The sequence below is a fragment of the Macaca mulatta genome, chromosome 20, assembly GCF_049350105.2.
Source record: "Macaca mulatta isolate MMU2019108-1 chromosome 20, T2T-MMU8v2.0, whole genome shotgun sequence".
NCBI lineage: Eukaryota > Metazoa > Chordata > Mammalia > Primates > Cercopithecidae > Macaca > Macaca mulatta.
Genome location: NC_133425.1, coordinates 84,275,932 through 84,415,072, shown reverse-complemented (window position 1 = coordinate 84,415,072; position 139,141 = coordinate 84,275,932). Strand labels below are relative to the sequence as shown.

General features: G+C 58.8%; 3 protein-coding genes and 4 long non-coding RNA genes across 28 annotated transcripts in view; 3 read left to right on the top strand and 4 right to left on the bottom strand.

Moving 5' to 3' along the window:
- LOC144338194 (uncharacterized) overlaps positions 1–496 on the top strand; it is a 2,903-nt gene extending 2,407 nt beyond the window's left edge. Inside the window, exon 3 of the long non-coding RNA XR_013412080.1 lies at positions 91–496. This is a non-coding gene — a long non-coding RNA (uncharacterized LOC144338194). The remainder of the gene's footprint in view (positions 1–90) is intronic.
- Positions 497–26,511: 26,015 nt separating this feature from the next.
- Positions 26,512–136,827, top strand: CBFA2T3 (CBFA2/RUNX1 partner transcriptional co-repressor 3). Of its 22 annotated transcripts, none has more exons than XR_013412045.1 (12): positions 26,512–27,119; positions 109,905–110,057; positions 113,408–113,482; positions 118,598–118,839; positions 119,111–119,200; positions 124,944–125,125; positions 126,001–126,221; positions 128,762–128,847; positions 130,396–130,649; positions 131,006–131,129; positions 132,332–132,522; positions 134,525–136,827. XR_013412045.1 is itself a non-coding variant. In XM_077986705.1 (12 exons), exons 1-12 carry the CDS (start codon positions 26,618–26,620, stop codon positions 134,822–134,824), a joined length of 2,289 nt encoding a protein of 762 aa, XP_077842831.1. In that variant the 5' UTR covers positions 26,519–26,617; the 3' UTR covers positions 134,825–136,827. The 22 variants fall into 22 exon arrangements, 20 of the variants coding, with proteins under 20 accessions (XP_077842835.1, XP_077842831.1, XP_001090215.3 ...); XM_077986705.1 differs by having other exon boundaries at positions 26,519–27,119; positions 124,965–125,125; positions 130,396–130,594; positions 131,061–131,129; XM_001090215.5 differs by having other exon boundaries at positions 26,520–27,119; positions 130,396–130,594; positions 131,061–131,129.
- Positions 48,166–65,483, bottom strand: LOC114674461 (uncharacterized). The gene is made up of 8 exons (XR_013412327.1): positions 65,383–65,483; positions 64,190–64,347; positions 63,903–64,100; positions 63,605–63,860; positions 63,386–63,518; positions 62,895–63,298; positions 51,092–51,292; positions 48,166–50,581 (listed from the first exon to the last, which is right to left on the bottom strand). It is a non-coding gene; the product is annotated as an uncharacterized LOC114674461 (long non-coding RNA).
- LOC144338185 (uncharacterized) lies at positions 65,891–69,455 on the top strand. Its single transcript, XR_013412069.1, has 2 exons — positions 65,891–66,111; positions 67,291–69,455. It is a non-coding gene; the product is annotated as an uncharacterized LOC144338185 (long non-coding RNA).
- Positions 71,707–72,671, bottom strand: LOC114674460 (uncharacterized). The gene is given in 4 exon segments (XM_028841462.2): positions 71,707–72,086; positions 72,089–72,158; positions 72,395–72,495; positions 72,498–72,671. Coding segments are annotated over 4 exon segments (477 nt in total). The 5' UTR covers positions 72,556–72,671; the 3' UTR covers positions 71,707–71,838.
- Positions 87,128–91,940, bottom strand: LOC144338174 (endogenous retrovirus group K member 5 Env polyprotein-like). The gene is given in 2 exon segments (XM_077986735.1): positions 87,128–87,300; positions 87,302–91,940. Coding segments are annotated over 2 exon segments (1,065 nt in total). The 5' UTR covers positions 88,334–91,940; the 3' UTR covers positions 87,128–87,267.
- Positions 103,177–110,235, bottom strand: LOC144338189 (uncharacterized). The gene is made up of 4 exons (XR_013412074.1): positions 110,073–110,235; positions 106,740–109,256; positions 106,016–106,149; positions 103,177–105,573 (listed from the first exon to the last, which is right to left on the bottom strand). It is a non-coding gene; the product is annotated as an uncharacterized LOC144338189 (long non-coding RNA).
- Positions 136,828–139,141: the final 2,314 nt, after the last annotated feature.

Here is a 139,141-nt window from a genome sequence, read left to right as displayed (position 1 = left end):
AGGTGTGCTGCTCAGATCGTTCCTAGAAGCACAGAACACCCAGATGTTCCTTCAGGGTCTGTCTCACCCTCAGAGTCACCTTTCCCACAGCCCTGTCCTTCCCGGAAAGATGGAGTCTAGTGACCGAGGAAGGCCGGACCGTGTAGGCCTCCCCACAGTGCCAGCCGAACGGGCCCCTTGCGTGCCAGATCTTCCCGCGGGTCACACGGCCCCGTGGGGCCTGCACCACACGTCAGCCCTACCCGCTTCCCTTCACACGCGCTGGTCCTAAACACCTTCACACCCGTATGCATCCGGTCCCAACTCTGCTTCCAGAGACATCTGAAGATGTGGCACCGTTTGACGAGAAACCCAAACCTCTCGCAACAGTGGGATTCCTTCCCCATCCCCACGCCTCACGCTCCTGTCCTCACGTGTTCTATGACTGAGACCCCACGAAGCTCATGGTGCTGGACACACACGCGTGCAGATTTGCCGTTTAAGAGATGACGAGGAGAGGACGGGCGCCTCGCTCACCTGCACGGTCACACGTGGGCTGTTGCCACCCTGCCCTTCCACGAGTTCCTTACCTTATGCAGATCACGCAGCTTTAGCACGTTTTGTCATGCGGCTCTTAGGACGGCAGATTTTCTCAGTTTCATTTACTTCAAAGCACTTTTATTTCACCTTCACCTTCACTCCGAGGATTTCTTGCTGGATTTGGAGTGGTGGGGCGGCTCCTTGCTTTCATTCCTCTGCCCTCCGCCCTCCGCCCTCCGCCCTCCGCCCTCTGCCCTCCGCCCTCTGCCCGCTGGTGTTTGATGAGGAGGCACCAGCATTCGGCACCTCTGGCCGCCCTTTTCTCCGGCTTCTTCCAAATTTTCTTCGGTTTTCAGCAGTTTGACTGTGCTGTGCCTACATGTGAGTTTCTGTTTATCCCGTTTGAAGTTAGCCGAACTTCTTGTGTCTATAAATTGATGCTTTTCACTACGTCCAGGGACGTTTAGGCCATTATTTCTCTAAATAATGTGTTTGTGCTCCAATCTCTCTCCTCCCATTCGGAGACTCCAGTTACACATGGAGTTGGCAATTTTACATTGTTCTGTAAATGGCTTGGCTCTGTCTCTCTCTTTTAGTGTTTTTAACATTTCTGTTATTTAGATGATTACCACTGCTCTGTCTTCAAGTTCATTAATCTTTTATTCTATAATTGCAATATGTTGTTAAGCCTATCCAGTGTAATTAGTTTTATTTTGTTTTGAGACAGGGTCTCACTCTGTTGCCCAGGCCGGAGTGCGGTGGCATGGTCATGGTTTGCTAAAGCCTCATCCTCCCGGGCTCAAGTGATCCTCCCACCTCAGCCTCCAGAGTAGCTGGGACTACAGGCACCTGCTACCACACCCAGCTAATTTTAAAATTTTTGGTAGATATAAGATCTCGTTATATTGCCCAGGCTGGTCTCAAACTCCTAGGTTCAAATGATCCTCCTGCCTGGGCCTCCCAAAGTGCTGGGATTACAGGTGTGAGCCACCATGCCTGGCCCAGTGAATTTTTTATTTCAGGTATTATACTTTTTAGTTCTAGGATTTCTATTTGTTTCTTTTATTCTGTGAAGCCCTGTGTGTTCACCCATTGTGATCACATTTTTTGCTAAGCAGTTGATCACATTTCTTTTGGGGTGAGGACTGGGATTTATTTATTTATTTATTTTGATATAGGATCTTGTTCTGCTACTCAGGTTGGAGTATAATCCCATGATCACAGCTCACTGTGGCCTCGACCTTTCAGGCTCAGTCGATACTCCCACCTTCACCTTGGCCTCTCAAGTAGCTGGGACCATAGGCACATGTGCCACCACCACCACCATTGCCACCAGGCCACCACCACCACCGCCGCCACCACCACCACCGTCGCCAACATCGTCACCGTCACCACCACCACCACCATCGCCAACATCGTCACCATCACCACCACCACCACCATCGCCACCACCACCACCGTCACCACCATCACCACCGTTGCCACCATCACCACCATGTCACCATCACCACCATGCCTGGCAGTTGAGCACATTTCTTTTTTTCTTTTTTTTTTTTTTGGAGACAGAGTCTCGCTCTGTCACCCAGGCTGGAGTGCAGTGATGCGATCTCAGCTCACTGCAAGCTCTGCCTCCCGGGTTCAAGCCATTCTCCTGCCTCAGCCTCCAGAGTAGCTGGGATTCCAGGTGCCCACCACCACCATGCCTGGCTAATTTTTGTGTTTTTAGTAGAGACGGGATTTCACCATGTTGGCCAGGCTGGTCTTGAACTCCTGACCTCGAGTGATCCACCCACCTCGGCCTCCCGAAGTGCTGGGATCACAGGCATGAGCCACCCGCCCGGCCAGCTGAGCCCATTTCTAACAGCTGCTTTAAAGTTCTTGTTTGCTAACGTTGGCATCTGAGTGTCTACTACTAGTAACTGTTTTCTCTGTTGACTGTGGGCTCTGCGTTCCTGTTTTCCTGTGTGCCCAGCAGTGTGTATGTTGATTATGGGGATGATGCACTGTGGACATTTCGGATTCTTCTTCTCCCTTTGAAGAGTCTTGCTTTTTCCATCTTTTCCTGCCTTCTCTGGTGTTAACTATATAAAATGCTCAGTCCTCCTCCCCACATCAACTTCTTTTCATAATTTTCTCTTTGTCTTTGGTTCTCTGGAGTTTGAACATGATGTGCCTGGGTGTGGGTTTTCATGGTTGCCCATACTGTTGCTGTGTTATCCTGTGTGGCATTCCCAAGCTTCCCAGATCTGTGGCTTGGTAGCTGCCCTAGGCCCAGCCTCCCACCAGCCCCTGCAGCCCTGGCCAGGCTGGGATCCAATGCCCTGGAGGGTGGTGTGTGTGGCAGCCCAGATCAGTCACCTGCAGGCACCAGCGTGGGTGGCTGAGAAGTGCTGCCTTGACTCAATCCCAAAATCCATATTATTGGCCCAATCTGGTGTGACCGGCTTCTCATCCAAGCCACCTGAGTGAGACTAATATGAATGGCTCCAGGCCAGGAGCCCAGAAGACAGGCGAAGGGGGGCAGGAGGCTTACCCACCATGGCTGGACTCACGTAGGAGGGCAGCACCTGCCAAGATCTAGAGCCCCGTCTCGAGGGTCAAATTCCTACTCCACCCTCAGTCCCCACAGGCACTGGCTCCGGGAAGCCCAGGGGATATGTCCCCACCCAAGGCTGTGGGGCCCAAGAGGTTTCCCTTACGAATTGGATGGAGCCACCCACCAATTTACAAGTTGAAGTTCTAGCCCTCTAACAACACAGACGATGGCCTTCCTGGGAAACAGGGTCTTTGCCGATGATCAAGGTGAGATCACCAGGGTGGGCCCTCACCCCACAGGACTAGTTTCCTTCTAGAAAGGGCGGGTGTGGACACTGAGATGTGCACGCAGGGAGAACGCTGTGTGAAGATGGAGGCAGAGATCGTGGCGATGCGCCCACAAGCCTGGGCACACCAGAGACTGCCCCCATTCCCCAGAACCTGGAGAGGGGCCTGGAGCAGATGCTCCCCACCCCCACCAACAGCACCCCAGAAGGAACCGGCCCTGCAGGCAGCTGGTCTCAGAGCCGTGGGAGAACAAATCCTTGCTGTTGAAGCTCCTGGTCTGTGGTGATTTCTCATGGCAGCCCCAGGAGACTCCCACACCAGCCATCAGAGCAGACTCCAGCCGTCACCAGGGGGTGGCACAGGGTCCCAGAGCCCTCCCCACCAGACCAGGGGCTGCTCCTTTTGTTGGTGGCTAAAAGAGGTGAGGGGCTGGGTGAGCAGGATGGGGCTGGGGTCCCCAGGGACCTCCAAGGCTGCAGTGTCACCCTGTGCCCGAGGGCCACCCCTCAGCCCTCCCAGTACCCGTAGGCCAGCCTTTGTCAGGCTGCGGGAGGTGGCTGGTCCCTGAGGGGGACACAAATCCATTTAGCGGATCGTGACCAGCATTTTTTTAGTGAGAGAATAAAATGGAAAGTGTAGGTGCTGAGAGGCACAGGGCCCAGGACGAGATGCCCCCTGTACCCCAGAGAGACTGTGTGTGCCTGGATGCCGGGCACTGGGTCTGGGAAGAGGGAAACAAAGTCCCTTCTCAGACAGCTGCTCACTCCGGAGCCCTGGACGTGGGGCTTTCTACACCGAGCCAGTCTCCAGCTGTCTGTGGATGACCACGGGGAGCCCTACGATTTAGCCCTGACTAAATTGAGTCACTGCAGACCCCGGGAGCCCAGGACGGTCCCGCAGCTGCCCCCACTTCAGCGCCAGTCTCGGGGTCAGGCTGCCCGTGCTTCTTACTGAGCGCTATAAACCCGGGCTCCTGAGAGCCCCGCCCCCCAGTCTGGTGTGTGCTAGGCCAGCTCACAGGACTCAGAAGCACTTACACATACGGGTTTATTATAGAGGATGTTACGAAGGACTCACAGGAAGGGGTCCGTAGGGCGGGGTCCGGAAGCTTCCGGAGCACAGGAGCCCTGTCCCCATGGAGCGGGGGTGGCCGCCCTCACGGCACTGATGCGTTTCCACCCTGGATGCTCCCAGATCCCGTCTTCTGTCTTTTAGGGATTTATTCCGAGACTTCATCACATAAGCATGACCCCGATGACCTCAACCTCCCACCCCTCTTCTTCCCAGGGGCTGGGGCTACAGTTCCAGGCTTCTAATCCTAAGGGGGGCTTATCTGGTGTGCAGCCCCCACCCAGGAGCCCTCACAGGTGCCTCAGTAGAACTAAAGGTGCTCCTGGCATCCCGGAAAGGCTGAGGGTTAGGAGCTCCATGCCAGGAACTGAGGCAGAGGCCAAATGTATGTTTCCTATGACACCGAGTTTGTGACTGTGAACATCGTACAGCGACCCGGCAGAACAGACAAACGAAGCGAGGAGACGTCTCCTCAAGCAGCGCCGTGCAGCGCGAACACAGGAGCACGAGCCTCACCCCCGGCACGAAACAGAACTCAGAGGCAAGGAGGTGAAAGAGGCATCTGGTCCCGGCCACAGGCAGGCAACACTGTGCTGAGGAAGGGACACGCGCTGAGGCCTAAAACGACGGAGAAAGCAGAGATGTGATCGCAGCGCGCGCCGGGACTGAAGCTGCCTCCTGGGGCAGCCGTGGAGGACACAGGGGCTCAGGGCATCCCACCTGCTCTGTTTCCTGCTGCCCCAAGGGTGTGTGCACTTCACAGTTAAAAGGTAAAAGAAATGCTACAAGAAATAAAATAGAAGCCACGGCACTTCTCCAAGGGGAAGGGGAAGGGTTGCTCTCCGCCACGTGTGAGTGAGAACGGATGCCACATTCATGCATGCAGAAATCACATAGACTCGGCCAGGCGCGGTGACTCACACCTGTAATCCCAGCACTTCGGGGGGCCGAGGCGGGCAGATCACAAGGTCAGGAGATGGAGACTATCCTGGCTAACACGGTGAAACCCCGTCTCTACTAAAAATACAAAAAAAATTAGCCGGGCGAGGTGGCGGGTGCCTGTAGTCGCAGCTACTCGGGAGGCTGAGGCAGGAGAATGGCGTGAACCCGGGAGGCGGAGCTTGCAGTGAGCTGAGATCCGGCCACCGCACTCCAGCCTGGGCGACAGAGTGAGACTCTGTCTCAAAAAAAAAAAAAAAAAGAAAAGAAAAGAAATCGCATAGAGTCTCGTGCGTCTAAGTGGCACAGGTGTGTCATTTGCAGAACAAACAGGAGGCCGGCCGCGGTGGCTCAAGCCTGTAATCCCAGCACTTTGGGAGGCCGAGACGGGCGGATCACGAGGTCGGGAGATCGAGACCATCCTGGTTAACACGGTGAAACCCCGTCTCTACTAAAAAATACAAAAAACTAGCCGGACGAGGTGGCGGGCGCCTGTAGTCCCAGCTACTCGGGAGGCTGAGGCAGGAGAATGGCGTGAACCCAGGAGGCGGAGCTTGCAGTGAGCTGAGATCCGGCCATTGTACTCCAGCCTGGGTGACAGAGAGAGACTCCGTCTCAAAAAAAAAAAAAAAAAAAAAAGAAAAAAGAACAAACAGGAGCACATGAATGTTGTGAGGGAGAGAAAATGCCTTCCTCACTGTAGACTGTGCTCAGAGAGGCCGCAGACCTGGGCAGATTTCAATGCAAACACTAGGAGAACTGGTTTCTTCTGATCCCCATTTGAGGGATGGGCACACTGAGGCTTGCCAGGGGTGGGGGACAGCCAGGGATCCCCAGCCAGGCCTCAAACCTGGGTTTCTGTTGGGGGAGCCCTGGCCCCAAGCCCCTCGAAAAACCTGACTGTGGCCTTAGGGCCGCCCAGCTCGAGGCCCCGATTGCCTCAGGGAGGCCTCGTCTGGGTCCCACAGCTCAGCCCCTTGGGGGCCGGGGTCATGGGTGCCTGGCACACAGAGGGGCCCTGGGTTCCAATTCTGCTGCTGCCTTTTCCTGCCTGGGAGACCCTGGCCCTCAGTGACTTCATCCGTCCCATGGGAGAGGGGAGTGGCGCCTATGCCACCGCCCAGCCCTGGTGCCAAGGCAAAACCCCCAGGACAGGAGTTGAGGGAGGTGGGCGGTAGACAGGCCCCCTGGGCTTTGCCGGCCTGGAAGCAGGTTTCCCACCTGTCCAGCAAGGGCTGAACCTGCCTCAGTGTCAGTGCTCTCCACCCCCAGGACTCTGGACAGGCGCGGTTCCTCCTCAGCCATCAAGACTCCTGGTCCCGGGACCCTCTGGGCCGTCCCTGGAGCTGAACAGGTGCGGACCGCAGAGAAGCCTCGTGCACAGGTGCCTGGGGGGCACCCTAAGGGTCAGGGGCAGGGCCGACTGACTCCAGGGAACGTCAGTTTTCTCATCCACCAGACGGTCCTGTTGCTTCTTCCCTGGCTACAGCCAGATTCCGGCTCCTCCCAGCCACCAGCCACACCCTGTCCCCTGTCCAGCCCCAACCTCAGACTCCAAAACCACAGCCTCCTCACTGGGCCCCTGGTTCTGGCTCTCACAGAAGGGAAGGAGGAGAAAGAAAGGGAGGGAGGAGGGAGGAGAAAGAGAGGGGAAGAAGGGAGAAGGGAGGAGGGGAGAGGGAGGGTGAGAAGAAGGGGGAGGGAGGAGGGAGGGAGGAAGGAGGGAAGAGGGAAGGAGGAGGGAGGAGAAAGAGGAGAGAGGGGAGGAGGGAGGAAGGAGGGGAGGAGGTGGGGAGGAGGAAAGAAGGAGAGAGGAGGAGGGAGGGAGGACGGAGGAAGAAGGAGGAGGGAAAAGGGAGGAAGAAAGAGGAGAGAGGGAGGAGGGAGGAAGAGAGAGGGAGGAGGGAGGGGCGTCTGCTTTGTTTCCTCTCCACCCCCTCTGGAAATAAGAGCAGTAAGGACGTCTGTTACATGAAACAGACGGAACAGGCCCTCATGTGAACCCCAAAGCAAGCTGCAAACATATCGTTTAGTCCCAGCCATGTGTTGGGAAGGAGTCCTGGGGCCCCTGGGGAGGGTGCTCCCAGCAGGGGGAAGCAGGTGCTGCGGCTGTGAGGCAGCCACCGTGATGCCAGTGTCTCCACCCAGAGTGGACCGGCTCCTGCCCAACTGCAGCCCCAGGCTGGCCTCTGAGCAGAGGCTCACGGCAAAGGGTTCCAGCTGGTGGGCCTGGCTCTTGTGGGGGCCCCAGGACACTCCTCCCGCTGGGTGGGGCAGGAGCCAGCCAGTTCCAGAGGATCTTGGGACTGGGAGGGGCTGAGGAATGAGAGGGGGACAGCGAGGCAGGCAGCAGGTGCCGCTCCTAACAGCCCTGACCGGCTGCCGGCCTCCTCTGAAACCCGGGGCGCATCTGTGCTCATCAGTTGGCCGACAGATGGGCCCCGGCTTAATATTTTTGGATTCGGTTAGATTCGGGGGCTGATGTGAACCCAGAGGGCAGGTGTGAGAGCAAAACAGCCCCGGGCGGTGGGGGTGGGGAAGCCGCAGGCAGCAGAGGGAACAAGGCTCGCGCTTGAGGCCGGGAGCCCACCCAGGCAGCTGATGGGACACACTCCGGGTGCCCCTGGGGAAGGAGCACCTCGGGGTGGCTGGGGATTTGGGTAGAATCCTCTGGAAGGGGCGCCTGACACTGTGACCCCTGCCCCCGGTTCACCACGGCTGTGATAAGGAGGTAGCCTGGCTGGGCCATGGGAGATAAACTCAGAGGAAGGCCAAGCAGGCCGGGCAACTGCCTCTGTGACAGCAGGAACGCTCCCAGCCCCCTGCCCAGTATCTCTCGGGCCAACTTGGGCAGCCTGGGGAAGTTCCCAGGCACGGAGATGGGCTGCCGGATGTGGATTTGTATGCAGAACTCAGAGCCCCAACCCCACCCTGCAGAGAGGTAATGACCCCGCGGGTGGGATGCGGAGGTGGCCCAGGAAGACGGCCCCAAGGCCGCCCAGCCGTCAGCAGCAGTCCCAGCCCATCCCCTGCCCTCCCGGCCCGGGGTGCTTTCTACAGAGAACAACTGACTTTCTCTCACGATACCCCTATTATCCCTGTAGGATGGTGGGGAGACTGAGGCACAGGCGGCCAGGGAGCCCCACATCACAGACACAGTGGGCCCAGGGAGAAGCCACGCCCCCCGGGATCCATGAGGCCACCATGTGCCTCGGGACCCAGTTGTTTGGGCAGCCTGGGGGATCCCAGTCGCCAGGCTCCTGGCCGCATCGCCAGCTGTATGTTTAGCTTTGGTCACGGCCTGGAGTCTGGAGTCTTGGAAAAGCAAATTCCTGCCCTTGGGCTCCAGTCTGTCTGGAAAGAAAAGACTCACATTTACAAACAAGCAAACACATAACACGCCCCCCAACGCCCACGTGTGATCAGGCAAGTGCTGTGTGGGTCACGTCGGGCTTCCTGGGCCCATCACAGGGGGCACTGTTCACTCAGACCTTCTACAAACACGTACAAAGCACCTACCGTGTGCCTGGTACAGTTCTAGGCACTGGGGACACAAAAGAAACACAGCCCCGGCCGGGCGCGGTGGCTCACGCCTGCAATCCCAGCACTTTGGGAGGCCGAGATGGGCGGATCACGAAGTCAGGAGATCGAGACCATCCTGGCTAACACGGTGAAACCCCGTCTCTACTAAAAAATACAAAAATTAGCCAGGGGTGGTGGCAGGCACCTGTAGTCCCAGCTACTTGGGAGGCTGAGGCAGGAGAATGGCGTGAACCCGGAAGGTGGAGCTTGCAGTGAGCTGAGATCCGGCCACTGCACTCCAGCCTGGGCGACAGAGCGAACCTCCGTCTCAAAAAAAAAAAGAAACACAGACCCCAGCCCTGTGTTCAGATAAACGAGTATTTGTGGAGGAAGGAGCTGCTACAGGGACCAGGAATGCTACGTTGTATTCATTTATTTTTTGAGACAGAGTCTTACTCTGTTGCCCAGCCACCACGCCCAGCTAATTTTTGTATCTTTAGTAGAAACAGGGTTTTGCCACGTTGGCCAGGCTGGTCTCGAACGCCTGAACTCAGATGATCTGTCCACCTCGGCCTCCCAAAGTGCTGGGATTACAAGCGTGAGCCACCTCGCCCGGCCGCTGCTGCGTTTTAGAGCAAAAATGGAGATTTTCAGGGCAAATGTAGAAGAGAGCCTCTTCTGGACTCCTCAGAACAGCCAGGCAAGGAGCACCATGAGTTGGCCGCAGCCCCTAGGCGGGTACAGCTGAGGGTCCCCATCGTAGTGAGGGGACACAGGGCTCCCAGCCAGCTGCCGTCCCCATCCCTTGAAGCTAGGCAGGGGAGAGGGGCAGCCCCAGGTGGAGGGAAAGTGGGAAGGATCCATGCAGCTCCCCAAGGAGGCTCCTCAGAGAAGAGGTGCACCTGCGGCTCCACCCAGGAAGAGGAGGCTCCTCTGCTCTGCAGCTGGGAACTTGCCCCAGGCCTCGGTTGCAAGCTCTCCTACTTTACTGGGTCTAGCGGAGCTGCCTGAGGCCCTCCCCAGGACAAGCCCCCTCATCACCATTCTAAGCCTGCTGTCCACGCCTGGGGGGCTGGCTGTCCTGTCACCCCATCCTGAGCACCCAGAGCACAGGTACTGTCACCAAGGCACACACTCAGGGGCCCCGTCTGCCCCGCAGCCTCCCGCCGACTAGAGCTGGGCCCAGCAGCGTTCCGGCCCCACTCAGCCTAGGGGAAGCTCTGCCCTTCCTTCCATGGCCACAGCTACCTTTGTTCCCTCAGGGCCCTCGTCTTTATCCCCCCGAAAGGGAGGGACCCCCACAGAACCTTCCCAGCTCCCTGGCAGCCAGGCACGGCCGTGAGACCCGACCTAGCCAGTCAGCTGAAAGGGGAGAACCGCATGGGGTTTCTGGAAAAGATTTTCCTCCCTGGCTCTTTCTCTTCCTTCCCTGAACACTGTGGTCGGAAGCTGTGACTCTTGGAGCTGCAGCGCCCATCTGGGAACCAGGAGGCAACAGGTCAGGCGACAGCAGGCCCGGCAGAGGCCACAACAGGGCATGAGAGGGAGCGGGCCGGGGTCGCTGATGACGTCGCTGACTCACGCACCCCGTCCAGAACCTTAGGATGGGCCCCAGGCAGTCCTGTGTTTTTCCATTTGAAGCTGGAGAGGGTTCCCCACAGTGCCCCTGTCTGCCGCTGCTGCACTGGGCCACCTCCCAGGGCGTCACAGCCCAAATCACCCACTACCATGATTGAGGAGGGGTGACTGCAGCTGGGAGTGGTGGGGTTGTGAGGGAGGGGCTTCCGTACGGAACCATCAGGAAGGCCCAGCTGTGGAGACGGCATAGGAGGGCAGTTCGCTCAGGGCTGTGGAGAGGGCATAGGAGGGCAGCTCACTCAGGGCGGTGGAGAGGGCACAGGAGGGCAGTTCGCTCAGGGCTGTGAGGGCTGAACCTGACTTAGCCTTCAGTTGATGGGACATGGGGAGCCAGTGCTTGTTCTAGCGGGAGGAATCCCATGAGTCCAGGGCAGATCCCCAGGGCCCGAGGGGTCTCTCAGGGTCTCCGGAAGGAGCTGCCATGGGCTGGGAGAGAAGAGCCAGGAATTCTGAGGCTTCTGTGTGGCCAGGAGAGTCCCCTGCCAAGATGACCCGGTGAGCCGCTGTCTGGTTTACCATGCAGGGCCACAGGTGAGCGCCTGGCTCTGCCCCAACCAGGGATAGGGCTAACCGGGAAGAGGGTAGTTACCCGACGCTGCCAAGGCTGCAGATGCACACACCCATCGGGCTGGCACCAGGCCCAAGCCCCTCAGGTGCCCCCATGGCCTCCTTAAGGCCAGGGCAGCTGGCACGGTCTCGCCCCACCTGACAGATGGCAGGATGGGCAGCAGCCAGTGAGGGGCTGGCAGGACTCAAGTCTGACCCCCGCAGACACCCCTGGGGGCCCCACCAGGCAGCGCCCCCACTTGAAGGCAGCTCAGCCAGGAGAGGGGCCATATGGCCCCGGCTCCCAGCTCCCACGGAGGCCGCATCTCCCAGCTGCTCTGTGCTGAAAACATTTACATCCAAATACGTCCCAGCGCGCCATGTTTTTGCCTCAAGCCAGCCTGGGAGTCTGTCGTTGCCACCTGGGAGGTCCTGGTGCCCAGATAGGGAGGGCCTTGACGTCCAGGACCCTGCAACTGAATCCACAGTGGCTCCGAGACGCTGGCCGTGGCTTCGAGACGCTGGCCGGGACTCTGAGACGCTGGCCGTAGCTTCAAGTGCTGACTGGGGCCCCGGGGCAGGAGGAGCTTTGCGCCTGCGGCTGAGCCTTCGGGGAGTGCCCCTCCCAGAACTTGACGCAAGCCTGGGCAGTGAGGGCTGCCCCGTGTTGCCTCTCCCCTTGAGGCCCTCCCAACCCTGCAGTCGCACCTCACCCCTCCTACCTGCACGGCTTCGCCCCCCCCATCTCATGGTCTGTTTTGCTGTCTGTCCCTGGTGGTGGGGTCAGACCCCCAGCCTTGTACAGGGACCAGCAGCCAGCTCCCAGCAGGCCCACAGGACACGCATGTGCCATGCATGAGACACTGAGTGGGTGGGGAGGGGATTGTGGGGAGCCAGGAGCTCCCGTTGCCCTGTGTGGAGCCGAGTGGGTGGGAAGGGGCCTCTGGGAGCTCCCGTCGCCCTGTGTGGAGCCGAGTGGGTGGGAAGGGGCCTCTGGGAGCTCCCGTCGTGGAGTGGGACCGTCACCCAGTGCTGACCCCTGGTTTCCCCTCCACAGTATGGGACCAGAGGATAAGAGCAGGCTTGTGCCCCTGTTGCCCTGCAAAGGCCTGTAGCCCAGGGCTGGCAACCACAGAAACATGTTGTCGCAGCTCCGGAGTCCATGGTCTGAATCGAGATGTCGGCAGGGCCACCCCCACTGAAGGCTCCAGGCAGGAACCTTGTGATGGGATCAATTCTGCCTCACAGATTCCTGTGGGGAGGTCCCGATGGGACCTCAGAATGTGACTGTATTTGGAATCAGGGTCTTTCAATAGAGAATTAAGTTAAACAGAGGCCGGCAGAGGGGCCTAACCCAGTCCAACAGGCGTCCCTATAAGAGGAGGAAGCTTGGACTTACAGCGGGGCACGGTGACTCACACCTGCGATCCCAGCATTGTGGGAGGCAGAGGCAGGCGGATCACCTGAGGTCAGGAGTTTGAGACCAGCCTGGCCAACATAGTGAAGCCTCGTCTCTATTGAAAGTACAAAAATTAGCTGGGCGTGGTGGCAGGCACCTATGATCCCAGCTACTCGGGAGGCTGAGGCAGGAGAATTGCTTGAACCCGGGAGGCAGAGCTTGCAGTGAGCCGAGATCATGCCACTGCACTCCAGCCTGAGTGACAGAGCGAGACTCCATCAAACACAAAAAAAAAAAAAAGAAAGAAAGAAAAAGAAAAGAGAAAATAAAATAAAAGTTGGACTTAAAGAGCCACCAAGGGCGTGCGCACATGGGCAAGGCCACCCACGGAGGCGGCTGTCGGCAAAGACAAGGACACGGACCTGGAAGAAACCAAGCTCACTAACACCTTGGTCTCGACCTCCAGCCTCCAGAGCGGCGTAGAAGCCGGTTTCTGCCGCCGACGCCCCTGTGCGTGGTGTGCTGTTCCGGCCGCCCTGACTCTTACGCCCCTGGTGGCTGCTGGCAATCTTGGCATTCCTCGGCTTGGGGCAGCATCGCTCCAGCCTCTGCCTCTGTCCTCAGAAAACTTTGGCATCCATGTACCCAGGGTGTCTTGGTGGCCCCAGCCCCAGCCCAAATCCCAGACCCGCTGCCCGCCGTCCGCAGGCACCTGGGTGGGCGGGGCGGTGCCACGGGCCACCATGCTCCAGGAAAGCTTGTTACTCGCTCTCATGGCACCTGCCGACCGATACAGCTGAACCCAGGGGAAGACGAGCTGGATGCTGAGCCCCAGGCCACAGCCACGCTCCCGCCGCCCTCCCTGCTCTGTCCACACAGGCTGGGTGGCCTGGGGACGTTCCAGATACTTGCTGGGCCTCTGTTTCCTCATTTCTTAAATGAAATGTGGGATCATTTCCAAGCTCCCTTCTCTGGTGCTTTAAGAAAAATGACCATGGCCAGCTGTGGTGGCTCACACCTGTAATCCCAGCACTTTGGGAGGCCAAAGCGGTGGATCACAAGGTCAGGACTTTGAAACCAGCCTGGCCAACATGGTGAAACCCCGCCTCTACTAAAAATACAAAACTTAGCCAGGCGTGGTGGTGGATGCCTGTAATCCCAGCTACTCGGGAGGCTGAGGCAGGGAAACTGGTTGAACCCAGGAGGCGGAGGTTGCAGTGAGCTGAGATCAGCCACTGCACTCCAGCCTGGGCAACAGAGTGAGACTCTGTCTCAAAAAAAAAAAAAAGAAAGAAAGAAAGAAAAGATAAAAAAGAAAAGAAAAAAGAAAAGAAAAGAAAAACGAATGGCCGCAAGTTCCATGTCACTCTGTCCCTGCAGTGCTGGGGCCCTGGTCCTGTCCAGACCACCACTGGGCCCTGACTATGCCTGCCTCGTCTGCCTCACTGCTTAAACACCAGCACTTGCCACTCTGAGCCATGTGGCGCGCTGGCCACCCCGAGGCTACTGTGCTGTGAGGAAGGATGGCCACAGCAGGAGGCCACAGGAGGTACTGCCTGCTGGTCCTGCCCCAGCTGTGAGTCTCCAGACACTGGAGCAGAAACAAGACACCCCAGGTTCCCTGCCAGACTCGCAACCCCCAAGTGCATGACCCTCACACACACTGGCTGCTTCACAGTTTGGGGTTTGTGATCCATTGACAGGAGACAGAACACCTGTGAACTCAGCCTTCTGTGGCTCCCTTGGGCGTGGAGAACGGGGCAGCCACCCTGGAGACCACGGAGGAAGCAAAACAGGAACTTTAAAGGAAGTTGGGCCAAGGAGAGTGATGTGGCACATTACTGGGGAGAGCTGCGTTCTCCAGGTCCACCTGCTTTCTTCGTGTATTAATTCAGGATTTGCTGAGTGTCTATTTGCTGTGTGCTGTTTGGGCTCTGGGGCTGCAGCAGGAAATACGACAGACAGAAATGCAGCTGAGCTGACAGCGTCTTACATGACGGCACCCCTTGGTATTTACCCAGACAAATTGGAAACTTGTGTTCACACAAAAACCTGCACCCTGGTGTTAAAGCAGCTTGTTCACAATTGCCGATGCCGAAACACGGAAGCAACCAAGATGCCCTTCAGTGAGTGAAAAGAAGTGAGCTGCCAGGCCCTGAAAAGACGCAAAGGGGCCGGGCACGGTGGCTCATGCCTGTAATCCCTGCACTTTGGGAGGCTGAGGCGGGTGGATCACTTGAGGTCGTGAGTTTGAGACCAGCCTGGCCAACATGGAGAAACCCCGTCTCTACTAAAGAATACAAAAATTAACTGGGCGTGGTGGCAGGCACCTGTAATCCCAGCTACTAGGGAAGCTGAGGCAGGAGAATTGCTTGAACCCAGGAGGCAGAGGTTGCAGTGAGCCGAGATCATGCCATTGCACTCCAGGGTGGGCGATAATGTGAGACACCATCAAAAAAAAAAGAAAGAAAGAAAGAAAGAAAGAAAGAAAGAAAGAAAGAAAGAAAGAAAGAAAGAAAGAAAGAAAGAAAGAGAAAAGCACGAAAAGAAAAGAAAGAAAAGACATGGGCCGGGCGTGGTGGCTCACGCCTGTAATCCCAGCACTTTGGGAGGCCGAGATGGGCGGATCACGAGGTCAGGAGATCGAGACCATCCTGGCTAACACAGTGAAACCCCATCTCTACTAAAAAAATACAAAAAAACTAGCTGGGCGAGGTGGCAAGAGCCTGTAGTCCCAGGTACTCGGGAGGCTGAGGCAGGAGAATGGCGTAAACCCGGGAAGCGGAGCTTGCAGTGAGCTGAGATCCGGCCACTGTACTCCAGCCTGGGTGACAGAGCGAGACTCCATCTCAAAAAAAAAAAAAAAAAGAAAAGAAAAGACATGGAGGGACCGTAAATGCACACTGCTGAGTGAAAGCAGCCTGTCTCTAAGGACTACACGCTGTAGGGGTCCGACTCTGACATCCAGGAAAGGGCAGAACTGTGCAGACAGCACAGAGATCAGCAATGCCAGGGGCTGGGGAGAGGGAGGGACGGAGGGACGTGGAGCAGCAGCACGGGGGACCTGGGGCAGTGAAACTGCTCTGTATGATACCACAACGGTGGGTCCACGTCAGGATACATTCCTCCAACCACAGACTGCACAGCACCAGGTGGACCCCGAGGCCGTGTGGCCTGTGGGTGATGACGCTGCGTCCAGGGGGTCGCGGCTGTAACAAATGGCCGCTCTCGTGGGGATGCTGAGCCCCGGGGTGCAGGGGAACCCTCTGTACTTTCTGCTCAATTTTACTGTGAACCTAAAGCTGCTTTAAAAAGTAAAATCTGTTTACACTTTGGGAGGCCGAGGTGGGCGGATCACGAGGTCAGGAGACCAAGACCATCCTGGCTAACACGGTGAAACCCCGTCTCTACTAAAAAATAAAAAAAAAACTAGCCGGGCGCGGTTGTGGGCGCCTGTAGTCCCAGCTACTCGGGAGGCTGAGGCAGGAGAATGGCGTGAACCCGGGAGGCGGAGCTTGCAGTGAGCCGAGATCGCGCCACTGCACTCCAGCCTGGGCGACAGAGCGAGACTCCGTCTCAAAAAAAATAAAATAAAATAAAAATAAAAAATAAAATAAAATAAAATCTGTTTAAAAGAAAGAAGGGAAGGAAGGAAGGAAGGAAGGAGAGAGAGAGAGAGAGAGAGAGAGAGAGGGAGAGAGAGAGAGAGAGAGAGAGAGAGAGAGAAAGCTCATTGCCCTGGGGCTGACCTAGTGGGAGAGACAGGCAGTAAACAACATTTAGCACATCAGAGAGTGCCACCTGCCATTCAAGAAAATCAAAGCAGGGAGGGGGCTGAAAAGCAGGGAGGGGCTGTGGGGCTCGGGGGGCAGGCAGATCTCCACAAGGGGGTCCCAGAGGCAAGGGTCTGAGAGGCCCAGGGTGAGCCGTGGGCAGAGGTGGGAGTGGAGTGGGCTGTTCCGGGCTGTGGCTGGGGCAGAGTGGCAGGAGGACCAGGAGCAGACAAGGGCTGAGACCCTCACTCAGAGCAGACCCCACGTCATACCCCTCCTGCAGCACATGCCTGAGAGACCCCCGGGCTTGTGGGTTTTGCTGAGTCATCCACAGCCTTCCTGGGGTTTCTGGGTGCCCCGGGAGCCTCAGATGCCTTGCTATGGACCCCAAGACCCCTTCCCCAGGGCCCAGCATCCAAACCCCCTGGGGCTGGAGAGAAGGGGCTTCCGGGAGGAGCTGAGTGAGCAGAGGGAAGACAGGAAGCAGGGCTGGAGGGCTGGAGCAGGTCCCTGGACACGGCGGGGCGGCCGGAAGGTGGGTGGAGGCAGGAGCCCTGCCTGCAGGGCCAGCTTCCCTGGGTGCTGGATGATAAACCTCATACCCACCTGCTGTGACAGCAGGAGGCGGCGCAGGGGCCCGGCATGGAACCCTCTGCCTTGAGCTGCCTGATGAGGGGTTTCAGCCTGATGGTCTCCTGCCCCCACCTCTGACTGCCCGATGGGGGGTTGCAGCCTGATGGTCTTCCCTGTCCCCACTTCTCCTCCACGACCTTCGGCTTCCTCCCAAGAAGACCCTACCCTCCCGGGCCGGCCAGGTTGGACCCCCTTAGATGGGTCAAGCCTGCAGGTGACAGCCAGGAAGGGGCTGGACCCTGGACCCACCCCCACGGCAAGCACCACAGACATGTGCTCCGAGCTCAGGTGACTGGAACGGCCAGGGAGGTCCCAGAGCCTCAGGGAAGTTCCTCCACCCACCCACAGGGAGAGAACCGTTGCAATGACAGGCACAGTGCCGCCTCACCCTGGCTCCAACAGACCCGAGGATGACCTGGTCCCTCCAGATCCCCTCGGGGACAGTCGGAGCAGACCCAGGACAGCCCCAGGTGCCGCACGCACAGGTCCTGGGTGGGCGAGGGTTTCTGACAAGCTCCCAGGGTTGGGGATCGCGCTCTGAGAACCCGGACTCCCCGCCCCGAGCCCTCTCACTTTCCTCGGTGTCTGGAGTCGGAACTGAACACAAGCAGAGTGGGAGGGCGTTTTAGGCCAGGGCACCCAAAGGTGCCTTAAAAGAATCTGATGTTTAAAATGCTTCCAGTTCAGTGAAGCAGATTCTGCGTGATCCTCACGCCTGTGTTATATCCTCTAAGCTTGTGTGTTTCTGAAAACAGTGTCAATAGAAACCTAACTATTAAAAAGCAATGAGGCTGGGTACAGTGGCTCATGCCTGTCATCCCAGCACTTTGGGAGGCAGAATCGCTTCAGCCATGAGTTTGAGACCAGCCTGGGCAACATAATGAGGCCCAGTCTCTACAAAACATAAAAAATTAGCCAGGCATGGTGGCGGGCGCCTCCGGTCCCAGCTATTCCAGAGGCTGAGGCAGGAGATTTGCTTGAGCTCAGCGGGTGGAGGCTGCAGTGAGCCGAGGTCGCACCACCGCACTCCAGCCTGGGTGACCGAGCAAGACCCTGCCTCAGAATAAGTCAATAAATGATGGAAACAAACACACAGTTTCTTTGTTTTGGATACAGGCCAGTTCGTCTTCCAGTTCACCTCTGAGGTACAGCGGTAGCAGGACGAGCTGCAGACAAAACTCCTTAGACACGAGTTAAAGAAGGAAGGGGTTTATTCGGCCAGAGGCATCGGCAGGACGCCCGTCTCAAGAGCCGAGTTCCCCGGTGAGCAATTCCTGTCCCTTTTAAGTGCTCACAACTCTAAGGGGGTCTGCGTGAGAGGGTCATGATCAATTGAGCAAGCAGGGGGTACGTGCCTGGGGGCTGCATGATCGGAACAGAACAGGACGGGATTTTCACAGTGCTTTTCCATACAATGTCTGTAATCTACAGGCAACATAACCGATTAGGTCGGGGTCGACCTTTAACTACTAGGCCCAGCATGTGGCGCCGGGCTGTCTGCCTGTGGATTTCATTTCTGAAATGGATTCATTTCTGCCTTTTAGTTTTTACTTTTTCTTTCTTTGGAGGCAGAAATTGGGCATAGGATGATACGAGGGTGGTCTCCTCCCTGACAGTAACAGCTCTGTGATCGTCCATCACACTCGCGTTTGCACGGGAGGCACCACGGTTAGGGTCGTGCAGCCTCTTCAGGGACGAAGTCCACGTTTGGAGCAGGTCAGGCTGCATGACTCTTAACCCAAGACTCCCAGATCCTTCCGGTTCCTTCCAGGTGCCTGGAATATCCTTGGGCCTCTTGGCCAGACCTAGCTGGGTCTTCCGTGGCCCCAGGCCCCACTGCAGCCTGGAGTAGCCACTGGTGGGAGGCAGGGGCTGGGCCCTGCTTGCGGGAGGTGTCTATGATGCAGGAGGCGGCACCCCGGCTCTGGAGGGCAGGCAGCTGCCGCTCCCCACGCACCACGCGTCTCACACGGAGAACCACACACCAGCCTCTTGGTATTTTCCTCATGTTGGATGCTGCTCGATGGCCCAGGTTTACCCAGTTCCCAGGCTTCGGGCTGAGAGCAGAATATTCCAGAATGTTCTAGAACATTGGTGGGTAGGCCAGGGCCATGCTCCTCCCTCTTAAGCTGCCGCCAACACCCAGGCAGGACTGAGGGGAGGAGAGGAAGAGCAAGAGCAAGAAAAAGCCACACCTGGGCCCAGGGCGGGGGTTCCCTCATTCATTCCTTCTGCTGCACACACACCAACCCCCACTGGCAGAGCCGTGGCCTTGCGGACTCACCGGAGATGAGATGGGGGCCGGTCACCGGAGTGGGACCCGAGGACTAGACGCGGCCCCCACACAGGGGCAGCCACCTCCGCCTGAGTCAGAGGGAAACCGGGGCGGCACCGGCACACGGCAGCCCTCACCCCGCCTGGTCTCCTTACAGGGAAAGTGGCCTCTGGGCGGGGCTTCCCCCTTTGCAGCTGGGGTGCAGCAGCCCAGGACCCCGGGACCCCCAGGGAGGTTGGGACTTTCCCCTCTGGGAGCCTCGGTTTCCTGTTCTGCAGAATGGGCAGCCCTGACAGGTCTTGGTGCCTCCCGGCGCTGGGGAGGATCAGAGACCACGGTGGGCAGAGGGCTCTGTGCCCTGGAAGCTGGGTGGGTGGAGTCACAGCAGGCTCTCCGCCTCAGGGAGAGGACTGGCTTGGACCCAGCCTGAGTCCCAAATCCCACCCCAGGGCACCGCTGGTGACCTGGGAAATTGCTCAACCTCTCCAGTCCTGTCAGATGCTGAGTAGAGGCCACCAGGTCACCAGTGGCCCCGGCAAGTCCAGGGTGCTCAGGAAGCAGGGGCTAGGCTGTCCGCTGCCCTGATGCTCAAATGCCGGTCTCCGTTCAGACTCCACCCTGCTGGGCCCAGCCCCATGCACTTCAGGACGGGAGGAGGATGCCAGTCAAGGGCACAGCGGGTCCTGCGGGACTGTGGCCTCCGACTGCCGTCAGTTCTGTCCCACACCCACTGCCCTCCTGGGGTGGCTGATGAGCTGGGGAAGGCCCTCCTGTCCAGGCAAAGGCCACCAAGCCTCCCAGGCCTTGGGGGCTGCCTCAGGGTCCCAAGCCTGCCCTGGGCGGCCGGGCCTGGAGACTCAGCCCGTCCTGCTCAGCCCGGGGAGACCGGCCGTGTCCTCTCTGTTCCCTGGGATGTGTGTGGGGCAGAGTCCCAGGGGAGTCCTGAGGGCGGGAGAGGCGGAATTCAGCCCAGAGAAGTTCCTGGTGTCATGTGGGGGACCCAGAGATGGGTGTGCCAAACTCCACCAGCCAGCCATCACCCACGACGCCCTGCGCCTTGTGCTGGAAACACAGCCCTTGGAGACAGGCAAGGTCCCCGCCGGGGGCTGCTTTCCTGTGGGTCCGAGGAAACCAACCCACAGCAACTGCAACCCAAGGTGCTTATGCTGTGATGGAGGCGTGCGGGGGTGTGGAGTCCAGGACAGGACAGAGCACTTCCTGAGGGCTCTGAGGGCTGGGTAGGAGCCCACCAGGTGAGGCAAGTTTCGATGAGAGGGCTGGGGAGGCCCAGAGATGAGGAAGCACCCCAGGGAGAAGCGGCTCTGATGTGGGATTGGGGCAGAGTCTGGAGGGGCCCCCAGTCACCTTCAGGGTCTGGCCTTGATCTTGAGGGAGGTGGGCAGCCACTGAAGGTTTAAGAGGGGGGCGGGGCGGCCACATCGCAACTGAAGCGGGTCTCTTGCCATGGGGGCGGGAGGAGGCTGTGGCTGACTCCAGGAGACGGCGGTGGGGCTGGGAGAGCCCTTCTCCCTTCCAAAGCACTTTTCCGGAGAGGGGCCGCATCTGCAGGGACGCCGACCTGAGCTCAATTTAGGAAGAACTTTCTAGCAGCAACATGCCTGCCCCGGAGGCGGGCACGGCCAGATGGCGGTGTGGGGATTCCACTCTCCCCTGGGCTGGCCCCTTCACGGCCCAGGGACCTCACTGGGGTCACAGCTGCTCTTCTGTGCTTGCCCACCTTTGCGGGCACCAAGGAGAGTCCAAACGTGGACTGTTTTATTAAATTCTCTCCACACCCCCGTTCAGCCGACTCTGTTACCTTCTTACTTTACAGTTGAGGAAATGGGTCAAGACATTTGCCCAAGTGTACCCAGCACAGACAGGAAACGCTGAGTGTGAACCAGCCTGTGACTTCGGGACCCTCATGCGGCCCCGGCTGTCCCACCGGAGACTCCCGGAAGCTGAGGTGGTGAGCCGGGACGGGGGGACACCTTCGAGATAAGCTGGAACCGCAGTTCTTTCCTCAGAATTCAGGGGATCTGTGGACTTGGATCAGTTTCATCTGGCGTTGTGTCGAGTCTCTAACCAAAATTTAGCCTTTCCTTTAACCATGACCGTGGGCACCTCCCGGGGCGTCAGCCGTGCCTGTGCCGTTGACACCGACAGAACTGCCCCAGGGCCACTTCTGTGGGCCCCAAGCAGCCATGCCTTGGGAGGGTTCGGGCACCACGAAACACCCCCCTCCCCTTCCACTCACCGCCACGTCTCAGAATGCAGTTCCCACACCTCACCACTTTAAATCACGGCTGAATGAAAAGCACAGCGCTCACTACACCAGAATGTTCTAAGAGGGTGGTAACTGTATTTTGGTAAAATGGGTTTCCTTCATAATTCTGTGAACTTATTTATTTACTAGATGCCCAAGGAGTCCACACACCAGGAAGGTGAAGACTGATTCCAGTTCCGTGCTCTCACTGGGGTGTCTCCGGCCCGCGCCTCGGCTCGGACTCCCCGGGCAGACCTGCTCTCTCTGGGGGTGGCAGGTGCACCCAGTAACTGCAGTCTCAGAGCCCTGGAATCCTGCATCACTTCGTACCAGGTTTCCCCAAATCACCCCAGCCCTCCGGCCGTGGCACCTTCTCCGTGGTTCTGGGTTTGCTCAGCCGTGCCCTGAGCCGGGGAGTGGCTGGGCGTCCAGCTCCAGGCCTCTTCGCCCGCACTGTCTTGAACACCCGGGGCAGGATTTTTCCTGCCTCCGCCCCCAGCCCCCACTCCCTCTGTGGCTCACCCCAACTGTCCACACCTTATTCAGGACCAGAAAGCCGGGGCAAGGCGTGGCCAGTCAGGTTCACCCACACATGTCACTGCTCAGCCTCCTCTGGGGCCGCCTTGCGACTTTCATTCCTCTCTCCAGGCTTTGTGAGTAGGGACGGCACCCTTGTGGGCCTCCTCCTCCTCTGTAAAGTGGGCTGGCACGAGACTTCCATAAAACCATATACCACTTATTCATTGATCCACCCATCCACCCACCCACCCCTCCACCCATCCATCCACCTGTCTATCCACCCTCCCATCCCCATCCACCCACCCACCCCTCCACCCATCCATCCACCCCTCCACCCTCCCATCCCCATCCACCCACCCACCCCTCCACCCATCCATCCACCCCTCCACCCTCCCATCCCCATCCACCCACCCACTCCTCCACCCATCCCCATCCACCCACCCTCCCATCCCCATCCACCCACCCATCCACCCACTCCTCCACCCATCCATCCACCTGTCTATCCACCCATCCACGCACTCATCCATCCACCCACCCACTCCTCCACCCATCCATCCACCCCTCCACCCTCCCATCCCCATCCACCCACCCACTCCTCCACCCATCCACCCACCTGTCTATCCACCCACCCACTCCTCCACCCATCCACCCACCTGTCTATCCACCCATCCACCCACTCATCCACCCACCCACCCCTCCACCCATCCATCCACCCCTCCACCCTCCCATCCCCATCCACCCACCCACCCCTCCACCCATCCATCCACCCCTCCACCTTCCCATCCCCATCCACCCACCCACCCCTCCACCCATCCATCCACCCCTCCACCCTCCCATCCCCATCCACCCACCCACCCCTCCACCCATCCATCCACCCCTCCACCTTCCCATCCCCATCCACCCACCCACTCCTCCACCCATCCCCATCCACCCACCCTCCCATCCCCATCCACCCACCCATCCACCCACTCCTCCACCCATCCATCCACCTGTCTATCCACCCTCCCATCCCCATCCACCCACCCACCCCTCCACCCATCCATCCACCCCTCCACCCTCCCATCCCCATCCACCCACCCACCCCTCCACCCATCCATCCACCCCTCCACCCTCCCATCCCCATCCACCCACCCACCCCTCCACCCATCCATCCACCCCTCCACCCTCCCATCCCCATCCACCCACCCATCCCCATCCACCCACTCACCTATTCACCATGTATCCACCCATCCACCTACCCACCCATTCACCCATCCATTCACCTACCTACCCATTCACCAATCCACCCATCTATCCACCCATCCACCCACCCATCCATCCACCCATCCATTCACCTACCTACCCATTCACCAATCCACCCATCCACCCATCCACCCACCCATCTACCCACTCATCCATCCACCCATCCATCCACCCATTCACCCATCCACCTGTCTATCCACCCATCCATCCACTCATCCATCCACCCATCCACCCACTCATCCATCCACCCATCCACCTACCCACTCATTCACCAATCCACCCATCTATCCACCCATCCACCCACTCATCCATCCAACCATTCACCCATCCACCTGTCTATCCACCCATCCATCCACTCATCCATCCACCCATCCATCCACTCATCCATCCACCCATCCACCTACCCACCCATTCACCAATCCACCCATCTATCCACCCATCCACCCACCCATCCATCCACCCATTCACCCATCCACCTGTCTATCCACCCATCCATCCACTCATCTATCCACCCATCCATCCACTCATCCATCCACCCATCTATTCATCCATCCACCCACCCACCTATTCACCCATCTATCCATCCATCCACCCACTCACCCATCTATCCACCCACCCACTCACCCATCTATCCACCCATCCACCCACACACCCATCCAACATTCATTCACCCAGTCATCCATCCACCTACCCACCCATTCACCCACCCCACCCGTTTACCCATTTATCCACTCATCCATCCACCCATTCACCCATCTATCCATCCACCCACCCATCCACACATCTGTCCATCCACCCACACATCTACCCACTCACCCATCTATCCATCCATCCATCCACTCATTCACTCATCCACCCACCCACCCATCCACCCATCCACCTACCCATCTACCCACCCATTCACTCATCCACCCATCCATTCATTCATTGATTAATCTATTCATTCATCAATCTATTCATTCATCTATTTATCCAGCAGTGAAGGGTGTGTGTGTTGGAGGGGGGTGGCAGGTTCCTACATGCTAGAAGAGAAGGCAAACATAAGACACCCTGACTGAAGAAAGACCTCCTCACCCACCCCCACATGGCATCATCTCCCCCACTGCCCCCACACCCTCCTCCAGTTCTCTGGCCATCCTGCAGATTCACCAAAGCCTGCCTTAGGGCCCCTCTGCCTACCCAGGGGCAGTTTCCCCAACTGCCCTCCAGGCCGCACATGCCAGGCCATGTTAATGGACCATGTCTCCTATAGTCCCAGAGAGCAGGACCAGGGGCTGTCTTGGACACCGACAGAACCCCAGTGGGCCCTAATAGGTCTTTTAGGAAGGAAGGAAAGGCCCCTTCTGCCCCGCGAGGCTGGGTGCTGGCTGCAGACAGCAGGAGTCTCTGGGAGAAGCCGAGCCCGCTCCTGCTGCCTCCACCTCTGCAGCCACTTCCTCCCCAGCCCCTTATCTCCCAGCCGCCCAGCTCTGAAAGCCACAGCCAACGTCTGCTTCCCCACAAGCACCAACTGCCCGGCCTGGGGGAGAGGAGGCGGGTAGTGGGGAGGTGGGGAGTGGTGCCCACACCCCAGGTGGCCGCCAAAGTGGGAGGCAGCTCCTGCCCCCAACTTGTGGGCAACTTTCTTCTCTTCTCTTTCCAACCCCACCTCCATCAGACCCCCTGATTAGACACCAGGCAGGACAGGGCCAGGCGGGGAGCTCAGGGCCTCATTGCGAAAGTGGAAGTGTCCCATCTGCGGGGGGCGCAGGTGCAGGCCTCGAACATCTGCCTCAGGGCTGGGGGCGGGGCAGCCTGTCTCCTACCCCCGTGAGGGGAGTTACCACCCCCACCCAGGGTGCCATCCTGCTGCCTCATGGAGTGGGGGCTGCGCCCCCTGAGACCCTCAGTTCCCCGACTCTGAGACTCCCACTGCACATAGGTGGGGAACAGGCACTGACACAGACAAACACCAGCCATGTGACCACCGTGGCCCTGGCCCATGTGGCCGCCCAGCGCCTCTGCTGTCTCCACTCCCGGAAACGCTCTAGGAGCTGAGGCCGTTAGGATCATGCACCCTGCACAGATGAGGAAACCAAGGGGGTCAGGGCCCCCAGGACCCCGACTGCTAATCTCACCCTGAGCCAGAGTGCGGGGAACAGCAGGGGACGTGGGGACCCGATGATGGCACCAGGGGACTGGCCCCGGGCTTGCAGGGAGGTCCCTTCCAGCCTGAGTCCTGGGGGCAGAGCGGCCCACCACCCAGTGCAGGGGAGGCCCCGGGCGGGCCTTGCCTCTAGGAAGTTCCCCAGCAGTAACAAACACGCTCTGACCGTAAGCTGGACACACGCGCTGGCACGCAGCTTGTTGTCACCAACTCGAGAAGGACACCCGATTACCAGGACAGGGAGACCCGGGACACCTGGGGACCCTGCGGGAAAGGAGTCGGCTTTTACCCCTGCACGGCTTGAATTATTAACCGTGTGCGGGCGTGACCTAAAAATCAAATCAAATCAAATCAAAATAGCACAGATGCCCGTGAACCGGCCTTGGGTCTGCAGGTTCCACACCTCTGGCCTGTCTGAGGCCACGAAGCCTCCAGCCATGGTATCCAAAAAGTCGCCCACCAGGGCTGCAGGGCCGAAGGGCTACTGTCACCTCCCGGGAAGCTCGTCTTGCCTCTGACAGTTGTCAGGGCACTTTAGAAAGTGACTTTTTTTCCAGCATCTGGGATGTGACTCACTCTCTGCCCAATGGCTGCTAGAAAGGGGTCCTGGGACTCTCCCTGGGGTCTGAGTGGTCCCAAGAGGGCTCTGAGGTGGCTTCTGGAATTTCTCAGACTGGAGAAGCCACCCACCCCGACCCCCGCAAACTCCGGAGGCGGCCGCTGGGGCGCGGGGTGAGGGTCCTTCCAAGGCAGCCCCGGAGAGGCCGGGAGCCCCGCTGTCTCCACAGAGGGTCAGGAGCCCTGCGCACGAGGCCAGGCAGAGAGAGACAGTTTCCCCCCCAGCGAGCGGGAGGTACTTTAAGGACAGATCAGGGGCCCAAGAACCCCCAGCAGCTGGGGGAGCCAGGGCTGAGGGGAGGCCGGTCAGAGGCCCCATCTGGCTCAAGGGCACAGTTGACAGCCACAGGAACACGAGCAGGGTGGCCCCTGGAGTGGGGGCAAACTAAAAGGGGTGTTGGGGAAAGTCCCGCTGACTGAGGGCAAGCGGAGAGGGAGGAGACCCCCAAATACCCCAGACTGAAGAAAGCGCCAAGCCCTGGTGGGAAGGTGGGTGGGCGGAGTAGGCCGAGGGCTCTGGGCCAGGATGGAGCTGCCCTTAGGCCTGCAGACCTGCCCCGGAGCAAGGAACACACGCTGTAGGGCTCAGGGTGGGTGGGACATCACCAGAGCTGCCTGGGGAGGAGGAAGTTGTTGGAAGGTCAAACCGGAATGGCCCGAGGAAAGGCCGTGAAGGGCAGGGCCCCAGATGGTTCCTGTCGGGGAAGTGGGGGGCACAGCTGCAGGCCTCCGGCCCATTATCACAGGGACACAGCTGGCTGCCTCACCCGCAGGCTGCAGGGAGACCTTCCCCAGCCTGCAGCCCCAGGCCCGCCCCGCATCACATGAGCCTCACGGCTCCCACCCCCTCCCCAGGGCTGAGGACACCCGGTTGGCAGCCAGGAGGGCCTGGGCTTTCCAGCGGCAGAGGCCCAACTCCAGGACGCCCCAGCTGGCCCAGCCCCTCCTGTTTCCCTCAAGGCTGCAGGAGGTCGGGAAAGGCATTCCCGGAAGAGGCCTGTCCTGGGCCCCAGGTTGGCCGCTGACGGTGGCCCTCCTCATGCCGGCTTCGAGACTGAGGGACAGGGCAGCCGGTTCAGCCTCGGGATCCACCCGTGGCTCCATGTCCCAGCCGCACCCTGTGCTGGAGAGCGGCTTCCCGGCATCTGCTGCCTGCTCAGCACCCCGGGGTCCCAGGAAGGGCGGCCCAGGTAAGAGGCTCGGGGGGAAGGTGGTGGGGTGGGGGCAGAGGGCGGCAGCAGGTGCCGAGGCTGTGACTCCTTCGAGCTTCGCGGGGCTTTGTTGACAGCGCCGGCATGGGCGGCCGTGTTGACTCACCTCAGATATCAACAGGGCCACCCCTCAGGCAGGTCCTGCACAGCTGGGGCAGGTGGGCTGGTGAGGGCTTGGCAGGTGCCAGCCGGGTGCCCTGGCCCCACCCAGAGGCAGATGCTGGAGGCCGGGCTGCTCAGCCCTGTCTAGGAGGGTGGGCTGTGTTCTCCTGGGGGTGGGAGAGCTGCAGTCAGGAAGTGATTGGGGGGTCCTACAAAGAGAGCCCTCCTCCTCCTGGGATGCCCTCCAGGTGCGACGCCTCACAGCAGGTTGGATGAGGAAACTGAGGCCAGAGGGGAGGGCACCGGCCCAAGACCCCAGTGAGGAGGAAATGGACCCGACCCCAGGCCCCTGTCCAAGGAACGATTCCAGGCAGGGCAGTGGGAGTGTGCGGGGAACCTGGGCCTGCCTTCCTGGGGGCTTCGGGCTCTGGGGAGCGGTCCAGCAGGACGCCAGCTATTGCTGACACCCCCCGCCCAAGCCTGCAAAGTCCCAGGACAAGGTCTCCCAGACACTGGGGGCTGCAGCTGCAGGCTGGTGTCCCCGTCTCCCGGTGGCCCTCGTGCCCACACTCCCAGCAGCTGTCAGAACCTTCCGGAACCAGCAGTCTCCTGTCTCGCAGGGCTCTCACTGCGGCCGTCAGGTCCAGGGTCTGCCTGCACCCCTGACACTAACACACAGAACCCGGGACCCGGGGTGTCCCCGTCTCTGGAGACCACATTCCCTGAGCAGGTCCTGGCGGCGGCTGCCTGAGGCTGTTCCCACCTGTAGGTGCCCGTGGGACCCCAGAGCCGCCCCCTACGAGGGCCCCAGCCGTGAGCAGGAACATCCCAGACCCAGGTGCCTGGCATGCAAAAGCCGGACCTCACCACAGCTAGTGACACTGTGGGTTTCTCCCGAGGGGGTGACTCAGAGCTGCCTTCAAGGCAGCACCAGCTCACTGGCCCTGGCATCTGCCATCCCATCCTCTCCCGGGCGGCCCTGTCTGTCCCCTGGCACGGAGTGGCCTTGGGCCAGGTGCTCCCTCCTTCTGGGCCTCAGTTTCCTCATGGATCAGACCCGTCCCACCAGCTCCCTGCGTGAGTTTCTCACCTGTGGGGAGAGAGACGGGCTCTGAGGTGCATGGAGAACAGCTGCTTTGTTAGGATGGGCGTGTCTACTGTGGAAGGATGGGGGCATCTACCGTGGAAGGAGGTTAGGGCCAGGAGGTGGCCTTGTGCCTGATTCGTGCGAGGGGCTGGTGGCTAGAGGCATGAAACAGAGGGCCAGGGTGGGCCTCTGACATGGCTGGAGGTGAGGAGCGGACGGCCAGGGTGGCCTCTAACACAGAGTACACAGCCACTGTGCCCATCCCCAGGGAGCCCCTGCTTAGGGGCTTCAATGTGAGGAGGGAGCAGGGTGTCACTTGGGTGCGGGGTCCTGCACCTGGCTTCTAGGGCCTTCTGTCCCTGCAACCACCCAACCCTATTCCAGGGTGCCCATGGGACAGCCTTGGCCACATCAGGCAGCAGAGATACACGTGAATACCAGGGCTTGGAGCTTCTCATCCTGCACCCCAGGGGCCCCCAGGGGACAGATGTGGGGCCCTGTGATGCCGGAAAGCCTCAGCATCAAGCATCGCCCAGCTGGAGGAGCAGGGGTCATGGGGGCTGTGGGAACTGGGGGGATCCTGGACAGACCTGAGGGGCCCTCAGCCCCACTGTGTGGATCTCAGGCACACAGGCTTCCCAAGAGTCCCTAAAACCTTTGAGGCCTGAAAACAGGCTGATTGGCTTTAAACTCTGGGGAGAACAGTAATATTTTTAAGAGCTGAAGTAGAAGAACCTTCCTGTCTTTAGAGCAAAGGCTGACTGAACCGGGCTGTGTTGCCGCGTGTTTGGTGGCAGGCGGGGAGGCATCCGTGTGCTGCGCAGCGGATGGGAGGAACTCAACCTCTCGTCTCCTCTGACAGTGTCCAGGGGGCTGAGGTGTAAGCAATCAGAAGACGGCCACAGAGCACACGCCGCCATCTGGGGGCCAGGACCCCTTCCCTGGGCTCTTTCACCAGCCCCCGCAGGCGGAGGGTCCAGATTCTCACTGACCCCTTGGCCCAGTGGTGCAGAAGGAACCCCTTAAGACAAGCGCTTGTGGTCCTGGGTTTATGACGCGCCCGCTGTGTGTGCTCAGAGCTGTGCAGGCTCTCACCGCCTTGTCTCCACAAACCCACTTTGTGAAAAAAGAGGCTGAGGTCACAGTGGTGACCTGACTGCCCCAGGAGAGAGGGATGGGAACCAGGTCACCTAAGGAGGGTGCCGGAGACAGAGACTTTGAAATCCACCTGGCGAGTATAGGCTGAGGCAGAGAAGGCTCAGTGCCATGTGCTGGGACCTCCATGGGGGAGAAACTGAGTCAGGCGGCCTGGTGTCACCGTAGAGGGATGACATGGGATCTCGGGGAGGTGGTGAGCACCATCAGTGGAGGGGTCCAGGCAAAGGCGGGCGGGTGTTATGGGGACCGGGCAAGGTGGGCAGATGCTGTGGAGGCACCATCCGTGCAGGAAGCTTAAGCCCTGGCCGGAGCCCACCTGGCACAGGGGTCATGTCCAGAGCCTATGGTCAGCCTGAGCTCCCTCCACCGACCTTGCCCTTGGGGCTGGGCTGCGCCGCCATTCACTCTCCATCCTCCATCTCCTCAAATGGCCATCTGGGCCCAGCTGCCCTCTGGATGTTGTGGGTCTGGAACGTCCTAGGTCCGGAATGTTCTGGGTCTGGAATGTTCTGGTCTGGAATGTTCTGCATCTGGAATGTTCTGGGTCCGGAATATTCTGGGTTTGGAATGTTCTGAGTTTGGAATGTTCTGGGTCCGGAATGTTCTGGGTTTAGAATGTTCTGGGTCCGGAATGTTCTGGGTTTGGAATGTTCTGGGTCTGGAATGCCTTCCCCCAGTGTTTCTATCTCCTGGGGCTGCAGTAAGGACAGGCTGCAAGCTGGGTGGGGACCCAGAATGACAGAGGCTTCTCTCACAGCGCCGTAGGCTGGAAGTTCGAAACTAAGGCGCCAGATGGCCGTGCTCCTCCGGGTCCTGCCTCCTCCAGGTCCTGCTGGCCCCAGGTGTTCCTGGTCTGTGCCCGCCATACCACAGCCTCTACCTCTGTCTTCCCAAGGCCTTCTTCCTCCCAAATCTTCCTCTGCCTCCTTCTTCTAAGGCCCAGCCCACCCCAGGCCACAGCTCCGGCCACTCACTCTGCACTCCAGGCAGTGGGACACAGGGAGGCGCCAGAGAGGCTGCAGGCAGCCCCCATTATGGGAGGTGCCCATCGAGGGGGTGCGGTGGGAGGGGGAGTGGACATGAGCAGCCAGGTGGTCTCAGCCCAATTCTTCCTTCAGCCGCAGGCCCCGTGTTTGCCGGGCTATGGAGCTGGCGGATCATGCAGAGCTTGGCCAGGGTGTCCGTGGGCTCCAGCCAGAGGCAGGGAGGTCAGTGTGCGCGTGACAAGATGTCTGAGGCCACAGACAGACAGACAGACGGGCAGCCCCAAGGGTGCCTGCAAAGGGGCCAGATAGTGGCCGTCGGACCTGCGTCTGTGAGCAACGTGCTGTCACCGCCGTTCTCCCACCTCCTGTTCTCCCTTTTGTTGACCACATAGTGTCGGGGGGCTCCATGTTGGGGAGCCAGCCCGGGGGTGCTGCTGTTACTGCCGTCGCAGAAGAAGATACTGAGGTTCTGAGAGGCACACAGCAGGCTTCACTGACCCTGTGGGGCAGAGGCAGATGGGCTGGAGATGTGAGGATCTCGCTGCTGTGAAATCACACTGACCGTGGAGTCCAGCCCCAGGCTCGGAGGGAAGCTCGCCCTGGAACCACTGCTGGGTCAGTCATGGCAGGAAGCCAGCAGCACCGCGAGGGGACGGGGTGGCCAGTGCGTGGACAGCTCCATGAGGGAGGGTTTGCGAAGGCCGGACAGAGGCGGGAGACTGCAGAGCTCTGGGGACGGAGGGTGAAGAGGAATGGATGAGCCAGGAATAGAGAGAGAGGCGCCCACAGAGGTAGGAAGTCCTCAGGAGAGTGGATGGTGGGACAAAGCCCGACCTCCCCCAACTACCTCCCCACTGGACACTCCACTGGGGCAGAGCAGGGAGCAGGGGCTCTGGGTATGTCCTCATTGCCAGGTGCAGCCAGTTCTCCGGGCCCGGTCAGTGCACCTCCCTCTCTCCCCAGTAAGCATGGCACTGCTTCCCTAAGGCCTCAGTGGTTGCCGGAATGCTCCGCTCCTTCCCCATACCAGCCCATCCCCACACACAAGCACAGCAACCAGCCACGTCCTCCTGTCCAGCAGGAAGACCTCGAATCAGCACCTAGGAAGACAGGGACGGTGCCTAGGGTCAGGGTGCAATCCAGGCCAGCTTCCTGGAGGAAGTGGCCCCATGGGGGCGGCTCTGGGAGGCCATTCTTTAGGCAAAGATGACTTTCACTTCTCACCACATGTGGACTGAGAAGCAGTGCGTCCCGTTAACCTGCCTGGGCGCTGCGCAGGGGTTTTCCGGCACTTTCACTTCCGTGACTGCAGTTGACCAGGGAGGCGTGGGCAGGAAGAGCGGCCCCAGGGAGAGGCTGATTGGTCACAGCTGAGCCAGGACTCGCCGGCCAGTGCTCCTCCGAGGAGACGTCAGCCAGGGGCAGCTGGGGAGAAACAGGGAAAAGAGAGGCTTGTCTGAGCGCCGCCCACCCACCCTTTGAAGGAACTCCAGCCAGGAGCTGTGGACGGGATCACTCAGATTGACTGTGACAAAGCCAGAAGCCGACCTGTAGCAGGAGCCGATGAAGTTCTCAGCACTAAACCCCCAAGTCCACCCCCAGGACGGCTGCTCAGAGGCCTGTCGGGCAGTTGCCAGGACACAGGTCTGCAGCGGGGACCCCACCGAGGGGCTTCCTCTCCCAGCTCTGCCCACCCCAGGCCCCAGGCAGCGCTCTCAGGTGGGCGGAGAGTGGTTGTGTCACCATGTCATTTGAAAAATCAAGGCCAGGTGCAGTGACTCACGCCTGTCATCCCAGCATTTTGGGAGGCCGAGGCGGGGGGATCACTTGAGGTCAGGAGTTTGAGACCAGCCTGGCCAACATGGCAAAACCCTGTCTACTAAATATACAAAAATTAGCTGGGTGTGGTGGTGGGTGCCTGTAATCCCAGCTACTCAGGAGGCTGAGGTAGGAGAACCGCGTGAACCCGGGAGGCAGAGGTTGCAGTGAGCCAAGATTGCGACCCTGCACTCCAGCCTGGGCGACAGAGGGAAACTCCGTCTCAAAAAAAAAAAGGGAAAATTGAGTTGATTTAAAACAAGTCAGCCACGTCACACCTGCGCACACCCACGGCCCAGCCCGCCCGCCCTGACCCCACTGTGTCCGCCTCCGGCACTCACAGCCCCGGCTGCCTGGCGGCTCCACGAGCCTCCCAAGCCAGTGCCTGTGCTGTGCCCTCGCCAAGAAGCCCCCTCCCCACGGGGCTCCTGCCTGGGGTTGCTCTCAGCGTCTTCTTAGCGAGGCCTCGCTGCCCTCGGCCTCCTTCTCTCGGTGCTCCTCTCCTTCAGTCTCTCACCCCATGAGACAAACCAGCCGCCCCCTCAGGTACTACTCATCCCCCGGCCCCCAGCTGGCTGCACGAGGCAGGGGCTCTGGTGCCTGCTTGCAGCAGGGCCCTCAGCAGATGGTGCTGGCCCAGGAGGGTGCTCAGCCCAGGAAGGCGTGAGTCCATCCCATCTCCAGGTGAGGCTCGGCCTCCGCGCTCCTGGTCCTTGAGTTGTTACTTGGCTGTGTGCATCCTGCTGGTGCTGAGGCAGGGACTGGCATATCTGAGCTGCTCGCTGATTCCAGAGCCACCTTCACAGCCACTGTCCGAGCAGGAGCCAAGGCCCAGAGATGGGGTGACCGGCCCGGGGCTGCACAGCAAGCAGGGCCAGGCCCAGAGATGGGCCCTCCATTGGGTCTGGGGTCCTGACTGCCTGGTCAGCCTCAGGCCAGGCTCTAGCGCCCTGGGGTCAGGCCTCGGGATGGGCCTGGAGGGGCCGGAGCCTGCAGCAGGGAGCCCCGTGCGGCTGTTAGGGTGCCAGGCATCCAAGCCTCGAGACTGCAGGATCTGGCCTGGCCTGATCAGGGGAGCACCTCACTCAGCACTGGGTCTGGGTCAATCATCCCGTGACCCTGGGAGGCCCTATCCCCGTCTTGTCTCTGCCCCTAAGGTGGTAGCAAGTGATCCGGGCAAGAGGTCTGGGTCAGAGGACAGCCTGAGATCCAGGGAGCGTGGTGGAGAGAACAGAGTGGGACACTGATGGGAGGAGGGGTGAGAGCTCTGGCCTGGGGGATCGTCGTCTTGGAAACTACAGGAGACACCAGGGCTCTGCCTCCTTCTCCCTGAGCAGAGAAATAGCCCCCTCCTCTCCTGCCCCTATCCTGGGGCCCCTGCCACTGTGCCCTACCACATGGCTGAGTGAGGCCTGGGGTCCTGCTTGCCTGCCTGGGTTGGCATCAGAGGGGACCGTGCCGAGCCCCTCCCCAGGTGCAGACACTGCTCAGGGCTACTCCAAGGCGGGAGGTATTGCTGGGGCTGAGCTGTCCCTGACGGCAGACAGGACATGGCGTCCCCTCAGACAGCACAGGTCTCTGTCTCGGACACAGCATTGGGGGTGCATGGGGACAGACTGAGGCCCCCTTCCCGAGCCAGTGTCCCGGACACAGAGCGGGGCCCACTCTGCTTGGATCTTGGAGAGCCTGCGATTCTTCCAGACCTGGTTGGAGGATCTGGCAGCAAGGACAGAGTGCAGTCAGTCAACAAAGCAGGTGAGGACCTGCAGGCCAGGAGGCAGCTCCACAGCAGCCCGGACAGCAGCCAGGACGCAGGGCCGGGCTCCACAGTTTTCCCAGGAACTCAGGCTCTGTGGCCCCGTAGGGGAGGGGCAGACGGATACACAATCCCGTTCCCAGCTTTCACCCGGCAACACTTCAAGGGCATCGCTGACCTCAGATGAGGACACAAATCAGAAAGGTCAAGAAATCAGCCTAGCTCACACAGCAGGGCGAGGGTGGGCCACGTCCTCCCAGGCTGTGCATCCTGCCAAGGACCCTCGCAGAGGAGAGCAGCTGAGGTCACATGTCAGGAGAGGGACCCCACTGCATGCCCTGCTCTGAGACAAGAGCCACGCCCTCAGCTGAGCCCCTCAGAACCCCCGTCTCCATCACCTTGCTTCACTTGAGGAAGCCCCATGCAGGTGCTGCCTGACACCATGTTGCTGACCCCTGGATCAAGCACGTCCTGACACCCAACTGATCACACAGCAAGGCTGCCGGCTTGGGGCCACCGCCGCCACCTCCTGGAGTGAAATCCTGTCTCGGCCCAGGGCAGCTGCAGAGCAGCTGTTTTACTGGCAGCTTTTGGAGAGTGGGCCAACCCCTCCCCCAGGCCTGTCCCCCACTGACGTGAATTTCCGTCAGCTTTTCCAGGCACCCCCTTTGTGGAGACAAGGGCTCCTGGGGTGAGGGCTCCAAGCGTGGCTTTCTCCCTCGGAGGAGTGGGGCCAGAAGGCATGCCCTCCTGAGAAGACCTGGCAGAAGCTGCCAACAGCCACAGCCACTGGGGCTCACTCAGGGAGGCCCCTGCAGAAGGGGATGGGGTGAACCCACAGCTTTGCAGAAGGTCGGGGGCTTTGCCAAATTGCAGCCCGGCAGGCCATGCTCGCCCTAACTGGACCAGGTTCATGGTGCCCTCTAGCAGGGCCCACCGGGAGCCCCAGCACCTGCCCCTCACACCCCGGCATTGAAGCCTGACCTGCTGCCCTGAGCCTGCAAAATGGAGCCCCACAGGCGGTGCTGAGGTCTGTGCGACTTCGGGCCGGCCTCGTCCCCCTCTCCCTCAGCTCCCTGGTCTGTGAGGGGCAGTGGTTGGACCCGACCATGGCGGGAATGGAAACTGCTGTCCACCGGCCATGCCGACCCCAGCCTGTCTCCTATTTGTAAAACGGGGTGGCGGCGAGCCCCTCCTCGAGGCTGGGGTGGGATTTGGTAAGGAAAGACCCTATTCCTGCTGCTGCCTCCAAGAGGCCCCGCTTTTGTGACCCCTGCAGCTGGCCCTGCAGACACCAGGCCTACCACCCCTGCCAAGGCCAGGAGGCACCGGCCAGGAGGGAGCCCCGTAGAGAAGGAACTGGAGAATTTGCCCCACCCTGCGGGCTCCCGGAGCTTCCTCCTGCGCTCCCGAGTCCAGGTGCATTTTGAGTGTCTGGAAAGCCCCAACTTCACGGACCTGAAGGGGACAGAGTGGGGGAGGGGACCTTGCAGCTCTCCCTCCAGCCGTGCCCGCTGCAGCCCCTCACTCCAGATGGCAGTGACCCCGGCTGCATCCAGGCCAGGCTGTAGCTGAATCCCAGAGCCGGTGGAGCCAGCCTGACCCAGCTGACTGCTCATGAGAGATGGGGGGATTCCTGAAAACAGGGAACCCAGGCCGCACGCTGGGGCTGCGGCTGCTGAGGGCTTGCTCAGGCTGGGCTCCCAGATTTAGAGAACAGATCTCAGGCTCCGGCCCCCAATCTGTGTGAGGCCTGCAGCACTGCAGACCGTGGCGCTCAGAGGGGTTGTGGCCCACGGGGGTCACATGACACGTCCGGGGCCCTGCCACCCTGTCACTGCAAGTACCCGGTCAGCCCCCACCCGCTGACCGCACACCCCTCCATGTCAGGCGCAAAAGGTGCGGACATGAAAGACGCATCCCCGCTGGAGGGGCTCGGTGCAAACTGGACCCCGAAGCTTCTTGCCACTCATTTCCAAGGGCACCTGCAGTGGCGGGTGTTGTCCTGACATCCCCAGCCCGACAGACGGAGCGACAGGTGGGGGACGTATAGCTGTCTCAGCTGCTTCTGCCCCTCCGACACGGCAGCATGTTCTAGACCAAGGGTTGGGACCACGTGTTCTAAAAGGTCACCAGCAGGTGACAGAAGATGCCAGTCAGATCTGCCCTCGGCTGCTCTCGGCCCCCAGGGGCTTCTCCCACCCCAGGTCCTCCTGAGACACAGCTGAGGCTGGGCCTGGCTCTGTCCCCGCTGCCAAGAGCCGTGAGGCTTGTCCTGTGGCCCCTCAGCTGGGGCTTCCTCGTCTGCAGTGCAAGGGACCGTCCCCACCTGGGGGGCTCTCCGGGTGGCGGGTGGGAAGGGAGACGGCAGGCGGCCGCTTCCTGGCGAAACCGAAACTGCCAGGTGCTTCCCGCCCCTCCCTGCTGAGCCTCTCCCCAGGGCCAGAGACAGCTGGGACGGGCAGGCCTGCGGCCAGAGCCCCTGTGGTCCACCCCGACTCAGCCTCTCACCAGGGTGTGCCTCTCCGGGCCTGTTTCCTCCAGGTGGGCCCCAGGCATGGCGGGCGGTGTGGGGTGGTCCTCCTCAGAGCCCTGTGGTCACATGGTCCCAACTCCGTCACAGGACCCGTCGAACATACAGCATTTCAGTCATTTCGGTCACAGTGCAAAAAGAAGGATGCAGCGTGCCTTAATAATTTGCAAACTGAATACGTGTGAAAATGGTAACATTCCAGAGGTCACCGAGCGGCCTCTCCTCTTTCCCTTCCACTTCTTACCTCTGGCTGCAAGAGAGGGTGGGTGTCTCCACACCGCTCTCACGCCGACCCCCGCTGGACGCGCTGCTCCGGAGCCCTGGACGGGAAGGGACAGTGTGAGGGCTAAGCCGCAACAAGCCCCCAAGCAGTGTGTGCCTGGCCCTCACCCCTGTGCTCTGTGGCTGATCTTTAAACCCCTGCAGAGGTCGCAGGAGCCATGCAGGCAGCACGCCGTCCCCGTCCCCAGCCTGCTCCTTCCTTCCCTCTTCTTTGTAGAAAGGAATTCCTGTAGGTTCAGTGTCCCCAGCCCCGAAGGCCACCCCACCTGGGCGCGGTGAGATGGGATCAAGGGGTTGGGGGGACCTAGCTCAGATACTCAGCCACCCGCACCCCGCCACGGCCTCCTCATCTGTAAATGGCGCAATAGCAGCCCCCGTCTCTGGCACATCCGTGAAAACTGAACAGGTGGACTCGTGGCAGCGCTTAGGGCGTGGAAAGCCGTCCCAAGGCGTCCTGCCCTGTCCCCGCCACTTCCAGGCACAGTGTGTCTCGCCCGTTACAGAAAAGGCACCAAATTCTCCTTTCCCTTTGCGGTTTTCTCTCTGGACACCTGCGAGGCTGACTGCACTGAGCGTGGCGCTGCCTCATGTTGGGGCCGAGTGGCACCCCAGGGTTTGGTGGGGGGAGGCACACACCAGCATGCTGCTCTCGGCTTCCCTATGGAGAGAGGTTGAGTACGTCAATTTCCCTCACTACAAACAACGCTTCAATCAAGGATCCTTTCCCTCGTCCCCTGGAGCCCACATGGTTTCTCCAAAGCAAGCACAAGACACTGGCCACAGGGACAGGAGTGTGATAGGAAGTTCTCATCCTGGGCTGCCGGAGTCCAGGGTGGGTGTGGGCCCTATCCCGGCTTCCTGGGGGGAATGAGGGCCTGGTCTCTGAGGGGCAGCAGTGCGCGTGCCGCGTCGGACTTTTGTCTGGATGGCTCTGCAAGCCAGGCAGGGCCAGCGTACAGGAGTCACTGGAGACCACCCCCCCAACCCACCCAGCTCGTGTTCAGAAAGGCCTATGTCCCGCGCGGGTGTTGGTGGTGGCAGGCAGTGGTTTTGGAGGCCAAGAGTGTCCGTTGCCCCTGGAGGAGTTCCTTGTTCGTGGAAACCGGGGCCGGCTGGGAGGCTGGGAGGCTGGGCGCCGGTTAAGGCCTGGCACTGGGCGCTTTTACTGCTTCCACTACTGAGTTCCTGGGAGGCCAGAGGTTGATCAGGCCTGGGGGTGATCGGGCCTCGTCCTCTTCTGGACACGGGTTCGGCGGCCACCCCAGGTGGGATGAGGATGTGACATGGGAGGAAACCCAGCCATGCTGCTCAAGTGGGAGAGGGGCCGGGAGGTCTGTGGACTCACGATCCCCCACTCTGCTCTCCTCTGTGGGCACTCACAGGGGCTGCCATCCCCGCCCCTGGCATAGGCCTCACTCCTGCCAAGGACCAGGGCAGACTGGTGGGCTTGTTAGCTGGCCGCTCTGGAGTCTGTCCCTGGAGACAGCCTAATGTGGCCGTGCTGTGACTCGGGTGGGGGAAAGTCCTGGGACTGTGCAGGCCAGTGAGCAGAGTGACCCTCAGAGCAGAGCGACCCAGACAGACCAGGAAACCCCGCTCCATCCTGCGGGGCCCCACTTTGCAGGTAGAAGAGGAGGTGCGGGCTGCTTTCCCTGGCCAAGGAGTGGCCCAGGGGAAGCTCTGTATCCTCCCATGCTCTGTGGGGTCTCTCTGTTCCTGCTGCTGAATGGGACCCCGTCCCCTCCCCTAACATCAGCCCACAGAGGAAGAACCGGGCACAGTGGAGAGGACCTGTCGGATGCCAAGCACCAGGCCCAATTCTCAAAGCCGGTGGTTCTGTGGGCTTTTAACGCTTTTGTTTGCAAGCTCCCTAAAACTTATTTTTTGACAAGCCAAGTTCCCCTTTAAGATGAAATCGCTTAGAAAGCAGCCTCCCCTAGCTTGATCACACACAGACCTTGTGCTGCTCCATTTTTGGCAGATAATGGTGGCCCAGTAGCCACTAGAGAGGTTTTCAAACACGACAGGTATCTGTGGACAAGACGTTGTTAAAATAAATAAGGTGACAGCTGCACCTCACAACCTCACCACTAGGTCACAGAAAAACAGGTGCATAAATTATGTGAGGTATGTGTTGACCACGGCACACATCCGTTCTGCAAACTTTCCAGCCCCCTGGGTTGCAGAAGCAGGATTCAGGGCCTTTGACTGGCACTGCACACCAAGTATCCTTCTAAACCAACGGCTGGACACAGGATCCTTGGCAATGGTGCCCCATGGGTCAATTTGCAGCCTCTAAACGTTGTTTAAACAGTCACAAAAATTGTATTTTCTAGCATACTTTATATGTTACCAGTGTTTGGCATCTAGTCTTATGAAAATCTGCAGAGTTAGCTCACTTGATTTATAGAAATGCTGCCTTAAAAACAAATGGCAGAACTGGTCCTCACTGAAAAACAATCTGCCCAGACTGATGTTTGTCAGATATTAATTCAAATAAGCATGTTATTAAATGACCCAAATGCCTCACTATGAATTCTAATTGTGATATGGATGGATGGATGGACAGATGGACAGATGGATAGATGGGTGGGGTAGTTGGATGAATGGATAGATGGGTGGGTGGGTGGATGGATGGATGATAAATAGATGGGTGGGTGGATGGAGAGATGGGTGGATGGGTGGGTGGATGGATGGATGGTTAGATGGATAGATAGATGAGTGGATAGATGGTGGGTGGATGGATGGATGGATGGATAGATAAATAGATGGTGGGTGGGTGGATGGATGGGTGGATGGATGGATGGATAGACAGATGGATAGATGGGTGGATGGATGGATGGGTGGATGGATGGATGGATAGACAGATGGATAGATGGGTGGATGGATAGATGGGTGGATGGATGGATGGGTGGATGGATGAGTGGACAGATGGTGGGTGGATGGATGGATGGATGGACAGATGGATAGATGGTGGGTGGGTGAGTGGATGGATGGGTGGGTGGATGGATAGATGGATGAATAGATGGGTGAATGGATAGATAGATGATGGATGGAGAGGTGGATGGATGGATGAGTAGGTGGATGGATAGATGGATGAATAGATGGGTGAATGGATGGATAGATGATGGATGGGGAGGTGGATGGATGGATAGGTGGATGGGTGGATGGATAGACGGGTGGGTGGATGGATGGGTGGATGGATGAGTGGATAGATGGTGAGTGGATGATGAGTGGATAGAAGGATGAGTGGATGGATGGATGGACAGATGGATAGATGGTGGGTGGGTGGATGGATGGGTGGATGGATGGATGGATAGACAGATGGATAGATGGGTGGATGGATGGATGGGTGGATGGATGAGTGGACAGATGGTGGGTGGATGGATGGATGGATGGACAGATGGATAGATGGTGGGTGGGTGAGTGGATGGATGGGTGGGTGGACAGATAGATGGATGAATAGATGGGTGAATGGATAGATAGATGATGGATGGGTAGGTGGATGGATGGATGAGTGGGTGGATGGATAGACGGGTAGGTGGATGGATGGGTGGATGGATGAGTGGATAGATGGTGAGTGGATGGATGGATGAGTGGATGGATGGATGGACAGATGGATAGATGGTGGGTAGGTGGATGGATAGATGGTGGATGGGTGGGTGGATGGATGGATGAGTGGGTGGATGGATAGATGGGTGGGTGGATGATGGGTGGTTGGATGAGTGGATAGATGGTGAGTGGATGATGAGTGGATAGATGGATGGATGGACAGATGGATAGACGGTGCGTGGGTGGATGGATAGATGGTGGATGGGTGGGTGGATGGATGGATGAGTAGGTGGATGGATGAGTAGGTGGATGGATGAGTGGGTGGATGGATAGAGGGGTGGGTGAGTGGATAGATGGATGGGAAGATAGAAAAGTAAAGAAGCAGGAAGGAAAGGTCAAGGTATATTTTTCAAAAGGTAAAAGCATAGTTCTGGCCAGGCGCAGTGGCTCAAGCCTGTAATCCCAGCACTTTGGGAGGCCGAGACGGGCGGATCACGAGGTCAGGAGATCGAGACCATCCTGGCTAACACAATGAAACCCCGTCTCTACTAAAAATACAAAAAAATTAGCTGGGTGAGGTGGCGGGCGCCTGTAGTCCCAGCTACTCGGGAGGCTGAGGCAGGAGAATGGCGTAAACCCGGGAGGCGGAGCTTGCAGTGAGCCGAGATAGCGCCACTGCACTCCAGCCTGGGCGACAGAGCCAGACTCCGTCTCAAAAAAAAAAAAAAAAAAAAAAAGCATAGTTCTTACACACACATACAGTAAGCATGTGTCAAAGGTGTGTTACTCCTCGACAAGAGAGACAGCCGGGCAGCCTAGGTGATTCAGAGGGGGACAAGGGACATTAAGGACCCCGTGAAGAAGGAAAGCCACACGAAACTCGATGAATGAGAATTAGTGAAGGGCAGTCTTTCTTCAGAACAAAAAGTAGCTTGTGACTTTTCAGTTTCCTGCACCCTAACCCTCACTGAAGCCTCATCAGCAGTAAATTAAAAGTCAAAAGAGGCCACGGGGCCCTTGGCAGCCTGGCTGACACCAGGAGGGCTGGAAGTCATTGTGCCTTTTTACACCTTTGGGTCTGTGGCTTCCAAACAGGAGGCAGGCAGGGCGTGGGGCCTGCCCTGGGATTTCACTGGTGGGTCGAAGCTCTGTAATCAGGCTCAGGCTGGAGAGAGGCAATCCATGAAGTGGGGGAAAAGCAGGTGGGAGCAGCATACAGCTGACCCCAGGCCGTGTTTGCAGAACAGTCTGGAAGCTGAAGACCCACACATGGATTCCTTTAAGCCAATTGGCCCCGGTATGCGGATGGTCTTGTGTGCATGCCCCTTTAAAGACCCCCGTAGACCGCAGAGCTGTGCCACCTGCCGCACAGGTGCAGGGCTGGGAGCCCAGAAAGCTCTCTGTCCTCTCCTCACTGCAGACAGAGCTCTACTGTTTCTCAGGATACGCTGCAAGCCAGCTGCAGGGTCCCCTGAGTCACCACGAGGAGACAGAGGCTCAGAGGGATGAGGGACCCACGGCCGCGTGGCCAGGCCAGGCCTCGCCTCCTGCCTTAGGCGTGCACGGACCCGAGCCTCTGCATTCCAGGATCCTGCAGGACCCTGAGTCGCAGAACACGGCTCTCCCTGGGCCACTGCGTGCCTGGCTCACGAGGTGTCAGCTGAACAGGGAAATCCAGGCGTGATGCCGTTAAAATCTCTTCCTGAGGCACACGGCAGAGTGATGCCTCAGCTCCAAGAACATTACACTAAGTGAAAGAGCCAAGAGGCCACATACCGTCTGGTCCCATTTTTAATTGTTTTAATTTATTTTTATTTTTTATTTTTTTGAGACGGAGTCTCACTCTGTCGCCCAGGCTGGAGTGCAGTGGCACAATCTCGGCTCACTGCAAGCTCCACCTCCCGGGTTCACGCCATTCTCCTGCCTCAGCCTCCTGAGTAGCTGGGACCACGGGCACCCACCACCACACTTGGCTAAGTTTTTGTATTTTTAGCAGAGATGGGGTTTCACCATGTTAGCCAGGATGGTCTCAATCTCCTGACCTCGTGATCCGCCCGCCTCAGCCTCCCAAAGTGCTGGGATTACAGGCATGAGCCACCGCGCCTGGCTGGTCTGGTCCCATTTTATGAAATGTCCAGGATAACAAATCCATAGAGACAGAATGGATTTGGGGTCACTGTGGGGAGGGTGTGGAGAAGACAGTGACAGCTCCTGGGGCCAAGATTCACTGCGGGGGTGATGGCGTGTCTGGAGTTAGGCAGAGGCGCTGGTTGCAGAACATTGTCAGTGTACTAAATACCACTGAATTGTGCACTTTAAAATGGCAAAAAATAGTAAATTTTATGCTCTGTTTATCACAAATTTTTTAAAGATCTTAACGTTCTTTTGGAAAAAAAAAAAAAAGAAGAATAAGCCTGCAGAAGATGAGCGCCCGCCCCTGGCCTTCCCCCATGGCCCCTGGACTTTGGTAGAAACTCCTTACAGCCTCTGTCCAAGCCCTAACTTCTCTCCCTCTGGCCCTGCGTCTGTGTCTGCTTCTTCCGGTTCCCCCTCCGGATTTGAAGAAGCACCCCCAGCATCCTGCCAGGCCCAGCTACACATCTGCCCGGGGCCCCGGCACTGACTCTGTCCCCCCAGCTCAGGTGCTGGGGATGTGGCTCTGGACCCAACCTCCGTTATCTCCCCTCTGCAAACCACAGAGCGGGGTGGCGTGCCCTGTGCCCTCCTGGAGGCCCTGTGAAAATCAAGCCAATGAAAGTTCTCGGACACGCGGGGTGGGGGTGCCCAGCTCCCTTCTGAGTGGACCTGGGTATTCCCGTTGGTGCTCAGAAGCTGTGCAGAGTCAGCCCCCACCCTCATCTCCGGGGTTCGGAGACAGACTAGAAAGCAGCAGCAAGCTTTGCTTTCCGTGTTTTCACACAGGCAACATGTAACAACACCCATGTTTGTGGCTGTGCCGAGCACCACGAGGGCCACAGGAGGTGCTGGGTGGGAGGGCACTGGCTCCGGCTGCGTGGCTGTCTCCCCCCGAAACGTGGTCCAGGGAACTTGGCATCTGTGTTCAGTCCTCCCAAATGCACCCTTTGGAGATCCAGCCCCACCATGTGCCCTTGGGGTGCAGGGTGGCCTGGGCCCTGGGCTGCTTCTTCCGGACTCATGACAGGCATGGCTGATGAATCACAGTGCTTTTTCTGCCGCCCACAGAAGAAGCCTCAGCATCCCCCACAGGACAGTGACCCCAGCAGCCGCAGCAGACACAGTGGACGCAGCAGCCTGGGAAGTGAATTCACCTTCGAGGCTGGGTCAGGGCGTCTCACATTATTTGTGGAAAATAAATATCCATTGGCAACTGATGCTTTTGTAAAAGTAAAAAAGTACAAGTATGCAGTGGAATTCTCTAGTGCTGAGTGTCAGTCACTACGGAGTGAGGATGTGCAGTGCTGAGTGTCGGTCACTATGGAGGGGGGTGTCCAGGCTGAGTGTCGGTCACTACGGAGGGGGAGTGTCCAGGCTGAGTGTCGGTCACTACGTAGGGGGAGTGTCCAGTTCTGAGTGTCGGTCACTATGGAGGGGGAGTGTCCAGTTCTGAGTGTCGGTCACTATGGAGAGGGAGTGTCCAGTTCTGAGTGTCGGTCACTATGGAGGGGGAGTGTCCAGGCTGAGTGTCGGTCACTATGGAGGGGGAGTGTCCAGGCTGAGTGTCGGGGTCACTATGGAGTGGGAGTGTCCAGGCTGAGTGTCGGTCACTATGGAGTGGGAGTGTCCAGGCTGAGTGTCGGTCACTATGGAGTGGGAGTGTCCAGGCTGAGTGTCGGTCACTACGGAGTGGGAGTGTCCAGGCTGAGTGTCGGTCACTACGGAGGGGGAGTGTCCAGTTCTGAGTGTTGGTCACTATGGAGGGGGAGTGTCCAGGCTGAGTGTCGGTCACTACAGAGGGGGAGTGTCCAGTTCTGAGTGTCGGTCACTATGGAGGGGGAGTGTCCAGGCTGAGTGTCGGTCACTATGGAGGGGGAGTGTCCAGGCTGAGTGTCGGTCACTATGGAGGGGGAGTGTCCAGTTCTGAGTGTCGGTCACTATGGAGGGGGAGTGTCCAGTTCTGAGTGTCGGTCACTATGGAGGGGGAGTGTCCAGGCTGAGTGTCGGTCACTATGGAGGGGGAGTGTCCAGGCTGAGTGTCGGTCACTATGGAGGGGGAGTGTCCAGGCTGAGTGTCGGTCACTACAGAGGGGGAGTGTCCAGTTCTGAGTGTCGGTCACTATGGAGGGGGAGTGTCCAGGCTGTCAGTCACTATGGAGTGGGAGTGTCCAGGCTGTCAGTCACTATGGAGGGGGAGTGTCCAGGCTGAGTGTCGGTCACTATGGAGGGGGAGTGTCCAGGCTGAGTGTCGGTCACTACGGAGGGGGAGTGTCCAGTTCTGAGTGTCGGTCACTATGGAGGGGGAGTGTCCAGGCTGTCAGTCACTATGGAGTGGGAGTGTCCAGGCTGTCAGTCACTATGGAGGGGGAGTGTCCAGGCTGAGTGTCGGTCACTATGGAGGGGGAGTGTCCAGGCTCAGTGTCGTTTACTATCCAGTGGAAATCTCTAGTGCCGTGTGTCAGTTCCTACAGAAGGTTCCGTCACTCCTCATGCATCTCCCGTCTGGGAACCATCTCTCACGGACTTTCGCGGCATTCACAGGCCCCCTTCTTTACACATCTGTTACAGCAGGTTTCAGAAAGCTCTAGAGACAACAGATCGGGATGAAAACAAGGGGAGGCCGGGGAATACAGAAGGCAGAGCCCCACTCACCACCTGCCCACAGCAAGGCCTCAGACAGGTCTCACAGTCTCTGGATTCTGTGACTTCAGCCGTGAATAGCGTTGCAGTCATAGTCAAATTTCAGATAAACAAATTCTTAAAGTACAAGCGTATCTCAAATATTGCCTGGGACATACACTGAAAATCAGTTACTGTTTATCTGACATTCACATTTAACCAGGCATCTAACCAGGCATTCTGGATTTGTCATCTCCAAAATCTGGCAGCTCTCCCTGTGCAGGATTTGATTCCTGTAGCCAGTAGCATTGTGTTCAGCTGCAAATCACAGGAAACCTAATGGGAGTGTAAACAAGGTTTGTTTCTACATCACCAAAGCCCAGAGGCAGGTGGCTCCGGCCACCGCAGTGACACTGTCTGGTACCCAGCATTTCTACTCTTTCAACTTCACTATCCTCTTGCTTATGGTTTCCTGGCTGCAAAGTGGCTGCCCCCGCTCCAGGCATCATGTCTGCATTCCAGGCAGGAAGAAGGAAGAAGGGTCAGAGGACAAAGACCAGGCCGGCCTCTTTTCATAAGGAAAATTGAGACTCTTGTGGAGGCCTCACTCGGCTGACTTCTCTTTATGCTCCGCGACAAATGGATTCGTTCCAGTAGGTTCCAGTCCACAAATCCACACTGCTCAAACGCGACACTGCTGAGGCCCTTCTCACACCAGGATTTTCAAGCTTCTCTCTTCACATCTTCTCTGCTATCTTCAAACAGCCTCTGCACCCATGACCCCGTCGACCTGGCACCTGGTCCCATGAGTTCAGCAGAGCAGGTGACACGGTCCCATTTCACGGATGCTGTCCACATTGAACTTAGAGCTTCAGGCAGACGAGTGCCCTGCCCTTCCAGCCCAGCAGGTGCAGGCCTGAATCATTCAGTATCACTCACGTCTCCTAGGCTGTCCTGGGAGGGCAGACAGACCTGGGAATCAAGGACCTTGTCTTATCTCTGCGTGTTTTCTACTGAAAATCATCGGAGGGAAATGGACTCGTCTTCCTTGGAACCTTATTTATTTATTTATTTATTTATTTTAATTTATTATTATTATTTTTTGGACAATTTGGCTCTGTCGCCCAGGCTGGAGTGCAGTGGTGCGGTCTTGGCTCACTGCAGCCTCCATCTCCCGTGTTCAAGTGATTCTCAGGCCTCAGCCTCCCGCCAAATAGCTGGGATTACAGACGCCCGTCACCGCACCCGGCTAATTTTTGTATTTTTAGTAGAGATGGAGTTTCACCACGTTGGCCAGGCTGGTCTCGATCTCCTGACCTTGGGTGATCTGCCCACCTCGGCCTCCCAAAGTGCTGGGATGACAGGTTTAATGATCTTGTTAAACAATGAGCCACGTTTCCTCCAGTGATCCCAGACACCATCTCTGCCCTGCTCCCATTTTCCCTCCATCACCTTTCCCAGCAGCTGGGAGGAAGGAGGAGGAAAAGGAGGGTTCTCCTGGGACCCTCCCTCTCCTGCACCTGGATTCCTTCTCAGGCAATCACAGCATCACATTTATTTCTAGAACATTCTCTACTGCGCATGGGTTTTACAGGTGGTATGACCCATGCCACCTCCTGCCTGTGCCAGCACCTCTGTCCAAGACCTGCAGGCTCTGTAAGCGCTGGGTGCTGCCCCAGTGCCCGGGCCTCCTCGCAGACCCTGAACACCTACATGCCTCCAGCCCCAGGTGTGCCCACAAGTTCTCTCCGTCCTTGGCTGTGCACAGGTGTTCTCTCTGCGTCTCCTGGGAGCCCACTGTCATCACTAGGACTACTTCAACTCTCTTCTGCAAGGAGGCCCCTCTGCTCCCCGACAGCGTCATGCCCCGTCCCCACCGCCCGTCCATGGCCGCAGCAGCTGCTCGTGTGACTGTCCGTGTAGCGTGTATCAGACCAGGACACGGCGGGCCCAGGCCAGGCCTGAACCTCTGGCACATGCAGCGTGCCTGCCAGTAAGGGCGTCGGCACATGACTCAGCCCGTCAATCAACAGGGGCGTTGTCCGTCCAGCTGCTGGGACCTTGGCATCGCGAGGACGGGGCTTTCTCTCTGTTCCCCTCCGAATCCTGGCCCTGGGTTGGGGTGGCACAGCCCAGGCATGCAGCACTCATCTGTTGGGTGAATGAGCAGCTGACAGGGCTGCCAGGGGTCGGGGCACAGAGGAATCAGCCCTCTGGGAACTCAGGCCTGCTCCATGGAGGCAACGGGAAAAGGGAGGCCAAGGCGGTACAGGGTCCCACTCTGACCATCCCCTGAGGGAGTCAGGTCTGCAGCATGAGAGAGGCCTGCAGAGGACCCACAGCCTGCAGTGGGAAGAGCAGAGCCGGCGCAGACCTGGGCCATGAGCAAGTTCATCTCCTTCCGAAGGCCACACCCAGGCCCCCAGCCCCCGGCCCTGGGGGAGCGAGTTTGTCTCCCTCCAAAGGTAGTGCTGGGCTGCTGGGTGGCGACTGTGCTTCTCCACCTGCCCCCACCCAGGCCTCAGTCTCCCCATCTGAGAATGGGGAGGACGCCTCTCCACCAGCCGGCTTCTGCTCCAGACGACACGTGGGTGATGTCCGGGGACGTGGGGCACTCACGAGCTCTGCACCAGGACCTGGCATTACTCTGACGCCCCCGCCCCACATAAAACTTCTCCTTTCCTTCTTGGAGGAGTTCCCCATTCGAAGTGACCACATCAACCTCAACTTCTCCCCGGGAGCTTTGGGCTATTTTAGGCCTCTTCGCCCACAGCGTGCATCCAGGGCCCTTTCCTCTCAGGATAGGCTTGTGCCGTCTGAGGCTCTGACAGCCTGACCAGGCTTCCTATGGCTTCGTGGGCATGCACGGCCTTGACACCCATCCCGCTAGTGCCCGGTGCGCCGACAAAGTTCCGTGGCCTCTCTGTGAGCGAGGGAGTGCGAGTGGCTCACAGGAGCTTTGGTTCCAGGTCTACTGTGACTTTCAAGCAGCCTTGTTGAGGTTTAACCCACACATCTTACCACTCACCCATCTCAAGTACACAAGTCAGTGGCATTTAACAGAGTCACAGGGGTGTGCAACCATCACTGCTAACAAGTTTTAGAGCATTTTCCCCCAAAAGAAATCCCATGCCTGTGGGCAGTCAGGCCCGTTCCCTCCCTCAGCCCTGCCCACCACTCATCTGCTTCCTGCGTCTGTGGATTTGTCTTTTCCGGCGTTGTGTGTAAGTGGGATCCTGTGTCCAGCTCTTCCACTCACCCGTGTTTTCTGGGTCCATCCCGCTAGAGGGTGTGTCGGACCTGCCTTTCTTCTTATGTCTGAATAGTATTCCACTGCGTGCATCTGCTTTTGAGTTTATCTGTGCTGGGCTGACAGTCTGTTGAGAACCTTGTCTCGTCACAGCTGTGTGTCTCAGGGGAGCCACCGACCCTCTCTGGGCCTCCTAGATGTACAGTGAGGACAGGTGTGGAGGTCAGCAGGGTGACGTGCCTGGGGGTGGAGGGACTGGCTGTCACCTCCGTTTCACCCTCCCCGGGCTGAGGGGTGCCGTGGTCCCTGAGCAAGCTCCGACCCCGTTTGTGCTGTGTGAGCAGCACTGTTGTCCCGGGTCAGGTGGGAGCCCCCCAGAGAGAGCTCTGCCATGTCTGCTGCTAGCCCTGAAAGGCAGTGGCATCCGTCCTGGGCGCCCTGGCGTGGGATGCGGGTGTCCTGAGGGCAGGGAAAGGCAGCACTTCTGACCGGGAACCTCTGGGGCCATCAGCTGGCTGTCCAGACTGTGAGGTTAGAGCCACCTGGAGCATTTGGTGAGAGGGAAGATTCTGGAGAGTGGGTCGATGGGGGAGGAGCCAGCAACCAGTCCCGCGCGACGGTGATTCTGCTGGGCAGCTGCCTCTGGAGCCTGAAGCCCAAGGGCGGCTTTGTTCCGGGGGAGAGCGGGACGAAGACGTAGAGGGCCCCGACTTCAGGCTGCTGCAGTCTCCGGGTGAGCCACTCCGTCTGTGGTTCAGCCTCTGCATTTAAGAGGCCCTGGCAAAGTACGGTGTGGACAAGAGGGTGCCGGGCAGCCAAGAACCCCGGGGGCCGGGCTCGGTGCAGCTGCTGCAGGCCCTTGTGACGCTACCTGGAGCAGGCATGGAGGGAGGGCAGGGTCACGCAGTCCAGTTCAAAACTCAGTCAGGGAGGCAGCCGAGGAGCAGACGCCAGTCCCCCCGCCGTCCCCCCGCCGGCCACGCCTGGAACGCCTTTCTCCCGGGGCACCACCAGCAGGTCCTCCAGGAACAGACACCAGGCCAGGTGGGGCAGCTGCAGGTTGGGGTGATGGAGACAGAGCCTGTGGGTCCCAGCCTCGCCTCCCTCTGCCATGGGATTGTGTGACTCCAGACAAATGCCTTCTGGGCCTCCATGTCCCCTCCTGGGAAGCCCCAACCCATGGAACTGAAATGGGCCATGCCTGTGAGGCCTGTAGAAGCTCTGCGTTCCTCCACCCTCCACCCTCCAGGAGCTGCTGGGCTCTGAGTCTGGGGGAGCAGGGTCGTCCCTGGGCTCAGTCAAAGAGCAGAGAACCCTGAGAGCCCCGGGGACAAGCAGGCGGACACGCTGTGTCCCGGGGACCCGGTGGGTGGGTGAAGGTCTCCCGCCCACCCTGGGACAGGCCGTGAGCTCCGTGTGCATGGGATTCTCCCGTGAAGCGGGTCTTCGCCCTCCGTCACACGTGTGGTAAACAGGGCTCCGACCCAGGTTTCCTGGCCATTCTGTCTGGAAGCTCTACACGGCCTCTGGGGCTGGGGCCAGGCAGCCGCCCTCCAGGGCTCTCCTACAGACAGCTAACTCCAGGCTCTCTTTCCCAAAGCCTCAGGGAGCAGGAGCTCAGTAGGCCTGGGGGTTGGGAGCCCTGGGCGGGGTCAGGAGCCCTGGGTGGGGTCAGGAGCCTTGGACAGGGCTGTCGCGGCAGGGGGCTGTCAGAGTAGATGGGTGGCCGGCCTATCATGGTGGACAGGGTGCCTTTGTGGTCAGGGGACTTTCCATAGCAGCTGGGGTACCATCGTGGTGGCTGGGGGCGCCCACTGTGGCCAGGGGGCTGTCTTGGTCAGTGGTGGGATTTGAAGTCTTCAGAGGAGGAATGGGAGCTCCTGGGCAGCTCTCTGACTGGCAGCTGTAGAGGGGCCATGACCACACCCAGGCATGGCCACGGTACATTCACGCCTGAGTCCAGAAGCACCAGGACTCCAGAGGAAAGGGCCTCCGGCTCGGTGGCCATTGTCCTGACATGGTGTCAGCTGTTAGAGGCCGCCTGCCCTCAATCGCCCAGGGCAGGAGCAGAGCCCACATGCTCTGTGGACATCTCTGTCGCTCACAACACAGGTGACAAGGCCCACGGCAGCCACAAAGTCATCTGAAGTGGAGCCATCCCCCTTAAGAGAAACCCAGAAAACACATATGATGAAGATTCAGGGGATGCAGTCGCAGTAAAATAAACCCAAATGTGTATTTTCCCGGGAGTAAACTGTGCCTTCAAAAGACAGGCATAAGGGTCTCAGGGTGCCAAATACAGCAAAAGGCGCTTTGGCATCCAAGCCACACACAGCCTGGGAGCAGACACCTCGCCTCGCCATCGTCCCGGCCACCCCTGCTGGCGCTATCCCGAGCCGGAAGCCCCCACGTCCCGTACATTCCGATCCTCCCAGATCCCTGATACCCGCTGCTCGACCCCAATCTCCTAGACTCAGGGTCCCGAGAGTGGGCGGGAGCTGCGGGGACCTTTTGGATGGCTTCGCCGGGAGCTGTGGGGACTATTTTGAGGACTCTGCCAGCCTCTGGCCACAGCGTTTCTAGGACAGGGCCCCGGGTGGACGTGGGGAGCCTGGCCGGCTCTCCCCACACTCACTCCTTCCTTCCCTCTTCCATCAACCCTCACCACTCACCACTGGCTGTCAGCCCCGCAGGGCCTGTGAGAAAGGGATGCAAAGGCAGAAATAAGAGTCCCTCGGCCTTTCCACCGGGAGCAGGTCTGGCTGAGTGTGACAAGCCCAGCCGAGGGACAGAGGCGATGGCTCCGCCTAGGCACGGCGCTCCTTGTTCCTCCTCCTCTGTCATTGCTGGGGACAGCGAGACTGGGGGCCGATCTATTGGGCAGATGGAGACCAGGTTGCGTTTTTTGTCGTGGGTGAGGATGGTCACTCATTAGATCATCTGCTCATTCAGCAGCAAACCCGATGACACCGCTTGACACAGGCCCTGTGTGGGGTCCTGGACATTCCGTCCCCAGGGTGCCGGGGCGGGGGCAGGAAGCCTCGGGCTGTGGCTCCAGGGGGTCCACCAAATACTTGCTCAAGGAGAACACAGAGACCTGTGAACAATTGTGAAGGGGCTATCCTGGGGGGACGGGAGGCGTCTGTCCCGGACTCAGGAAGGGCAGATCAGGGAATTCCTGCCTCCCAGCAGGAATGGCCACTCAGCGGGACCTGAGGCTGAGAGGAGTCTGTGGGCAGAAGGTTCCGGGCAGATGGGCGGCGTGTGCCTGTGAGGCCGGAGCTCAGAGAGGCGGTGGGGGTGAGCAGCAGCATCCCATGCGCGGGAGCTGAGACTTTCTCTCGGGCAGGGAGTGGCACAGCCGGATTTGTCTTGCTGAAAGCCGTCTCAGTGCCCCGCAGGAAAAGGATTGGAGGGAGGCAGCTCCCTCACCCCGTGGCCTGGCAGAGCCTCCCTGGGTGCCCTCGCTCCAGTGATGATAGACGGCTTTGTCAGTGCTGGGGATGCGTGCGGTTTGGAGACTGTCCACCCTGGGGCCTGGCCAGGTCTCTGGCTGAGAAAAATGAGTCGCTCTGCCTTTGCACCGCAGCAGGCCTGTTCCCATCACTCAGGCTCTCAGCACTCAGGTGCCCAGAGCAGCTTCCGGCTTAGATCTCACAGCCTCCTGGGGCTGCTGGGGCTGGGGAGACCCAAACCCACCTCTGCCAAGGGTCTGTGCCAGAATGCTGCAGCCGCAAGTGACAGAAACCCAGCTCGAAGGCATCAGGGAGACCTGGGACTGTGCTGGCTCAAGCACCCAACTACAGGAAGGGCAGGGGCACTGGCTTCAGGCCCCACAGACCCAACCATTAGCACGCCCTCGGCCGCTCTGCCCACCCTCTCTTCCCAGCAGCCGTCCAGGCCACTCTGGGCTTGCCTCCCACGCAGACCAAAGAAGTTCTTCCTCTCCTGTTCCAGTTCAAAAACTCCCAGGGGAAGGATTGTGACTGGCCACGTGTGGTCACCTGCCCTCCTCCTGGACCAATCGCTGGGGCCGCGGCTGCCTGCGTGACTGTCCTCTGAGCTCTGAGCCCTGTGCCCACCCTGGGGCCATGGCAGCAGGTCTGACCCGAGCTGGGGCTGAGAAGCCACAGACCCAAGGGGAGGGAATGGCAACAAACCCAGCAGCCACGCCGATTTTGTACTGCAGGTGCAATTTTAAAACTGATTTTTTAATTGAAAAAAGCAAAGATAAAACAAAAATACTTACAGAAAAATTCAAACATACAGGTAACAGAAAAGAAGGTGAAAATAAAATAAAATGCGGATAATGATACCTCTTGAAGAACTGTGTGATGAGGAAATGAGAACAAACAGTCACTCAACAAACAAAGGGAGGGATGGAGACCCGGAAGACAGGTGCTAAGACTCCTGACCCTCTGTGCCGGTGCCGGTCCAGGCGAGGAGTGAACGGACCAATGTAGTTCCTGCCCTGGAGAACAGGGGAATGCAGAGCAAGCGCAAACAGATCCAGAAAGAGAGACGGGAAGAGAGACGGGAGAGGAGGAGAGGGGGCCAGGCATGAGGAAGAGAAGCAGGGAAGCCGTGTGACTTCAACAGTGGTGGGGGCTATCGTTCCTTTGTTTTCTTTTTATTTTTTTAGACAGAGTCTCACTCTGTCACCCAGGCTGGAGTGCAGTGGTGCAATCTCGGCTCACTGCAACCTCTGCCTCCCGGGTTCAAGCGATTCTCCTGCCTCAGCCTCCAGAGTAGCTGGGATTACAGGCACGCGCCACCACGCCCGGCTAATTTTTGTATTTTAGTAGAGATGGGGTTTCGCCATGTTGGCCAGGCTGGCCTTGAACTCCTGACCTTAAGTGATCCGCCTGCCTCAGCCTCCCAAAGTGCTAGGATTACAGACGTGAGCCACCGTGCCTGGCACCTTTTGTTTTCTTCTTGTGGGATTTGCCTTCTCATGAACTTTGTTGAGCGTTATTTTGAGTGCTTGTACTGTTCTTCTCTCTAGCAATGTTTGTGTGCTGGGGCCGCTGTCGTTTGTCCCCACACCCACTCCCAGCCCATCTTTTTTTTTTTTTTTTTTTTGAGATGGAGTCTCGCTCTGTCACCCAGGCTGGAGTGCAGGTGGCTTGATCTCAGCTCACTGGAACCTCTGCCCCCTGGGTTCAAGCAATTCTCCTGCTTCAGCCTCCCGAATAGCTGGGACTACAGGCGCACACCATCACACCTGGCTAATTTTTGTATTTTGGTAGAGATAGGGTTTCGCCATGTTGGCCAGGCTGGTTTTGAACTGCTGACCTCCAGTGATCCGCCCGCCTCGGCCTCCCAAAGTGCTGGGATTACAGACGTGAGCCACCACGCCCGGCTCCCAGCCTGTCTCTCATCAGGGTGGCCTGTCTCTTTCAGGACATGGAAGTTGCTCGTGCCTACATGGCCAAACCTCTCCAGCTTCTTAAAATTTTGTCAGAGTTTCTCGGCTGCCTTAATTTTAAACTAGTATTATACAAATGCTCGTTTCTTTCTCTTAATCCTTTCACTGTTTTAGTTTTTCACATTTTATTCTTTAACCCAAGTGGAGTTTATTTTTCCAAGTAAAGTAAGGAGTATATAATGTATTTTTCCCACATGGGGCAGTTGTCCTGACCCCATTTACTGGGGAGTTCCTGCTTCTCCAGGGATTTTAAACACCACCTCAATCCCATCCAATTCCCTTTTACACACGTGCACCGGCTGGTTTTCCCACGGGACGCTTCCGATTTCCAGCTGTTTGTGCCTGGCCTGGTTCTCGTGTGAAGTTCAACAAAGACAAGAGAGAACTCTGAACTTGTCTTTGGGCCACATTGCAAATGCCTAGGACAGCCAGCACTTAGCCCCATTTTACAGGAAAAACTGAGGTTTGGCAAAGCGTCCGTAACTTACCTTCCATTGGATATGGAGAGTGAAGGAAAAAAGAAATGAGTAAGTAAATGAAGCCACTTTACAATTAGGAAAGCTCATTCTGCAAAAGCAGCGATGCCGATGTTAGCCAGGGGCGAGAGCCAAGAGGCACTCTCTGAGGCAAGGAACCTTCCTGGCCGGAGCCCGGACTCCCTCAGCTTTAGGGTTCTTCCCTGCCTCCCGGGAGGGTCTCCTTGACCTCGTGGGCAACGTAAAGCCGGGTTATCCAGTGCCCACACCACATGGCCAAGGCTGATGGCCAAGGCTGATGGCCAAGGCAGAATCTGCTTGGGCCAGTGTGGGTCCTTTTCCAGCTACCCCTGCACAGTCACCCTCTCCCAGTTCCCCAAGAAAGGCCAATATCTCCCTGCCTGGGGCCAGCCTGGTGCCCCCAGCTCCCCACTCGCCCTGAACGTGTCTCTGCTGCAACCTGCTGGTTTCTGGTCTTTGCATGAAACAGAACTGAGGAGGGACAGAACCGATTTGTCAGCTGACAGCTATTCAAAACGACTTTGACCACTCCCCACGTGGCTTGTGGCATCTGACTCTCAGAAGGAGGTCACAGCAAGATTGTTAGGACACAGCTCCCGTTCCGATCGAGTTATTTATGGGACTGAAGCTTCTCTGGCTTTCACATTAAACACCCACCACGGGAATGGAATTAATGTCAAACCCTGCCTTTCTCTGGCAGTATTATTCATGCACGAACACACAAACTGCTACCAAAAAGTGCCCCTCCCTCCTTTTAGGAACTGCCTTCCAACAAAAATTTACTTTCTATCTTTATTTTTATTTTCGAGACAGGGTCTCGCTCCATCACCCAGGCTGGAGTGCAGTAGCGTGATCACAGCTCCCTGAAGCCTCAACCTCTGGGGCTCGAGCAATTCCCTGCCTCAGCCTCCCGAGTAGCTGGGACTACAGGTGCACGCACCACCACACCTGGCTAACTTTTTAGTTATTTGTAGAGAGGAGGTCTTGCTATGTTGCCCAGGCTAGTCTTGAACTCCTGGGCTCAAGCAATCCTACTTCCTTGGCCTCCCAAAACACTGGGATTACAGGTGTGAGCCACCAAGCCCAGCCTACTTTGCATCCTTATTAGTTCTCAAAATGTATAATACATTCACATTCTTTGTATCGGTTATATACTACCAATAATTATCATGATAATCCAGCCCAGGAAATACATGTTAACGCAGGAAAATGCTTAAATCTTGACATTCCAATTATGTACATAGTTTTGTATGACAGGGGAATCAGAAGACTTTCAAACATGAAAATATATTAGGATAAAATCGGCTGGGTGGAATGGAGGGAGGCATTAAGGGAGAGAGGGGTGGTGTAGAGATTCAGACGCTGAAGAGGAGTCGATTTGTGTCTGTCTTTTAAACGGCTCATGAAATGTTATTGATACCCTCATTTTTGTCTGCTGAATTTTTTAAGTTAATAGATTTTATTTTTTAGCGTGGTTCTGGGTTTATAGGACAACTGGGCGGAAAGCACCCAGTTCTCATTACTCTTTCGGGCTCGTTCCCTGGGGGGCCCGGGGGAGGGTCTCTGCGTTGCACCTGGCACTGGTGTGATACCTTTGTTACAACCAATGAACCAACACTGACAAATCCACAGTTTACACTGGGCTTCTCTCTTGGTGTTACATTCTGTGTGTCTAGACAGCATATGACTTGTGTCTACCATTAGAGTGTCATACAGAACAGTGTCACTGCCCTAAAAATCCTCCGTGCAGTCTGGGCAACACAGCAAAACCCTGTCTCTACAAAAAAATAAATAAAATTAGCTTGGACTGAGACGGGAGGATCGCTTGAGGCTGGGAGGTCAAAGGATGCAGTGAGCTGTGATCACACTACTGCACTCCAGCCTGGGCGACAGAGTGAAACCCTGTCTAAAAACAAACAAATAAACAAACAAAAACTCAGCTGGACGCATTGGCTCATGTCTGTAATCCCAGCACTTCGGGAGGCTCAGGTGGGCGGATCATGAGGTCAGGAGTTCGAGACCAATCTGGCCAACTCGGTGAAACCCCATCTCTACTAAAAATACAAAAATTAGCCAGGTGTGGTGGCGGGTGCCTGTAATCCCAGCTACTCAGGAGGCTGAGGCAGGAGAATCACTTGAACCCAGGAGGCAGAGGTTGCAGTGAGCCGAGATCGTGCCACTGCACTCCAGCCTGGGCGACAGAGCAACACTCCGTCTCAACAAACAAACAAACCCCTGTGCTTTCCCTACTCAACCTTCCCTATTCTATAGCCGCCTGAAAACCACGGATCTTTTTACTATTTCCATTATTTTACATTTTCCTGAATGCTGTTGAGTTGGAATCACACAGTACGTAGCCTTTTCGGACTGACTTCTTAGCAAAATTCATTTTTTTTTTTTCTTTTTGAGATGGAGTCTTGCTCTGTCGCCCAGGATGGAGTACAGTGGCGCAATCTCGGCTCACTGCCACTGCAACCTCTGCCTCCTGGGTTCAAGTGATTTTCTTTTTTTTTTTTTTTTTTTTTTTTTTTTTGAGACAGAGTCTCGCGCTGTCACCCAGGCTGGAGTGCAGTGGCCGGATCTCAGCTCACTGCAAGCTCCGCCTCCCGGGTTCACGCCATTCTCCTGCCTCCGCCTCCCGAGTAGCTGGGACTACAGGCGTCCGCCACCTCGGCCGGCTAGTTTTTTGTATTTTTTTTAGTAGAGACGGGGTTTCACCGTGTTAACCAGGATGGTCTCGATCTCCTGACCTCGTGATCCGCCCGTCTCGGCCTCCCAAAGTGCTGGGATTACAGGCTTGAGCCACCGCGCCCGGCCGGTTCAAGTGATTTTATTGTCTCAGCCTCCCAAGTAGCTGGGATTACAGGTGCTGCCACCATGCCCAGCTAAGTTTTGTATTTTTAGTAGAGATGGGGTTTTGCCATGTTGGCCAGGCTGGTCTCGAACTCCTGACCTCAGGTGATTCACCCCTGAACTCCTGACCTCAGGTCATTCACCTCCCTTGGCCTCCCAAAGTGCTGGGATTACAGGTGTGAGCCACCACACCCGGTCATCAGTGTTCACTTTCCATAGCTTGACAGCTCACTACTTTTTGTCATGGATAATATTCTATTGTCTGCGTATGCCACAGTATTTTATCTCTTCACCTATTGAAGGCTGTCTCAGTGGCTTCTAAGTTTTGGCAAATACGAATGAAACTTCTATAAACACTGATATGCAGGATTTTGTGGGGACATAAGTTTTTAACTCATTTGGGTAAATACCAAGAAACGCGAATGCTGGGTCGCATGGTAAGAGTGTGTAGTTTCATAAGAAACGGTCAAACTGTCTTCCAAAGGGCTGTACCATTGTGCATTCCCGTCGGCAATGAATGACAGTTCCCGTTGCTCCACATCCTCATCCTCACCGGCATCTGGGGCTGTCGGTGTGTTGAGTTTTAGTTATTCTAATAGGCGAGTCGTGGCCTCTTGTGGCTTTGCTGACACACTCCCTAGTGGCAAGGCCGCTGGGCATCATTTCATATGCTTATTTGCCAGATCTTCTTCTCTGATGTCTATTCAGATCTTTTGCTCATTTTTAATTGGGCTGTTTGTTTTCTTATGGTTGGTTTTAAGAGTTCTTTGTATATTTTAGATAATGGTCGTTTATCAGATATGTGTTGCACAAATATTTTGTCCCAGTGTCTGGCTTGTCTTTCCATTCTCTTCATAGTGTCTTTTGCCGAAGTATTAAATTTTAATGAAATCCAACTTACCAAATTTTTATTTTATACATCATACTTTTGGTGTTATATTTAAAAGCTCACTGTTTTAGGTAGGGAGCTGAGAGAAAATGCAGGTGTTTAAGAAAGTTTAGGCCGGGCGCGGTGGCTCACACCTGTAATCCCAGCACTTTGGGAGGCCGAGATGGGTGGATCACGAGGTCAGGAGATCGAGACCATCCAGGCCAACATGGTGAAACCCCGTCTCTACTAAAAATACAAAAAAAAAATTAGCCGGGCGTAGTGGCGGGCGCCTGTAGTCCCAGCTACTTGGGAGGCTGAGGCAGAAGAATGGCGAGAACTCAGGAGGCGGAGCTTGCAGTGAGCCGAGATCGCGCCACTGCACTCCAGCCTGGGCGACTGAGCGAGACTCTGTCTCAAAAAAAAAAAAAAAAGAAAGTTTATTCAGACATTTTTGATGAACAACAGTGGCTATCAAATTGCTATGGTATCTAGAATCCATTAGCCACCCACTGATTTTAAAATATCTATACCTATAGCACATCAGACTTTCTATTCTTGGCAGCTATCTAAACTTTTGTTGCAGATTTTTAGTTATAACAGAAAATGTTTGAGGGAGTCTACAGCGCTCAGAACTATTTTCTGAAGGTCAGCAACGGTGATGGCCTGGCCTCCCCCGGACCATGCTGGCCTGGCAGGACCCCAGCTCTGCCAAAGAACAGCCTGTGACCTGCGATTACCCAAGCTTTCTGGGTCCCGGTGTTCTCCTCCAGCAAATAAGGCTGGTGGCAGGACCTACCTCCCAGGGCCACGGAGGGTACATGAGAGGGCCTAGCGCCTGCCCCTTGGCCAGGGCCCCTCAGACAGCGAGTCTTACCTGGTGTCAGAAGGGGCCATGACTGCGGGGAAGTGACATACCGCAGGGATGCCTGTGGCAAGTATTTATAAACTGCGTCTTTATCCAAATCTTGAGCTGGGCACTGTTGAGCGGTTGAGAGGGACATCAGATGTGGGTGCTGCCCTTTGGGGAGGGGGATCAGGATGGCCAGAAGTGCAGTTGGCAGGACAGAAGGTTGGGGTTTTTTTCTGAGAGCAGCAGGGTGGGGCCTCAGAGGCGCACCCAGCACAGGTCAGCAAAGCTGGGGCTGCCCCGCTGTGCGCCGCGGGCCCTAGAGCCAGGCATGGTCTTCCCGGAGTTTCCATGGGTGTGTGATTGGGGTACTAGATGGTGGTGGGGAGTCAACTTTACTCGGAAAGGCTGTCATGCCATGAGGAGGGGAAGCGGTTTCTTTTTTTTTTTTTTTTGAGACGGAGTCTCACTCTGCCGCCCAGGCTGGAGTGCAGTGGCCGGATCTCAGCTCACTGCAAGCTCCGCCTTCTGGGTTTACGCCATTCTCCTGCTTCAGCCTCCTGAGTAGCTGGGACTACAGGTACCCGCCACGTCGCCCAGCTAGTTTTTTATTTCTTTTTTTAGTAGAGACGGGGTTTCACCGTGTTAGCCAGGATGGTCTCGATCTCCTGACCTCGTGATCCGCCCGTCTGGGCCTCCCAAAGTGCTGGGATTATAGGCTTGAGCCACTGCGCCCGGCCGAAGTGGTTTCTTTTAAGTGAAGTGAGCTCTTGCCTCTATAGACAGTGACAGACTGGGGCTCCGTGGGAGCACCCTCGAGTTCCCTCCTGCAGTGCTCTGCCTCCTCCCGAACCCTGAGTGTGGCCCTCTAAGGTCCTGTTCACCCGTGGTCTACCTCCCGCACAGGTGACGCTGGCCTTGTCGGACAGACTGCAGACATCTTTCACACAGGGCTGGGAGTCTCCTCCTTCAATGTCCCCTCGAAATGCCCAGGAGCTGTGACTTGGCCGCATCCAGGGCAAGAAACCAGTCCTGGGATAAGGCAGCAGGAGGTCCGTGTGGCTGAGAGGCTCAGCCTCTCCACCTGTAAAATGGGTGTTCCGGAAGCATCCGTGCAGCACAGGGGGAAATGCAGAGACGGTGCCCAGCTCTGTGCCGGCTACTGCCAAGAGCATCTGACCACCCTGTGACCGCTGGGCTAGGCATCGGGCAGGCCCACTCACAGCACAGAAGGAAGCCCTCCTGCCTGCGACATCCCTCTCTTCTCTACCACGCCACCGCGGCTCTCCTGAGTGGGGAGCAGGGGCTGTGGTGGGGCGGGAGCAGCGCCTGGGTTGTGGTGTCTGATGGCTGCAGTGGTATCTTCGGTGCCTTCAGATCTGTCACTCCTCAAATGGTTGTGAGCACCCTGTGTAAGTCACAGACACCTCAACTGGTCACTTAACACCCAAAGCCTGCAGTCCAGAGAACTGAGACCACAGACGTGCTGCTGGTGCTGGGTGAGGGTTTCCGGCCCAGGTCCAGGCCGGCTTCTGCTCCCAGGCCCTGTGGGAAGCTAGAGCTGCCGCAGGCATTGTTGAGCTCCCAGCCCCACTGACTTCTGGGTGGTTCGCTGCTGAATTCTCCCACCTGCCCCCACTGCCACGTTTATGTTGCTTTGTAACATCTCTGAAACCTGGGGGCGTTTTAGGATTAGTATGGGCAGCATGTTTTCCTTTCTTAGTGGCACATAAAATAATGGTGCATCTTAAAATCCACTGTGCCTCGGAGTCCATGAAGCCAGGGAGCCAGGATGGATAAATTTCTAGCATAAAATCAGTAACCTCAGGCAACACACCCAATGCATGAGGACTTACACTGTTCTGTGGGGTGGGCTCAGGACCTCGCCGCCCTCCACAAGGGCTGGGCTGAGCCACATGGGCAAGCACCATGTTAGAGCACAGTCTGAAAAGCAGGAGAATGTAGGTGCCCGGTGTTTGTGTCACAATTTTCACGGAGTCTGGCGGGCTTTAGACAGCACTCCCCACAGTGAGGAGCTGGAGGAACTGGCTGGGCCACACTGTGGTTAGTGACCCAGCTGACCAGACCACTACCCAAGGGCTTCAGGAGGCGGGGGTGCTGTCCTCCCCTTCACAGAGGCCCCGTTCTGGGTTTCTGTCTCCTTCCTCTGCCAGCTCAGGTGGGTAGAGCCAAGTCCACGAGAGGGACGAGGGGTGGGGGAAAAAGGCCCGCGGCACAAAGCTGGAACGGGCCATGTTTCGCACGTTGCTGTACTTTTATACTAGGGGACTGGGGACTTCGGACCTTCACATGCAAAATTTATGCGAAATGAGAGGCAAACCAAGGCTCTGCTGCTCTGAAGTTCTGGCTTCTTCTGTCTCCTAACGGTGACCTCTGGGCCCCACCCCCCGCTTGTATCTAAGAAATAAGAGCACGTGTGAGTTAGGGCAGGAAACAGGGAAAAGGCGCCAATTTTAGGAAAATGTACTAAGCAGGCAAATGCACCAGATACACGCCACAAAGTACTTTAGGGAAAAGCAAAGTGGTCGGGCGAGGGGGCCCGCCGGCAAAGTGCGGAGAGGCCAGGGCAGCGGCTCGGGCCGTTTCTGCAGGTGGACATGAAACGCACAATATGCAAACGAATGCAAAGCGTATGCAAATAACCTGGCCCCAGGGCCAGCGGGGGGCGAGGGCTTCACAGCGGACCCGCCCGGGAGGCTGAGCGGGGGGAGCGCGACCCCTGCCGGCCGCGCGCGGAGGTGGCCCCGGCCGGGACGGGCGCCGCGCGGGGGGCGAGCGCGGGGCGGGGGGCGAGCGCGGGGCGGGGGGCGAGCGCGGGGCGGGAGGCGGCGTCCGGAGGAGAGACTTTCCCCTCCAGCTCCCCCTCAACCCTCACCCCCACCCCCACCGCCCCCCCCACCCACCCCCGTTCAGCCTCCCGCGCGGCCGCCAGAAGCCGCGGCTCTAAAGCTGCGAGACCCGCGGCCACCGACTGCTGCGAGGTGGGTGTGTGCGGCCTGCGGAGGGGGAGAGGGTGGGCGCAGGCGGGGGCCGCCCCCCAGAGCCGCGCCCCCTCCACGGCGCCCGCGCCCCGCAACCTCTCCGCGTGCCCCCGCCTGCGCCCCCCCGCGCCGCCCCCCGCAGGAGGCCGCGCGCCCCTCGCCCGCCTCCCCGCGCCCCCTCCCCGCGCCCCCTCCCCCTCCCCGCGCCCCCACCCCCTCCCCGCGCCCGGTGCTCCGCACAGCCCTGGCCCCCACGGCCAGTTCTTAGGGCGCGCCCCGGTGGCGGAGGCGTTGGGGGCGGCTCTCGGCAGCGGGGAGCCCCTCTCCAGGCCGGCGCCCCGGGGCGGAGCTGAGCGCGATGGGCGCCGGGCGGGAGGCAGGTGGCGCAGCGGCGGCGGCGGGGGGCAGGAGGCGGAGGCGGAGCGCGCGGGGCGGGGGCCGCGGGGCCCCGTGAGACTCTCGGGCGAGCGCGCGGCGTTGGAGCCACAGGCGCGGCGGCTGGACCCGGCGCGGGCCGCGGAGGCCGGAGACCGCCCGGCGCGGGGTGCGCGCTTTGTTCCCGCGCGGGGTGGCCGGAGCCGAGTCCCCGGCATGGCCCAGGCGGCCGCCCCGCGCGCCCCAGCCCCGCCGCGCGCCTGAGCCCGGTGCGGCGCCAGAAGACGGCGCGCAGCCGCCCCCGAGTCGCGGAGGTGGGGACCGAGCTGGAAGGAGCAGCTACTCCCGGACCGGGTCACGAGTGTGCGCCGTCCGCCGCCCCCCGGAACCCCCGGACCCCCGACCGTAAGTGCCGCGTCCGCCCCGCGCGCCGCCGCCGCTCTCCCCCGACTCCGCCCGCGGCTGCCGTTCCCGGATCTGCGCCGCAGCCGAGTGGAGCGCACGGGCCGTTTTCAAAGTTGGTGCCCACGGCAGGGTGGAGCCAGCCCGCCCAGCGCCCACCCATCCGGGCTGAGCGCAGCCCCCTGTGAGCGGAGCCTGACCTGCGGGGGCTGCGGTGAAACTTCAGGGGGAAACGACGCGCCCGGGCGCTGGAAGTCCCGCGGGCTCCCCTGGGGCCGCCCGGTTTTCCTAACAAAGGCCCCGCGGCCCGCGTGACGGGGACTCGGGAGTGGGGAGGCCGAGGGCGGCCCTGGGAGAGGCCGAGGTGCCGGCGGCCGGGCTGGGAAGGAGGGTCCAGAGCTCCCTCCAGCCCCTCCCTCTCCCGCCCGGGTCCCCGGCGCTGCCCGGCGGGCTCAGGGTGGTCCGCGCTGGGGGGCCTGGACCCTGCCTGGCGCGCCGTCTCTGGGGTCCTGACGGCCGCAGGCCTCGGCACAGCCCGGTGGCAGCGATGGCGCGCACAGCCTTTGGGAAGCGTCCATCTGTGTTGGGCAGGCCCGGAGCCAGGCTGTGGGAACAGCGGGGAGGGAGGTGTGAGCCTCTGTGGAGGGACAGATGGCTGGAAACGCAGCCCTAGACGGCTGACTTCACTTACGTGGAGCAGAAGGCGGCCAGGCTGGTGGCGGCGACTCAGAGCCGCTGGGCTCCGAACACACTGCGGGGCTGGCGCACCCCGCCCCTGCTCCCGCCCTGTGTGTGCTGGGGCCGCGGCCGGGCTGTGCCCACCCCTTCACCCTGTGGGCTGAGGCCGGCTGACTTAGGCCCATTCCAGGGCCCAGGAAGAAAAACGTTTCCTTTGAAAAGAGCACGTCGCGTGCTCCCGTGGGTGGGGGCTGGTCGGTAGCTGTCAGGCTTGTGGCTCCGGCCAGGGTGCGGCTTCTGTGCGTCCGGCCCGGGTGTGCGTTTCCTCTCCTGGACCAGGAACAGGAGGTTCCCAGGGCAGCCACCTCGGAGGACGGGTCGGCCGGGGATAAGGGGCGGGGGCCAGTTATTCGGTGCGTGGCATTGCTCAAGTTGCTGCGAGGTTGGAGAAACTTCTTGAGACTGGGACTCCACTGTGTCCCCCAGACCTGAAGGGGTGAGGGCTGGGCCTGAGCGTGTCCGACCCTCACCTGCCCCTGGCATCGCATTCCCGGCAGGGGAGGAGGCAGGAAGGCCCAGCCCACAGTTCCTGGGCACGCTCATCCGTGGAGGGCTGGCTCTGTGTGCCTCTGGGGTTGGGCTGCGTCCTTTGCCCCGGCTCCAGTCTGGGCGTTGGGAGTCAGAAACTTCCACGGGGGCCAGACAGGCGGATGCTGTGCACGCTGGAGCTGCGGGGAGGGTCCTGTTCAGTGTGCCGACAGCACCGTGCCTGGAAAAGCCATGCTGTTTGGGACTGTCCTGCTGGGCAAGTGGTCACTTCCACACTGGAAGGGAAACAGAAAGGAAGAAGCGCCCAGAGCAGGAGGAACAGATGTGGCCTCCACCCGAGATTGGGGCTCCAGGGAGGGCAGAGAGTATGGCATGAGGATCAGTCTTCCGGCAGGCTCCATCTCTCCTGGGATGTGCTGGGATCCTCTAGCGACAGGGGAGAAGGGAAGTTCACATGAGTGGTTCGTGGTGCTGGGGCCACGCTGTCGCCACCTGTGAAGCCAGGGCCGGTGAGCGGGAGGGCTTTCCCCAGACATCTCCTTCCAGAACCCTCCGGGGCTGTGCACACGCCAGCCGCCCGAGCCCCCCTGTGCTCTTCCCCTGCCGCCCTCTATCCGTGTAATTCAGTTACCACCTCCAGGAAATCTCTCTGGTTTGGCTCCACGTATTTTCATTTCTGCATGACTGGAAGAAATTAATTTTTCTCCCTACGTGAGGATCTGGAGACGCTGCGGGCAGGCCGGGTCACTAATCCCCAAGATCCCAGCCCTCAGGGCTGCACCAGGGAGGGCTGGGCCTCGCTGCTGCCACGTCTGGGGTGGTGGGGAGGGTGTGAGATGGGTGAGGCATTTTCCTGCTAGCTTCTGGAACCATCTTGGGGCTCTCTGCTGGCCTCCCCCTCCCCTGCTGCACCGTTCGCAGGTTGACTTTGGGGTTTTCTGATTCATCCTCAGCCTCCCACAGTGCCAGGGTGGAAGGATGGTGGTTGAATTAAGTGGATCTGATTTCCTTCCCAGGCAGGGAGGGAGCAGGAACAACTTCAGCGTGCCCCAGTGCTGTGTGTGCCCCGCGGGTGTTCGGACCCAGCATGGAGGGAGCAGCAGGACCTTGTTAGTGGTGCCACAGGTGAAGGCATCGGCGTCTCCGTGGGGCTGCTCTCCCGGCCGGCACTTGCTGCACTGCCTGCCTGTGGCCCGTCTCTCCTCTCAGAGGGTCACGGAATGGTTCTTACAGCCTATGACAGCGCTGGGGATTACACGCACTGTTGTGTCCCTATAACACCCACGAGGGCTGTGTAGCGTTCCCCATCTCCAATGCCGGGACAGGTACAGTCACTCCACAGGTCATGCAGGGAGCCAGTCTGATGGTGAACTGCATCGAGTGTCTCCAGGCCCCTGTGTCTCCAGGCCCCTGTCCAGCCCCGCCCAGCCCCTGTCTAGCCCTGCCTGGGCGTTCCTTTGCCTGTGCCGTCGGTCCCCGTCCCCAGCCTGCCAGGCCACATTCTTAGAGCACCTGAGCACCCCCAAGGGGCTGGGGGATCTGGTGGCTGAGAGCTCGGTCATGACTCGGGGTTAGCACTGTAGGTGCAAAAGCCCTCCTGGACACAGGCCCTGGGGTCCATCTGGGGTCAGGGCACAGGTGGGAGACCTTGACCTCTGCCCTGCCTGGGTCACAGAGCCCCAGAGCCAACCTCATCTCAGCTGCTCTAGTCCTGCACCTCTGGCCAGCCTCACCTCTGCCTCCCACCCTGTGTGCAAAGGAGGGGGGTCGTTGTTGCTAAAGACCCTCCGGAAGCCGCTGGAACGTTGCCTGGCTGTTACCGCAGACAACATCCACTGTTCGTAGAAATCCACGTCCAGGCGACAGATGTCACCTCCCAGGCTGGCCCCAGGCCCCTGGGGACGGTAGGGACCCAAACTCTACAATTCGTCAATGCCAGACGGTGACTTTGCCACCACTTCACTTACAGGACAAAAAGTGCCCGTCCTCTGGTGCCCATTCCCTGGGCAGGTATTGATGGAACACCTTACTCCATACCAGGCGGGGCAGAATCACATGCAGTGAGAGGCACCCAGGCCCTGCACTAGATCCTCACGGCAGCCCTGAAGGCACCGCTGCTGCCCCACTTTCCAGACCGGGAAGCCGAGGCCCGCAGAGGTTCCCAGCTCGCAGCACAGGAGCCGGACACGGGTGGGCGCCACAGGGCTCTGCCTCTGACACATCCGGGGTGGTCAGGCGCCTGGAACTTCCCACTGAGTTCTGACGTGGGAAGGCCAGCGTGGGGACGGCAGGGAGGGCGCCAGGCCCCTGTAGAGTCCAGTGCACACAGTGGGCTGGGACCCGCTGCCTCGCAGGGACAGGAGGGGGTGGAAACACAGCTGCCGGGGTACTGGCTAGGGGGCTGCAGACCACTTGAGGGCAGCTCAGAGGGAGGCTCACGACAGCGTCACCATCCTCGGTGTCAGGGTCTGGGCCAGGTTGGGTGGACACCATGCTGTTCATCCACCTCGTGGCTCAGTCTCCCTGGGAATGCCTGTGTCAGTGAACCACACCCCAGATCACTTCCTGGGGGGTTTATTCTCCACCCCCTGACTTTCCTGGGCAGAGTGAGAAGGCCTGGTTCTGCTTCTGCAGTTCCCCGGGCCGGGACTGTCCTTTCAGCGGAGCCCGGGCTGTGCTGCAGGGAACAGCTCACCCCGCAGGCTTGGGAAGGGCCGCCTTAGCCAAGAGCAAATGCAGGCAAGGGCTTTGCTTGTCTGGAAAAAAATTCCTGGAGTGGAAACCGCCCTTGTAGCATCAGTGGAAAAGACTCAGGCGGAGACCTGGCACTTGGGCTGGAAACTGATGATGAGGACTGAGAGAAATTACCGCTTCCCAGTCCCCACTTCTGAGCTCGCAGCTGCCCCGAGGGTGGGAGCTGGGGTCTGAGCTCGCAGCTGGCCCCGAGGGTGGGAGCTGGGGACTCAGGACCCGCTGAGATCGGGCTTTCCGCCTGTGCTGTGGCAGTGAGTTTCCTGTGGCAATAAAACAGAAGTTCAGACTTCTGCTTTTTGTAATTCGTGGGACCTCACTGAGAGCCAGATGTCACTGGGAAGGAAAACAAAGATGAATTTGGCCGTAATAAGGAAGATGTCTCCCGGAGCTGAGGCGCCAGCAGCCCAGCCGGCAGCTCACCCTACACTGTTCTCGGCCGCCTGCCTCTGCGTTTCCCACCCGCTCAGCCTCCCAGGGCCAGTTCTGCCCCGTGTCGGGTCTGGGCAGCACAGAGCCTCCTCGGCTGCCCCTGAGGCTGGGGTCATGGTGGATGTGGCAGGAGGAGGTTTGGGGAGGAAGTCCGGGCACCGACGCGGTCTTTTGTTTACTTGGCAGAGAAAAGTCCACACCGGTGAGGCAGCAGGTGGGACCTGCTGGTGACCAGGATGGGAGATGCCCGGGAGACGCCCAGGAAACGCCCGGGGCAGTCAGGAGGGCTCCTGCGCACCCTGGTGGCCCCAGGCCACAGATGGAACTCACGAGGAAGTCCCCACCCAGTGTACCCAACCTCCTTGAGTACCCAGGAAAGCCAGGGTGCAGTCAAGCCAGCAAGGGAAGCAGCACCCGTTGCAGTGAGGCCCTCTTACAGGTGGGGAGGGGCTCCCCACCAGGGCCAGGGGTGACTGCATCCCCCTGCCCTCTTCTCAGAGGCAGCGGGGAGGGGGTGGGCAGCCGCTCAGCTTCTTGGAGCCCCCATCTGGATTCGACTCCCCTCCCGGCAGCTGCGTGACCTACAGCAGATATTCCCGTCTGTCCCTCGGGTTTCAGACGCAACATGCGGTCACAAAGGCCGTGATGAGCTGGGAAAGGCCTGTGTGTGTCTGGGCTGGGACTGTCAGCCTCGTCCCCTTTCTGGGGGGACACCCAGTGGTGTCCTGCGACTCAGTGGTGGATGAGGCACGAAGGCAGCTCTGCACCCAGGCCCCCTTCTCTGCAGACCCCCAAACAGAAGCTCACTTTCTGCACCTTTGCACAATGGGGTGGTCCAGGGAGACCACCTCAATGGTCAGACCCCTGCACAGACCACAGACCCCAGGCCCTGTGCCTGCTCCACCCACGCAGGGACAGCCTGCAAGGTTGGGGCCAAGCCCTGGGGCCCTGCCTGCACCATGCCACCTGCAGACCGTTTACAGAGGGGAAACTGAGGGTGGGATGAGTTGCACCCTCTAGTTACTCCCTGTCAGAGGCAGAATTCCCACTTGGGAGCTGAGGCCACCTGACTTGGGCCATCCTGAGCCTAGGTATTTCTGCCTAGGGCATTCTCAGGCCCTTCCCCTTGCCTTGGCCACCACCCTGGGGCTCCGCAGCCTAATCCAGCCCAGCCTGTACTCAGAGCACAGTGGACCTGGGGTCCTTCCACGCGGCTTCTCCTGCGCCAGAGACATCAGAACCCAGGACTGCCCCTGACCGGGGGCAGCGTTGGGTCTCTGGGCCATGGCTGTGCCTGAGTGGACAGAACAGGGGCCTTGGGTGCTGGACTCCACGTATCCCTGTGCCTGATGGCGGCTTGCAGCTCCACCACGTGGCCTTCAGTTCCCTTAAAGAATGTGTCCTTCTGAACTTCGGGGTGGAAGAGGGCAGGGCACAGCCCTTCATGCCTCTTTCGCAGCACCTCTGCCTCCCCTACCAGGCCCTGCCAACAGCAAGAACAGGCAGCAAGGCCAGACTTATCTCCACTCCTCTGGGCCTCCGTGTCCTCACCTGTCCCTTGGGAGGGTTGGTCAGCACTGCAGTACCGTGCACTGCGCACAGGGAAGACGGAGCCTCGCCTGCCGCTCCCCGATGGTGCAGCCCAGGCGTGTGGCTGAGACCCTCTCTGTGTGGCCCTGCTGGCTGCCGTGTCCCCACTGTGCCTCTGCGGCCGAGCTGCTCCTTCAGGGTCCAGCACTGTTCATGCCCAGAAGCCCAGACCATCCAACAGGGGACCTGGGAGCAGAGTGTTCGGGAACATGCACGGAGCCTCCCCTTTGGGCCCGAGTCAGCTTCTCCTGTGACCTGAGCAGCCACCGTGTGGCAGCCCTTGTCACCCGTGCCTGTGTGTGCCTGGGGCAGCCTCTCCCCAGGGAGCTTCAGCGTGCCAGGGAAGGGGCGTGGATCATTTCGGACTGTCTCGTGGCCACGTTGAAAAAGGGAAGAAGAGGCCGGGCGCGGTGGCTCAAGCCTGTAATCCCAGCACTTTGGGAGGCCGAGACGGGTGGATCACGAGGTCAGGAGATCGAGACCATCCTGGCTAACACGGTGAAACCCCGTCTCTACTAAAAAAATACAAAAAAATAGCCGGGCGAGGTGGTGGGCGCCTCTAGTCCCAGCTACTCGGGAGGCTGAGGCAGGAGAATGGCGTGAACCCGGGAGGCGGAGCTTGCAGTGAGCTGAGATCCGGCCACTGCACTCCAGCCTGGGCGACAGAGCGAGACTCCGTCTCAAAAAAAAAAAAAAAAAAAAAAAAAGAAAAAGGGAAGAAGAGACTGGGCAAAATTAATGCTTATAATATATAATCTTACTTAACTCAGTGTGTCCAAAACTCATTATTTTCGACATGCACTGATTTTTTAAGTGACTGAGGTATTTTATTTAAGCTCTCGCAGGGGCGGTGTGCACCTTGAACTCACTGGGGTCTCGCCTCCGCCCTCCTCATGCCGGTTCTGTGCTTGCGGCCGTTGCACTGCACAGAGCATGGGACAAGGGATTTCACCAAGTGACACACGCATGGCATGAAGTGGCCACTATGGCTGTGGGGATGCAGGCGTGTGGCACTGTGAGGCATGCGGAGGCGTGTGAGGTGTGTAGAGGTATGTGAAGTGTGCAGAAGCATGCAGACGTGGCACTGTGAGGCGTGCAGTCTGGGGCCCTGCCCTGGGGGAGCGCAAAGCAGCCCCCAGGAGTTGACCAGTGAGGCAAATGGGAGGTGCACCAGGCAGGGCCGGGGCCACAGGGCAAAGCCTGTCTGGAGAGAAGGCTGGTGGCTTGCACACTGAGGGCCTAACCTGTCTCTGGGCATGCAGGCTTCCAGCAGAAGTGACGTCTCCAGGTCCTGGCTCCATGCCATCACCTCCCTCAAGCTCCCAGGACCTGGCCCAAGAGGCCATTTTCTTTTCTTTCTTTCTTTTTTTCCCCCAGACAGAGTCTCACTCTGCCACCCAGGCTGGAGTGCAATGGTGCAATCTCAGCTCACAGCAACCTCTATCTCCCAGCTTCAAGTGATTCTCCTGCCTCAGCCTCCCGAATAGCTGGGATGACAGCCACACGTGTGCACCCGGCTTGGTGTGTGTGTGTGTTTAGTAGAGACATGGGTTTGCCATGTTGGCCAGGCTGCTCTCGAACTCCTGACCTCAGGTGATCCACCCGCTTCGGCCTCCCAAAGTGCTGGGATGACAGGCGTGAGCACCGCACCGGCCTCTTTTTTCCCTTTCTTTAGAGTGGGGGTCCTCCTCTATCGCTCAGGCTGGAGTGCAGTGGTGTGATCATGGCTCACTGCTGCCTTAACCTCCTGGGCTCAAGGGATCCTCCTGCTTCAGCCTACAGAGTAGCTGGGACTACAGGTGTTCACCACCATGCCCAGCTAATGGTTTTTTAAATTTTTAATTTTTTTGGTAGAGATGGAGGCTCGCTACATGGCCCAGGCTGTCTCAAGCTCCTGGGCTCAAGTGATCCTCCTGCCTCAGCCTCCCGGAGTGCTGGGATTGTAGGTGTGAGCCACTGCCCAGCTTAAGAGGCTGTTCTACGGTCATTGAGTCCAATGCCAGGGCGTTTCTTTCCTGGAAGCGTGCTCTGCCCGTTTGCCGGGATGAGGAAGCGGGGGCTGTGTGAGGGGCCACCTGGCAGCCTGTCTGGGCGACGACGCCCTGAGGTCACTGTATCGGGTGCCGTTACCAGGGGCGCACATGCAGGTGCGTGCGTGTAAAGTCTGAGTGTGGATGGCGTGCACACGTGTGCATGTGTGTGGCATACCACGGTGTGAAAACCAGGCCGGGAGGAAGCATGACCTATGACCTGGCTGTCCAGACTCACAGGGGATCCCCACAGCCAGCCTCAGAGAATGTTCTGCGCATGAAAAGTGTGTCGGCGAAGTGCTTACCCTCCCCAGACCCTCCTTCCCGTCCCCTCTGCACCGTGACCCCATGAGAGCTTTTATAAAGCATGAGTCGTGACCCCAGGGCTCACCGGGGGCCACAGCACCTGCGTCCAACCAAACCTGCCCAGACCCAGGGACCGTGCTGCCCCGGGACTGGGGTGACCGGAGGGACAAGCAGAGGCCTGAGCTGCAGGCCAGTGCCCCCAGCACCTGCTCACTCTGCACCACGGGGCCAGCCCACGGCCCTTCTCCACCTCTGGCTCATCCTTGGCATGTGGAGGGGCTTCTGCCCAGGAGACCTTCGGGCTGGAAAGGTCACTTGCCACAGACTGGTCCTTGTGGGCCCCTCCCACCCCTAAGGGTGTGCTTGTGTCTCTGAAAGGGGGGTGTTTGCAGCAAGAAGGTCGCTCAGCTCCCACTCACTCCAGCCACCAGCCTTCTGGGCCCTGGCCTCCACCCTCCTGGTTACCAGCACAGCCAGGCCCACAGAACCAGGGCTGGGGTCACAGCAGTGTCTCCCGCTACCTGCCTGCAGGTGGGCCCCAGTAGACAGGAGCAGAGCCCCTGGGAGGGAGGCTGAGCCCCTCTCACATTTGCCCCCGCATCTCCTCACTCCTCCACCCCTAGCTCCCAGTCTGCCCCCTCCCCATCTCCTCACTCCTCCACCCCCAGCCCCCGGTCAGCGTCCCCCACCCATCTCTGTGAACTTGCCTGTTCTGGACGCCTCAGATGAGGGGGACGGGGCCACAAGTGGCTGTTGCATCTGGCTCTGTCACTCAGCACGGGGCCTTCATGGCTCCCCGCACTGGAGCCTAGTGGAGAGCGTCCTTCCCTGTGGCTGAGTTGCACAGCACTGTGTGGAAAGACCGTGTTTTGTGTGTCTGTTGATGGACCCGTGGGTTGTTGCCCCCATTGTGGTTACGGTGGACCATGCAGCCGTGGGTATTGGTAGTTTTTGCGTGGATGACACAGCCGTGGGTATCGGTAGTTTCTGCGTGGATGACACAGCTGTGGGTATCGGTAGTTTTTGCGTGGATGATGCAGCCGTGGGTATTGGTAGTTTTGCGTGGACCACGCAGCCGTGGGTATCGGCAGTTTTTGCGTGGACCACGCAGTCATGGGTATCGGCAGTTTTTTTTTTTTTTTTTTTTTTGAGACAGAGTCTTGCTCTGTCGCCCAGGCTGGGGTGCAGTGGCCGGATCTCAGCTCACTGCAAGCCCCACCTCCCGGGTTTAGACCATTCTCCTGCCTCAGCCTCCCGAGTAGCTGGGACTACAGGCGCCCGCCACCTCACCCGGCTAGTTTTTTGTATTTTTTAGTAGAGACGGGGTTTCACTGTGTTAGCCAGGATGGTCTCGATCTCCTGACCTCGTGATCCGCCCGTCTCGTATTGGCAGTTTTTGCGTGGACCACGCAGCCGTGGGTATCGGCAGTTTTTGCGTGGACCACGCAGCCGTGGGTATTGGTAGTTTTGCGTGGACCACGCAGCCGTGGCTATTGGTAGCTTTTGCAGGGATGAATGTCTTCATTTCTCTTGGTTGGATTCCTAGGAGTAGAATCCCTGGCTCACCTGGGGACTCTGGGTTTCATTGTCCACAGGGTTTCAGGGGATAAATTATCAAGAAAAGCTGCTGTCCTGGTGGGCAGGGGGCTTGGCCTTGCTGTCACCGCGTCCTCCCGCAGGCACGGGAGAGCAGCCGTCTCCACACCTCTCACGGGCGATGGTGCACTGGCCCCGGGGATGGATGCGGTTGCCTGAGGTCACCGGCTGGTTCAGGGACGCTCTGGGTTGTTTGCACAGCGGCGGCCAGGCTGCCTGCAAGCTGCTGTCCTATTTGATTCCACAAACAGTTATGGGATCTCTCTAGCACCTGCTTTCTGACCGCGTGACTCGTGCCAGATTCTGTACCTGGTTTCTTTGCTTCTACCCCAGCGCCCCATCCCAGGTCCATTTTGCACTTGGCAGACAGATGGGTCCCATTAAAGGCCAGTCACAGTTCTCCAGGGATGGAGCCGAGGTCCTTGTGGGGCCAAGACCACACAAACTCCTCTCCCTTCCATCACCCACCATCACCCACTCTGCTCCGCCTTGCTGCTGCCCACCATGCCTGGCTGGCTGCAGTTCAGGGCCTTTGCGCTACTGGCCCCCATGCCCAGAATGCTCTCCCCCGACGCCTGCATGGCTCCCAGCTTCCCTTCCTCAGGTCTTGCTCAGACGTCACCTTTTCAGTGGCCACCCACTCACCCACCCCGTGCCTCTCCCGACCACCACACCTCCGAGCCTCGGCCGAGGGTCTTGTACATTTGCACAGTGTTCCTGGGCTCCCGTCCGAGGTCAGCTCCGTGGGGCAGGACTTTTGTCTGTCTGCCCCCCACACCTGACACGGGAGGTGCTCAGGACACAGGCACCCTGTCTTGCCTGAGGGACGGTCCCCAACACCCCACCTGGCGGGTGACAGGGCCCGGGGTCGCTGGCTGCTTTAGGGCCGCCCTCACTGGGTGCTGGAAGAGGGTTGTTTGCACAACGGCTGGGCTGCCTGCAAGCTGCCGTCGTATTTGATTCCACAAACAAATACATCCCGTGTCTGCTTTCCAGCCCTGGGGCTTGATCCTGGGTCTCGCCTGTGTGGGGGCAGCTGGACGTTGTGACCACAGAGGCAGCTGGGAGTGGCCTAGCGTTGTGACTCCCTCACAGACGTGGCCTTGGGCCCGCTCCGCCTGGTCATCGGCCCCCGAGGCCGGGGAGTGAGGGAGCGTCCCCTAAACCACAGGATCCCAGAAACGCCCCCTCCAAGCACAGCTGTGCCAGAACCGGGCAAGAAGCCGCTCGGGCCCCAGTGCTGCCGAACAAAACACCCCAAACTCAGAGGCGTGAGGCAGCCCTGGCGGTGCTCAGAGACCCTTGGGCCGGGAGATGGAACAGAGCCCCGTGGCCCCGTGATGGCCCCATGGTGGCCAGGGTCTCGGCCGGGTGGTCTTCCCTGCTGGGGTTCAAAGGCTCAGCTTGGGGATGCCAGGGGCTCGGTCAGCAGCAGTGGGTGCCGCCCTCCATGTGGCTCCCACTTCAGAGAACACCCCATGCTGGGCAGGCTTCACCAGGTCGGCATCTACGGCTTTTCTGAGCTGACTGCAGAGTGTCACAAGGCGCCTCTCCGTCGTGGCCCGTGTAGGCCAGCGGGAGGAGATCAGATCCCACCTCCTGAGGGAGCAGGTGGGTCAGTGTTGGCTCGCCACCTGTCAGTAGGGCTTGGCTCCTTGGGTAGGGGGATGGGCTAGCTGGGCCTCTGGGGCCTGGGGAGGAGGAGGCAGGAGGGGGATCATCCCAGGCAGTGCTGGCTTCCCAGGCTCCCTCTGTGACAGCTGAACCCCCTACAGCTGCCGCCCAGCCCCGGAGCAGCCTGGAGATTATCACCCACAGGCTCCATGCGAGGCTGGTACCTGGCTGGCATGGCCCCCGTGGCCAAGGCTGCTGTCTCCCTGGGTGCCCAGCTCTGACCTCATGAAGGGTTGCAGGGAGGTCCCTGGAGAACAGGTGGACCCGCCTCTTCCCTAGCCCCTCCTCCACCCCGGCAGGATTCGGACACCCAGATAACAGGCTGGCTTTGGGGTCAGGATCTGGCCCCAGGAGGAGCTGGGGCCCCCAGTTTCCAGCTGCCTCTCCCCGTGGATGGGGCCCAGCAGCCTCACCTCAGCGGGGGTGTCAGTGCTGCCTGGGGAAGTCCATGCACCTGAGGGCAGGGCGGGACCCGGCTTGTCACATTGACCTGGTCTTCATGCTGACATCTCCGGGCCACGCTTCCATCTGACCTAGCTCCTTAGGTGGTGCCCATTCATTCCTTCGACAAATAGTGATTGGTGCCTGCCGTACGCCTGAGGCTTCGGCTCCGTCTGGGAGAGGCAGGAGTGAAGGAGGGGAGCCGCCGTGTGTCGCCCCCCAGGGCCGTGGGGGTTGACGCTGGCTTCTCTGGTAAAGGGACATGGAGCTTACCTGCGGGAGGAGGGAAGGGCCACGCATGCCAGGCCCGAGGCAGGAGTGTGCCACCACCTCCAGGACCAGCGAGGGGCCTTGTCTCAGAGAAAGGAGATGAGGGCAGGGAGGCGGCGGGGGCTGGGCGGGGCCAGACTGGCTGCCCTGCCACTGCAAGGACCTCGTTCTCAGGTGGGGCACAAGTGACAGGCAGGGAAGGCCGCGTGAGCTCCTGGGAGCCTACGGTGCACCGAGGCATCAGCCGGATCCGGAGGAGGAATTCCCAGCAATCCCCGCTGTAAATGCCTTCATCCCGTCTTACAGCCAAGGAAACTGAGGCTCAGCAGGCCCCACCCTGCATCTAGCTTGTCCCTCGGGAAGATCTTGCCCTCGGGCCTCCGTGCAGCCATGCGGTGCACCCACGCTCTCCTGAAACAAAGCCCGTTGGCTGACCCAGGGCCACCTGGTCTGGTGCGACATGTGACAAACTGTGTCATAGCTCTGAGACTCGGCCTGCTGACCGACCCCGAGCAGGAGAGATGGAAGGAGGTCGCTCCACCTCGATGCCTGGAAACCGCAGCACAGGGCAGTGGAGACGCCGACATTTTGGAGATGAAGCTGGGACAGACGCCTCCCAGCCCACAGCACGCCGGGTCCCTCGGAGCACTTGGGGGGCCTTCAGTGGTGGGTCGAGGAGGTTTGTCCGGTTGGACATTGGAGGATGAATTTGTCACACCTTTTACATGCTGGAACCCCCCTGCACGGAGCCCAGATTCACTCCTCGCCTCTGGGAAAAAGGCTGGGCTCTTGGAGGCAGCAGCCCGGCCCCAGAAGCCAGTTGCACCCCGGCTGCGGCTCTGCTCGGACCTCCTGGGAATTCGCTCACTGGCCCCACCGCAGTGGGACTGACCCCCTTTCACAGGTGAGGAAAGTGAGTCAGCCCAGCGCCCACCAAGTGCTCCCTGCAGAATTCACGGGGGCCTCCCCCGCCTCACGGAGCTGACTTCCAGGGGGCCGAAGAGATGGTGCCAGCTCGAGGCTGCTGCCCGTGGGAGGCAGGACAACCTTGTCTTTCTAGTCCTGGTCCTTCTGTCTCTCTTTAAAAAATCATCGTGAAAACGTTCACACGGCCTCTGGTGAAGAGAGGATGGCACCGACTCCAGAGTGCCGCCCACGTCCTTGGTGACCGGGGCTCCCCATGCTACAGCCTGGAAAAGCCCATCGCGGGGAAGCTGGGAGTCCAGGGTGCAGGGGCAGCTCTGAGCCCCCAGGAAGGCACATTCCCAGACTCCGCACACGCAGGGGCTCCTGGTGGGCAGTCGGGCAGACAGTGAAAGCTGAGGGACGGTCCCTGAAGAAACGAGAAGCCTCCGGTTCCCGTGTTGCCCTGGAGGGAGGAGCAGCATATTCAGAGCCATCCAGGTGGTCTCAGGCAAGTCTTGAGTCTCTCAGAGCCTGTGTCTCCCACTGCACAGTGACCGCTCGCCCCACCTGCCACCCTCAGAGTTGTCCTCCTGCTGGGATGAGAGTAGCACGGGGCACTCGGAGCAGGTCTCTGGCTGCCTGGCACAGGAAGGGCCTCTCTTCTCTGCGGAATATTCCCTGGGGGCTGCTTTGACTCAGCAGCACCGTCCCCCCGCCCGGCCCCCTGCAGATCTCCTGGAGGCTGCATGAGAGCGCTCGGTGGATGAGTCAGGGTACCCAGAAGGCTCCGCTCAGGAGGGAGCAGCAGAGCCAGCCCCTCGTGGGTCTCCCCCAAGCAGCTGCCACCACGGCTGCGGCTGCACCGTGCCCGAGCCCGGCCCATCTGCCTGCCTGGCACCTTCCCAAGGCCGGGGGCTGGGAGAGGACCAATCGGGGCAGGGCTGGAACCCGGTCCTCTGCCCACTGCGGACATGGCCCGCTGCCCCAGGGTCAGGGAGCACGGTGTCCAGGACGAGGCCCTTGCTGTGTGACTCCAGGCAGGCCCCTGTCTCCTCTGCTGCCTCCCCCTTGGGCTGGTGCAGAGCTGAGACCCCTCACAGACACAGCAAGCCCTGGGCTTGGCCACAGTGACCGGTGGCTTCTAGTTTCTTCGGGGGCCGTCCCTCAGTTTTCACTGTCTACCCGACTGCCCCGTTGTCACCCACACATGGTCAGGGGTGTGTGGCTCTGTGGCCTTGGCGGAGAAAGCACTCAGTGAGGTGGGAGGTGGTGGCAGTGGCCTCCATCAGCCCGAAGCTGTGGGCAGGACTCGTCGTCATGGCCCCTGGTTGGGTCTAAATTCAGCAGGTGGTTTCCTGCACCTGCTTGGCCCCCAGTGCCTGGCTGTTCCCACCGTGTCCGGCCAGCTGGGGCAATGGGTGAGACCAGCTGCATCTGGGCAGCAGAGGCTGTTTGACAAGAGTGACCTCATGCTCCCAGCCATGGGGCCTCTGCCTCTGGGGAGCCACAAAGCTTGTCCTGAGCCGCCTTGCAGGGACCACTCCCTGCATCCAGTTGCTTCGAGGCCCCACGGCACAGCACTGAGAGCTGCCCCGGTTGCCCCCGCAGCCACCACTGGGCCCTCCGCCTGCCCTCCTCCCCGTGGCCTGTGTCTGCGCTGGCCAGGTCTGCCCATTGCTGGACCCTTTTCCAAGGCCATCCCGGCCATCACCGGGAGAGCTTCGTTCTCTGCCGCCTTCCTGGACCCCAGGCCGCTCTCCTTTGGTCTCAGCAGAGTCTAGTCTCCTCGTGGTCGGTGGCCCCAGGGAGGCAGGGCAAGGGCGGGGCTTGTGCAGGGCCACTGGGGCCGTCCTCAAGGTACACAGCACACTCCACATCAGCACAGCCCTTGCAGCTCCCAGCGAATAGCGTGGAAGGCGGGGCCCGGAGAGGGCGGATCTTCACCCAGGCTCACTAGGACTCAGCCCAGCAGGTGCGGCCCCTCCAGGGTAGACATGACCACCACCTGCCCTGCCACCACCCCATGGGGCTCCTTGCTTTAGCCCTGGCTGGGTCGCTGTGACCTTGCCTGACCACGCCCCCACCTCCACCCGGGTCCTTGCTGTAACCCTGGCTGGATCGCCGTGCACCCTCAGCATCAGATCCCAGGGTCCTGAGGGTCTTCCTGGTCCTTAAACTGTGGTGATCTGTGCTTCCAAAGTCCTGGCCAGTGAGCCTGGGCTCCTCCCCTGGCCCCACCTTTGAGACAGGACCATCCTCGGGGCTGGATTCGGCATTCTGGTCTTTCCCCAGAGCCTCCCCAACCTAGAAGGTGCAGGCATCCAGCCCAGGAGCCCAGCGCCTGTGTTCCAAAGCCGACCTCCATGTCAGGGCCTTCCCACCCTGACAGCAGGAGCGACAGATGTGTGAGCCGGGTTGCAGAGGACGTGCGGCTTGGCCTCCCTCCGGAGCCGTGCTGCGCCCCGGGACTGGGTTGTGCGGAGCCTGAAGCCCCTTCACGACTCAGCTGCTCCTCGGCTCACACAGCAGGAAGTGCATTTGTTGCTCATGTTGACTCCCAAAGGCCTCAAACAAACAGCCCTTCTGGTGGCAGTGGATGTGGCAGGTAACGTGGGCAGCCAAAGGTCTGAGAGGCCCCCACTCGGGCTGAGGTCTCTGTGCAAGTCCCTGGGGGCTCAGGAAACCTCGAGGCAGCAAGCAGGAGCTCAGCCTGGTGGCCTTCCTGGAAGAGGAGGCAGGCAGGGGGCACTGGGCGGAAGCGCCGAATCCTCACCTCCTCTGCAGGTCCCCCCGTTTCACAGGGAGAACGCTGAGGCCCAGCAAGGCCAGGGGACTCACCCACACCAGTGGACGCTGACTTCAAACCCGAAAGTGGTGCCCCCAGCTCGCCAACCTGCTGTGCGGTCTCAGCACATCACAAACTGCTCCACGTCTCTCCCTCCACCTTTGGCAAATCGGGGAGATGTGGGGTATTTGGAGGGACCCGGTGGGAGCCAGGCAGCTGTGCCGGTGAAGGCACTGGGGGCCTGTGTAGAGCCGGCTGTCAGGGTCGGGTCCCAGCGCTGTCCGTCCTTCTGTGCACCTTGAGCAGTTCCTTCCTCTCTGGGCCACTGCTGCCCCATCTGTACAGTGGAAAGAGTGAGAGGTTTATGTTTTCATCATGATTATATAACAGAACAGCCTCCTGGGGCAGGGGGACTGCCAAGGTTAAACGAGTTAGTATTTTGTTGGCCACGTGCAACCACACAGGGGCAAAGCCTGTGCTACAGGAACATTGGTGTCGCTGTCTCCCAGGTTGGCATGGGATTCCAGGAAGGGGCCGTCCGCCACCCTCCGGCGGCGGCTGCAAGCTGGGACCCAGCCTGTAGGAGGGATTTGCCAGGGAACAGGCGTGGGTTGGCAGCTCTCCAGGGCGTGGGTGCATTCTTGACCCCGCCCTCGGGAAGGCCTCAAGCACAACCCTGGCGTGAGGTAGGAAAGGCACAGTGCTTGCAGAATGTCTGCCCCGGGCACTGGCATGGCCAGGCCCTGGCACTCAGGTCCTCTCTTCTCTGTGCAGCAAAGGGCGGACAGGATTTAATGCTCCAGTCCATAGAGCCCCTTCCCACTGTGCCCATGCTGGTGCCCGAGGCAGACATGGTGAGTGCACCGCAGCACTCGGCCCTCTCAATCCTGCTAAGGCAGCGGCAGCCTTCCCACGGAGGGCCCTAGGCCCTGCTGCTGGACAGGACTTTTACTCTGGCTAGACGGGCTCTGAGAGCCCAGCCAGCTCCGGCCACCTCCACATCCTTAGACTGCAGAAACCTCGGGTAAGAACAGGGTCAGTTTCTGTGGGGGCTGATTTCCAGGGAGGCCTGGGGTACCCTCTTGGGTGAAGACCCTCAAGATGCCCTTAGACCGGGAGCACCCCCACCCACCGTGTGGCACAGCCCGGCTTCAGCCCCTGAACCCAGCTCCCGGGACGTCCTGGCCGTGACACGTTTGGTGGCATCGACACCAGCCCTGAAACCAGAGTCCTGGGCTCACGGCTCACCCTGGCCTGTCCCGGTGATTTAACCTCGGGCAGGCAGTTGCCTGTGTGGGCCTCAGCTTTGACGTGTGTGAACTGGAAGTCAAAATGTACTGCGCAGAGAGGTCTGGGTGAGACGGGGTGAGGCGTCCCTATTCCCCGGGTGAACATTTACTGAAGCAAGCGAATGAATAACTGTGTCATTACCACGAAGGCTGTGGTGCATGTGGGGGGCGTCCCAGGTGCCCCCGAGGAAGCAACTTAAATGAGGGCGCTGCAGCCACGAGGCCCCCAGCACCTCGATGTACGGCTCAGGAAATGGCAGCTGATAGGATCCTAATTCCCAGGGGTCCCATTTAGGGTGATTCTTATCCTCCTGCCGCCCCAGCCTTAAGGCAGAGCTTTCTGGACAAAATCCAGGCCTCCTGACTGCCCCTCCCTCGCTCCCTCAACAAAATGTGGCCCAAGAAGTAAGCAGGGGGCTGCAGACAGAGAGGGAGGGCAGGAGAGGGGCAGGGGCCGGACCCCCACCCAGGGAGATCCCGGGAATAGGGGCCCACGCGCCGCCCTGGATCGGGAAATCCCGGCTGGCAGGGTGCCACCACCTCCCTGCCACCCCATCCGTCACCAGCCAGACACATTTTCGGTCCTGCCAAGCTGGGGTGGGGCAGTGTGGCACGGAGGATGGGCTCAGCTTCCCTGCTCCCCCACCATCCTTTCTGCTGCCTGCGTGTAATTAACAGAGTAATTAAAAACAGGACGAGTTAATTGGTATTCATTTATGTGGCAGATGTTTTTAATTGAGGCAGGAAACAATTTACCTGTTTACATCAACAATGGCAAAAGCAGGCTTGTAAAACACATTTAAAAAAATATTTTCCTCTCCCTAAAAAGAATTGAAATCTCTTGGTCTCCCCTGCCCCAGGCCTCTGCCCTGTGAGAGATGGGCAGGCCCTGCCTGGGGGAAGGCCCAGGGTGGGGGCGGAGCAGGGAGGTCCCGCCAAGAGGAAACATCTGTTTAAAAGGTTTGCCTCCAGAGCAGCCTGTTTTCCTTAAATTCAGAGAAAGGATGTGTTGTTCCAGGTTGTGGAGACACCGGCCTCCACAGCCTGGAGGCTGCTCTCCAAGACACCTCCCCAGTGAATCTGGCCCTGCTGTTTAATGTAGCCCCCTGGCAAGGGGCTTGGCCCTCCAGGAGGGCGGGAGGCAGCCTCAGGTGGGCCTGGCTGGAGGAAGACCACCCAGCTGGGGCTGGCAATCAGGCAGGGCGGGGAGGGGCTGGGGACCCAGTCCTCCTGGCAGAATCCGGGAGCAGGCAGGTGTGGCTGCGCCCCAAGGGAAGGCAGAGGCCGCCCTCATCCACCTGCGTTTTTGGTGCCTTTGGCATTGTGTGGTGGGGCCTCCTGCCACTCCATCACCACACACCACCTGTGGCCATTGGAATTTAAATTAATTAAGATGAAATATTCCTGGCCAGGAGCAGTGGTTCACGCCTGTAATCCCAGCACTTTGAGAAGCTGAGGTGGGCGGATCACTTGAGGTCAGGAGTTTGAGACCAGCCTGGCCAAATTGGTGAAATCCAGTCTCTACTTAAAAAGAAAATTGGCTGGGCGTGGTGGCGGCGCCTGTAACCCCAGCTGCTCGGGAGGCTGAGGCATGAGAATCGCTTGAATCTGAGAGGTGGAGGCTGCAGCGAGCCAAGATCATACCTCTGCATTTCAGCCTGGGCGACGGAGCGAGATTCCATCTCAAAAAAAAAAAAAAAAGGTAAAATAAAATGTAAAATTCAGTTTTCCCCTCACAGGGCTTCCTTTCGAGTACTGGGCAGCCAGGTGGGGCTCCGGCGACTGTCAGTGCATGGGCCTAGAACATTCCACTGTTGCAGAAGCTTTATTGTTCAGCCGACTTACATGTCCCTGGTTTGGGAGGACGACAGGCCTCAGGTGCACACCGCCTGACCCTTTCACCATCTGGGGAAGGAGGGAGGCAGGAACGCCCACCCCAAGGAGAGTCATGAATACTTGAGCGGAACGCTCAGGAAGCTGCTGGTTTACAGACTGGCACTAATTGAGCACTTGCTGTATACCTGCGCTTGTAAATCGATTTAATTCTCATTCTCATGCTGCTTCCCAAGGTAACTCTCCAGGGAGAAGTTATCATTGGCCTCTTTGTGCAGATGAGGGAACCGAGGCCCAGGAATTGCAGTGTGAGGCAGGGTTTGACGTGGCCTCCAGACCTGCATTGAAACGGCCTCCAAGGATTAAGTGGAGCAACGCTGACTTTCCAGCAGTTCGACTTGTAGGCACCATCCTTGCCTTTGTTTTTAGAGTAAACATGCACCAGACTGCACCTGCTCAGAAGTAACTGGGTTCCTGCCCGGGGACTCCGCGGAGAGGCTGCTCTGGGTGGGAGGGAACACCTGCGCCTCGCCCTGCACCATGCATGCAGTTTGGAGAATTCGAGGAGCGGGCTTTGTCCTTGTGATCATGGCCGTGGGCACTGGGCTTCTTACCTGTAAGGCTGAGTGAATACCGCCTGTGGGGACAGCGCCTGAGGCAATGCTGCTGTTAGAAATGTTTCTTTAGAAATAGAATGCTTGTTCCCTGGTGCTGCAAAGAAATAACACTTGAACATAAACTTAATTCTCTCGGCAAGGCCATTTTGACTTTCTGCAGAAAGGGTCCACTCATCAGCAGTTTTGCCACGAGAGTGCAATGAACAAAGGAGACCAGGGTCATTTATAACCTGACGCGTCCACCCTGTTCTACTGCTATGTCCGGTTTCCATTGGCTGGAACAGCACCTCACATTCTGTATTTGTCCCAATTGGCTATAGAAGTTTTTAAAAGAGGCAAAGGCAGAGGAGAATAAAGGAAGGAGGAAGTAACTTGCGGAATGCTGAGAAAGATAAAAACACCTTCAAATAAGGAAGAGGAACAGGTTATGACCTAATGTTTGCTTGGACCAGTATAAGCACGCCAGGGCAAATATTTAGGCTAAGTTGCGGGAGCTAAGAACATAAAGTATATTGATTTCTTTTTTTTTTTTTTTTTTTTTTGAGACGGAGTCTCGCTCTGTCGCCCAGGCTGGAGTGCAGTGGCTGGATCTCAGCTCAATGCAAGCTCCGCCTCCCGGGTTCCATTCTCCTGCCTCAGCCTCCTGAGTAGCTGGGACTACAGGCGCCGCCACCTCGCCCGGCTAGTTTTTTGTATTTTTTTAGTAGAGACGGGGTTTCACTGTGTTAGCCAGGATGGTCTCAATCTCCTGACCTCATGATCCGCCCGTCTCAGCCTCCCAAAGTGCTGGGATTACACACTTGAGCCACCGCGCCCAGCCAAGTACGTTGATTTCTTTATTACTGCTAGCAGATATTTAAGAATGTTAGCACAGGTCTTTGAATAAATTATGCTTCTAAGAGAAGTTACTATTTATTCCTAATTAGACGAGGAGGAAAGTCTTTGAAGAGGAACCTCTGCTGCTTTACGCTGATGAGCCGGCGAGCGTGCAGCTCCGACCTCTCTCTGCACCGACCCTGAAGGCCGTGTGGCCCCGAGGTTCTCGGCACCCCCTGCTGTGGGAGGCCGGGCTGGGCCATGTGGGTGACCTGCCATGGAACTTCTGGGACATTTTGAGAGTTCTTAGGGCAAGAAGACAGAATGTTCTAGACTGAGGGCTCTGGCCTGGGCATAGCTCTGCTCTGCCCTCCCTCCTGGAGGCCACCCAGCCTCCTGTGTGGGGCTCACAACATAAAACCAGCAACAGCCACAAATTTTCAGGCAGTCGGCGGGCCACGCGCTTGGAGCTCAAGGCTTATGCCAGTAGCTGTGTGGCCTCTGGAGGGGCGGGAGCCCCACCCTGTCCAGGAGGTGAGAGTGGTGAAGGCCTCCCTGTGGCTGTGGACGGGGACCTCGATGTCATGCAGCTGGTTCCAGGGGCAGTCCCAGCCCACACTGCGAAGGCAGGGGGACCAGGGCCCCTTCTGATGCCAGGGCAAGAGGACGGGGCCCAGGCCATGGTGGGGCCTTCTCCGGGACCTCCCTTCACCCCCGGCCTGCAGCGGTCATTGAGGCACCAGGTTGGTGCCTCAGTGTCAAAAAACTGAGAAGCAAAAGGGGCGTTTGTGTGCGCGTTTGCATTTGGGTGGGGGTGAGAGAGAAAAGCCACAGGCATCCCCAGCCCAGGGTCCTGGGGTCCCAGGGGCTCTCTGCAGTCAGCACCAGGGAGGCCACGCTGTCTCTCCACGTGGGTCACTTCCTGCACAGCCTGGCCACGCCAGCTCACAGGAAGTGGGGGGAAGCGCCAGGGCGAAGCCAGCCCAGGCCGTCCACTCCAGGGAGGCCACCTCTAAAGTCCTGTTTGGGCTGCTAGGGCTTGTGGGTTTCATGTGCGCCATCTCCTGGGGTCCCTCTACGCACACGGGAGGGACCAAGGGGATTGCGGCCCCACACTCCTGTCTGCACGCACACTTGTGTGCACCCACACTCTCGTGTGCACCTACAGTCTCATCTGCATGTGTGTCATACGTGCGGACATCACATGTCACACTCATGAGGCTGCGGGGAGAACGTTCTGGCAGTTCAGGGAAAACATTCTTGACTTGACGCAGGGGCACCATGAGCCACCAGACCCTGATTGTTCCTCAGCGTCCACACGGGCAGAGGCGTGACTTTAAACTTGGCAGCCGCCCTCTGCAGAGTTCAAGGTGATTTGCAGTCAATTTGTACATTTTTTTAAACAGCAACGATACTTTGGGAAGCGGTTTAGCCTCCCCTGGCGCCCCATTGGCGGAAAATCCTAACAGAGGGCCTCAGGTTTCCAGGGGTTTCCAGACCCTCCACAGACAGCTGAGCCTTCCCTGCAGGCCCTGCACGTGGGAGTGTCTTGTTCCCAGGGCTGTGCGACCTGCCTGTCCCCGGCATCCCAGCCTCTGTGCCCTCCCTGGGGCAGGCCCTCCCCTCTACCCTTCTCCCCTGTTGTCCCCGGTGAAGGGGTGGCCTGCCCCTCCACACCTGTGGGTGTTTCTCGTAAGGTGGAACGAGAGACTTGAGAAAAGAAATAAGACACAGAGACAAAGTATAGAGAAAGAAAAGCGGGGGCCCAGGGGACCGGCGCTCAGCTTACAGAGGACCCACGCCGGCACCGGCCTCTGAGTTCCCTTAGTATTTATAATTATCTTTACCATCTTAAAGATAAGGGAGTGGCAGGACAATAGGATCGTTTTTAGGGAGGAAATTAGCAGTAAGACATAAGAACAAGGATCTGTGACATGAATAAGTTTAAAGGAAAATCCTGTGCCTTGAGATAAACCTTTTAGCAACATTGTTTCATCCTATCACATGGGGATAAACCTTGGACAATACCTAGCTTTTCTAGGAACAAAGTCACACCCTGCACGCCCAAAATCCATTAAACCTTGAGTTACCACAGCACATGTCTCTTGCAAGGACAAGGTTGGGGGTAGGGTCACAGATTAACAGCATCTCAAATACAGAACAAAATGGAGTCTCTTATGTCTACTTCTTTCTATATAGACACAGTAACAGGCTGATCTCTTTCTTTTCCCCACATTTCCCCCTTTTCTTTTCAACCAAACCACCATTGTCATCATGACACCGAGATTACATACTTCACAAAGTAACAGAATATCACAAAGCAAGTGGAGGCAGGATGAGATCACAGGATGGTGTTAAAATTAAAATTTTTGGGCATGCATAGTCATGGATAACATCTTATCAGAAAACAGGGTTTGAGAGCAGACAACCTGCCTGACCAAAATTTATTAGGTGGGAATTTCCTCGTCCTAATAAGCCTGGGAGCGCTACAGGAGGCCGGGGCTTATTTCATCCCTTCGGCTTCAACCGTAAAAGGCGGCACGCCTCCAAGGGGGTCGTTTATAGGCCTACCCTCAGAGCGCATTCTCTTTCTCAGGGGTGTTCCTTGCTGAGAAAAAGAATTCAGCGATATTTCTCCTATTTGCATAATGAAAAGAGAAGAAATATGGCTCTGTTCCGTCCGGCTCACCGGCGGCCAGTTCAAGGTTGCCTCCCTTGTTCCCTGAACATTGCTGTTATCTTATTCTTTTTCCAAGATGCCCAGATTTCATATTGTTCAAACACACATGCTCCACAAACAATTTGTGCAGTTAAGGCAATCATCACAGGGTCCGGAGGTGACATATATCCTCCTCAGTTTACAAAGAAGATGATGGAATTAAAAGATTAAAGTAAAGACAGACATAAGAAATTACAAAAGTATTAATTTTGGAGAACTAATAAATGTCCATGAAATCTTTACATTTTATGTTTTTCTGCCGTGGCTTCAGCCAGTCCCTGCGTTCAAGGTCCCTGACTTCCCGCAACGTTCTCCCTCCCTTTTCCTCTATATAAATGTGCCATGGCGATGAAGGCTTGTTCGTTCTCTCGATTTTGACGCAGGATTCTTCGACTGGTCCAGCACACTAAAAACAAGCTGATTAAACAGAGACACATAATTCCAAAATTTATTGCAGTAGAGTTTCCAATAGACTTAATCCAAGTCGTGGGGTTTAATTCATAAAGATTTTTTGCCACTTGATCTAATGCCTCAGCTCCAGGCACAATATTTAAGTGGCTTTGAGAGGCTTCAAAAATTTGTTCTTTTAATTTAGAAATGTCTAAAGTGAGATTATCTTCTCTTCCCTGTAGATGGCGTCTAACCATGTCCCAGTGATGTTTAGACTCATTATAAACTTGGGGTGTAATACAAAAATCTGACGTATTCCAGTCACACTGTAACTGGAAACGATGTTCCAAGCTCATGAGTCTATCTCCCATCCAAATGACGGTTTGTCTAAGATCATTAATTTGATTTGCCAATTTTTGATCGATACCAGATTGTGAATTCCACAACCTTGTGGAATTCTTTTGCCAATTGTCAACAAAGCTTACTGTCTGAACAGAAGAGTGCAATGCAACTCCTGCCACAGTGGCTGTAGCTGTGACTGCAATTAATCCCATAATCACTGCAATTAAAGTAAAAATGAATCTTTTGGATCTACTTAAAACGCCTTTTAATACTTCAGTCAAAATATGGATGGATGGTGAGGCCTCCCATGGTCGGTCCATGGACACAGGGATCCACACGCCTTCTCTTGCTCTCACCAGCAGAATACGGTGCTGCCAATCAAAAGTTGAATCAATGCAAGTAAACAATCTGCAATTTTCACAAGTTATAGTTTGGGAGTCTGGTTTAATAACTATATTTCCTATGACTAACATATAAGGGGGCTTTACACAACTTTGTAAAGGAACTGTTAGACTGGAATTTAGGTTGATAGAGTAAAATGGCTTATAATCTCTTGTTTCTATAGTTTGATTTCTAGACCAAATTCTAAGGCGGTATGAAGCCACAGTAAGTCTCCATAATTCTGGATGTTCAGGACCAAAAACAGGACTTATCATTTTTGGTCTTGGAGTAGACATTCCCTTTTCTCCCCATATCCAAGGGTAGAAAGACTGTAATTTTTTGTGCTTATGTTTATCTAAATTTTCCGTTAAATCACTGTCAACAGTTGGACTCACTAGTGCACTGGGACAGAATTGAGTTTGTCCTGTGCAATTGTGGTAGAATTGACCTCTAGGTGCCCAATCTATAACTGTTCCGAATGTATTGTTTTGTAATATCACTGCACTATCGGCCACACATTCTTCCCAAACTAAATCTTTTGATTCTCTGGAAATCTCTTTGGGGCAAGGTTTCCCTTTTGGCCTAAATTTTGATGATCTTTGATAAGAAAAGTCTTGTAAATAGTTTACCTGTGGTTTGAGTGACATTCCGCTTACCATGTGATAAGTAAATCTACTGGTGGGACTGACAGTAGGTACTTCTACCAACCAATTTTGAATAGCAGGCATTAAACATCCTGGTGCTCTCCCTAGGCAAATAGGAGGATAACGATACCCAATGGAAATATTTATCATCATTCCTTCTTCCTCCGGTTTGGCAGGGCAACGATCATCTGTGGGACCAGGTACCCACACACTATTATTAACATATACTTCAATAGGATTATCCATCCATGTAACTGCCCGAATTAAGGGCGGGAAAGGCACATAGGCCCAGTAGGTATAATTAGCTGCAGCTGCTCCTGCAGGCATGGGGAGACTTACCACCGTTGATACAATCATTAAAGCTGTAAGCAGCATTTTTTCTGGGGTTTGTGTCACCTTTGTGCTAGCTAGGCTTTTTCCAGCTAACGGTGTCAGCTTCTTTAACTGTGCCCAGGTCGGCAGCTCCGCCTTCTTGGTGCGTGGTGACTTCATCTGTTCTTCTGATATCATCACTTGGTTCATCATGCGAGTCAATGGTGCTCGATTGCGGTGTTTCTGTCTCCGTGGAGGCGCTTTTCTTTGCATCTCCGATGGGTTCATTGTAGAACTTCAAATGTTTAGTGGGTATCCAAACAGGAAGCTGATTTGCTCCTGGTGAAACACAAGCAAAACCTCTTCCCCAGGTTATCACCTTCCCTATTTCCCATGTCTTATTTTTGTTGTCTTTCCACCAAATCAGTTTTCCTTCATGTGGACTGTTCTTTTTACCAGTAAGATGTTGTTCTGCAGAAGTAGTAGTCTGATTTCTATAAATGTTTAAAAAATTTAAAGTATAAAGTGCTAGATTAAGCTGCATCTGAGGAGTGGTATACTCCTTACTGTCTCCCCCTTTTTTTTGTTTAATTAGTTGAGTTTTGAGTGTTCTATTAGTTCTTTCAACTATGGCCTGTCCTTGGGAATTATAAGGAATTCCTGTTGTATGTGTAATATTCCACTGATTTAAGAATTTTTGGAAAGCTTTACTACAATAACCTGGTCCATTGTCAGTTTTAATTTTTTCTGGAACTTCCATTACAGCAAAACAAGATAATAAATGTTTTTTAACATGGGAAGTACTTTCTCCTGTCTGGCATGTTGCCCATATGAAATGTGAATAAGTATCAACTGTTACATGAACATATGATAATTTTCCAAATGAAGGTACATGGGTAACATCCATTTGCCATAATGCATTAGGACACAGACCTCTGGGATTCACTCCTGCCTCTTGAGTGGGCAGGTGTAGTACTTGACACTGGGTGCAATGTCGCACAATATCTTTTGCCTGTTTCCATGTGACATCAAATTTGTTTTTTAACCCTGCTGCATTTACATGAGTCAAAGCATGAAGTTCTTGTGCTTTTATGAATGCAGAGGATACCAGTAAGTCAGCTTGTTCATTTGCTATAGTTAAAGGTCCTGGCAAATTAGTGTGTGCTCGAATATGAGTAATATAAAATGGGAAATTCCTTTTTCTTACAGTTTGTTGTAATAAATTAAACAACTGGTTTAACTGATCATCCATGCTATATTTAATTAGAGCTGTCTCAACATCCCTTGTAGCCTGTACTACATATGCAGAATCTGATATAATATTAACAGGTTGATTAAAATCTTGTAACACTGTAATGACTGCAACCAACTCTGCTCTTTGAGCTGATTGATACTGAGTTTTGATTACTCGCTCTTTTGGTCCTGTGTAAGCCGCTTTTCCATTGCTGGAACCATCAGTAAATACTGTCAGAGCATTTTCTAAAGGCTCATGTCTGGTGATTTTAGGTAAAATCCAAGTAGTCAATTTTAAAAACTGGAAGATTTTTGTTTTTGGGTAATGATTATCAATAACTCCCACAAAATTAGCAAGGCCAATCTGCCATGCACCAGAATTGATAAAGGCTTGCCTAACTTGTTCCTTGGTTAAAGGAACAACTATTTTGTCTGGGTCATTACCACACAATTTTATTATCCGTAATCTTGCCTGACCAATTAATGTAGCTATTTGATCCAAGTACAATGTAAAAGTCTTAATTGTACTGTGAGAAAGAAATGACCACTCCACAAGATCAGTGTTTTGAATAATGATGCCTGTTGGAGAATGTGTAGTAGCAAAAATCAAAAGTTGGAGTGGGGCTAAAGGATCTATCCTATTTATTTGCGCTGACTGAATTTTTTCTTCCACTAATTTAATTTCTTTTGTTGCCTCTGGGGTTAATATTCTTTTACTATTTAAGTCTGGATCTCCTCTTAGGATAGAGAACAAATTTGACATGGCATAAGTAGGAATGCCTAGAGTTGGCCGAATCCAATTAATATCGCCTAACAATTTTTGAAAGTCATTTAATGTTTTTAAAGTATCTTTTCTTATTTCTATTTTTTGTGGCTTAATTTTTCTATTTTCTATCTGCATCCCTAAATAATGAAAAGGAGCAGAGGTTTGGATCTTATCCGATGCTATTGTTAGTCCTGCGTTGGCAACCTCTGCTTGCAGAAATGTGTAACAGTCAATTAATTTTTCTCTTGTTTCTGCAGCACATAAAATATCATCAATATAGTGAATGATACAACAATCGGAAAATTTGTCTCTAACTGGTTGAAGGACTTGACCTACGAAAGTTTGACAAATAGTTGGACTATTAAGCATTCCCTGAGGTAGTACTTTCCACTGGAACCTGGTGGCTGGTTCTTTATTATTTATGGCTGGTATAGTAAAGGCAAATTTTTCACAATCTTGCTCTGCCAGAGGAATGGTAAAAAAGCAATCCTTAAGATCAATTATAATTAAAGGCCAGTCTTTTGGGATCATGGCCGGAGAGGGCAATCCGGGTTGAAGAGGCCCCATGGGTTGAATTACAGCATTTACGGCTCTTAAGTCCATTAACATACGCCATTTGCCTGATTTTTTCTGAATTACAAATACAGGAGAATTCCAGGGTGAGAATGAAGGCTCAATGTGTCCTTTTTTTAATTGTTCCTTTGCTAATGAATGTAAAGCCTCCAGTTTTTGCTTCGGTAGCGGCCACTGATTTACCCATACCGGTTTTTCTGTTTTCCAAGTTAATGGAATGGGTTTAGGAGGCGCTACAGTGGCCGCCCCTAAAAAGGATACCCTATTCCTTTTCTTTCTTGATTTTTCTTAGTCTCAATTGGGACTTTAATGCCATTTTCATTTTTCCCTAACCCCTTTCCTGGTATATATCCCATCTTAGTTATGATTTTTTGACTTGTGGGGCTGTATAATGGAGCGGGCATAATGATTTCCGCACCCCATTGCTGTAATAAATCTCGACCCCATAGATTAACAGGAATTGAAGTAATCATTGGCTGAACAGTACTTTCTTGATTATCTGGTCCTAAGCAATGTAAAATCATTGTACTTTCGTACACTTCTGAAGCTGTGCCTACGCCGACAAGTCTTGTAACAGCCTTTTGTTTAGGCCAATTTTTTGGCCATTGATTTAAAGCAATGACAGAGATATCTGCTCCAGTGTCTACCAACCCTTCAAACTGTTTTCCTTGAATAATGGCCTTACACACAGGTCTGCTCTCAGAGACCAGATTTGCCCAATATGCAGCCTTTCCTGCCGGATCAGTGCTTCCGAACCCTCCTGTTCTTTTTATCTCACTGTTTCCAACTTTAATATAAGGTAGGAGTAATAATTGAGCAATCCTGTCTCCTGGCCTGGCACTCCAAGGAACTGAGGAACTAATAACCAATTGAATTTCGCCTTTATAGTCTGAATCAACCACACCAGTATGAATTTGAACTCCTTTTAGATTTAAACTTGATCTTCCTAAAATTAGTCCTACAGTCCCCTCAGGCAATGGGCCATATACCCCTGTGGGGATTTTTTGTGGAGGCTCCCCTGGAAGCAGTGAGACTGCTTGTATGGTGCATAAATCTACTGCTGCACTGCCGTTTGTGGCGGGGGATAATTGCTGTATTGTGATAACTGGCTTATTCCCTGAGACACTTGTGGCAGTGGGGGTTGTTGTTCCTGAAAACCCTGAGGAACAAAGGGCTGAATTTGGAATGCCCCAGTTTGTTGCGGGGCCTGAGGCTGGCCCCTCCTCTCGTTTCCCGACAGTGGTTGCCCATTTTTATCAAATTTAGAACGACATTGATTACCCCAATGTTTTCCCTTTTTACATCTTGGACATAGGCCAGGTGGCTCTTTATCTGTTCTTGTAGTAGTTTGAGTAGTTGCATTTTGTTTATTTGAGACTAGGCAATTCTTTTTTAGATGACCAATTTGACCACAATTATAACATCTTCCCCCAAATGTTCTAACCTGTCCTCCTAAAGCAACTCCTGTGATTGCTTGAGCCATAAGCATAGCTTTATGCATAGCTCCTCCAATTCTATCGCAGGCCTTAACGTACTCTGAGATTACATCTGATCCTGCGGGAACCCTTCCTTTTAATGGCTTAATGGCTGATTGACATTTAGGATTGGCGTTTTCATATGCCATCAACTCCACTATGACCTTATGGGCATTCTCATCGGTAATTGACTTTTGAGCAGCATCTTGAAGTCTTGCTACAAAATCAGGGTAGGGCTCTTTAGAGCCTTGTCTTATTGTATTAAAGGAGGGGCAGGCGGTTCCTGGGTCTTGGATTTTCTCCCAGGCCCTAAGGCAGATAGCCCTGATTTGCTCAATGGCCTCATTTGGCATTATTACTTGTTGGTCAACAGTGCTCCAATTTTGACCTATTCCTAATAGTTGATCTGCATCTATGTCAATTGGAGGATTGGCAGTCCTATTTTTTCGGACCTGTACTTGTGCCCCATCAATCCACCAAGTCTTAAATTGTAAAAATTGAGAGGGTGAGAGTGAGGATTTTGCCAGAATCTCCCAATCATAAGGAATGAGTCTATGTCCATGAGCAATGGAATCTAATAATGTTCTCATGTAAGGAGAGTTGGGTCCATACTGTTTTACTCCTTCTTTCATTTCTTTTAGCATTTTTATAGAAAAAGACTTATATCTGGCTTCAGCTACGGGAAGCTCTCCCTCTTGGGCCCCTTCTCCAGGTGGTCTTGCTTCTAATATTACTGGGAATTGCCACGCCTCAATATCTCCATGTTTTCTTGCCTCATCAATAATTTTATGTAACGCACTACCCTGTGTACTAGGCAGTGCTGTAGGATTAAGTCTCATGGTGGGCGGTTGAGGATATGGTACCCTACCCTGTGGCGCTGGAAATGTTCCTGGCTGTCCACACAGATTTTCTGGGGGCAACCGATACCGCAGTTCGGCTGGCAGCCAGTATTGATAGGCTACTGGCGGCTGGGTCTTATCTTCTACCGGCTGATATTGTGGACACTGTATTTGGATTGGCATTGCCATGACAGAAACTCTATCTTTTTCTATTTGATCTTCTTTTGGAGTTTGTACTTGTTTAACCTGCATTTGAGGTTGTAAAGTTACAGGCATCTGAGCTGCTGGAAGAGGAGTTGGCCATCGTGGTTTAGACTCTGATGGCTCTGCTAATTCTGGATTTTTTTCTTCTAATTTTAACGTTTCAGGATATACTACCTCCTGTAATTGATTATTGTCAACATTTTGCGTTGACCGAGCCATAGCCGGCTCTGATACACATTCACAGTGTGAACTTTCCTTTCCTTTCCGGGATTCTATCCCTGCCTCTTTTTCACAATCTACTGCACAGCTTTTAGGGACATCAGAAATTGGAACGCTATCTTCTTCTGTTTGAAATTGTTCTAAAGCTACTTTAATAATGACCCAATCATTCCATACTGTGAGCGGAATGTTTTTACCTTCCCTGCTTGCTTGTTTTAATTCTTTGCCAATTTTTTCCCAATCTTTTAGATCTAAAGTTCCCTGTTCCGGAAACCATGGACAAAACTGCTCTATTGTTTGAAACAGCGTAATTAGATTTTTGGTAGAGACTTTAACTCCCCCTCTTTTTAAGAGAATTTTAATAAAGCTGCGATAAGAGGCATATTTACTCTTAGTTTGCCCCATTGTTACCCTAGGTTCTTCCGAGCGCACAAGCTTACCGCAAGGCTGACTGTAGACGTACTCGGGAGTCTCTCGTCGACTTGTCCTCAGTGACCACGCTCCAGCGTACCTTCACCTTAGAGAAAAGCTTCCACGTTGGGCACCAGATGAAGGGGTGGCCTGCCCCTCCACACCTGTGGGTGTTTCTCGTAAGGTGGAACGAGAGACTTGAGAAAAGAAATAAGACACAGAGACAAAGTATAGAGAAAGAAAAGCGGGGGCCCAGGGGACCGGCGCTCAGCTTACAGAGGACCCACGCCGGCACCGGCCTCTGAGTTCCCTTAGTATTTATAATTATCTTTACCATCTTAAAGATAAGGGAGTGGCAGGACAATAGGATCGTTTTTAGGGAGGAAATTAGCAGTAAGACATAAGAACAAGGATCTGTGACATGAATAAGTTTAAAGGAAAATCCTGTGCCTTGAGATAAACCTTTTAGCAACATTGTTTCATCCTATCACATGGGGATAAACCTTGGACAATACCTAGCTTTTCTAGGAACAAAGTCACACCCTGCACGCCCAAAATCCATTAAACCTTGAGTTACCACAGCACATGTCTCTTGCAAGGACAAGGTTGGGGGTAGGGTCACAGATTAACAGCATCTCAAATACAGAACAAAATGGAGTCTCTTATGTCTACTTCTTTCTATATAGACACAGTAACAGGCTGATCTCTTTCTTTTCCCCACACCCGGCACCCCAGTCTCTGTGCCCTCCCTGGGGCAGGCCCTCCCCTCCGCCTTTCTTCCCCCGTGTCCCCGGCATCCCAGCCTCTGTGCCCTCCCCTCTGCCTTTCTCCTACGGTGCCAGTTCCTCAGCCTTCAGAACCAGGTGCAGCATCGCCTCTTCCTGGAAGGTTCTCTGGCACTTGCTTGTGTCTGGGGCTGTCTGTGGGACTTTCTGCTCCACACCTAAGTCCAGGCACGTGGCTGTGCAGAGGGCAGGGCCAGGTAACTCACACCTGCAGCCCAGGCCTGGGGTCAGCCGACAGCCGATGATCTCAGATTCCACCAGTTCTCCAGTTCTCTTCCTTTTTCTTTTTTCTTTCTTTTTTTTTGCCGGGGGGGATGGAATCTCGCTCTGTCACCTGGGCTGGAGTGCTGTGGCGCGATCTTGGCTCACTGCAACCCCTGGTTCAAGCGAATCTCCTGCCTCAGCCTCCCAAGCAGTTCTCCTTTCCTAAAAGAGTCTGTGTTGCCGCGCCTATCTAGTAACCCATATGACGTTGGCGACCCTGCCCTCCCCTCTGCCGGCCCCTCCACCTAGCAGTCAGGTCTTCACCCCCAGGAGCTGCAGCAAGGAGGGGCCTGTACCAGGGGCCAAGAGGCATTTTTAAAAATAAAACGAGGATGTGGCATAAAACAAAGGGCTGGGAGGCAAGGAGGGAAGGCAGAGAAGCCCCCCTTCATCCACCTTCCCTGCCAGCCCACCCACCTCTCCCCAAGGGCCACCCTTGTTCCCTCCAGAAAAGCTGTCTGCAGATCAGGCCACCTCTCAGGCAGGGATGTTCTGAAGCCATCCCTGAGGTCACACGGCCCTTACTAGACAACATGCACACACGAACACCCACCCCATGAATACGCACAGGAATACACATGTACACATACACCCACACGTACACGATGAGTGCACACACACGGACACACCCATGCACACGCATGAATACACACACGTGCACATACACCCACATGTACACATGAGTGCACACACACACGGACACACCCATGCACACTCATGAATACACACGTGCACGTACACCCACATGTACACGAGTGCGCACACATACACGGACACACACCCATGCACATGCATGAATACACATGCATACACACGGACACACCCATGCACACATGAATACACATGTATACACCCACACGTACACGTGAGTGCACACACATAGTCATGGACACACCCATGCACATACATGAATTCACACAAGCATTAATACACATGCACACATATACCTACATGTACATGTGAGTGCACACATGCACACATGGATACACACCCATGCACACATGAATACACAGGTACGAATACACACATACACCCACATGTACACGTGAGTGGACACACATACACAGATATGCACCCATGCACACACATGAATACACACCCATGCACCACGTACACACATGCATGAATACACACGCACACATATACCCACATATACACGTGAATGCACACATACACACGGATACACACCCATGCACACGTGCGCCCATGCACGTGCATGAATACCCATGCACCACGTACACACGTGCATGAATACACACCCACGCACCACGTACACACGTGCATGCACACTCCCATGCACCACGTACACACGTGCATGAATACACACCCATGCACCACGTACACACGTGCACGCACACTCACATGCACCACGTACACACGTGCACGCACACTCACATGCACCACGTACACACGTGCACGCACACACCCATGCACCACGTACACACGTGCACACACACTCACATGCACCACGTACACACGTGCACGCACACATGCACACACCTGATGGATAGAGAACACCGTGACACTCCTGAGAGGCGAAGGTGGCAGGGAGTGGCCCAGGGAGGGCGAGGTTCTGACCCAGCTGACCAGCCACACAGACCACCAGGGCCCCCACCCACCCTGTGTCCAGCCCACGTGTCTGTTCATTCTCTGCGCTTCCCCCTCAGTGCCCCCACCTCCACGCTGCCCCCTCCACGCTCCCCACTCCATGCTGCCTGCGGAGCTCCTGAAGGAGCTGTCCGTCCTCTGAGTTGAGGTCAGACTGGAGAACTCCTCAGATAGGCAGACCCAGGGCAGGAGGCCACCACCCACCAGTTCCCCCAGCCCCATCTTCTCCCCACCCCACACCCACGCCTCCTCCTGACAGCACCCCCAGCACACGGATCCTCATGCGGAAGTTTGCTTGTCTGCAGGTCGGCTGTCTCCCTTGGTGGCTTGCGGGCATGGGGACAAGAGAAGGGATCGGCCACCCCCAGGACTCCCAGGGTGCCAGGGCCAGTGCTGGGTGAGGACACCGCCCCTTCCTCCCTCCGCCCCTTCCCCGGGCTGGCAGCCACACCTCCACCCCCACCCCATCCCGGCAGGCAGCGGGCGGCCCAGATGGCGGGGCCGCCTCCCCCAGGGCGCTCGGGGAGTTGCTGTTGGCAGCTTAGCTCCAGCAGCTGGGCGAGGAATGTGTTTCCTTTGTGTGCGGCCACGGGGTGAGCAGGCCCGGACATCTGGGTCCTATTTGCGGCCCTTTGGGGCGCAGGGAAGATTTTTCACTCCAGCCTCTGAGCTCACAGCTCTCCCCTAGCCTCTCCAGGCTTTGCTCGACACCCAGGGTGCTGTAGAAGCCCAGGCCCTGGGCGCTGTCCGCAGGGTGCAGGGCAGAGGGTTGGGGCACCTTTGATGGCAACTTTGATGGCCAAGGGCTGTGGGGTTAAGCCAGAGGTCAGGCCCAGAGTCACCCCGGTCGCTTTAAAAACATGTCAAGAGGCCGGGCGCGGTGGCTCACACCTGTAATCCCAGCACTTTGGGAGGCCCCGGTGGGTGGATGACGAGGTCTGGAGATCGAGACCATCCTGGCTAACACGGTGAAACCCCGTCTCTACTAAAAATACAAAAAATTAGCCGGACGTGGTGGTGGGCGTCTCTGAGGAGTCATCATATTTATTCCATTTGTCGTTCTCATAAACAATGCTGTGATGAACATCCCTGTAGATCACCGTTTGTGCATATTTCCTGAGAATGCATTCCTGAGGGTGGAATGGCTGGTCCCAGTTGAGACCCCACCATGGAGGAATGAGGTGCGGAGTAGCGGAGGGCAAGCGCAGCATTGGTGTCTGAGGCCTGGTTTGGCTAGAGATGAGATGGGTCACTTCTCTTCTCCAGCTTCCCAGCGTCCCCATCACCATCTGTGAAATTTCAGTGTTGGTCTCTCAGGTGCTTTGCAGCTCTGATATGTTGAGATTCTAAGTACTTATGTGTATCAGTCAGCTATCGCCGTGTAACAAGCTACCCTCAAAGCAACCACCATTCTTTGGCTCACAGTTCTTTAGGTTGGCAGTTTTGGCAAGCCCAGTGGGGTGGTGCTTCTTGGCATGGCTGGGTTTGCTGTTGGCTGCTCTGTGATCAGCCATGGGTCAGTCCAGCTCCACCAAGTAGCTGGGCCAACCCTGTCCTGCGTGTGTCTCATCCTGAGCATGTTCACATGGGGGCTCCACAGAGGGCTAGTGGGGCTGCCCGCCGCTGACATCCAGGCTCAGGGTATCTGACATCCCTTGTGCCACATCCTGCCCCCAGCCAAAGCAAGTCCCCCAGCCAGCCCACATCCAGGGGGCAGGGAAGTGGACCCCGCCTCTCCACAGGAAGAGCTGCAATCACATCGAAAGGACAGGGGTTTGGCAGGGTGGGAAATCAAGGCTGTTAGCAGGAAACCCGCCTTGTGGAGAGGGCCCGGAATAGCCATGACCAGCATTCCCTGAGCTCCTGCTGCAGAACAGACTCAAGTAGCTCCTTAGTCCTCAGACACCCCCCCGGGAGGGGTGCTCCCCCCACTTAATGGATGAGGGGAGCTGCCTGCTGGGCTCACACGGCGGAGGGGGCAGGCCTCGATTCAAGCCCAGCCCAGGCTCTGTCCTGCAGCAGCGAGCCACCCTGTTGAACCTGCAGAGGACGGGGCCGCCAGGGGAGGCACATGGGGGCTTTGTCCTTATGGGCCAGTCAGCAAACCTTTACGGGGCCCTGCCATGTGCCAGGTGCTGTTCAGGGCCCTGCCCTGGGGGAGACGGGCGTAAACATGAGGACCAACACAGATGGAGGCTTCAGACACTGATGAGTGGCTGGAGAAGAAAAATGGGTGATGTGGCAGAGAGTGCGGGGGCGGGATGTGGGGGCGGTCAGGGAAGGCTTCTCTGAGGAGGGACATTTGCGCCAGGACCTGAATGATGAGGAGACGGCTATGCAGAGATCGGGGAAGAATTCCAGCCAAAGTCAAGGCCCTGAGGCCAGCGGGAGGGACGGAAGCGCAGATGGCATGGCTGGCCAAGACTGGCGGAGAGACCCCCAGCCCACCTGTCCCCATCTGGCCCCAGGACACTCAGCACACTTTGTCCCACCTTCCGCATTTCTTTGGCGAACCCTGGGTTCACTTGCAGCGTGCGGCTATCCAGAGAGGCTCCTTGGTCCTCAAAAACCCATGAGGGAGGCTTCTTCTCTCCTTGGGAAAGGAAGAAGCAAGGCCAGGTCCACCTGGAGCCACATAGAGGGTGCAGAAGGGGTGGGTGGGCCCAGCCTGCAGACAGAGGCCAGCCTGTGTCCTCCCTTTCAACGGAGAGCCCTGGGCTGGGGTCCGGAGGGGAGTTTCAGTGAGATTTTTGTCTGATACGGTTTAGCAGCACATCTGTGACAGAAGGGACCTCTGCACCCAGGCCGGCCGTTCATGGTGGTGATGGCAGCCGGCAGGCAGTCCGGGCGCTGCCAGCCAACTCTGGGCAACAAAGCTTCCCCCACACGGCTGGGAGGGGGGAGGGGGTCTTCACTGTGCCCCAGAGCCTCTCTGGTTGGTCCCCTTCCCCAGCACTGATGCTCACTGTCACCCAGGCCAGCTCTGGGCACAGTGCCAAAGGCGAGCCCCACCTGGGCCAGCTCCACGCGGCCATTGTGGCCTGGACAGACGGCCTGAAGCATGACAGCTGGGTGGCTGGGACGAGTGGCAGGCACTCTGTTCTAGACGCTTTTCATGAGCTCATGCACTTCGTCCCTCCGTGATTCTGCGGGGTGAATTCCATCCCTATTCCCATTTTACAGATGAGAAAACTGAGGCCAGATCAGGAGACGGAAAAGCCAGCTCCGTTCCTGCAGGGAAAAGGCACCTGAAGTTCCCTTTCCCTCCCTGCCCCAACTTTCAGATTGCGAGAAATGACGTCCGCGTGGCAGGGCCACGGAGGGCTTTTGAGTTTACGAAAGCCTTTTTTTTTTTTTTTCTTTTTTTGAGATGGAGTCTCACTCTGTTGCCCAGGCTGGAGTGCAGTGGCCGGATCTCGGCTCACTGCAAGCTCCACCTCCCGGGTTTACACAATTCTCCTGCCTCAGCCTCCCAAATAGCTGGGACTACAGGCGCCCGCCACCGCGCTCGGCTAGTTTTTTGCATTTTTCAGTACAGACGGGGTTTCACTGTGTTAGCCGGGATGGTCTCGATCTCCTGACCTCGTGGTCCGCCCCTCTCGGCCTCCCAAAGTGCTGGGATTACAGGCATGAGCCACCGCGCCCGGCCACAAAAGCCTTTTTGTTCACTGTCTCAAATCACCCCACCCAAAGACGCAGCCCGTCTTACCTGAGGGGAGCCAGAGACACACGTTTGGGGATGGCACCGACCCTGAGTTCACAGTCGGTTCACACAGCGGCACGGGAGGCAAACTGAATTTCCTGCCACCCCGCCCACTCTGTTGCCATGGCAACCCTGTGACCTCCGTCATCATCACCCACAGGCCCTGGGGTCAGGGTCCCTTGTTCCTGTCCGCCGCGGGAAGGGCAGCAGGGGTGAGTTAGTGGGGCCAGAGGGAGGGTCCACCCTGGGTTAGGCCCACGAGGACCCGGAAAGGCCTGGGAGAGAAATGGGACTTGGCCCCTTGTCCCTGCGGGGGCGGGAGGGTCCACGTAGACCGATGGCAGAGAAGGCACTGCTCCCCTGTGTTTATATGGCTGCTTGTTTGCCAGGCAGGAAGGCCGGATACAAGCCAGATGTGGAGGCAGCCACAGGGCAGCGCCTGAGGCTCTCGGACCGCCTCTGCCCACCCCAGATCCCCACACTCGGCACAGCCCTAGAGGCCGGGGGCAGGGGACGGGGGGCGGGGGAGGGAGCCGCCTCCTGGTCACCTGGATACAGGGTGGGGGTGGATGGGGGCACCCGCTGTCCTGGGGCCTGCCCACAAGGAGCCCCACGTCTCTTCACTTTGCCTCTGTCTTGGCCTGGGAGCCCCGGGTCTGATGCTGGTCAAAGACCTTCTCAGGGCCCTTCCCAGAGTCAGCACCAGGTTCTCCTCGTTTCATATGCCCCTCAGGGGGGACACAGAGACCCCGCTGCAAGGGCCGCCCTGCACTGCTCACGCCATCCACAGCTCACCCCACAGCTGTTCCTGAGGTGGGAGGGCATTGCCCGTCCCCAGGCCTTTGGATAACGGCGGCTCCGGAGGACACTGAGGCTGGGACTGTCCGGTCCTCAGTGGGCTGTGCCTTTCCGGGTTTTCTTGGTCACCACGCAGCAAGTGTTTGCGGAGTGCCTGCAGTGTGACACTGGTGTAGGCTGTGACCGATGCCGAGGAAGCTCTGCCCTCCTGGAGCTCACCGGGAGCATCCACAAGAGAAAAAAAGGAGCAGGACGGGCAGGTGGGCTCACCGGGAAAGATGGTGACAGGAAGGGATCCAGGGCAAGGACTGCGTGGGCTGCAGCATCACCGGGAAGCAGGCAGCCCGGGGCAAAGGCGTGAGGATAAGAGGCAGACTTGCGGGGACCTGGGGGAAGTGCATTCCCTGCAGAGACACCGCCATGCAAAGGCCCTGGGGCAGGTGCAGCCAGTGACCCAGGCCCAGCACAGGTGGACGTGGGGGTAGTGCGGGTGGTGAGGCCAGAGGGGACAGCTGGTGAGGCCGGAGGGGACAGCCAGGCACCAAGGGAGGAACAGCCGGGCCACTCTGGCACTGGCCAAGGGGCCGGGGGGCCACCGTGTACTGCTCTTGGGAAACGTGTGGCGGAGGGTGGCTCGCCCCTCTGGCTCTCCAGAAAGCCAAGTGTACGGGTTTACCTTGGCCTGGGCTCACTGCACTGGATGGCTGCCCGGCCAAGTAGAGGCTGGAATTTAGAGGCTGGGGCTCCATTCCCGGCCCTGCCTCTCACTAGCTGCATGGCCGTGGCCAGTGACCTCAGGTGACCTCACCTCTCGGGGACAGCATGGGTGCGGGGTCGTCCGTCTCCAGGACCGTGAGGAGGTCGGAGGGCGGCCGTGGACGGATGACTCTCAGGGTCTCCTCTTTGCACATCTGTGCTTTTCCCAGAGGAAGCTGTGGGACCCATGTGATTCTGAAGGAAAATAAGCAGCTGTTTAAAGCAGTGGCCGCCGTCGGGGTCGCCCGGGATGCCATGGCATCCGCCGTCCCAGCCACCGTTGGGGTCACCCGGGATGCCGTGGCGTCCTCCGTCCCAGCCACCGTTGGGGTCACCCGGGATGCCGTGGCGTCCGCCGTCCCAGCCGCCGTTGGGGTCACCCGGGATGCCGTGGCGTCCGCCGTCCCAGCCACCGTTGGGGTCACCCGGGATACCGTGGCGTCCTCCGTCCCAGCCGCCGCTGGGGTCGCCCGGGATTTGGCAGTGACTGTCGCGCGTGCATATTCACGTCACCCCCCACCCCCATTGCGCAGATGTGGACAGGGCTGCCCACCCAGGTTGCAGTGCCCGGAGCATGAGCTCAGCCCCTTAATTCTACACTTTTTTGGAGGGGCCAACTGAGGCACAGCACTGTTCTGGGAACAGGGCCCATCCTGGACCTGTCCTGAGCGCCTCCAATCCCTCCCTGCACCACAGCACCAGGAAAGGCTTTGTGAGAGGCCTTGCTGGGCCTCTGAGGCTGGACTTTGGGGCATCCTGGGATGAGGGGTCAGCTGGGCTAACAGGAGGAGAGGCCTGGAGCTCCCGGGTTGGTTGCAGGCCATGCCCTCCTCCTCCCCTGCCTGCCTGTGGTCAGCTCCAGCAAGGGCAGAACCGGTGCCCCCCACTCCCCGGGAGCATGTCCCAAACTCACGGAGAGGATGGGCTCTAGAACCAGGCACCCTGGGCCCATGCCTCAGTTTCCCCACCTGACAGCCTCTAGACCTTTGGGGGCACGAAATGAGGTGATTTGCACAAAATGCTCAGGTCAAGCCTGGCACGCAGTGGGACGTCATCGCCGTGGCTGTGTCACCTGTGCAAAGCCCTCAAGGCAGGTCACCTGCCTTACCTGCCCAGCGTCCTACGCCCCAAGGCTTTTATGAGGGTCAAAGGACATTACAGCAGAAGCAGGGCCTGTTACTCCAGAGCTGACGAAGGTGCAAGGTGGGGAAGGCTGGGAAGATGAGTTCTTGCACTGGTGGCCACGGGTCCTCCTCCCATGGAAGGTTCTGGAACCCCCGGACTGGGATGCCTGGGCTGTGGCCGTTTCCCAGCTGGGCAGGGCGGGCTGCGTGCCCCAGGCAGACAGGGGAAGTGATGGATGAGTGGCTGGCCGCGGCACATTCCAGGCTGCTTCCCACCCGCTCCGCCCAGCCTGGAAAGCGGCTTGCTCTCCCGGCCCGTTAGAGACGTTTCGCTGGGAACTGGATGCGCCGTCTGGGAAAGACACGGCCTCTCGCATGGGCCCTGGGGAGCGGCCTCCAGGGTCTGGGAATTTTCTTTTTTTCTTTTTTTGAAACAGAGTCTCACTCTGTTGTCCAGGCTAGAGTGCAGTGGCACAAATTCAGCTCATGGCAACCTCTGCCTCCCAGGCTAAAGCAATTCTCGGGCCTCAGTCTCCTCTAAGTAGCTGGGATTATAGGCACGCACCGCCATGCTCGGCTAAGTTTTGTATTTTTAGTAGATGAAGTTTCGCTACGTTGGCCAGGCTGACCCCAAACTCCTGACCTCAAGTGGTCCGCCCACCTCGGCCTCCCCAAGTGCTGGGATGACAGGTGTGAGTCACCACGTCCAGCAGGTCTGGGAATTTTCTCGATGAGTGGGAGCTTGGGAGGCAGATGAGGCTGCAGCCAGGGCTGGGGGAGGAGCCGGCACCCTCTCCCTGTCTTCTTCCTTTAGACATCTTTGACCGGCTCCTGCATGCCCAGACCCTTTGGGGAAACCACACAGAGGGAAACCCAACCTCAGGGCAGACTCAGGTGTGCCCAGAGAGGGGCGCATTGCACCCAGAGCCAGTGCCTGAGCCATCGAGGGAGGCAAAGCCCCTGCTCTGGGGTGGGGGGGACAGACAACTAGAAGATGCCACCATCAGCCATGGGCAGGGAGAGTGTGAAGGACACTTGGCAGAGGCCCAAGCCACAGAGGGAGGCCAGGAGGGCAGGTGCCTCCCCTCGGGGTTCCCAGGCTGCAGGTGCCCTCTGTGGCCAGTGGGGAAGGGGCAGCTGGGCCAGGTCACCCGGATCCACACCTGGCTCTGCCCCTCCTCAGCCTCTCTTTGCCTCTGTTTCCCCACTCGTAAGATGGAGAAGCGCAGGCTGTCCCTCAGGGCCGCGGAAGAATCCGTGAGGACAGGGTTGGTGCTCTGTGTGAGATCCTTCCCCTCTGGGCATCAGAGCCCTCCTCATCAGACTCCGCACCCACTGCCCACCTGCCTCTGAGCCAGTGCCATAGGGAAGGGCTGGGACCCAGATTGACCCCACCAGCCCCAGCAAGAGGACCTCAGTGCTGTTCTGAGCCAGGGAGGGATTAGGACACTTGTGTAGGCCCCGGGAGGACAGCCAGGGTGGGGACAGCAGGTGCCCCGGAGACCCCCTTGTGCTGGGCGGCCAGGCCTCGGGACCCCTCCCCAGATTCCATGCTTTCTTCTGCACACGCAGCGCTGGGCCTCGGGGGCTGTTAGAAAATACATGGGGGTGTCATTGGGGACTGGGGTCCCCTTGCAGCTGACGTAGGGTTCGGGGATGCTGGAGGCCTTGTTTCTGTTTCATGGGTGCTTCGAGCTTTGGAAAGAAAACCCCTTGGGGTTTGAAAGACGGTCCTTAAGCTCACGCCTCAGAGCCGGCCACCCCAGGCGCTACCCCAGATTCCGTATGGCGACAGGCCACCCACCCCAGCCTCAAGTACGAGTCAGTGTCCCTTCGGCCCACATGACACCCACAGGGCCGCACGTCCCAGCATGGGGCTGGATGCCTGGGCTGTCCCCGTGAGGCTGAGTCAGGGTCCAGGCTGGCTGGCATCGGGACCATTTCATCTCCTGATGGCTGCCATGTGCAGCCTAAGAGTGGCCGATGGGGGCTCCAGGCACAGGCCCTGGTGCTTCTGGGCTCTGAGACCCAGAACAAGTCACTCGCCCTCTCTGGGCCTCAGTTCCCCATCTAGAAAGTGGGTGTAGTGACGGGGCCCGCCTCATGGGGCAGCAGGTAGACGATGCTGAGAACAGACCGAGGGTGCCAGGTTCCTCCGTGATGGTAGCCCTTCCTGCCACTTCTGTATTCTGCCTTGAGATACAAGCCCCTTCAGACAGAGACGGCCCCTTTCCTGGTGCTGCTGAGCCCCCGCGGTTGCCTGAGGGCCATTGCACCAGGACACTGGGGTCTACTAGGAAGCACGAGGGGCTCTGTGTGGTTTTATTTTTCCAAGTGGTTTGATGACTTCATTCACCTGTGTGTGTCTGGACGGGGCCTTCTTGCAGATGGAGCGGGGAGCAGCAAGTGGTCTTGTGTCGAGGGGATGCGGCTAGGCCTCTTCCTGTGTGGTTCGCAGCCACGGGCTGGTAGCCCACGGGGCCTCCAAGCCTCGAAGTGGGTCTGTAGAAATGGCCCTTGGCCGAGGTGCAGGGCCTCAAAGGGGAATGAGGTGGGAAGCCAGGCACCCAGGAAGGACGAGGCCACCCCTGTCTAGCGGTGCCTTAGCCTGGAGAGGAGCCTGCAGTTGGCCTTGGTGGAGCTGTGGGCCAGTGGGAGGCTCCAGAGACTCCCCACACTGCTTGCATGTGCAGGGATGGAGGAGGATAATAATTAATAACGATCGCAGAGTGCTGGACACCCCTGCTGCGCACGGCTTCATCTCCATCCCCTTTGAAGAGGCAAGGAAATGGGCAGAGAAGCTGTGGGTTGTCCGAGGAAGCCAGGCCGGCAGGACTCAGCCTCCCTCTGTGACTGTGGGGTGGACCCACCATGCCTCCCTGCCCCCCTGCCCAGCCAGCGCCAAGGAGATGGGTATCCAGGGCAGCCATGGGTCCCCTGCCCTGAGCAGCCAGCCCCCAATGTCTGCAGAAAGCGCCTGTCCTGTGACTGGACAGCCCAGCCCCTCGCACCTGCTGCTGACCAGCTCTCAGCCCCACCTGCCCTCAGCCCCGCCCCTTCAGCCCCGCCCCCTCAGCCCCACCTGCCCTCAGCCCCGCCCCTTCAGCCCCGCCCCCTCAGCCCCGCCTGCCCTCAGCCCCGCCCCCCTCAGCCCCGCCTTCCTTCAGCCCCGCCTCCCCTCAGCCCCGCCCCGAGCATGGCGCTCCACTCACCCCACGTCCCTCTCTGCTCCACTCCAGCCCCTAAGCGGGGGGGGACCCCAAAGAGGCATTTCCCTTGAGGGACTTCCTTTGGAGGCTACCCTGGGCGAGCTGCGTCCTGGGGGACCCAGTCAAGCACAGAGACCCTGCAAACAGGTCGAACAAGAGGCAGGACCACCCAGAGTGGGGTGACATCCTGGGGACTGAACGGGGAAGGGTGAAAGAGCTTCGCGGGGGGCGGGGCAGCCTCTCCTGGGGAAGTGAGGTTGAAGCTGAATCCCAGAGGGAACAAGGGGCGGTCGAGGATCATGCATGGCCCTGAGCCGGGCACGGTGGTGGGGCGAGCAGGGAGATGGGTGTCATGGAGCGGGTGTGGGCTGGTGAAGCCCCATCTACAGCGGAAGCTACTAAAGAGTCTTAAGCAGGAGAGAGACGATGTGCCCCCCAGAGATGGCCCTGGCTGCTGCTGTGCAGACCTCCCAACTCCCTGCTGCCTGCATCCCCACCCCCCTCCTTCCCAGGTCCCTCCCGCACCTCCACCCCCCTCCTTCCCAGGTCCCTCCCGCACCACCACCCCCCTCCTTCCCAGGTCCCTCCCGCACCCCCACCCCCCTCCTTCCCAGGTCCCTCATGCACCCCCACCGCCTTTCCTTCCCAAGTCCCTCCACAGGTCCTGGTCAACTCCCAGGCTGTTCTCTTGGTCACAAATGCTGTTCCTCTATCTCTCCCCACTCACCCCTCATCTTCTCTGAGGGTCCTTGTCACTTCCTGCTTTCTCTGGTGGAGTCTGCGCCAGGGCAGCTCCAGGAGCAGGTCCCGGCCACAAGTTGCTCCATGAGCCGTGGCCTGATTTTCTTGAGTGCCAGGCAGGGCGTGGGGACCTCCCCTTCCTCATCTGTCACCTGGCTTCCTCCACATGTACAGAGGAGGAGAGTGAGGCTCAGAGAGGGGAAGAGGCTCTCCCTAGGCCACACGGCCAGGAGCACTCAAACAGGATTCAACAGACACCCGTGAGGTCCCATCACCTGCACAGCTGCCCCTGCATAACCCGGGGTGGAGCCTGGAGAACGGAGGGGAGGACACCACCAGCTCCCCAGCGTGTTCCTCAGGCACGGGGCCTCCTGCCCCTGCAGCCTCCGTTCGACCTCAGGTTTGAATCCCAGACCTGCTGCCTGTTTTCAGTACCCCGGGCCCTAAAAGGAGGCGAGCATGTTGATGACAAGCAGGAACTTTGGAGTCCTGCAGAGCCCTGGCCCTGTGGGGGCAACACCAGGTCGTGGCTCAGATCCCGGCACGCGGCACACTCGCTGTGTGACCTTGGGTAGATGACTTCACCTCTCCGAGCCTGGTCCCTCCTGGTAAAATGGGCTGATGGTAGCATCGGCCGCAGAGGGTCTCCGTGAGGATGAATGACTCATCAGTATCTGTAGAGCACTGAGAAGAGGCTCCCTGCAGTGAGTCGCTATCCAAGTCTCTGAAGTAAAAGGACAGGCCCCTGTTCTGCCCAAAGGGAACCACAGGAAGTCCCCGACTGCTCCGGGCGCCGGCAGGGCACTGTCTCTTCTGGCTTCAGGATCCAGAGTGTCGCGAGCACACAGGTGGTGGCCATAAGCCCTTGTTAGATGATGGCTGTGGCAACTCCTTGCACCGTGGCATGATGGCCCAGAGGTCTCCTGGCCACCCTCTCCACCTTAGGAAATGTGGCATGTCCGTCCATCGTATGAGCGCCCGTCCAGCGCCCGGCGCCAGCTCCTCAGTGGGGCTCTCTGCATCCATTTCTGTTTTATTTGAGTATCGTGGCTCAAATGTAGCCGCCTCCGTGGGAGGGCTTTGGAAAGTCCAGACAGGGCGTCCCCAGTGTCCTGGACCCGTGTCCCCAGAGCCAGCCTGGCGTTTGAAGCTCTCGGCCCCATCCCTGCCTGCTCCCTTCTGGGTGTGCCCAACCCACGCTGGCCCAAGGGCAGCCTGGTCTGGATGGGCTGCACCCCACAGGACGCCCCGCCACGTTCGCCTTCTTTGGATGTCACCAGGGACTGGCCACCGGCCCTGCAGCCAGGCGGTGTTGACGGCCCCCACAGCTGTGGCCGCACGTGTGCCCAGCCATCAGCCTCCTGACAGGCGGGTGGCCAGGAGGGGCAGGGCGCCCTCCGGGAGGGAGGCCAGCGGCTGTGCGGAGGGGACAGCAGGTGCCGCGAGGCCTGGGTGGCTGTTTACTGGCTGCTTCCTCCCCCACCATTCCCCACAGCAGACAGGGGGCTGCTCCACTCCTGCCTGGAGCACCGGGGGCTGGTTAGAGCCCAGGCGCCGCGGCCCTGAGATGTTGGGCAGGACCTCAGCACCTCTGAACTTCTCTGCTTTTCTGTGAAAGGGGCAGGCGGCGAGAGGATCAGGCGAGGTTGGCACTGTATTTGGCACGTGATAGCTGCAGAAGTCATTTATCCGTCATCTTCCAGAGGCCGGCTGGCCCTGGCCCCGGCTGGATCTCTCCGTCTGACAGTGGGGCTGAGACCCCGGGAATGGGGAACGGGCAGAAGCAGGGGTAGCGCCCACGGTTCACTAATAAAATGACAGACACCAGCCCCCAACTGTGGCCTCACCTGCTTCATGCCCTGGGCCGTGGGCAAGACCCACAAGTGTTAGCAGGAGGAGGCTGCAGGGCAGTCCAGGTTTTAGCAGGTAGAGGATGCCCTCCTTGCTGCTCTAAGCCGCTGAGGCCCCCGAAGTCTCAGCCACGGATCCCAGGTCTTTCTGCCTTGCCTTGGCACTGGCTGACCTTGACTTAAGATGAATGGGGAGGCCCAGGGGCTTACATCCGCACCCCCTGCAGAAAATGCTGCAGACAGGGTGCTGGCTTGGCCTCCTGGTGTCTCGGGCAGGTCTGTGCTGCAGGCCCTTCAGTTAACCTGGAAGCGTTGTCTGCAGGCCCTGCTCTCTGGATGGTGCAGAGGGGGCTCAGTGACCACCAGTCCTGCCCACCAGTGCCTTGAGCATTTTCCCACCCTCCCTGTACACAGCTGGCCCTGGGCAGAGCTGCTCAGACTTCAGGGAGCCTCAGACCATGAGAGAAGCTTGTTCAGCTGCAGGTTCTGATTAATCAAGTGTCCTGGCATTACCACCTGCCAGTGGGCGGCGCTCAGCGTGCCCAGGCCTCGGCCATCCCGAAATCAACGCTTCCTCTGCCTGCTGGTGGCCGTGCTCAGCGTGGCCAGGCCTCAGCCATCCTGAAGTCAACGCCACCTCTGTCTTGGCTGTCCTATGAATCACCGGGGCAGAAGATGGTGAAAATGGAGGTTTTGCCGCCCTAGGTGGTCTGCCTGCCGGGCTCTCCCTGGGCATACACTGCCCGCCCTCCTGCCCCAGCCCAGGGAAGCCTGTTAGCATCGGAAAGTGGAAGAGACTCCTAGAACTATGGCGTCTGGGGCCCGGACCAGCAGCAGCCCCACCTGGGAACATGTTGGCAATGCAGGTTCTGGGTCGCAGCCTGACCTGCTGAATCAGAACTGGGGGGAGAGGCTGCGGTCTGTCTGAACACCCCCTGGGGGATGCTCATGGAGGCGGGAGCATGGCACCACTGCCTCAGGGCACTGCCCCCTCCTGGTCTGTAGAAGCCTCAAACCTGGCGTGGGGTGTGGCTCTCCCAGGGCCACCACACACCGAGGGCCCCAGCTCCAGTGTGGCTGGCCACCTGAGATGAGCTGGCCCAAGCCTCTCCTCCGGCCTGGTTCCGCCCCCGAGATCACCTGCAGGTGGGACGTCAGCCACCTGTCAGGGCACCTGGGGCAGGCTGCCCCAGCGCTGGGCAGCCACTTGGTGGGGCCTTGGCTGAGAACCGTGGGGCTGTGGGCACCGGCCTCTGTACTTAGCCCGCTTCACCCACTCTCTCTTTCTCCTTTGGTTGCAGCCCCTGCGGACAGGAAGGCTAAGGCCTCAGCAATGCCGGACTCCCCAGCGGAGGTGAAGACGCAGCCCCGGTCCACACCCCCCAGCATGCCGCCCCCACCACCTGCCACGTCCCAGGGGGCCACACGCACCCCCTCCTTCACGCCACACACACGTAAGTAGCCCCCACCTGGCAGCCGAGGGCCAGGTGTTTCAGGGGAGCCCCTCATGTTGTGTGAAATTCCGAGCTTCCTGCCCAGAGCCGGTGGGCACCTGCTGTGAGCCCTTAGTGTGAGGAGCTCACGTGGCATGGGCCAGAGTCCAAGCTTGGCAGGTTCAAATCCCAGCTTCCCTGCTTCCCACTGTGTAGCTCTGGGCCAGGTCCTTGCCCTCCGGGGGCTTGGGCTTCTTCTTCTGCAGTGCAAGGTCCTCCCAGGGCTGTGGTGGGGCCAGGTGAGTCCACACAGGCCTTCACCAGGGCCAGCCGTGGGCCTTGGGTCAAAGCCGGCCGCTGTGCCTCAGGCTTCCTGCCTCATCTGGCAGGCCCAGGGATGCCAGGCTCATCCAGAGGGAATGTGGAACTCGGATGGAGTCAGGGGCTTCCCCAGGGTCACACAGCAGGTCACCTGTGTACAGGCCCCCTGGAGGGACCGCAGGAGCGGCTCTGGCCTCGGAGGGGCTCGGCAGGAGCTCGGCAGCCCGGCTGAGCACGGGGGCGGGGTGGGGGCCTCAGCACAGGAGGCCAGAAGGGCGGGACCTCGAGAAGCTCCCAGGCCTTATCTTGCTGGCCCTGGGCAAGGGGTTGGCCATGCTTGGCGCACAGAGCCGCTGAGGGTGGGCCCTGGGGGGCTGTGGGGCAGCGAGCAGCCAGTTCTCATCGCAGTCAACCCCGAGGCTTGGCTTTGAGGACAGAATTGGTGCTCTGTGGCCCAGTTGCTGGGCCGGCGGGGTGGGCAGCGTCCCTGCCCCTCAAGGCCAGGGACTCAGGAATGCATCTCGGTGTCTGCAGGGGTGGAGACTCCGTGTACCCACGTCACGTTCAGAGGCCGGAAAGCTCTGAAACTCAAATGAAGCCCCTCTCTGTGGGAGGAGCCTGAGACTTCTGTCGCGCTGGCCCCGGGTCCCCCACAGGCCAGGAAGAGCTGCTTCCTCAGTCCCTTTGTGTCACGACTGTCCACAGAGCACCAGGCGGCTATGGGCCAGGCCTGGCTCCCTCCCTGACTCTGCCCCGAGGCTGGGGGTCTGCTCCGCCGAGGGCTTTGGCCGTCATCTCCCCTGCATCTGGAAAGAGCACTGGCTGTGGGCTCAGGCAGCAGACTTGCGGCCCTGTTTGTGGGATGCTGGCTCCGAGTCAGCCTCCTGACTTGGTTGGGGAATGGGGTGACCCAGCAATGGGGTGCCCCCAGGTGTGCTGCCCAGAGGCAGGTACAGCTGGAAATGTGCCCAGCACTCAGTAGGAGCCAAACAGCCTAACACCTATTTCCTGCACCCACGGGGCCTCCACGTGTCATGGAGCCCATACTGGGGGCCAGCCCTGCCTCCGACAGTCGGGATGCCACACTCACGATTCTGCAGGTCCTGGAGGATGGCAGGCCCAGCATGCAGGTCTTGGCTCTGCGGAGCTGGCCACAGTTTCCAGTGAGAGGTTGGCTGGGCTTTTTCTCACATGTGCTTGTCACACGGCGATGTGGCTGGGCTGGGATCACCCTTCCCTCTCTTCCGGAAGAGCCCTCCCGTCTGGTACGAACCACAGGTCGTCTCTTTCCACCAGGCAGCTTGCGACCACACCGAGCCCGCGTAGGTAGAGAGGGGAGACCACTGGTGTGTTGAATTCGCAGCGCACCCCAGCCCGGGGGGAGGAAATGCTCAGGATGGACCACAGGAGACCCGGCCATGGGTGCAGTGCCTAAAACGCCCAGTCCACAACCCTCAGGCCCCAGTGTCAGGGACAAACGCTGTGGGCTGAGCCTGGTTCCCCAGACCCTCAAGGGTGCGTCTCCCTGACCTGCTCCTCCCCGGGCACCAGCAGCCTCTGCTTCGAAGGTGCTGGTCTGGGGACCCGATGCTCCCGGCTGGGGGTGGGGTGGGATCAGCGGAGCCTCAGGCTCTGCTTCCGGAGACCTGGGAACACTTGTGAGGGCAGCCGGCATGCCTGGGGCGGGGTCCTTCCCACCCCCTCCGCTCTCAGCACACCTTGGGGTCAGGTTTCTGGGGTGAGGTCCCAGCTGGTTTAAGGAGCGTGAAGGTTATGCAAGAGAGAAGCAGGTGCTTTTTCTTTTCTAAGCCGATGCTTCAGTCCCACCGGGCTGTCAGGAGCATCAGTCTGAGGCTCTGGCTGCCCCTGAGGTGGCCTCAGATTCATCCCCTAATCCACACAATTCCCTGAGAGCCAGGTGGTTGGCTGCACCCCTGCCCCTGGCTGGTGGGTGTCCTTGAGGGGCCACAGCTTGGCAGCAGAGCCCTGCCGGGAGGCTCCTCCCCGGGGACTGGCCTCTGAGCCAAGCTGATGGGAGACTGAGCTTGAACGGAGACTTGAGGGCTGAAGTTTTTCTTGCCCAGTGACTGCCCTGGGCACAAATTCATCTTGGAGTTGAAGCTGCAGTGCTGCTGCGGGGGTGGGGGTGGAGGGGAGAGGACTATAACGAGCAGGGACCCAGACCAAGCTCCTCTAAAGCTGGGAAGACCCTTAAAGGGCTAAGGCTTTACCCTGCCCTTGATTACCCCCATGACAGAGAACTCACTACCTGTTTACAGAGCTCCAGCCTGTCTTCCTGTGGGCTTCGCCGCTAACTTCAGCTCGGACAAATTCAATTTTTCTTCATTTATATAGCAGAGATGGGGACTCCCTACGTCACCCAGGCTGGTCTTGACCTCCTGGGCTCAAGCTCTCCTCCCACCCCAGCCTCCCGAAGTGCTGGGATTACAGGCGTTAGCCACCGCACCCGGCCAAATCTTTCTTCCTGTTTGGTGCTTCCTCCTCCAGCGCTGACCCAGGGCTTTGTTTGAGACTCCAAGTCTCAGATCACTTTTAGGACACGCAGCTTCGGCCCAGGCCCCTGAGGATGGTGCTGATGGGGTCACAGGTGCCTTCTGGGAAGAGGATGTTGAAAACGAGGGACCCTGCCCCTGCTCAAAGAGAAGCCTTGGTTCTTGTAGACTCTGGAACGGTCCTGTCAAAAATGGCCCTTAGGGATCGTCCACTCTCAGAGAAGGAAACTGAGGCCCAGAGAGCGGAGCGGCCTGGCCCCCGGTGGTGACGAGCCCCACTGAAAATCGCTCTGTGAAGCAGGAAAAGGCGGCCCCGGGCGCCCCTGAGGGCAGAGTCTCCTGCTCACGCCCTCACCGAAAATCGCTCTGAGAAGTAGGAAAAGGCGGCTGCGGGCGCCCCTGAGGGCAGAGTCTCCTGCTCACGCCCTCACAGAAAATCGCTCTGAGAAGTAGGAAAAGGCGGCCCCGGGCGCCCCTGAGGGCGGAGTCTCCTGCCACGCCCCTCCTGACAGCGTGTTCTTCTTATTTTGCTTACAGATCGAGAGGACGGGCCTGCGACGCTGCCCCACGGCCGTTTTCATGGCTGCTTAAAATGGTCTATGGTCTGTCTCTGTAAGTAAAATAACAAAAACCGCAGGCCTCCCGGGAGGTCTTCACCGCAGCACCCTCTGTGGGCCCAGCGCTGCTGCCCTGGGGGTGCTCGGCACTCCTCCGTGGCCTCCACACCCTCAGCATTGCCTCTGTCGTGTTGGTCCTGCCTCCTTCGGGAGAAGAGGGCGCAGGAGGGCAGAGCCGCAGGGTCCCTGCATCCCACAGACCCTCCGCTCCAAGCTGTGGGGCTTCAGGCAGGAGCAGGGCCTCTCTGAGCTTTCCTCCCCAGCAGCAAAACGTGGCCAGTGGGACTGACTGTGAGTGCCCAGGGAAGGGGCGTGGCACTGTCCCTGGCAGGCCTGGAGCTCAGCCAAGTCTGCTAGGGCAGACCCCACCTACCTGGAGTCCCAGCTGCACCTCTTCCTGCCAGGGTGACCTTGACCAGGTGCCACACCCCGTGCCTCAGTTTCTCCACCTGTAAAATGGAAGTCATCATGGGCCCTGGTGCCAGGGGTGGTCTCCAGGAGCCGTGAGATGGTGGGGCCGGGCACGCGCTGGGCGCTCAGCAGACTTGATTCTCCAGCAGACGTTTGCGTCGACGGGCGTAGCCCATGGCAGGCGTTCAGGGAGCACGGGCTCTTACCAGGCGGTGTTTAGAGTTTCTCTCAGCCGGTGAGCGCAGCCATGCTTGAGCCCATCAGACAGACTCCGGTCCCTCACTACCAGCCAGCCTGGCAGTACGGCCCAGGTGTGGCTGCCGCGTCACTCCCAGCTCTAAGAATGAGGGTGGCAGAACAACTGTGCGTTGTTTCTGTTGCACGGGGCTGTCCTTGTCACAGCCGTTATTCTGTGATGGGCCTGGCCATGCACCCGCGCCTGGCATGCAGCTCCGGGACAGTGGCTGTTGTCACCCACTGTGTGATCTTATGGATGGCAAAGATGGTGAATCCCAGCCCTGGAGCCCCCACAACAAGGAGCAGGGGTGGCAGGAGGGGCTGCCTTAGGGCGCCTCTGTCCCATCTGACCCCCCCACCAAGGCTCTGAGGCTGGGGGAGCCGCAGGGGTGCTCGTGTGTGCCCCCAAACCTCAGCTGGGGACACGTGTGCAGTCTAACTTAGTAACACACCTGTTGCGGGAATGAAAGCACTTGTGCCGGGGTTATTTTCGGCGTCTCTTTAGCTGCTGAGACTGCCCGGCAGCGCGGGAGGGAGTGCGCGGGCAGGCGAGGGCGAGCAGGCCACTGGAAGGACCGGGCACCCAGGGCAAGGCTGGTAAGCGCACCTAAGGGAGGGCCAGGCCCAAGCCGGCCGGGGCGGTGGGCAGGGGCCCTGGTGTGCACCGTGGCAGTCTGAGAAGCCACTGGAAGGTCCACAGTCCTGGTGACAGTCCTGTGTGTCCTGGAGAAACCAGCCTCCCACTGTGGTGAGGTCTCCCATGGTGACGGGCCATCTCCTGGCCTGGCTGGGTGACCGCAAGTGGCTGTCTTCAGTCTTGACGGGGTGTGTGTGTGTCAGAGTCCACCGTGTGGCCAGTTGGAGCTCACCAGTGAGAGGGAAACTCAGCAGCATGGTGGGGTCCTCCGGACAGAACCTCAGAGAGCGAGAGACCAGGGGCTCAGTGCATCCTGCCTCAGTGTCCACTGTCCCCCCGGAGGAGGGAAAGCCCCAGAACAGGGTGCCATTATCGGTGCCACGCACTCCGGAGGGCCAGTGCATCCATCCTGAGCCCAGGAAGGCACTGCTGAGATCATTCAAGCCATGGGCACAGACAGGCTACCCCCTACACAGGCCGCTGGTTGAGGGGAGCGCCGCTCAGAACGCCGTGTGGAGGTTCACGGCCCCAGCAGCAGAGGTGTCTCAGTTCTGCAGCCAGCCCATCGGAACGGCCGAGGCCACGTGTGCACTCCAGGTTTTGTGCCATGTCTGACCTTCAGTTAGCGGTTTCCAGTAGGTGTGGGGACCATTTACTGCCAACGGCCTCACACAACACCCAAACCATAAAGCCAGTCAGGATGGAGCCACCCCGGGGGGCTGACCTGGGCAGCGAAGGAGAGGCCAGGGAAGCCCGGGTCTGGCCTGAGTGACTCCAGCTGGGGACACATGGTACAAAGGAGGTCACTGCCACGCTGTCCCTTGGTCCCTGGAGCCCCACTTGGAACTCCAGGATGGTCTGGGAGCCATTTGCAAATGAAGAAACTGAGGCTAGGCACCGAGTCTGACTCACAGGGCACGTCTGGGCCTGGCGGCCGGGTCCTCGCTCCTAACCAGGGCAGCTTCCCCCAGCCCTTGAAGGCAGGGCTGTGTCTGTCTGGACGTCCTTACCACGCTGGTGTGTCTGAGGGCCTCTGTGGCGCCCCCCGCCCTTCTGGCCTCCTCCCGCAGACCCTGCAGTGGGTATCTGTGAGGCCCAGGCTGGAGCGAGAGCAGAGTGAGCACTGGGCCCCAGGGAAGGCCGTCATTGTGGGCACATCTGTTCCGCCTTCTCCACCAAGAACATCTTGAGAACAGGGCCAGCATCACCCCGTCCCGCTGTGCCCAGCGCTGGCTGCTCGGTGTGTGGGACCTGCTGGGGACGCGAGGCGGTCTCGGGGAGCCGCGCTGCCCCGCTGAGTGTCTTCGGTGCCTCGGCGCCCATCTGCCACGTGGAATGTGTGTGATGACCGTGCAGCCTGTGTGTGCGCAGATGCAGAGCCCAGCCCGGGCCGCAGCACAGCTCCCTGACCCGGGAGGCGCCTCGCAGGTGCCACTAGGCCGCGGTCGGGAAGGTGAGAGCCTCAGGCGGCTTCTGGGAAGGTGGAGTGGAGGAAGCTGATGGCGGCCACCTAAGGGTTACTGGAGGGACACTTAGAGAGGGTCTGACCCCTCAGAAGGGCCTCGGTGGAGGTACGGGCTGGTCAGTCAACCTCGGGAGGGTGTGGCCAGGCCCAGCCGGGGCCACAGCTGTGGGGACGCAGCCCAGGAAGGGGGGCCGGCATGTGGGCCCCCACGTCCCATGTTCCCTCCCGTCCAGGCAGAGTCCACAGCACTCAGCAGGGTCACCTCCCAGGGCCAGGTTAGGATGGGCAGGGCTGGCCTGATCTGAGGGGTACACCAAGACCCCCCACTATCCAGGGCACATGAAGTAAACAGCAGGTGCCTACCGGCTTCCCAGGAGGAGCCGCTGCACCAGCCCAGCCCAGGGGCGTCTCCATCCTGGAGAAGGTTTTCCTCCCCTCCTCGGCACACACAGGCCCGCCAGGCCTCAGCCACAGGCGTGAACACACGGCTGGAGCCTCGGAGGAATTCGGCCCTGAGGGAGCAGGTGGCTCTGAGCTGCCCCCACCCCCAGACCCACACTCTCAGCAAGGGTGAGGGGTGGGCTCCCTGGAGAGGGGCACTCGGGGCCACAGTGGAGCAAGAGAGACGTGCGTGAACGTCATAGCCGTGCGTGCGTGTGTGCATGTGTGTGTGTGCATGTGCATACATGTGTGCACATGTGTACGTGTGTGTGCATGCGTGTAAGGGCAGTGGGGGGTGAGTGGAGGCAGGGAAATGGAGGAGTTGGTACCCTGTGTAGGGAGCGTGTCCTTGTGCAGGAGGCGGGAGCCAGCCGTGAGTGTGTGCGGGGTTTCAGTCCTCCTGACAGCAGGAGCTGGCCAGGACTTCAGGCCTCCCAGAGGCATCCAGTCCCCCTCCCGTCAGCAAGGGACTCGGGAGCCCTGTGACTTCTGACCTGTCTGCAGAGCCTGGAGGTCGCCCCTCAGGCTCCTGAGGCCAAGGGCACAGGGTGCAGGTGTCCCGGGCACAGGAGGGCCACCCTGGCCTCCTTGCAAGAGGCTTGGCCTTAGCTCTGTCACCTGAGAAAAGGGGTGAGGCCCAGCCCTGGGACTTTCCATAGCAGCCCCATGTCTGCCAGGCCCCTGGAACGCTGACCCCAATAGGAGGGCCAGCCAGGCAGTCACGTCTCAGTGGCCAACAGGCAGCCCTGCAGCGCACTCATCAGCTGTTCCTTATGTCACCTGCTTGTCCTCAACATGCGCTGGTCTGTGTGCACATGCATCTGTGTGTCCAGCCACCAGAGGCAGGAACCCACCCAGTGTGTCCTTGGGTGTCCCAGCTCCTCTGCGCCCTGGAACCCCATTAGCCCAGGTGTTGGGGCAAATGAAGGTATCGCTCACAGCTGGGAGTCACCTGTCTGGAACATGGCTCGGGGCTGGGAGACACATGTAGGAGGGACATTGCTCAGGGCGGGAAAGCACCTGCAGAGCTGGGAGGCACCTGTGTGTGTGTGTGTGTGGGGGTGGGTGGGGCACATTGTTCGGGGCTGGGAGGCACCTGCAGGGCACATTGCTCGGGGCTGGGAGGCATCTGTGGGGGGCATTGCTCGGGGCTGGGAGGCACTTGTTTTGGGGACGTTGCTCAGGGCTGGGAGGCATCTGTGGGGGAAATTGCTTAGGGCTGGGAGGTGCCTGATTGGGTGTAGGGGTATTGCTTGGGAACGTCATGCCAGAGGTGATGGTAGCTGGTCTTTCAGGGGGATGAGCGACTTCTCATTTTCCAAGTCTCCTGTGCCTCCAGAAAGTGGGAACTGAGCCATCAAGCCCCCATTGTGTGGAGAAGCCCCTCGCTCCCTGTTCGCAGTGAAAACCTGAGCCAGCCTGGTGGGTCGGTGTCTTCCAGGCCAGGTGTAGGGGCCACACCCCTCCTGGGTGTGAAGGGCTTGACTTCAACCCCAGAGCAAGTCCCAAGGGTGGTGCCAGGCAGGGGAAGCCACACTCAGAACACAGTCACTCCACAGCCACCGCCATTGTGGGTGCCATCCCAGCCCTTACCCACTGGGGACCTGGGGCAAAGAGGCTTCACCTCCCTGGGTATCCATTTCCACGTCTGTAAGGGGTTGTGTGTGACTTCTCAGAGCAGGGCCGGAAGGACGGACGGTCAGCACGCAAAGGTCTGGCTCAGCTGCCCTGGGCGGGCCCAGGGCTCCTGCTGTCATCCTCAGCACTGCTGTCCTTGTGTCCCATTATTGTTGCCGTTGCCGTGGACATTGTCACCTTGGTTGCTGCTGCCCTCACTGTCGCCGCCGTCTGGGCTGTGTTGTCACCGTCACCTTTGTGTCCTCGTGTCCCTCACCCTCACACCCGCTTCCCTCCTGCAGTGATGAACGGCAGCAGCCACTCGCCGACAGCCATCAGCGGCGCACCGTCCACACCCAACGGCTTCAGCAATGGCCCGGCCACCTCGTCCACGGCCTCCCTGTCCACACAGCACCTGCCCCCGGCCTGCGGGGCCCGGCAGCTCAGCAAACTCAAGCGCTTCCTCACCGCCCTGCAGCAGTTTGGCAGCGACATCTCCCCAGAGATCGGGGAGCGCGTGCGCACGCTGGTGCTGGGCCTGGTGGTGAGTCGGGCAGGGGCAGCCAGGGCCTTGGGACGTGCGTATTCCCTCTGTTGAATGAGGATGCAGCCACGGCCACCCCGCACGTGGGCTCCATGCTGACGACTAGGCGTGGACCCGCTCCCACGATGCCGCCTGCACCCTCCCAGGCCGTGCCCAGCTCCTGGGCTGCCTGCCCGCTTCCAACATGGAGCCGCCTCCTCAGGCATGGGCGGGCCGGCGCTGGCTCATGTGCCGAGCAGTGCCGGTGTGAGGTGGGTTTTCTCCCCTGCAGAACTCGACGCTGACGATCGAGGAGTTTCATTCCAAGCTTCAGGAGGCCACCAACTTCCCTCTGCGGCCGTTTGTCATTCCCTTCCTGAAGGTAATGGCAAACCCATCCCCTTTCCTGCGGGGGCCTCCTTAGAAGGCCCCAATCCCATTCCTTGCCAGTGTGGACAGCGGTGTACAGGCGGGAAGGGGCTGATGTGGCCGGATAGACTGGTGGGTGAAGAACTGTCGGGCATCGATCTTGGCCAGCCTAGGACCTGTGGTGCCCTAGGGGAGCACTGCTGACTAGTTGACTAGTCAGGGTTGATTCCTACGAGTTAAGGCCTGAAAACTGGTTCCCAGACCGGAGGATTAGTCAGCCACTGAATCCAGTGCAGGACAGAGCTGTGTCCGCTTTGGCTCTGGTTGCCACTCGCCGAACGTGCTCGCTCACTCCACAGGTGATTTTTAGGCACTGATGATGTGCCAGCGTGGGGCGAGGCTCAGGGACAGGGCCCAGGACATGCAGCAGGTCCCTTCTGGAGCCAGCACCCTGGGGTGGGAAGGCGTTCGGTCCACAGCCACTGTCAAATCTGCAGCTGTATGTGGTGGAGAAATATTCCGAAAGTCTCTTGCCTGGAGGCGTGTTGGTGAGGACTAAGGATGAGGGCGGAGCTGGGTGCGGAGCCAGCCCAGGGCTTTCCAGACAGCAGGAGCTGCACGTGCAGAGGCCCCGAGGCGCGCAGGGCATTGGGTGCGGAGAGACGCCCGAGGCGCAGGGCGTTGGGTGCGGAGAGACCCCCGAGGCGCAGGGCACCGGATGCGGAGAGGTCCCTGAGGCGCAGGGCACCGGATGCGGAGAGGCCCCTGAGGCGTGGGGCGCCGGGTGCGGAGGCCCCCAAGGCGTGGGGCGCCCACTGTGCTTGAGGAGCAGCAGAGGGGTCAGTGCGACTGGAACGGAATACGTGGGTTGGAGAGAGCAGAGGTGAGGGCAGGAGGCGTGGACAGGCAGGAAGGGTTTTATGTGGCCACGTAGGCAGGTGGATGAAGACGTGTCAGGTGAAAGCAGGTCAGATGGTCACACCCAGATCAACCGTGGACCAGGGTGGCAGCACACGGGGCTTGTCAGCTATGCAGGCTCTCGGCCCGGCCGAAACCTCCTGAATCAGAGCCTGCATTTTTACAGATGCCAGTCTGAGGAGCGGGGATTGCTTGAGGCCAGGAGTTCCAAAACAGCCTGGGCAACACAGCTAGACCCCGTCTCTACAAAAAATTTAAAAATTAGCTGGGCACTGTATGCACCCATGGTCCCAGCTACCGGGGAGGCTGAGGTGGGAAGATCGCTTGAACCCAGGAGGTCGAGACTGCAGTGAGCGGCGATCATGCCACTGCACTCCAGGCTGGGTGACAGAGCAAGACCCTGTCTCTGAACTAATGAATGAATGAATGAATGAAGCCAGTGATTCCCATGGGAGAGTGATTCCCACACACAGGCAAATGGGACGGGCGCGGAAGTGCCGTGGAGTCAGACTGCCATCTCTGCGGGTCTCCGCTTCCCCAAGACAGCCGCACATCTCTCGCAGGAGCTGAGGAAAGGTTCCCCAAATGGATCTGACCCTGTGACCCTCTCTTCTGAGCACGTGTTGGGGTCAGGGTTCCACGGAGCTTAATTGGGAGCTGCCAGTCTGGCCGCACCTTCGGGCCCACCTGAGCGCTGCCTGCCCTGCTGTGGGCTCCGTCTCTGCTGGGCCAGGCCTCCCCTCGGGGGTCCGGAGGACAGACCAGATCAGACCCTCCCTGGCTTGAGCCCGACCCTGCCAAGTGGCAGCTGTTGGCCCCTGGGCTAGGCCAGTTCCTCTGTGCCCCGGTTTCTGCGTCTGCAAAATGGAATCATCCTCAGGCTGTTGGGGAGACAGCATGGAGGGACACATGGAAGGAACGGGGCCTCACTGTCGGGCTCGGGGGAATCTTCCACCTCAGCCTCCCAGGTCTCAGGGACTGCAGGGAGGTGAGGCACGTTCTAGATTCACGCGGGGCATCGTGCAGGGATTTGAAATGTCCCTCAGTGGAGGAGGAATTGCTTCATGCTGATCTCTCACAGCCCTGTTGACTCCTGTCAAGGTGTAGCATAGGCACTGCCATGTTCCTGATTAACAGGTGGGGAAACTGAGGCTCTGGGATCCCCCCAGGTGGTGGAGAGTTGGAGCCAGGGCTCAAACTGAGATCTGTCAAACTCCAAATGCCATGGTCGTTACAGGGCACACCCAGGGCCAGACCCTGATCCCCCTCAGTGCCTCGCCAAGGGGACCCCACATCACACTCACCTCTGCGGCCACCCTTCCTCGCTGCCTCCCTCCCTCCTGCCCCCCTCCCTCCTGCCCTGGCTCCTCCATTCCTTCCTGCCCTCCTTCCCTCCTGCCCTCCCTCTTCTACTCCCTCCCTCCCTCCCTCCCACCCTGTCTCCTCTGCTTCTTCTTGCCCTGCCTCCCTCCGCCGCCCCCTTCCTCCCTGCACCCCCTCCCTTCCTCCTGCCCTCCCTCCACCACTCCCTCCCTCCTGCCCTGGCTCCTCCGCTCCTTCCCGCCCTCCTTCCCTCCTGCCCTCCTTCCTCTACTCCCTCTCTCCCTCCTGCCCTCCCTCCCTCTACTCCCTCCCTCCCTCCTGCCCTCCCTCTCTCCCTCCCACCCTGCCTCCTCTGCTTCTTCCTGCCCTCCCTCCCTCCACCGCCCCCTCCCTCCCTCCACCCCCTCCTTCCCTCCCTCCACCCTCTCCCTTTCTCCTGCCCTCCCTCCCTCCTTCTGCCCTCCTCCGCCCCCTCCCAGCTGTGCTTATGCTCCCAGCTGGTGACAAAAGAGAAGCTTCTGGAGTGTCAGGAGCCTGGGCCCATCTGGCGTCGTTTGCAGTTCGTTAGCGGTCCTTCCCTTCCCTTCCCTTCTTTTAACTTGCTACAGCCCCCACCCCTCCCAGTCTTTGGGGACACAGTGCATGCACCGGCTTATTAGCAGCAGATGCCCCCAGCCTCAGCCACCCTTGTTTACCAGAGAGATGCCACAGCATCCCCACCCCTGCTCCCCAGGCCTATGACCCCTGTCCATGATGCCTAGTCAGGCCCTGGTGTCCCCCGGCCACACCCCAGCACAGCGCTGCCCACAGCACTGCTCTCGTGAGGGCCCCGTCCGCCTCAGTCTCCCCTCGGTACACAGGGGCTCCCACAGCCTGTGCAGCTGGAGCTCAGGGCCAGCCCACCTCATGCCCCCACCCGGGGCCCAGGGCCAGCGGGACATGAAGTCCAGTCACTTCTCTGACATGGAGCTTCTGGGGGGAGGCCAGTAGGCTTCAAAAATAAAAGCTAAAGATCCTGCGGCCAGTCCTGCTTCCAGGGCTTGTTGCTCAGATACCGGCCAGAACCCTGGCCCGGCTGTCCCACCCAGGGAGTAGCCCTCACCCCAGCCACACCCCTCCCGCACCCCGCCTACACCCCACCCACACCCCTCACACACCCCTCCCATACCCACCCACACCCCACCCACCCATCCCCCACCCCGCCGACACCCCTACAGGGCAGCAGCCCCTTCAGACACAGAGTGTAGAGGGGGAACCCGACCTTCCCAGGCCAGATAGGAGGTGCCTAGTGGGAGTGACCCCCAGCCAGCCCCCTTGGACCTCGGTGTTCCCAACTGTAGCCTGGGCTAGGGGAAGGGTAGCACCTTCCCGAGACATCCACAGCCCCCAGGCCCAGTGTGGGGCACCCTCACACAGCCCTTGGAGACATCATCCTCGAAACGGCAGGACTGGTGGCTAAGGGGCCGGAGAGGGTGGGGGCCTGCCTGGCTGGAACCCCAGCCCTGGCTTGCGTCGTCTCTCTCGTGGCTGGGGTGGTGAACCCCCCGCACAGGGCAGTGGGAAAGGACGGAGCTAATTTACCCGGAGCTCGCCGGAGCCCGTCTCGGCCGGAGTCTCCACGGTGCCAGTTTGAGGATACCGCAAGGGTCAGAGAGGTTAAGCGACCAGCCCAAGGCCACAGCCTCTCTGTGGCAGAGCCCACGGTCAGGGAGGCTTTAGCTGGGCGCTTGGCAGAGCAGCGGAGTCTGCGAAAGCCCTTGTAGCTCAGCTAGTGCCTCAACCACCGCTGCCATCGCTGCGAACATCAGTTCCCCAGCCTGAGTTCGCATCTGTGCAGAGGGCAGCTTTGGGCATTCTGCAGTCAGAGCCTCCACTGGGCGGTGGGGTTGGGGCATTTTTGACCAGCTCAGTTTGTGTAGCATTTTAGTGGTGACACCTCCCCGGGTGCCCTGGACTCCTGGGGACGGAATGGGCACACTGCCTCGAAGGAGGCTTTGCAGGAGGCTCCCACAGGCCCCACCCCATTCTGCAGGCCCGGGGGAGCCATTCCCTGCTGGCCGGGGGCTGCGATGCATCCGGCGCACACGCTGGTGTTGCCCAGTCCTGGGTCCCCTGCACTCTTCTGAGCCTGCCCCACACGCGGCCCAACGGTCAGGCTTTCCAGAAGCCGGGGGATGCAACCCCACCCACCGCCCCGGCTCCCAGCTGGCCCCAGGTGGCCCCAGCCAGCCAGCGATCCAGATGTTCCCCCTGCCCTAACCGCGACCAGCCGGTTCCCGAACGGGCCAAGGGGAGGCCCCTGGGGAGGGGCTGACGAGGGAGGGAGGATGTTTGGCTTCTCAGACCTCCCGGGACCTCGTTTCCCAGCTCATGCTCCTAATGTGCTCGACAGATGGCTGGTTGGCCCCTGTTCAGCTATCCAAAGAGAAAAACAGGCCCGCAGCCGGCGCTGCTCGAGGGCCTGGTGGAAGCACTCGTGGGGAAGGGGGAGGCGCTGGCGGGAGAAGGCAGCGTGGCAGCTTTGAAACGCATGAGAAAGTTGGAGAATTGTATTTATTTACAAATGCTTAGAACCGCTGGCCCTCCCAAGTGGCCTGCTGCTGGGCCCTGGTCCAGCACGCTCAGGGTCCAGCCTGTCCGCCCTCCCGTGGCAGCTCTGGGAAGACTTTGGGGAAGGCACCGGAGAGCACAGCTTGCGGCCCAGCGGTGCCAGCCTGGAGCCAGGGAGGAGGCGGTGGGCACCGCGAGTCCTCACAGGCGCCAAAGGCAGGGTCTGCGCACGAATCCTGTACACTGGGCCGTCCTTCGGCCGCACGCTGCGGAGTCCTTACCCGCAAACATGGAGCCCGGTCTTGAGGCTGTCCTCACCGGGGCTGGAGGATCACTGAGCACCACGTGCTCAGAGCAGCACAGCCACAGAACACGGGTGTTCACCTCCCAAGTCCACACTCCGTTGAGGCCAAGGCTGGAAACCAGCGGGAAGGGAAGGGGAAGCTGCCTCTGAGGGGTTTCCCACAGGGCTGGAGCAGACATACTGCCCATAATCTCGGCCGGGTTTCACTCCCAGCTCCCTGGTGTGAGGGCCTGCAGACCCAGGGCCGCCTCCCCTCTCTGAGCCTGCATTTCCCCAGCTGTGCCTGGTCATGTGGTGCCTGCTCGGCGGGGCGGGTGCAGGCGGGAAGACCAGCCATGATCTGCTGCACCGTCTTCTCCAGATTGCGCCATGGAGGGAGCTGGGTGCAGTGGAAAAGCCCCAGCCTGGGAGTCCAGGATCTGGGCTCAAGCCCCACACGCCCCACATCGCTGTGTGGCCCTGGTGAGGCACTCCTGCGAGCCTCTGTGCCCAGTCTCCCACGGCACCCTCCCATGGCACTGCTAGGAAGGAACTTGAGGCCCACAGAGGTCAAGCACCTAATCTTTGAGGCCCGAGGTCAAGTTGAGCTTTTGGCCACCCAACCCAGGCCCCCTCTGCTCGGCCCTGCACGCCCCCCAGGCCCTCCTTCCCCACACCACAGGCAAACCTGCCCTTGCTGCAGCGGGAGCTCCTGCACTGTGCACGCCTGGCCAAGCAGACGCCCGCCCAGTACCTGGCCCAGCATGAGCAGCTCCTGCTGGACGCCAGCGCCTCCTCCCCCATCGACTCCTCAGAGCTGCTGCTGGAAGTCAATGAGAACGGCAAGAGGAGGACGCCTGACAGGTACCTGTGGGCTCCGGGCATCTGGGCTGGGGGCACCGTGGACACGCGGCTCATGCTGCTCCCCTCTCGGTAAGAGAGGGAACCTCCTCTGGGGCTGCAAGCCCGGCCAGCCCACTCGGGCTAAGGGAGCGTGGTGAAGCATCCTAGGGCCAGCAGGCTTGGCGGCTGCACGAGCAGACACCCCAGTGGGCTGCAGACTCAGATGCTCCGGGGAGCCTAAGAGGACAGGGAGGAGGCTGGTGGGAGGATGGCTCTCCCCTGTGTGCTGGGTGTGGACTCCGAGCGTCCGGGGTCCAGGGTCCCCAGGTGCCTGGGCTGGGCCCACTCTGCTGCCCCAGATGCTCTTGTGCTGCTGCTGCCCAAGGGGCAGGTGGTCTCCAGTTACGGGAGGCTGGTGTATCCCTCGCCTCATTCCCAGAGCAACGAGTCCGGCTCTTTGACCACCAGGCCTCAGGATCTCATGCAGCTCGAGCAGGGGTTGAGGCTGGCATAGTCCCCGGCAGAGGGGTGGCGAGTGGGGGTGCTGGGCTGGGCTCCCCAGGGCTGGTGTTTTGCTCCGTGTCTCTGTCTCGCCCTTACGTGTCCTCTTTCTCTCTGCCCACACCTGTCTGCCTCTCACCCCACCTGCACCTCTGTCCCTGGCTCATGCTCTATCCACTGCCCCCACCCTGCCTGCACCTCTGTCCCTGGCTCTGTTCTATCCACTGCCCCCACCCCGCCTGCACCTCTGTCCCTGGCTCTGTTCTATCCACTGCCCCCACCCCGCCTGCACCTCTGTCCCTGGCTCTGTTCTATCCACTGCCCCCACCCCGCCTGCACCTCTGTCCCTGGCTCTGCTCTATCCACTGCCCCCACCCCGCCTGCTCTTGGGCTAGGACCAAAGAGAACGGGTTGGACCGTGACCCGCTGCACCCCGAGCACCTCAGCAAACGGCCATGCACCCTGAACCCTGCCCAGCGCTATAGCCCCAGCAACGGGCCCCCACAGCCCACACCACCACACTACCGCCTGGAGGACATCGCCATGGCCCACCACTTCCGAGACGCCTACCGCCATGCGGACCCCCGGGAGCTGCGAGAGCGCCATCGGCTGCTTGGTGAGCAGCGTGGTGGGGCGGAAGCGTGGATGCGTGTTACAGGAGCACACGTGTGCCCACGTGTGTGCACCTGAGCATGTGGGCGCAAGGCACCATGGGCAGCTGTGTGCACCTGAGCTCAGGAGACCCCGTCCCCCCTGCCTGGCACCATTCGGGGCCAGGAGGGTCCTGTCCCTCCCGGGGCAGGGTGGTGGCTGCAGAGGGGCCTGTCCTGGGCCCTAAGCCCACCTCTCCCCCTGGGGTGTGCAGCCTCGGGCCTGGAGCTGCCCACGTGGTGCTCATCTGAGTTTGGCGATTCCCACAGTGCACCTGCAGGCGGGTCACATGGCTCTGCATCTCAGTTTCCTCCTCTGTCAGCTGGGTCAGACGAGAGTCCCACCTCTCAGAGTCCAAGGCCCAGGGGAGTTAATGCAGGGTCTAGCAAGGGCTGCCGTGAGGCCTGGCTGGTATCTAGAGCAGGAGGAGGGCATGGAGACTCAGAGTGAGGCCTGGCTGGTGTAGGTAACAGAGAGGTGGGCACGGAGTCTTGGCGTGAGGCCTGACGGGCATGGATACCAGAGAAGTGGGCACGGAGTCTCGGTGCATTTTACCCTTCACTCGTTCCTCAGCCTGTCAGCAGGGTAGCGTCAGCACCCCCATACCACAGATGAGGAGACTGGAGCCCGAGAGCACACGTAATGCACCCACAGTCTCATAGCCCAGCCTGCCTGACTTTTGGACGGCCTCTGTGCTGAGGACCCAGAGATGGTTAGGCCCAGCCCCACCCCAGGAGCCCCCCAGGACAGGCTGCAGGGAGGCCTCCAGTCTGCCATGCTGAGACAGAGGCCCAGGGCACGGTGGGGGCCCAGCAGCCGGGTCAGCAGAGGCCTTGCCCTGCACAAGGCCATCTCCCAGCCCCCACCTTGCGGAAGGTTCCAGGGCCTGGGCCCAGGCAGCAGGTGACGGTGTCTGGCATGCTGCAGCCGGGCCGGGCAGGTGCTGACTCCCACCCGCTTCTGCTAATACAAAAATAAACGCCAGCTGTCGGGCACGTCTCAGCCACTATTTTGGTTGGGGTGTTGGTGCCGGCTGCAGCTTCACAGGCGGCAGAGCAGGGTGGTGACTTTGAGCTGTGGCTGCCGCCTCCTCACCTCCTCTGCAATTTGGGGGAGCCATTTCAGGTTCAGGGGCTGGGATATCTTTAGGGGCTGAAAAGGGTGCAAAGAGGGAGACCTCAGCCCCAGGAAGCATGGGCCATGGCTGAATGCAGGAAACAGTGGGGTCTGGAAGCGTCTGATGTCTCCAGAAGCCGTGGGCGCAGCCACCACGAAAGAGTTGGCCACTGCCAGCATCACTCACGTCTCCCGTGGGCCCAGCCACCACGAGTCATCCACTGCCAGGGGTCACTCACGTCTCCCGTGGGCACAGCCACCACGAGTCATCCACTGCCAGGCGTCACTCACGTCTCCCGTGGGCACAGCCACCACGAGTCATCCACTGCCAGGGGTCACTCACGTCTCCCGTGGGCACAGCCACCATGAGTCATCCACTGCCAGGGGTCACTCACGTCTCCCGTGGGCCCGGCCACCACGAAAGAGCCATCCACTGCCAGGGGTCACTCACGTCTCCCGTGGGCCCAGCCACCATGAAAGGGCCATCCACTGCCAGGCGTCACTCACGTCTCCCGTGGGCGCAGCCACCACGAGTCATCCACTGCCAGGGGTCACTCACGTCTCCCGTGGGCCCAGCCACCATGAAAGGGTCAGCCACTGCTGCGCGTCACTCACATCTTAGTTTCTGGTGACCTGTGGGAGTGGCCCCTGCAGCTTCAGTCCTGGAGCCTGTCAAAAGGGAAAACCTTAGACATGCTGCATCGAACAGAGTTTAACTAAGCGAAGAACAACCCCCGAATAGGACAGGCCTCAGAGCCAGCGCGCTCCGAGAGCCCTGGCCTGGGCACGGCTGGTGGTGTTCACAGGCAGAGACGGGAGGCGGGTGCCGAGGCGGCGTGGTTGCATGTTGCTTGGCGTGGCCTCATCTGAGTTGTGGGCGCCTGTGGGTGACCGCAGAGGGCTGCTGTGAATGACTCAGACCAGCTCCTCCCAGCGAGGTTACCCGTTGGTTCACGGGCTAAGGCAGGTCCAGGTCATGGTGTGACTTGGCACTGAGACATCCTCAGGCCACGCTTAGTCTAACAAGGCCTTCCCAGACAGTGGCTGAGGACAGCGCTCCAGCTCCAGCCAGCCTCGGTCCACACCCCACCTCCACCGCTGTTAACCAGGCTTAGTTTCCTCAGGTGCAGAACCGGACTGAGACTGGACCCTCCCTTGGAGGCGTGTGCCGGGTTACAGGGGAAGGCAGTCGGCCCAGAGGCCCAGGCAGCTCAGTAACCCAGGCATCCTCCACGTTCACCAAGTCAACCAGCCCTTCCGTTACCCTGTCCATAGTCCCCAGTGGGCATAGCCCATGGGTGGGGCCTGGGAGCAGAGGGCAGGGTCTGGGAGAATAGGGCAGAGCCTGGCTGTGGGCAGGACCTAAGCATGCACCTCCCCCATCCACAGTGGTGCCTGGGTCCCGGCAGGAAGAAGTGATCGACCACAAGCTCACAGAGCGTGAGTGGGCAGAAGAGTGGAAGCACCTCAACAACGTGAGTGTCCACAGCCACGCCCACACAGCCACGCCCATGCACACAGCCATGCCCGCACACAGCCATGCCCACACAACCATGCACAGCCACGCCCACACAACCACAGCCACACAGCCACAGCCACACCCACGTGCACGGCCACACACATGCACACAAATACAGCCACACACATGCACACCACACCCATGCTGCCACACCCAACCACACAGCCACACTCATGCAAACAGCCACACCCACACACAGCCACGCCCATGCACACAGCCACACCCATGTACAGAGCCACACCCACACGCACAGCCACACCCACCCACACAGCCACACTCATGCACACAGCCACACCCACACACAACCACACCCACATACACAGCCACACCCATGCACACAGCCACACCCACACACTGCCACACACCCCCACAGCCATGCCCACAACCACGCCCATGCACACAGCCACACCCACACACAGCCACACCCATGCACACAGCCACACCCACACACAGCCACGCCCATGCACACAGCCACACCCACACACAGCCACACCCAGGCAAGCCACACACAGCCATGCCCATGCAGAGCCACACCCCAAAGCCATGCCCACCCACACAGCCACACCCACAGATAGCCACACCCATGCACACAGCCACACACACACAGAGCCACACACACAACCACACCCACATACAGTCACAACCACGCACACAACCACATGCATACATAGCTACACCCACACACAGCCATACCTGCATGGCTACACCCATATATAAACATGGCCATGGCTCTGCCCCATGGGGCCTGGGGCTGCTAGAGACAGCGGGACTGTGTGGGTGCCCCTGAGCTCAGTGCCTGCCTGTGTGGCCTGCCCCGTCCCTGCCCAGCTGCTGTGTCCTTCACCTGAGCCCCCCTCCCCCACTGTCGGCACAGGCTGGTGCAAGGCATCACGAGAGGCACGGGGAGGAGGATTCCTAAAACCATCATGGCGGGCCTTGCCTTCCCTCCACTTACTTTCTGCTCACTGGCTTGTCCCAGAGTCTATCCTGAGTCTTACAAGAAGTGTGGGGGGAAAGCAGTGCTGAGGCCTCTTTGAGGCAGGACATGTCTGGGGACGGTCCTGGAACTGGGCTCGTGAGAACCCACCCCCACATCCCGCAGCACGTCCAAGGAGGGGCCGCCGGGCGCGGGGCCACAACCCCTCCCAGCACTGTTGTCAGCCTCATCCCTCACCCTCGTCCTTTTTGGAAGGAGAGTCCAGGCAGAAAGCCAGGTCCCTGAGGCAGAGCCGCCCGAGTGGGTTAAAAAGGAGAATCGTAAACTCCTGTGTGCGTCTAAGCATGTGTCCTGTGCAGGCGCCCCGCAGTCCCAGGCGAGGGACCCATTGTTCCGAGCGGTAGAGGTGGGCCCTCCCTCACCCCCTTGCCCTCGTGGGCGGTGGGCTGGTCGGGCACCCATCCTGTCCAGGGCTCTGGCCGAGTGGGCAGCACAGGGAGTGTCCAGTGCGCCCGGGTCCCTCTGAGGTGCTGATGCGCCCCGCCCCACCCATCCACCCGCCCTCAGCTCCTGAACTGCATCATGGACATGGTGGAGAAGACACGGCGCTCGCTCACGGTGCTGCGCAGGTGCCAGGAGGCCGACCGCGAGGAGCTCAACCACTGGGCACGGCGCTGCAGCGACACGGAGGACACAAAGAAGGGCCCCAGTCCCGCCACGGCCCGGCCCCGCAGCAGCTCCGCCGGCCCTGAAGGGTCTCAGCCAGGTGTGCGGCGGGTGGGTGGGGAGGGGGCAGACACCGGGGAGCTGTCAGGCAGGCAGTGCAATGAAACGCCAGGCAAACAGTTTCACTTGAGAGGGAGGCACCTTTTTCACTTTGTACACAAACACTGCCTGGTGTCCCAGGAGCCTGGAGCGCAGGGCGTCCGGGGGGCCGGAGGCTGAGCTGGGAGGCCCTGAGGGTCTCTGCTCCTCCACCTCGGTGATGAATACTGAAACCAGGAGAGGCCCAGGACGCTCACGGCTCCCAGCCGAGTCCAAGGTCCACAGCTCCAGTGCCCCCCATGCCCGGGCACTGCCCTGGGTGCCTGGCGACTGAGCCAGAGCTTGTCCAGGGGTACCTGGGCCCTCCCCCAGGGACGCGCACACTCGTGCCCTGTGCTCAGGGCCCAGCCAGGGTGGGGAGAGGCAGCCGTGTGGCCCATCCTGTGTGACGCTGGCCCCCGTTTCAGACGTGCCCCGGGAGTTCCTGCCAAGGACCCTCACCGGCTACATGCCCGAGGACATCTGGAGGAAGGCTGGTGAGTGGGGGCCGCCAGGCGAGCGGTGCTGTGGGAGGCCAGGGCCCCAGATGCCCCTCAGCAGCTCAGCTATGAGGAGCTTCTGTCTCCATCTGGGGGCTCAAGTTGTGGGGCTTTATGCATTCCGCTGTGTGGCTCACAGAGGGGCCAGAGTAGATTTACACTCAGGGCAGGACAGCTGCTACCTGCGCCTACCAGGAAACGGACCGGTGGCCGCCCAGCAGAATAAAGTGGGTGCCAGCCCTGCATACCCAGGAGGGCACGCAAAAGCGCACACTCGGAGCCTGGGCACGTCAGGCACGCGGGGCCAGAGTCTGGGCAGAACAGACTCAGAACATGGGCAGACGTGGAGCTGGGCGCTGGGCAAGGCTGTGGGGACATTTGCTTATGCTGTGGGGACCAGACTTGGGGGAGGGGCTGGGGCAGAGCTAGATCTGTGGGTAGCGAGAGGGGTTAGGGTTGGGGTTGGGGCTGGGGTTGGGGCTGGGGTTGGGGTTAGGCAGTGGTACCAGGGTCTCCAGCTGGTCTTAGGGTCTCTTTCAGTGGTGGAGTTGAAACCTGGCCTGTCCAGCTGGGCGGGCGGTTCTCCCTGGAGCTGCTCTGAGCCTGCCCCAGCTTAGCACAGATCAGGATCAAACAATGGGGTCAGGGAGCGTGGTCTTCCGAGGCCAGCTAGGTTAAAGGATGGCAAGTGCAGTGAGGATAACAGAGCTGGGTCTGGGGTGACAGCACAGAGCCCTGGAGGAGGGGGCTTCCTGGGCTGCGTCTGGTGGGGCCAGAGGTGAAGGCGGAACGACACAGTTGTCCGAGTGCCTCAGGTACGGTTCCTGGAGCAGCAGCAGCAGCTCCCCCGGCACGCATTAGGAATGCAGGTTCCGGGTGCGCCCCTGGCTGACCAGACCCTGGGGTGGGCCTCGCCGTTGCCCTGCAGGGGTGCAGCGCCTGGGGAGCAAGCTTTGAAAAGCTCCCCACGTGCTGGCCGCATGACCCAGCTTTGCACACACATGCCTGGGATACCTGCGTTTATTTGCATGCACTTGTCTGCACAGGCGTGAGGGCCATCAACGTGTGCCTGTGTGTGCACAGATGCTACGTGTGTTCAGCTGCACACAGCCCTTGTCCCCAGGTTGTGGGCATAGGAAGTCCAGAGACCCGTCTGGGATGGCCCGTGTGACCGCCAGCCCTGCCCGTGTCCTTTGCAGAAGAGGCCGTGAACGAGGTGAAGCGGCAGGCCATGTCGGAGCTACAGAAAGCCGTGTCGGACGCGGAGCGCAAAGCGCACGAGCTCATCTCCACGGAGCGTGCCAAGATGGAGCGGGCCCTGGCCGAGGCGAAGCGGCAGGCCTCCGAGGACGCCCTGACGGTCGTCAACCAGCAGGAGGACTCCAGCGAGGTAGGGCCACCCGGCCACGCTGATGCCCTTCCCCTGCCTCGGCTCCCGTGTGGTCCCACGCCACCCGCGTGAGGATTCTGAGCCTCCACATGGCATCAGCACAGTTATCACGGGCGTCCTGCAGCAGGCACACCGTCCCTGACCACGCTGTGCTTATCAACACACAGATTCCACATGGTTTGGTGAGACGTCCTATGGGTGTCCCCGTTCTGTCGATCCAGAAACTGAGGGCTCAAGAAGTTTGGCAGCTTGTCTGAGGTCACGGCCTTGGGAAGTGGTGGGGCCAGGACTCACGCCCAGGTTGGCTGATGCTGAGTTGGAGTTTCACTCTTGTTGCCCAGGCTGGAGTGCAGTGGCGCGATCTTGGCTCATTACAACCTCCGCCTCCCGGGTTCAAGCGATTCTCCTGCCTCAGCCTCCTGAGTAGCTGGGATTACAGGCACCCGCCACCACACCTGGCTAATTTTTGTATTTTTAGTAGAGACAGGGTTTTGCCATGTTGGCCAGGCTGGTCTTGAACTCCTGACCTCAGATGATCCACCCGCCTCGGCCTCCCAAAGTGCTGGGATGACAGGCGTAAGCCACCGTGCCTGGCCTGAAACCCCTGTTCTTTAGCCTGTGAGAGCAGGAGGATCCAGGAGAGCTGCGAGGGCCCCAGGTGGTGTCCGAGGTGCCCAGCTCCCTCCTGGTGCACGGGGCAGGCCTGAGAGTTACCCTGCTTGTGCCTGTGCACCTGGGAGGCAGGTGGGGGCAGGGACCCTCTGCGACCCTTTTCTGCCTTGTCCACAAAGAGGGGACAGGGAGAGACCCTTCCCAGGGGAGCCCCAGGACTGTCCCTTGAGACAGGGCAGATCTCTGTCCAAAGCCCCTGTGTGCATCTGTGCCTGGGCCAGCCCCGGGGTGGGAGAAGATGGAGCCCCATCGATGCAGGGGTCTCTGCACCAGCCCTTTCTACACATGCTCTCGGCTGGGGAGAAGCTAGAACACCACGGGCAAAACTCTCACAGAGCGCAAAACTCTCACAGAGCTGGCACTTGAGTGGGCACAGAGAAGGAAACACCAAAAGCAGAAGCGAGGAATGTGGGCAGAAGTGAGGCGGGCAGGCCGTTTCGGGGGGCGGAAGTGTGTGGGGAGTGGGGCCGTGGAGGCCTCATGGCAGGTGACACCTGAGCAGAGGCCGGGAGGGATTAAGCTGGCCACCAGGCATCGGGGGCGCAGGCCCAGCGGAGGGACCGGCAGGGGCCAGGGTCTGGAGTGGGGACCGTTCCTGGCAGTGCCCAGTCCGCAGGAAGGGCTGCTGCTGCTGTGGCAGTGAGGGGAGGTGGGGTAGGAGGTGGGGTGGGAGGTGGCACCAGAGGCTTTGGAGGCCAAAGAGGGACCTGGGCTTCTCCCCTGGGGCAGGTTGGGCTTCCCACCCCACAGCTCAGCTGTCTCTATGAGAGATCCAGCCCAGCCCCAAGAAGAAACATGCTTAGGCTTTGTGTGGCATCCGTGACCCCCTCTGCCCACAGGGATGCCTGGGGCACAACTCACCCTACAGGAAGGGAGCAGAACCCACCACAGGGTGGGGGCAGAGGTGGGGGGGTGCAGCAGAGGCGGGGGATGGGGCAGAGGTGGGGTGGGAGACGGGTGGGGGGGATGCAGCAGAGGCAGATGGTGAGATCTCAGTGGCCTCAATTATGCTGGGGCCATGCCCTTCGGTTTTGGAGCCTGGTGAGCTCAGGAGGGCTTCCCGGGGAGGAGGCAGGGGTCATCGTTCAGTTAGCACAGCACAAACCTGTCTGGGTGAGCTGGAGTGTGAGGCACAGTAGTAGGACGCTGTCCCCCAAAATGGCCCAGTGAGCAGCTGTATCTGGGGAACGGCCCGAGGGCTGTGGGGCTTTAGAGTTTCTCTCTTCTCACCTGTTGATGACGTGCTGGGTCTGAGTGGCTTGGCTGGAGCATGTGTTGGGGATTCGGGTGACCGGACCCAGCCCTGACTGGCCCCTCTGCCCCCACCCAGAGCTGCTGGAACTGTGGACGGAAAGCCAGTGAAACGTGCAGCGGCTGCAACGCGGCACGCTACTGCGGGTCCTTCTGCCAGCATCGGGACTGGGAGAAGCACCACCACGTGTGTGGCCAGAGCCTGCAGGGCCCTGTGGCCGTGGTGGCCGACCCGGTGCCTGGACCGCCCGAAGCCGCCCACGGCCTGGGCCCCTCCCTGCCTGTGGGTGCTGCCAGCCCCAGCGAAGCCGGCTCTGCGGGGCCTTCTCGCCCCGGCTCCCCCAGCCCGCCTGGCCCGCTGGACGCCGTGCCCCGCTGACCCCACCAGCCCCCGGCCTGCTGGATACAGCACCGTGCCAACCCCACCCAGCTCCAGGCCTGCCGGATGCTGTGGCCTCTGACGCCCGGCCGGCCAGACGCTGTGCCCCGCCTGGCCTGGGGAAGCCGACCAATTAGAGTCACTGCTGCTACTGCCCCTCTCCAAAAGAAGACACAGAACCAACAAAACCGCATTCAATGCACCTGCCTCAGCTACCTAATGATTCTGCGCGGAGACCTCTTGACAACCTCTCTTCAAGCATCCTCAGAAGCCTCAATGAGCTTTAGACAGCAGAGCGGATGCCGCGGGCGCGGCACCTCTGCCCACCTCTCTCTCTTTTCCTCCCTCTCTGTCTCTCCCTCTCTGTCTTCTCTATCCTCTCTCTCTCTCTATGACTATCACACACTTTCTCTTCAATGAAAAAATCTAATTGGTGGCTTATATTTTCAGCAAAGAATTTTGGGGGGTTTTGTTTGTTGGCAAAAGAGCTACTCAGAAATGGACAAAGAAAACTCTGGGGGTTCTCCCCCTCCTGATTAAAAAGGGAGAAAGAAAACTGTGATTTTATAGCCGGAGATCTGAACCCAGCTGTGCCCCTCCCCCAGGGGCGTGAGGCTGATTGGTGAAGACGGGAGGAAGGATTTCAATTTCTGACTCAAGAAGCATTTTTGGTTTCAGATTTTTTTTTTCCTGTAATGTTAAACTCTTTGGCTTTAAGTAAAAATCCAAAAAGTTTTTTTAAAAAAGCAAAGGAAGCATACTTGTGAACTACCTTGCTAGCTAGCCAGCCAAGGATACCGGACACACCTCTGCTCCAAAGGAAATCCAAAAAAGCAAACACAAGAAATCAAAATCCAAAATTTGTCACTGCCAAAGTATGTTTTTCACTGTTTTACTTGCCCTTGGGTTTGTTTGGATGTGGGTCTTTTTCTCTTCTGTCCTGGTTTTGTTTGTGGGTGTCGGGATATTGGGGTGCAGAGGGTTGGTGCCCAGTGGGTCTTTTTCTCATCTGTCCTGGTTTTGTTTGTGGGTGTCGGGATATTGGGGTGCAGAGGGTTGGTGCCCAGTGAGAAACGAGTTTTGTTCCCTTCCGCGTAGGCGTTGGTGCGTCCGCCGCGTGTGCGCGGTCTGTGTGCCGTCGCCGCGGCCTGCGTCTCCATGTGTGTAGGGAAGGACACGCCGTCTGTCCTCACGCCCCCTGTGACTTTTCATACTTTGTTTTTCCACTTGTGGAAAAAAGTGCTAAAGTTTTCTTCCCAGAGAGAGCATAATTCCGAAACAAAACTGTGACAATCTTTTGGGTTGATTCTCGACTGCTTTTCAAGCACGCGGAGCCAGCAGGGCTCCCTGAAACACGGCTTCTCAGCCAGCCCGTCCTCCTCTACCTCTCTCCTCTCCACGCCCTCCAACCTCTCTCGGCCCCATCGCCCCAACCCCAGCGTCTCACTGCAGCTACTCCCCTTTCTTCCAAACTTTTGCAGAAAAACAAAACAAAAAAACTACAAACAAAAGCAGCCCTTTACGTCCTCCCCAGGAAAGACCCTGACCATGTACATAACCCTGGTGCTCCTGCCCTGCCACCCCTCAGATGCGTTTGCCTCTGGCCCTGGGGTGTGTCTCGGTGACATTTTCTATCAGATATGCTCCCTCCCACCTTCCAGCCCTGCCCATCCTCCCTCCATTCCTCTCAGCTCCCTCCGCGATTTCAAGAAGGAAATAAAGGGATAAAGAAATTCATGCTTGCACTGAGTGCAAGGACAGACAACAGCAGGCGCGGCCCACGGCCTGGCATCTGTGTGCGTGGCTATCAGGAGTTCCAGGAACTCAGTGCAATACCGGAGTGACCCAGCTACTGAAGCGGCCGTGAACAGCCCACGAGAGGCCCGAAGCCGAGAGTGTACGTTAATGTGAATGTATATAGTCTTTGCAGAGGTCCAAATAATATTCATGATGGTAATAAAGAAGAGATGTTTGCCAAATAAAAAAGAAAAAGTTAAGAGAAACGTGGGAGTTTGCGAAGTGTAGGAAACAGATTTTCAAAGGAGTCTGAACTGTGGCCCTGAGGGGAGGAGCGGTTTACCTGCTGGTGGTTCCTCACGGTGGTAAAAGTTCCTTCTCTGAGCATCGTCAGGATGGATCCCATCGGGTCACCCCAGCCAGGTCCTGTCTGGAACCAAGCCTGACAACAGAAACCTCGTTCTGAAAGTCGAGATAGATCAAGTGTGTCCTCCAGACAGTGCCCTGGCCCGAGCACCACCTGCACTCCTCAGTGACAGGCCCAGCAAACTCCCTGAGGTTTGCTTTCGTGGGTTTCAGAGAAGCAAGGACCAGTCTGGGATTTGGGCTCTGTGTTAAAGGGGCAGAAGCCTGGCTCTCCTTCCAGGGCTGCGGTTCTCCAGCTCCGAACCCACACAGCGGCCGTGGCAGTGGACACGCCCGTGCCCTCAAAGGGGACCTGCCTCCCCCGGAGATAGGCGTCCTGGGACTCTTCTCATCTCTTTCCCACTGGGGATCCATCTTGTCCCCACCCACACTGCAGTGCCCTTCCACGTGGGCAGGGCAGTTGGCTGTGGTGATCAAAGGCTCTAGGGAACAGGAAACGGGCACGGGGCTGTGGGGTAAATTGAGTCAGGCCCTCCAAGGCTGTGTGGTCTAAGGCTGTGTGGGTGAACCAGTGGCAAGGGGACCCATGGGCAGCTTCCCTGGCACTGAGCCCCGGGGCAAGGGGACCCATGGGCAGCTTCCCTGGCACCAAGCCCCGGGGCAAGGGGACCCATGAGCAGCTTCCCTGGCACCGAGCCCTGGGGCAAGGGCAAGGGGACCCATGGGCAGCTTCCCTGGCACCGAGCCCTGGGGCAAGGGCAAGGGGACTCATGGGCAGCTTCTCTGGCACTGAGCCCCGGGGCAAGGGGACCCATGGGCAGCTTCCCTGGTTACTCAGGTCCCTGGGGTCAGGACTGGTGGGGAGCGTGAAGGAGACACTAGTTTACTTTGTGGGCGAAAGCCTCCTCTCTTTCCCTCACCTCCCTCAATCCTTCTTTGGGGACACACAGGGACAGCAGCACACTCACCAGCTGGCTGCATCAGTCTGGCCAGCAGCCGCCAGGGGCCAGACTACAAGGCTCAGGGTGGGACAGGCCCTCCCACCCCAGCTCTCAGGACGGGGTCAGCCCTCGAGCCAAGGATGAATGCCATCTGCCCCGCATAGCCCCCCACCATGCACCAAGCCACCCCCGGCACAAGTGCACAAGCTGGCGTGAGGACCTGGCCAGAGATCAGGCAGATGGAGCCCCACGGCCGACAGCCCCATGGAATCAGGACGGCTGGGAAAACTGAGGCCCGGAGACAAGAGGGGGATGTCCTGGGTGCACTGTGTCAGGGACCCCTGGGCAGGTGTTGGCTGAGTCACATGAAGTAAGGCGGCTCCTGCCCAGGGAGGCTCTGGGGCCCACTCCGATGCTTCAGGGGCCCGTCTTTCTGGAGCTCATACGCCCAGGCCCTGGTGGCCAAAGACCTCACGGCAAACCAAGTGGAACCCATAGCTCTGGGGTGGGGACAGGGACAAGTGGCATTTTATGTTGCCCCTTGGTGGCCATGAACACCCGTGCCCATGGTTCCGACCTGCAGTCTGCACCTGCAGGCATCTGCCTCTCTTCTGCCAGGCAGAGGGTGGTCTGGACACAGGGTCTGGGCAGGGGCCACACCTGGACTGGGGAGATTGCCCTGTCTCTGCCCTGTCTCTGCCCCCTGCCCGGCTGCCACCTCCACAAGTTCACAGATCACTGGCCAGAGATGCAGCCTGCCAAGCTGTCCTCCCCCCAGCCACCGTCAAGACAGGACCATGGCACGCCAGACGCTCTTCAGAGCCTCTTCCCCAAACCCCAGACCACCCCCACACACCCCACACGCCCCCCTTGCGTGTCCTGTGGCCACCCACACAGCCGTCCCTCCATCCCACCCCACCCTCTCCACCCACGGACCCAAGGGCACCAGCTGCCCCCTGCTGTGTGCCAGTGACCTCAACTGCTGCCCTAAGGGAACCTGTTGGTGGGCGGCAGCCCCTCCCGTACCCAGCCCAGTCCAGGACTGCTGGAGACACTTCCAGGGGCAGATAAAATTCCGCTACAGGTGCTGTGAGCAGATGGGACCAGCATCTTGCAACAGCTCTGGCCAGTCAGGGCCACCTGGAGCTTGAGGTGGGTGGCCGGGGGCCAGGAGCACACACTGGGTGGCGGCCCGTACACGTGCCTAGGGTCCCCGACCAGGGCGCCAGGGTGAGCACGTTCCCTGGCAGAGCCGCGACGCTGGGGGGTGGGC

Excerpts from the sequence above, each read along its gene's own strand:
- CBFA2T3 (XM_001090215.5), top strand. The coding sequence starts at position 26,618 with ATGGTTCCTGTCGGGGAAGTGGGGGGCACAGCTGCAGGCCTCCGGCCC. Across the intron at positions 27,120-109,904 it reads TCCCAGGAAGGGCGGCCCAG|CCCCTGCGGACAGGAAGGCT; the intron begins GTAAGAGGCTCG and ends CTTTGGTTGCAG. Across the intron at positions 130,595-131,060 it reads CCCTGAAGGGTCTCAGCCAG|ACGTGCCCCGGGAGTTCCTG; the intron begins GTGTGCGGCGGG and ends CCCCCGTTTCAG.